Source organism: Eucyclogobius newberryi, unplaced genomic scaffold, assembly GCF_026437365.1.
Source record: "Eucyclogobius newberryi isolate DKJ021-1_F unplaced genomic scaffold, fEucNew1.0.hap1 SCAF_15, whole genome shotgun sequence".
Lineage (NCBI taxonomy): Eukaryota > Metazoa > Chordata > Actinopteri > Gobiiformes > Gobiidae > Eucyclogobius > Eucyclogobius newberryi.
The window spans coordinates 16,524,061-16,637,453 of record NW_027315779.1 but is presented as its reverse complement, the minus strand read 5'-3'; the positions used below and the strand labels follow the sequence as shown (position 1 = coordinate 16,637,453).

The following is a 113,393-nucleotide window of genomic DNA, read 5'->3' as shown; positions in this document are numbered from 1 at the left end:
GATATGCTGAGGATATGCACATATGTGTAGACTTCCAGTGTTATCTGAGGGCCTGTGCATAGTGCAGGAAAGCTGGACCAGCAAGTAGTTGAGACAGTACACTTTATCTATTGTTCTCTTGCATATTTTCACCGTCGAACCGTAGCGACAAACACTATGAAAAACGCAACCAAGGGGTAGAGTCATGCCAGAATAATCAATTTGAAGACTCTTTTTGACATGATGGTGTGGTTAGTTAAAGGAAAACAAATAGCCATGTATCAGACGCAACTCATACCTGCAAAAATAGCAGACTCAGTGATGCCTTTGGCGCTGTGTGGCACAGCGCCAAAGAGATTTCCTTGGAGTGGGAAAAGCACATTACTGAGCAAGGCAGGCAATAACGCAGTTCCACCATAGATATACTGAGTATACATGGGCTTATGGAGAGACTTAATACACACAATTGCTATAAACAGTTCCACCATTATAACAAGGTATGTAATGACCTGATGCCATAGTAGCCAGACAAGTAAATGGAGGTTACGTCAGATAAATTGAACATGTTCGTAGACATTGGCAAATTGGATCTCTCTATCACACAATTGCTACTAATTCAATTGGCTTTCTGAGATGGAATCCCCACTGTCCCCAAAGCAGCCTCCCAAAGAGCTTCTTTATACGGATCGTTTTAACTCCTGTGTCCAGTGAGCGCTCCTTTTCTAACCTACTGAGGCAGCTGTAACCTGACTTTAAGTAGCATTTTATATTGACACATAGCGCAGCAATGTGAAGAGCTGTTCACTATCAAGGTCAACGGTCAGGTTTGTTGACAAGAAGATAGGAGATGATGTATGCATTTAATTATTGATTGGCCTCAAAAGTCCGGCCCGATTGTTCATTTTTACATTACGTATTTACAAAGAAAGATAACTGCATTAATCAACAAAACAACATAAAACACTTAGATGGGGGTCATTGTAAACTACATAATTGACCCTTATGGAAAAATACATAATTAACTTTTTTCCATAAGGTACAGTGTAGAAATATCCACATTAGCCAAGGGGAAATAACGCTGATTGGAGCGAACAGTATGGGCAGTTGATTCCGGTTAGAGAATCAGGGGAAACTGGATTGAATTGAGAATGTCCTTTAATTTGTAATATGGGTGTGTGGTCTGGGAACAGAAAGACAGTAAACATGAATTAGTCACATTACTAAACTTCTACATTGCACAGTATATGCGGTATAGAACTCGGGTTACATTAGTAACCTACATATGCGCCGATGACGGAGCTATTTTTAGAACAAGCTAGTTGACGGCGAAAACAGCGATAAGTAATGGATCGCGGCAGTTTAGCTGAATACAGTGCATTAACTGTCAAAGATAAGGATAAACATCAACCATATACAATTGATAAACATTAACACAACCAAATACTCACTTTTATAGTAATTACGCACACAATATGTGGTGCTGCTGAATAGTTAGCTTGAATAGTAACAGTAAAAGAGGGCCGTCCAGAAACACGGAACTAAACTTTGGTTCCCCCCTTCTGACATACAGGTTCATTCACATAATTAAGGAGCACAAAAGTGCATATGTTTGTGTCAGACAAGCAGCTCTGTCAATGCCTTTAATGGTGCTTTTACACTTATACATTCACCACATCAAAATTGAGACTAAATATGAAACAAAACCAGTCTAGAACAGGACCAAACCAGGGCAAGTGTGAAGGCGCCTTAAATTGTAATATCAATCATGTCAGCATGTCAATGTGCATTCCCCAGTTAGCTTCTTTAAAAAGTAGCCTGTTTTTTAATGCATTATTGACCTTTTGGTATATTGTGCAGCTTTATGTCTCGCAACATTTACAACAGGTTAAACACATTTAGGGAATGTAACTGTTGGAGCTGGTGACCCAACAGTAATTAAAACACTGTAAACAAGGAAAGGAAGACAAGACAGATTAATATATTTTACTCGCGAGGAGAACGGTCAAGGATAAACGACTCAGTCACAATAAGCGACCAGGGTCAGATCCCTGCTCGTTCTGAGCTCCTTTGGCCGTTCTCACCGCATTTATTGAAACTTCTTCACGCCCATAGTTACATAAAACAAGTTGCCCGAGCCTGAGGGGAGGGGGGATAAACGCCAAGGCAACTTGAAACATAAGATAAAAATAAAAGACATCAAACATATAATGAGCAAAAGGAAAAGGGAGCTTCCCTTTTCCCGTTCACTTCTAAAACCGTGATTCCGCTGCAGATGTTCACAGCACTCGGGGCAGGTCGACCTTGAGCGTTACTGGACACATCTCTGTAGCTCAAAAAACACATCATTAATACAGTTCATTTCACGACACAGTATAATAAGAGTAAAATAATAGGAGATAATTATATACATTTTTCTAACAGTAACTGTAAAATGTAAATGTATATAAAATAAATATATAAATTGTTTACTTTAATTATAATTGTTTTATTTGCGATTTGCAAGGATGCTCTGTTCAGATAAGGCAGGGATATAGATAGTCAACAAACATGCACCTTCCTTCCAAACTAAGCAAACAAAAGGAGATTAGGGACATACAAAAACAAATTGAAAATAAATGCAGTATATACAAATTAATTACCTCATTTATCATAAGAGACAAAGGACAAAGACTAAAGACAGACAAATGAAAAGAGCAAAAAACGGACACTAGACAAGAAGACAAATAATACAAATATGAAACTATATATAAATAAGATAAATTATAACAATTGAAATAAAAGGAAATGGAGTTTCAAAGACATTAAATAATTAACAAAAATATCTGGACTGAAATTGGTCCGTCGCAAAGGTTTTCCCTGCAACCAGGCTTCATCAGAGCTGGTTTTGTGGGTTACTTAGTAGTTAAAACAAATGCACAAAAAATCTATTTACAGTGTTAACATTTTAAATAAGCCTGATTTCACCTATGGTCTTGTTTGTCAGTTCATTTCTTTAGAAATTTGATGTCAACATTATAATTTAAAGCACATTTTGACAGACCACAACAACATCTACTGCAATTTTACAGCTTGAAATAACAGATTCCATAATTGGGTACAAGTTAGGATGTTAGTTTAGCATAAAGTAGGTGGCATTAGATTGTCTTTCAGTACAGATGCCCTGGAGAGAACCACATTGCATTATGTTGCAGTCACGGCCACAGTAATCTTTGTCGGCAGGATCTTGTATTTGATAAAGAGTTTGAGGATTTGGATCCTAACCAGCTGAGTGCCCAGCCCGTACAGCACTGGATTAGTAATCGTGGGAATGACAATGAAATACAAGGAGAGGAAAGTCCGTGCCTCCAGTGCAACGGCGGTCATATTGAATCTCGTCTGGATAATCTCAAATAGGGATCCCACTGTGTAGTTCATAAGTGACAATAAATGTGGGCCGCACGTTTTCAAAGCATTTCGTTGGGATTCTTTGGACATCTTTTGGCACACTCTTAAAATCTGGCCATAGGAGAAAACTAACATGAGCAGTTGAGGCACCACAAGCAGAAAAATAAGACAAAGACCTACAACGCTTATGTAAGAAACATTTGAGCACGCATTTTTAACAAGTTCCATGTTGACGCAGTACAATTTAGGAATGATGTTGCCACAAAATTTCAACCGTAGTGTTAGCGAATAATACATAGCAAATATAATGAAAGGGTAAATCAATGTTAGGGCTATCAGTTTGCTTAATCTCGAGTGTGACATGGTGCTGTGGTAATGCAATGGGTAACAAATGGCTGTGTATCTATCATAGCCCATAAGAGCTAATATACAAAACTCAGTTGCAGCATATGTATGGAGGAAATACACCTGAGCCATGCACCATTTCACAGACACTTCCAATGTTTCAGACATGAGCAACACCATGATGCTGGGAAGCAAAGCGGTGCTGCCGTAGATCTCGTTGATGGCTAAAACGCAGGAGAAAATATTCATTGGCTGGTGCAGGCTTTTGTTTCTGGAAATGACAGTTATCAGAAACATGTTAAGGACATAACATAAATGCAGTATAATGATAAGAAAAGGCCACATAGCTCGAATTTGTGTGCTTTCAACTGGGCGAAGGCAGGCATGGAGAACGTCACCACTGTAGAGTTGTCCATATCTGTAAAAGACAATCAAAAGACAATTATGACTGCACTTAATAGTTAATACACTGCTGCTTTGCTCTTGTCGGAATGGCACATATGGGGACAAAGAAACAGACAGTGGGGGGAAATATTAAAGCTTTACAACTTTACTTTGTAAGAAAGCAGTTGATATATTATTTGATAACTGTGGTTGATCTCTGGACATTGACTCTGGTCATTAAATGTTGCTAAAATACAGTATGCTTTTACAGTACAAGAAACATGCTGTGGGTAATTATGGTTTTGTGCAATAAAGCATTTAGTAATAAACCAAGAACACAAAAAGTACCCATGTTTTTGCTAAAAGGGAATAGACAGACACACACCAGTGAACAGTTACGTACACACAGCACAATCTCCTCCACCAACAAATGACCCTCACGTGCCTCCGACCTTTTAAAGTGGATGGAGGTGGACATTTGGGACGTGTCTGTCTCAGCCCCACGGTGAAAACAACAAACACATTTTGATCATGTTTCTGACATAATCTCATTATTGTATTAGGTTTGTCTAAAAAATAATGCATATATACCAACTGCATATTTTCAGAAGTACCCTTTTTAAAGATTAGAAACACATAATATACACTATAGAACATGACATCAGTGAGGCTTAGCTTGTTCAATAAAAATTACCTTTACATTTTTTCAGGTACCAGGACTTGAACGATGCCTGTTATAAAACAAAAGTAAAATTGTTATAATTCCAATGGTGTTTTTATAATTGTGTGTGGTCAAATCGCTTAAGCTTTCCCTCCAGGCGACATGGCATAAAATATTGTAGTAATAATACAACTTGCAAACGCAAGTTGTATTATTTTAGATCAGTCTTTTCCACAAAAGAGTAGTATTCAAAAGAGTAGTATTCAAAAGAGTAGTATTCAAAAGAGTAGTATTCAAAAGAGTAGTATTCAAACTGCTCAATTAAACTTTTCTTATTATAGGTACGCAATCTATTGTCTCCATGGAGACATTATACCTTTGTATGCAATGTTCCAAAGTATGACATTAAACTTTCCTACCTTGCATTTATTGAGTTATTATTCAGTTACGTTGAAAGAAGGGCTGCACAACTTGACCCAAAAAAATCAAATCAAATGTGTTCCTTTTAAGGCTGAATTCTGCTCCAAACCACATGCTTTTTCTGACAGTGGCTGTTAGAATTGACTGAAACTTGATCTCAAGGAAATATGATGAATTTCAATATTTGAAAAGTATTCTAACAATTAAAATTAGCAATTGAAATAAAAGGAAAATGGAGTTTTCTCAGGCCTGTGAGTGGGGTGGGCTTTGTCTTCATGGAGATGGATAGACTTTTACTTTATTATTAATTAATTAATAAATATAATAATAATTGATATTAGATAAAAAGAAACGTTTCACATGAATTTTTCCCTTGCATCTTTACATGCAGACAACCCACCCAAATGCATACATAAGTACATGCAGATAACCCACCCAAATGCATACATAAGTACATGCAGATAACCCACCCACATGCATACATAAGTACATGCAGATAACCCACCCAAATGCATACATAAGTACATGCAGATAACCCACCCAAATGCATACATAAGTACATGCAGATAACCCACCCAAATGCATACATAAGTACATGCAGATAACCCACCCACATGCATACATAAGTACATGCAGATAACCCACCCAAATGCATACATAAGTACATGCAGATAACCCACCCAAATGCATACATAAGTACATGCAGATAACCCACCCAAATGCATACATAAGTACATGCAGATAACCCACCCAAATGCATACATAAGTACATGCAGATAACCCACCCAAATGCATACATAAGTACATGCAGATAACCCACCCAAATGCATACATAAGTACATGCAGATAACCCACCCAAATGCATACATAAGTACATGCAGATAACCCACCCAAATGCATACATAAGTACATGCAGATAACCCACCCAAATGCATACATAAGTACATGCAGATAACCCACCCAAATGCATACATAAGTACATGCAGATAACCCACCCAAATGCATACATAAGTACATGCAGATAACCCACCCAAATGCATACATAAGTACATGCAGATAACCCACCCAAATGCATACATAAGTACATGCAGATAACCCACCCAAATGCATACATAAGTACATGCAGATAACCCACCCAAATGCATACATAAGTACATGCAGACAACCCACCCAAATGCAGGGTTAGGGATATCCTAACCCTAACCCATATCCTAACAAATGTTTAATGGTTGTTATACATGAAATCCACACTGGTGTTGGGATCTCATTTATGACTTTGTTATCAGTTTAATGGCAATTATTCTTAAAGTTTGAATGGACAATTTTTTTGGCATAAATCTGAGTCTTATTTCCTCGTGGCATGGATTGCCGATTAGTCCTGCCACGTATCAATCATAAAACGCACCTATCGCTCACCTGCAGCCGCGTCAGGCTCGTCCCCACGTTTCCGCGTGCCTAAGCGCATGGATCTATCATAATATAGTTCCCTCAGTGTACGGGGCAAAATGAAGACAGAGAATGACAGTTCGAGCTGACGCAGAAGTGGATGGAAATCTACGGGAGACGAGCGATGCGATGCGCTCTGTCGCGCTAATAAACAAAAGCATGTGTGTGTTGTATCAGTCCACACAGGGGAGTGCGCATGCGCACTTCTGCCTGCGTTCTCAAATCGCCGAAAAATCGTCCATTGCGCCTTTAATATATTGAATTGTGGATTTTAGCATTTTCTTATTTTGTCTTCCATGTTTATACCCAGCATATTTTCTGGTTGCAGATAACCTTTAATATGTATGCAGTCCCAAAAGACTTTTAAAAGACATTACGTTTTCATAATATAAAAAATGACTGTGACACTGACTGTTGTTTAACGAAGCAAAAGAAGTTTGCTATGTGAACCATCACATGACACAACAGCCCTCAGTTTTAGGATCCCCTTCCCCCGTGTAACTCAGTCATGCTTTAGTTTAGTTTGCCTTAAGAACTGTGTTTGGAATGTGTTTGTGTCATATTTAATGTACTTCCCCATTACCTGCTAATGATGTGTGTTCAAGATGCAGTATCTTGCTATGGTTACATGTCAATTTTGCTGGTTTAAATTTAATTTGTTCAGATTAGGAATAAGGTTGACTGGTGGTCACTCCCACTCTAGGCCACACCTCATTTCTCTTCTTGATCTGAACCTCTACCAAGATACAAGGTCGTAGACCCAAGGGGGATATTTTTGATATTCTTGCTTATTAAACCACATAAAATCATTCTGGTTAATAGACCTTTTTATTGAGTTATAATTGTCAGTAAATTAATAAGTAAGTAATTAAGTACTCACCTTAATAAAAATGAGACTGAGTAGGTATTAATGTTTTGCTGAACAATCTTCAGATGGTGCCCTTTTAAAACATTAATATAAACATGAACTATCTAAAATCCTACACGTGTTGTCAACAATGTAATGGCTAGTCCCAGAGAATATACATTACATCTTGGTGAAACTGTGTGAGGAGGAAACAAGAGAAATACCCTCCCTAATTGTGCCCATGTATGGATCCCTACACATAGTATTGTTTTCAGTTTCACCTGTTCCCATACCACAACTGGAAAAGTAAATAGCATGGCTGAGCTTGTTGACCACATCTTCTCCAGCAGCCAGTTGTTGATGTGGAGAGATAAAATACCTCATACTCATTTTCCAGGCAAATTCACACCGATATTTATATTGAGCTGTTGTAAAATGTCCCTTTTTGGCTTGATCATAATCTTCTTCTATTTTTATGTTTAATTCTCTCTCCCAAATGTTGAATTGTTGAAATGGTCTTATCGGTGCTTCTCAGTAGTCAGTGGTCGTGTAGTATAAGCAGCAGCTCTCTGCGGCTGGCCTCTACATTGTGATATTGATTCCCGACTCTAATTTTTTGAATGTCCTTCCTCCCCTCACCCCTATCTCTTTACTGTCCTGTCCAATAAAGCCTATAGGCAAATAAACAATTTGAAAAAAAGGTCCTTTTCACTGCTGAATTATGGTCCTTCAGTTTGCAAGACAACAGTTTTGGTCAGCCTAACTCATAAATTAATTTTTATTAATTTTGATTATATTTATGTATTTTATGCTTTCTTTTTAATGTTGTTTATTCATTGATTTGTTCATTTTCTACCACTCGTTCCCGTTAGGAACTCTAGCCTAGTGACTTTGGGCCTTGGACAGGGGCCAGCTCGTCACAGGGTTAACACAGAGACATGGACACACAGATGACCAGTCACTCATGTTTACCAATTGACCTAACACATGCATGTTTTTGGACGGTGTGTGGAAGAGAGAACCCACAGTAACACGGGGAGGACATGCAGACTCCCAGGGAGAGATCGTGTAATGTTAGTCTGGCCCAGGAATCGAACCCATGATATCATTTAAAACAATAGTTAGCTTGGATGTCAACTTGTTGTAAAAGTGGAGAAATGCTGATATGTTAATATGGTTTAGGCCCTGACTATAAAGGTGATGCAACTGATCATTAGTCCACTTCTTTCCATTCCTCTGAAAGCAATTAGTTGATGCTGTTTTGGTGTTACCCTGGACATCAGGGGAGACTGGAGAGACAGCATGAGGGACAAACAGAGATGGTTCTACTCTAGGGAAACTGATGTAACTCTGATGAAAGTTTGAAGGCCTCGACCTGTGGAGCCCTCAGATGCAATGCTCAAAATATGAGATAGAATACACTGCATTTTACATCTACATCTATTTTAAGGGCATAATATGAGATTTTCTTTGCTATAACTTTTATTTCTTATTTTTTAACATTTTGTGGCTTTATTAGCAGAAGAGGACTGGGTGAAATGCGGAATGAGAGAGGTTGAAGTTTCCAGTTTCCATTAAGATGTTTTTACCGTTTTACTTACAGTTTGCAAATAGCTCAAGTCCAAATTATTACACTAACAGTTTTGTCTCAGGTATGGCTTCCCTGTGTGTTGTGTGGGGAAGGAAAGCCAAAACCAAATATCCTGTATTGTCATTTAATATAGAGTACTTGCACAACATGGTTTAACAGTGTAATTTTACATCTCAGTCTTTGAGTGTGTCAAAGTTGTTACATCATTGACAAAGGAGCCACATTCGAAGAATTTTAATAGAATTACACCAGTCCAAAGTAGCAGTCGTTTTGCCTGGAATGCCAGTCTCATGACACCAGTCCATCACGAGTTTGGCACGGTGATCAAGTTTCCTTAAATTAATTATGAAAGGCATGTTTACTCAATAATACTTTAATAAAAGGAGTAGTGCACACTGTGTTGCCTCCTATTACTGTTACTCCTCCCATATAAACCCAAATACACACAGCGAGGCAGAGCATCTTCATTTTGAACCTGACTGCCACCATGTCTTCTTATCGGATCGCTGTGTTGGCGCTGCTGGTTGTCTTTCTCTTTAATGGTAAGCAGCACATTACTTCTTTTTTGTGCCAATTACAGGTTTTTGTCTTAATACAATACAAATGCAATAAATATGTTTATTTTTCAGCTGTTGAAATCGAGGCAGCATCTTTTCCATGGTCTTGCCCCAGTCTAAATGGAGTGTGCCGGAAAGTGTGCCTGCCAACAGAACTCTTCTTTGGTCCTTTAGGATGTGGCAAAGGTTTTTTGTGAGTAATCTTGAGTTTCTTTCATCATTTTAGTTTTCAAAAACATTAACGTGCTGTTTTAACCCTTTAGGTGCTGTGTTTCACACTTTCTATGAGAGAGGAGGATCTATATAATTTATTAAATCATTCAAAAGACATGATGGAGCTGAAGAAATTAAGATTAGTGGATATAAATGTAATCTACTGTATTGTTTTGGCCTGGTATATGACCCAACATTGGTTGTGTGACTTGTTTTAAGTTTAATAAAAAATAAAGGTTAATAAAGATTTACATTCTGACACTGTGACATGGTTTGTCTTATCTTTATTAGTAAAAATATGTATAGTTGTTTTTTGAATTGGCTTTATATAGAATAAATGTTTGAAAAGAGAACAAGAACAAGACGAAAATTCAACACGTAAAATTGAACAAAGCCAAAAGTGTGGTCCATATCCCCAAGGCCCTGCCCTATAGGCCACTATTATCACTATTATATATATATATCTATATATATAACATACATATATAGATATATTTATATAAATGTGTGATATGTGTCTCCATGCTCTAAAACAAGAAGCCACTTCTGCTGTGACCAAATCACAGATGTAGAGTTAGACTAAACAAAGTAGAAAGTTTAACAAAAGGTTTGTGCTGAATATTATGCTTTTAATGCTTAAAAAAATAAAAAATGTGTGTTGAAATTGTGTTTTTAATAAAATTGCCAATTTACAATTCTTACTCTGTGGATGACATCAGTTGGCCTGTGCCTCTATTCCAGATTTCAGACTCACACACAATATAAAATAACACAATGAAACAATAGAAGACAGAACAGTGGAAAAAAAAGGAAAATCCAGTAGACATCCAGTGAAAAAAAAATACATTAAGGCACATATAAACCAAACCCAATGTCCCATTTTGTCCACAGTCTGTCAAATTTGATGTGCAATATAATGTTGGTTCAGTTCTTGATTGTCGTTGCAATTTGTGTCATCCATTTTTTGTGAGAACCATGTTTGCTGCTGCCATTATTATGCTTCAGAGGTAACCGCTTATTGTGTCCATGGCCGGTGCCCTGAGGCCAAGTACATAGTTCTAAAATCAGTGGGATTGTAATGTCAAAAACACTCTTTATTGATCTCAGTCCAATATTCTGAGCAACAGGACAGTCCTACAAAACATGGTAATGTTTTCCCTCCTAGCTGCCACAGTTTCTCCAGCAGTTGGACTTTCCTTTTGAATAATGAGCACTTTGACATTATTCTTTAATGACAAAGTTCAGGGCATTAAAAATGCTATAAATCCCACAATGCAAAAAATTACCCTAAAACCACCAAGACACTTAGAGCTAACTCACTTTGCACCAGTAACTGACAAAACTGTCCATGAGATCATCACCAGTCTGAGTTCATCTACATGCTGCCTTGATGTGTTACCCACCAAATTTCTAAAGTCTGTGCTGAACAGTTTGTTAGCACCACTCACTCACATAGTTAACATGTCGCTTCAATCTGGAACATTCCCAATGTCTTTGAAAACTGCGGTCATAAAGCCTCTCCTAAAGAAGAGCAGTCTTGATGCCGCAGTACTGAGTCATTACCGGCCCATCTCTTATCTGCCATTTTGGGGCAAAGTCCTTGAAAAGGTTGTTTACCAACAGCTCACAGATTTCCTCTTAATAAACAACTCATTTGATGTTTTTCAGTCAGGTTTTAGACCTCATCACAGCACTGAGACTGCTCTTGTCAAGGTGACAAATGACATCCGCCTGAACACTGACACGGGCAAAGCCTCAGTCTTAATTCTGTTAGATCTGAGTGCTGCTTTTGACACTGTCGATCATGGGATCCTCTTACAGAGACTAGAGGACTGGGTGGGCATCACTGGCACTGCCCTAAACTGGTTAAGGTCCTATCTGGAAGACAGGAAGTACTTTGTTGAAATTGGCAGCTGTGTCTCAGACCACATGACCCTGACCTGTGGAGTGCCCCAAGGGTCAGTCCTGGGTCCCCTTCTGTTCAACCTCTACATGCTGCCGTTGGGTCAGTTGATACGCAGTGAAAATGTGTCCTATCACAATTATGCAGACGACACTCAGATCTATGTTTCACTATCGGCAGGTGACTATGGACCAGTAGATTCACTCTGTCACTGCATCCAACAGATCAGTTTGTGGATGCAAAACAACTTTCTCCAGCTGAACTCAGACAAGACTGAAATAATCGTTTTTGGCCCACAGAAACAAAGAGAAAGTGTTAGCGGTCACCTCCAGAGTCTCGCTCTAAAACCTACAAACCAAATTAGAAATCTGGGGGTAATAATGGACTCAGACTTGAACTTTAATAGCCACGTCAAATCAATAACATCAGCAGCTTTTTACCATCTAAAAAACATTGCCAAAATCAAAAATATAGTGTCAAAACCAGATTTAGAGAGACTTATCCACGCGTTTGTCTCCAGTAGATTAGACTACTGTAACGGCCTGCTCACTGGCCTCTCCAAACGAGCTGTAAAACAGCTGCAGTACATCCAGAACGCTGCTGCTCGGGTCCTGACTAGAACCAGGAAGTATGATCACATTAGTCCTGTTCTCAGGTCTCTGCACTGGCTCCCTGTGGCTCAGAGAATAGACTTTAAAGCAGCTCTGCTTGTGTACAAGTCTCTCCATGGCCTAGCACCAAAGTACATCTTGGATATGTTAGTGCCATATGAACCATCTCGGACTCTGAGGACCTCAGGGACCGGCCTCCTGCTGGTGCCCAGAGTCAGGACAAAACATGGGGAATCTGCGTTTCAGTTTTATGCAGCTAAAACCTGGAACAGTCTTCCTGAAGATGTGAGACAGGCTTCTACTCTGACAATGTTCAAATCTAAGCTAAAAACAGTTTTGTTTAGCTGCGCATATGACTGAAAGGATTTTTTCTTTGCACTCTTCTCTTTTTTTTGTGATTTTATTAGTTTAGAAAATCAGTTGGATTGATAATTTTTAATTTAGTTAATTTTATTGTAGTTAATTTTTATCGTTGCACTCTTCTCTTTTGTTTGTGATTTTATTAGTTTAGAAAATCAGTTGGATTGATAATTTTTAATTTAGTTAATTTTATTGTATTTCTGTAATTTCTTTGTGATTTGAATGCATTTTTCCTGCTGTGTGAAGTTGAATGTTGAATTGCCTTGTGTATGAAATGTGCTCTACAAATAAACTTGCCTTGCCTTGCCTTGCCTTGCCTTGACATGGTGCAAAATCTGGTCACACTTTTCCATCACAAATGTTTCCAAACATGTGATTTTGTGGTTTCTCCACTGGGAGTGTCTGCCAGTGTGGTCCAATAGATTTGGTTTTCCATCAGTAAGCATGGACACATTATGTGATTCATGTCAGCAAAATTGTTCAATTGAATGAATAGAAATCAATATTTTGTGATTTCTATCATATCTTTGTGATTTTTCCCCCTGTTGTGTGAAGCACTTTGAATTGCCTTGTGTACAAATTGTGCTCTACAAATGAACTTGCCTTGCCAAGTTTATAAGATAAAATAAAATAATCCTTTATTGTCCACACATGGGGAAATTTCGTAGTTACAAGACAGTAGATACAGTAGAAAGGACAGATTATAGGAAGTTTCAAAAAAACACTCTTAATAGAAGAACTCTTATAAACAAAACGAAAAACTCTTATTAACAAAACTCCTCTCATATCTTAATAGGGAATGGAGGGAGAAGAAAATAAAATAGATAAATAAAACAAAAAGATAAAGATAAAAATAAGATAATAATAAAATAATAATAATAATGAAATAAAATAAAGTAAAGTGAAATAAAAAATAGCTAGCATAAGACTAAATAATACTAATAGTAAGTAAGTAAACAAAATAAAACACTCTTATTTACATCAGTTGTATGCACATGAACATGACGGTATTGCACATGGTTAATTCAGTAATGCACGTGTTCAGGGCTAGCAGTGTTTGTTATATCACCTCCTAGTAGAATAGGCTGGTCTGTAAATTCTGCAAATAATTAGCTAAATTTTGATAAAGGTATATTTTGTCAAGTGTTTGGAGCACCTTTCATTTTGTAAAAATCCTGATAAAATTGTATATCTGCTATCTTTGTCCATGATATGGTTTAATAATGTGAATTTAAGTATTTAGGAAATTAGTACACTAACTCCTCCTGATGCCTCATTCACATAGGTGGAATAAACCTGCCCAACCCACCTTATTAACTTGGCTGATTCTATTTCATTTAAGTGAGTTTCCTGAAGTAGAGCGATATCATCCATCCATCCATCCATTTTCTACCCCTTGTTCCCTTTCGGGGTCGCTGGTGACTGGAGCCTATCCCAGTGACTTTGGGCCTTAGGCGGGGTACACCCTGGACAGTGGCCAACTTGTCGCAGGGCCAACACAGAGACATAGACATTACAGACAGTTCACTCTCATAATCACTCACTAGGGCCAATTTAGAGTCACCATTTTTATCTAACACATGGATTTCAGATGTGTGATCATTTATAATCTTTCGGTTGTATTAGAAACCCCTTTCACATTCCAGGAAACCATATTAATGCTTTTCACTGACACCTAAAAATGTGAAGGACCAGCTTGACTGTGACTCATATAAACTAATCTCAATTCTGAATCTGGATTATTGTCTATATACACTTCAATTATGTCCAAATGAACACATATTCCTACAGGATTTATTAACAGATGACAAATGCAAGACAACATACGACAATCCCAACACATAATGAACAAAAGCCAATTTAATGTTTTCTATTATGTTTTCTGTGGGTTATTGCAGTAACTCCTTCCCACCAGTAGAGGCGCTGTGAAAGAAGACGCTGTTGGATCAGGGAGTAAACAAACAGCCCCCGAGTCCCCCCAACACCAGCTAACAGCTAGTAACGCAAGGAGACTGGACCACTTATCCTCATCGTACAGCGTAATCTGTATTTATTGTGTCAAGACAGTGTAATTACGATCGTAGAATAATTGCTGAGCGATCTTACAGGAAGACGCCACTATCAGCAAACACCAAACCCAAGCAAGGTTAATCCTGTCCGCTGTTTTTCAGGAAGCAGCAGTGCCCACTTTGTGATATATGAGAAAATACTTTATTATATTACGACATCAGTGAACATTCCACCAGGAAACCTGCTCAGGTATTGTGTCCGTTTAGCGTCAGAGAAATGTCTTTGTAATGCTCGATGATCGTCATATGATTATATTGTACACTAACGGAGCGAGTGACTGCGTTTACCACATCGTGCTAATGTTGCTCTTGTGGGATAACCTGCTGTGTATGAGGTGGTCGCATGTAGTTAATCCAGTTGGGAACCCGAAAATGGGGCACAATTCAGTTTTCATATCACATCGTTTCCGGATTGTATGCGCTGTTAATGGTTTCGCCTGTGTTATCATTTCAGTCAAATTTGGTAAAATACAAAGACACCCATTGATTTTCATGCCATATTTTAACCTTGTCAGGAGAACATTTCGTTTTCAAATGTCAATGTTTCCTTGACTAAATACGTGTCATGCACCGCCTTCTCAAGTTCTTTATTTACATGTCGTAAGATAAACGTAATGTAATGCAAAGCAAAGAAACCAATCCAAACAACTAATTACCTGGTCGTCCTTTTATAATAGGTTTGTATAAATATTCTTGTCTCTTCCTTCTTAATAATAACAGCTCCTCTCTTTTTTTTAACAGCTGAATGACAATGATGCATCTCCATGTTGGAGATGTCTTTTTCCTGGTTTTCTGCGCCCTGGTTTTCTCACCCTCTCATGCCTATATCTACGCTGTAAGTATATAATCAAAGATTCATTGTTTTAACATTCCTTGAATGAACACTATGAAATTCATTCTTGTATTGACAGCATTACAGCAACTCAACCTCAATGTTATTTGAGGACCTTCCCGCTCTTTTTGGATCCAGATTACCTAAGAACGGACTAATGGTAAAATAGAATTGAAAGGCTAATTTATTCATAACAAAATGCTTCTTTTTTTTTTACATAACCTTTATTTTTCTCTGTTTTCAAGGGAGTATTGGTTGTAGCTCGTCCACTCAATGCCTGTACACCAATCGATACAGCGCCTCCACTGCCTCCAGATTTTGATGCTAACACTACCAAACTGATAGCACTAATAAAGCGCTATGAATGTAATTTTGATATAAAGGTATATACAACCCTAAAGATTGTATTCTAATAGCATGTAAATAGGCCTATAATATTATCTGGAAAACATTTGTTCTAGGTCCTACATGCACAGCAAGCGGGGTTTGATGCAGTCATTGTTCACAACATGTATTCAGACACGCTTCTTTGTATGAACTACAGCAATGGTAAGATCATTGAAGGAAATTGTAGTCCTTTAGTGCACTAGGGATCATAGCAAAGCAAGCAAAGATTGTTACATTCTTTCTTGTCTTAATTCATGTTTATTGTGTGGTACACAGAGACTCTTGCTGAGGAAATTGAGATTCCATCTGTATTTACCAGCTTCTATGCCTCTCAAGTTCTCAAGACTTATATTATTCCAGAAAAGAGGTGAGGAAGACTTCAAATAAAGCCTGAGGCTAAATAGACTTGTCTTGTTTTATAACAACTTGTTTTTATTTTTAGGGCTTTTGTGATTCTGAAACCAGATTTTAGTTTTCCACTCTCTTACTACCTGATACCTTTTTGTGGAGTTATTGGCCTCATTATCATTGTGATGTGTGTTGTTTTGGTGCGTTAATTATATATACTTTTAAAATTTAATTCCTAATTAATATGCTGAATCTGATTAACACATTGTCCTGTATTGGCAGATCATACGATGTGTGCAATACTCAAAAAGGATGAGGAAAAACCGCTTGTCAAAAGACCAGCTCAAGCGCATTCCGACTCATGTGTTCTCTAAAGGTATTGTAAAAAAACAAAATGTTTTTCTTGTTGTATTGTTGTACGGTGGTAAGGGAAATAACATGTAATTGTAGGAGACGATTATGACTTGTGTGCAATCTGCCTGGATGAATATGAAGAGGGAGACAAACTACGAGTCCTACCTTGCTCACATGGTAATTTTTTACATACGGTAACTTTTTTAATCTTTTGTTATTTTATTGTAATGTTGCGGTTTTCTCAGCTTACCACTGCAAGTGTGTGGACCCCTGGCTGACTAAGACCAAAAAGACTTGCCCTGTATGCAAACAGCGAGTGACTCGTCCCACTGCAGACCACTCTGAGTCCGAGTCTGAGGAGGAAGGAGGCCAACGCAGCGAGGAGGAGGGGACAGAGGGCGACTCAGAGCGCACACCTCTGCTCCGATCCTCCATCCCTGGATCTCCTTCTGGGAGTTTAGTGGACTACTCCGCCACCAACAACACTACAGTGACCACTGCCCAATGCCTGGCCTCCCCTGCCCGCAGTGAATCCCCCATAGTGGGCTTTGAGGGCTACTACTCCCCAGAGGAGCACACCGAAACTGAGAGTGACTACACGGGTGAAGAAAGACATACTGATGATGACACAGCTCAGCTCATCGGCGGGGATCATGTCAATGTTTGATGGATGTGATTTGGATGAACCATTTGAGGTAACAGTCATCTAATGTGCTGTAATAACATGAAGTGATTCGTCACACATGATCATTGTAGAACATAAAAAGCCACTTGCACATAGCTTGCTTTACATGCATTTGAGTCACTCACCATCTGATTTTTTTTGCACAAAATGAAAAATTAATATGTTCGGCTCATATTATTGTTACATGGATTATGGTGATTAGTGCAATTAATAATATAACATTCAACATATTCATATGCGTGATCAACTTATTGAACAATTGGGAAACATTTATCTTTTTTTTAATCTGATTCATTATCTGCACATTTGTTTTTTTTATCAGTTTTTATTTTGAATTTTGTGTATGATAATTCCTATAAATCTAATCAACATCTCAGGCTTATCAGATGATTTAGTATCTTCATGACAGTGACACAATTTATTTTCCCTGTAGATTTCTGTGTATATACAGTATTTAGTACTTTTTTGTATTTTTATAAGAACTTAAACTATAACATTCTTAGTTTGGGTTGAAAAAAAGAAGCATTGCCTTATAATGGTCTTGATTTATGTGATATTTATATTTGGAAATTAAGGGATTGTTACACTCCTAATTGTCTGTACTGCGCAGTTATTTCTGTCTTTATTTTCATCCATTGCTTGTGATGCTTAATTAATACACAATATGTTTAGTGTACATTTTATTTACAGTAGATCTGAGAAAAAGAAAACTACAACTATTAACATTCCATTGTACATGTAAAAAGGAATTACGACAAAAAAAAATCTGCTTTTCCATTGTGTTAGACTCTGCCACTGTCTCAAAGTCTTTGTTTAAGAGACTAAGAAATTAAAAGTCTTTTGGAAAGTTCTCATTCGTCCCTTTTTTTTCTTTAATTGTGAAGAAAGCCTTCAAGTGTTTTATTTGCTTGAGGGTTTGAGAAAGAGGGTTTGAATGCAGGATTTACATAATAATTGGCAGTCACCATGGTGATGGATAATAAGTCACTAATGAGGATGAAATACTAAAACTACTTAAATTGACCAGATGTATTGACTAAGTAATGTAATTTAAATACATTTCAATAAGACTTCCTGTACTAATTATTAATGTATGAAGACATAGTGCAGAATTATTAATAGTGTTTCATTAAACTTACTTCTAATCTCTCTTAATTAGCCAATTTTATACTTTTGAAGCATTCTTCCTCACCACTGCTAACCAGAGACTTCTATTAAAATCTGTGAACAATGGGCCTTATAAATGAACATTCAATCAATAGATGTTTGCCGGTTCATATGGATTAATTATGAATATGTTGAAAGGTAAAGGGTGGTTCAAATCAAATTAAGCTAGTAGTTATAATTAATATCTGAAGTAAGATTGCAGTTGTGCTGCAGGGTTTTAAAAAGGCTCCAGACATTGACAAGTTCAAGTGTGCGGCAAGATGGCTGGACCTGTGCTGTTCTGCTCCGGTGTGCTCAGACCTGCCTTTCTGCTCTGTCTGTCTGCATCTTTATTTGCACTGTTGGACTCCAGACAGACAAAAATTGAGGTAATGTGACTTTTATGATTTATATAAAACAACATTGCACCTCTCTTCAGTTGCTTGTGTGTTTTTAGGGTTTTTTAGGAGACGCCTATCCTGCCCCTGTGATGGCTCCTCCTCAAAATGGATTTGCGTTTGCTTCTTTAATTGGAGATGCCCATCCACAACGAGAGGAATCTACATTATTCATAGTGGATGAAGCACAGACTCACGTTTGGCCTCAAGTGATCTTGGATTATATGAGGCACCAGCCACGATTTAGAGGAAGGTCAAAGAAAAACATCAAGAATGTAAACCAGTAGCATTGTGCTGGATTCTGGAAAACTGAGAACTATTACAGTTAAGCCTACAAAAATCTGTTTGTGTATGAATGAGAAATGGAGAAAACAGAAAACATGTTTTTTTGTCAAGCTGCCCCTTTTCATGATTTTAAAGGTAGTCAGACAATATTATTTAAATTCAACAGAAATGTGTGAAAACATGTCTTCAAATGTGTTAGTTAAGTTTTAATTATCAGGCAAATGTAAAATATCTGTCAAATTAAAAGTACAAATATATCACCTTACCTTCTTTATTTATTTTTGTATTGTATATTATTTATCATATGTACTACATATTTTTTAATGAAAAAAGTTATTTAAACTTAAATAAATATATATTTATTCATTTAATTTTACATAACCTTTTTTTATATGATATATGACCCACCTCTAGTGAGGTTTAGGATTGTTCCTTTTTATCTAAAATCCATGCACTGTGCAGAATAGAAAATAATACATTTTGTAAATATGACATTATTTTCTGCTATGTGTTAAATGGGTTACATGAAAGTCCAAGGACATACAATAGTATTTGAGATAAATGCTGTTAATTGTTCTAACTAATCCACACACACACGCAGACGCACTCACACAATTTCATTTGGATACAGTAGGTGGCAGTAATACCCTCTTTGTCTCACCTACTAAACATAAAAGAAGAAGAAAAGGCGGAAGAAACGAACACTAAAGAAACTGGTATACTTTGTTTTTTTGGTATATTATAATACTTGTACCATAGTCTTGGCATGTGGCATATTAAAGTGATTCATATGCACAACAACACAACTCCAATTGGAGTTGCCCATGAAACACTGTAGTAGTTAGCTTAGCAGTTAGCTCATATGAGCTAACTGCTAAGGTATACTTTGATATTCTTTGTTTTTTCTGGTATATTATAATACTTGTACCATAGTTTTGGCATGTGGCATATTAAAATAATTCATATGCACAACAACATAACTGTAATTGGAGTTGCCCATGAAACACCGTGGTAGTTAGCTTAGCAGTTAGCTCATATGAGCGTAGCTAACGTGGCGCTTTGTTCTTACTTTTGACTAAATTAGTTCGCCCCGATTATCCGAAATGCCACACCAATTTGCAGCCTTTTGTTAGTGCCATGTATGGCACCCTTTTACTTTGCTAGCTAATTACGTAAATATATTGAAGAAGGAGAATTCTAGGATGGCATTATTAAGTTAAGTTGTAGTAATATATTAGGGTGACCAGACGTCCCTATTTACCCGGGACAGTCAGTTTGAAGCCCTGTGTCCCATGACCCGGTAGATGTATCCAAAACCATTGATTCTTTCCAGTTTTATACATGACATGTCCCAGTTTTTCCAGTTTTTGAGCACTTTGAGACCTACTAACAGTAAAGGGAGGAATATATTGTTGTTTATTTAGCCAAACAAGAGAAAATCTGGCTTTTAGACTAACAAAAACACAAAAGATGCACTTAGTTCCACTGATGGAAGACTATATACTGACTCACAAGTGAGGTGTGAATGAGCCGCGTGCATACAAACTTACTTGATTATCTGAGGTTTTTTATACTTTTATTATTACTTCCCATTCCAACCTGGGTGTGTCCCACTTTTTAAATTTGAAAATCTAGTTACCCTATGCTAACTAGATCATACAGCGGTGGTGTTTATTTTATTTGTTTTCTGCGAGGTTAAGGAGAGTTTTATGTAAAACGCTTTGCTTTCTATAAACCTTTGCACTTCCTGTTCTTGCCGCAGGAACGGTAAAATATGTTAGTTTCACTGCACTACACAAACAACATTTATTTGGGAATGTACTGGTGCATCATTTGTTTTGACTTTTTATTCATCTCTGCTCTCAGTTATGGGGGACAGTGACGATGAATATGATCGCAGGAGAAGGGACAAATTTAGACGTGAAAGGAGCGACTATGACCGGTCCAGGGAGCGAGAGGAGAGACGCAGAGATGACTGGAACGACAGGTAAATGAGGACAGCCCCTGTACAATGTACATGGTGTGTCCTTTACAATGTATACATGTGGTTTTTAATTTACAGGGAATGGGACAGAGGGCGAGAGCGCAGAAGCCGCGGAGAGTACAGAGATTATGATCGGGGTCGGCGAGATCGATTCTCTCCTCCCAGACACGACATGAGTCCACAGCAGAAGCGCATGAGGCGTGATTGGTCAGTTTATGAGCGCAGCGGTCTGTATTAAGTGCAAACGGCTATAAAATAAAAATGCGTTGCATTTCTGTCAGGGATGATCACGGAGGAGAACCATATCGAGGTGGCTATGATCTGGGTTATGGTGGTGCTGGTCCAAGTTATGGACCACCTCAACATTGGGGTCATCCTGACCTGCATCTCATGCAGCCACATCATGGCATTCCCATACAAGCAAGGTAAGACCTGTGCGAAATGAGGAGTAAATGTGTTACACATTTGCTAAATTTCTGAAACATTTTCTTTAGGCTGGGTAACATCCATGACATGGACTTAGGCCCTCCTCCTCCAATAATGAAGACCTTCAAGGAGTTCCTGCTGTCTCTGGATGACTCGGTGGATGAGACAGAAGCCGTCAAACGCTACAATGAGTACAAGCTAGACTTCCGCCGTCAACAGATGCAGGACTTCTTTTTGGCTCATAAAGACGAAGAGTGGTATGATCTGCACTTCATTAGATAAGAATATTTACTATATTTTAAATTGGTATTATTATTTAAAGTATGTGCCTTTGTGCACTTATTTTAAGGTTTTATTTATGAAGTTTAAAATTGGTTAATGTTAATATGGATACATCACATATTTTAGACTATATGCCTTGTAACAAACAACATTTTATAAGGGAAAATAGTGTTTCAGAGATTTTTCCTAAGTGACAAATTATTTTATTTTCAGTTTTTATTATTTGAGTTATGGCATTTTTATATAGAATAATTATCAACTGTTTAATTTATGTTGATGCTTATTACTTATTTAATTGGTAAAATGTTATAATGTTTTTTTGCCTTAACAAGTTTTTCTTCCTTCTACGCAACAGTTTTGGTGAAGAGTGGAGTCCATCCGCAGGAATCGGTCCTAGACAGTCAGGGCATGCACTGCGCACAATGCAGTTGCTTTTAGACTCAAAGTATCAGGGAGTTCAGTCAGAAAGTGAACTGCAATATTTTTTTTATTTTTTATTTTTGCATAACTTGTTTTTTTAAATTTGGATCAAATCGAATCCCAAAACCGAATATGTGTGTATACTGACACACCATTGGGGTGAAGCGGAGCGCATATTCACAGAAGAGTCCCATCTCTGTAGTAAATTGTTATTAAACTGCCAGAACAAAAGGTAACTCTAGCCCACTCAATGATAAACATTGTGTTTTATCTTTGTAACATGAATGTTTAATTAATGCTTTATTCTTTGAAATAATTGCATTAATCTCAGGTTGAATCTCATTCATTGACTGAAAGACAGAGGATGGCTTATTTATGGTAGAGATCTATACAGGCAAATCATGATTGGACATTTTTTAAACTTTACAACATCAAAATCATAAAAGAAAATAGACATTCTTAAATGTCAATTACAGATTTTTTTTTTTTTATATGTTCTCTAACTTCTAACCTTTATCCCACCCCCCCTCATTTCAACCCTGCACTTGTGTACCTGCATGGGACAGGTTCAGGTCCAAGTACCATCCAGATGAAGCCAGTCGACTTAAGGCTGAAGCCCAGTGTGCTCTCAACAATCGCGTGAACGTCTTCACCTTTCTCATGGAGAATGGCTGGTTTGATGGCGTATCCCTAGATATCGACCATAACCAAGCTATTATCAAAGTTCTAGACGCAGGTAAAGACTAAATACCAAAATAGATTTACCTTTAATGCATCTGGTCATAATGTTTTGAATTATCAAGTTTAGGACTAGGATGAAATTTCCACTGTTTGATAAACGTGACCAGCAGTGCCATATGACGGTATATTGCACATTTAAGTTGGTTTTAAACAAAAACAAGGTACTTATTCACTGTTAAAGTGTTTGAATATGACGTATTGCTTCCTTTGCTATGCCCCACTTTATTGGGCAGAGATTTGGGAGAACAGAACCATTATCGGGCAAAACAAGCGTTGAAATTTACAGATTATTTCATTCTTAGTCACATTATTTTGGACAATCGTTTTTCACGATAAGCTAATATCTATTTATGAACTCTGACTGAGGAGTGCTGAATTTTCTGACATTGTGACATTGAGTGTACCGTATCCTTAATTAAAGTGGGTCCACCAATATAATATGCCTAAAAGCTCTTGAACTCTTTTAAACGGATATCAGAAACTTGTCATTTTTATCATCCGTTTAAAATTTTAACTTGCATACATACATACATACATTTTGAGAATTCGTCATTCTATTCTAATATCATAGAAAACAATAATGATTAAAATTGTTGCTGTCAAATATAAAAACTTATTGTTTTACACTATGCACATTGTTTTTAGTCCTGTCAGAAGGGTTTACGTACCTTTTGCTGAAATACTTGTCGTTCCTTAGCCGTGATTAAGATGGAGGGAGGAACTGACCATGACCTCCGCATCCTGGACCTTCCCTCTGAAGAAGAGGAAGAACGGGAAAAGCCCACTTCAGGTGCCCCAGAGCAGCCTAAAAAAGAGGACTCCAAGACCCCAGAGACGGAGCAAAAAGGTCAAGTTTCAGCAGGGGACAGAAATGAAAAGGTAGAGATCTATTTAAAAATTTAAATATTATGCTGAGCTGTTTAATGACAGTAAATTGTGGCACATGAGGATGAGGAGTATTCTGCAAGCAAAAAGAAAGCCGATGCCAAAGCAGCAGCAGCAGCAGAAGAAGGCGAGGATGTTAAAGAAGAGGCAGACAAATCACCTGTCAAAGAGGAACCGCCTGAGCCCAAGAAGGTCAGCTCTGATTCAAACATTGTACACGTATTACTTTAAAGACGCATTCAATGGGAGGGTAAAAGTACTCTGTGAGCCTAGATATGTTTTCACGGTGATTTGTAATGTTGCTTGTTTCTGAAGTACAAAAACATAAATGTTGTAAAATGGATGTTTCATTTTGTGTTGTGGTGCTCAAAACACACGTTGGGTTGACAGATCCTATAGCTAAAACCAGCTGGGCAGAGAAACTTAAAAGCGCTCTCTCTGATCCGTCTCAAAGCCCTCAGCATCTGAAGCCAATCGTTGCTATAGTGCAGGGTGAAGGTTGGTTTATACTTTTGAGCTGGCGCCTTGATTCTTCCGGTCTTTCAAATGAGGCATAACCAGTCATTAATTAAGAATTTAAACAGAGACTTGTGGGGTTTTTTGAGTACGTCCTACATGCTCTACCTTAGTCCCTTGTTTTACTTTTGTATAGCCGAGAAGAAAAAGGAAACGAAGTGGAGACAGTGATGATGAAGGAAGTGCCTCAGAGAGCGAATCCGACTCGGATTCAGACTTAAACTCCAACAGCTCCGACAACAAACCCAAGAAGAGAGAAGAGGAAGACAAGGATGAGGAGGAGGAAGAAGAGGGAGAAGGTTAAAAATAAAGACGACCAATTGCCAAACTGTTCATAAACGTGTAAATGTAACACGTGTTGTTTTTCTGATGACAGAAGACAAACCTAAAGGCTCGGAGGATGACAAGAAAGAAGAGAAGAAACCCAAAGATGACTCTCCCAGACCTCGACCACTTCACAAGACCTGCTCCTTGTTCATGAGAAGCATTGCTCCCACCATTTCTAAAGGAGAGATTATTGCTGTGAGTTTTACTGATGAAATAGCTGCCTTTTAAAGTTGGCTTTGTTTTTAATGTGGATAATGTTTTTTCAACAGCTCTGTCGAAGATTCCCTGGATTTTTGCGTGTTTGTTTGTCTGATCCCCACCCAGAACGCAGGTTTATACCCACATTTAAATTACACTTATTTGAAAAATCTTAAGCCTTTTCTTTCTTCAACCTGACGACCTCTTATGATTCTAAAGATTTTTCCGAAGATGCTGGGTGACTTTTGATCGCAGTGTAAATATTAAAGAAGTGTGTTGGAGCTTGCAGAATATTCGGGTAAGTGTCTCGGATGTGGAGACCTTTTAAACGATTACCATTATGATATATATTTATATTGTGTATAATCATTGCCCCTTGTAGCTAAGAGACTGTGAGCTGGCTCCTGGGGTGAACAGAGACTTGGCTCGGAGAGTGCGCCATGTGAATGGACTCACTCAACATAAGCAGGTGCTTCGCAATGACGTCAAGTTTGCTGCAAAGCTTATTCATGCTTTGGATGAGAAAGGAGAACTGTGGAGCAACAAAACCCAGGAAGACAGTCATGAGGTATATTGATTTTGGTTTAATACAGTAGTTTAACATCAGCGAGGCATGCTTCCTCCTGCCACTGTTTGTGCAGTTAAGACTGTCTGTGCCATTTAGAGCACATTTCACCAGCCCGCATTGCCTTCACTGTATGGTTGGCCGTTAGTAAACGAAAAGACAGTGTGGAGATTGAACCAACAGAGAGATAATTAAAACAGCTGATTTTGGACAGGAGATTGATATGTTAAAACATTTATGTTCACAGCTTCCGGCTCAGAACCCAATCTTGAGTAATATCACAGATTACCTGATCGAGGAGGTGAGTGCTGAGGAGGAGGAGCTTCTGGGCACTGGGCTGGATCCAGAGGAGAACAACAAGGAAGGAAACCCCACAGAGATGACTGTGGAGAGAGATGACAAGCTAGCCAAGGTTTGTTTGTCTTAGATATTTGTGCCTTAGTTTGAAAATTGAAAAAATATAGATTTTGTTTTGAACTGTCAAACTTAGTCCATTTCTCTTTTGTTTTGTCAGTCAAATTGTTTCACTGTAGATTTTGCTTGTAGGTTTTAGATCGTCTGTTGTTATACCTTCGTATTGTGCACTCCATCGACTACTACAACACATGTGAATACCCAAGTGAGGATGAGATGCCCAATCGCTGTGGGATGGTTCATGTGCGCGGGCCTGTTCCTCCTAACCGCATCACTCAGGGAGAAGGTGTAAACAATTAAACAAAGCCAGCTATTCAAATGTTTTTAAGTACAATTTTAACTAACAAACACGATTCTGTTCTTGTGACAGTGCTACAGTGGCAGAAGATGATGGAGGAGAAACTTGGTCCATTGTTTAGCTTGAAAGAAATGCTTTCTGAGGAGGAAGCAGTGAAGATGGGGCGCAAGGATCCTGAGGAGGAGGTGGAGAAGTTTGTGCTGGCTAACACTCAAGAGCTGGGAAAAGACAAGTGGCTCTGCCCCCTCAGTGGTAAAAAGTTTAAGGTAACCTAAAATAATGCCATTTTTGATTCTATTGATTTAGAATGGGTGATAAATGTGTTATTCAAATGTATTCTCCAGGGCCCTGAGTTTGTACGAAAGCACATTTTAAACAAACACGGGGACAAAATAGAAGAAGTCAAAAAAGAGGTAGTTTTCTTCAACAATTTTCTGATGGATGCAAAGAGACCCTCACTACCAGAGCTGAAGCTGCCTCCTCTGCCAGGCCCAGGTCAGGATCAACTCCACTTTTCTGTTCGATCAGCTCATAGTCATCTTTAATCAGTGGTTGAGTATCTACAATATGAAGTACAATTTGTTTTCTCTTCAGGTTTGCTTTCTCCTGGCATGCCCTTCCCCCCTCAGGGACCCCAGGGTCCAATAGGCTTTGGACAACCTTGTCCTCCACTCATGGGCTATGGAGGTCAGTAGTCTTTTTAACTTTGTACAATATAATACAAGTGTATTGCTCAATACACACGTGTCACTTGTGTTGACTTTTTGGCACAGCTATACTCTACAAAAGGCTTAACTCATTTTGATTTGTTCTGTAATAAAAAACAGACTTCTTTTATTCCTAGTGATGTGTGAATCTGATGTTTTTGGTCTCTTTTTCCCAACAGGAGGACCTCCTTATCCTCCAAACCAGTACGGAGGAGGCAGAGGCAACTATGACAACTTTCGTGGCCAAGGTGGATACTTGGGAAAGCCACGCAACCTTAGGTGAGAGCACTGTACGTGTGGCTTTTACTTTGATATAAAATATTATGCAATTGTAAAATCTTTTTGTAAAATAATGTTGTTGTCACAGGATGTCAAGAGGTGACCCACGCAACATTCTTGAGTATCGTGACCTGGATGCCCCGGACGATATGGACTTCTTCTAGTTTCGTCAGATTGGAGAACACCTTAGCCCCGTGTCCTGCGCAATACATGTAGTTACTGAATTGTTGTTCCTCTGTTTTAATTTGTATCTTGTTCAACTGGAACATGCATATGCTATACACTGGTTACACAATAAATATTTGCTTGTGTACTGTTCAGTAGCGGTATGTTTTTAAAAAAAATATTGATTTATATAGATTAGAGTGATGAGGATTGAGTGATGACAACCGGTAGGTTGTATTCTTTGAACATTGAATTTGATGTCATAATCTCAGCTGGCGGGCAAGGGCCTAATTACAGATTTATTCGATTTGAAAGACAATTCCAATGTAGAAATCCTCAAATGTAGAGACCATTGTCTTAACCAGAACAACAAATCTGTAATCGAGATTTAAACAGCAAATTATATCGTACGATTCTCCCCTGACCTCCAGCTCAATTAAACTATAGGCAATGTTAGAGAAACTGATCACAAATTACATTAGTTAATCTTACTTTTCTCAAGCTGCGAATGATACCCCCTACTGTTTTCAATAACAATTACACATTTAGCCAAATCTAATATTTGTGCATTAAGTACAAGCTAAAGTTCAGGTGATAACAAAGCTGCTTAAACAGACCAAGTCTGTTAGAATTATTACTTGTGATTGTACAAGGAATATAAAAATTGTATGATCATAACTGGCTCCTTTACTGTGGTTTGAAAACCACTAAAATAATAAAACCTGTAATGATGTCAGAATAGAGAAACAGTTGTGATGTTTGACAAGCAATAATTGAATTACTTTATTAATACATTTTGATCAGTATCATTTTTGTGGTGAAATCTTAAGCACTGTACTTTAAGTACAAGAACATTTAGAAACAACAAGACTGTTGTAATGGTCCATTAGAGCATAAGTGGGTCAAAGGAGAAGTAGCTTGTGACTCTCCGATAGGCCACAGCTGACTTTATGCTCATGAAATAATTTTATCAGAGCTTCCATGTAGAGTTTGTGATAATGATCCACTTCATCGTTTGTGGGGGACATACGCTTTGGCACAGAAATTGGACTTCCCACTGTAAAAAGAATCAATTAGCTACAACTACATTAGAGGAGTCATTGCAATTTGAAAACCTGAACTCACCAACTGTAGTCACTGGCTTTCTATAAGGAAGTAAGGCATATTTCTCACCAACAAATAAACATGGGGCAAAGCCCATGACCTTTTTAAAAAGATCTTGTAATTTTCGACCGATGCTGCCATCTGTGAAAATCACCTGTTGAAAGAGTTCATTCTCCCCAAAGGAGTACACAGGCACCAGGTCCGCCCTGTGAAACCAGATAAACATGATCAGATTGTTCTGAGTAAATAAATATAACCCCTGTGTCACATGTGTTCTCACCCAAATTCCAGTGCCACTTTGACAAATCCTTTTCTCTGCTTTATTACCACTGTATTGGCTCCTGGGGCTGATGAAAGTGACTCAGCAGCGCCACCTATGATAATTACAACAGCATTGCCTTTTCCACTCTGTGAAAGGAGGTGCATGAGGCTAGATTTGCTGACAGGATAAAGGCCTGAGCAGAGAATAGGCAAAGTACAAAAGTTATCTCCTATTTATGACTGGACAGAGGGATCAGATGTGTAGGAGGGGAAAGTCTTGTACAAACCTGCACACATGATGTATTCTCTGAACAGTGGGACCCTGAAGAGACCCGCCAGGATGGCCAGGCGGGAGCGCACACCAGGATACAACTCTGTGAACCCATTGCTCTCTGTGCCAAAGCAGCTGAAGGCTCCAGCACTCATAATGCCATGTGGATGGCAACCTAAAATGTAATTCTTGTTTGGACTCAACTCTGCTGTCTTTTTTAGCTGTTTTCAAAACAAACAAATGTGAATTATAAAGCCCCAAAATGTGCTAAAATGTATTTTGTACACCAAAACAAAATAGGGAAGACTCATTACCATTTACCTTTAATGGAAAATAGTCTCTGAAGTGATCCCATATCTTCCACTTTCTAACAAACTGAGTTCTTCTCCCCCCTGAGGATGCATTCAAGCCATTTTTATTAGAACACATTTATAAATCTTCAACTTCAATTCAGTGAGAGCAAAAGATTAACACAATTATTTTACCTTTTTCGGGGGTTTGCCAGTCCATCACCAGCCACATTAACGACAATGCAGACAGTGGCCACAGAGACGTAAACATAAGGCAGATGCTCAATATCGTGCATGACACGGCTGACATTACATATAAAAGGCAATGTTAAAATGATTCATTATTTCTTTCTTTCATTTATTATATGCGTGCACTGGAAAATGAAGTAACAATCATATAGCCTTACCTGAAAACAGAAAGGTGAGCACCCACTGGAGAACACTCAGTGTCTCCATCAGCTCCTTCCACCGACTTTTTTCCCTTGTCATTTCTGCAAAAAAAGACACATTACAGTAACTTCCTTCAAGTGCTCAGAAGTGCCATTCTTTCCTATAGATGTGACATGGTCCACATCATCACAGACCTGACAATGTAACTTTCATTATGTTTTGACAATTATAATTACAGCTTATTGTGCAAGTTGCCCTGTCCATCCTGTAAACTTTGCTTTGAGAAGTGAAAAGAGGTTATTAATAAATGACCTACATAAGAGCGGCTCAAAAGCAGACCGTACTTTGTTACTAAATCAGGGCCGATGGTGACATTGACTTGAACTGAATAAAACACAAAATGTCCAGGCTTTGTCAAATTTGGTCTCAAACGTTAATGTTTTATTAGTACAAATAAAAAATCACACATTTATATGAATAAATATGAAAAAAACATTACCTTCTGTAGTGTCCTTTCCCAGCGCATTTGAATGAAGTCTCACCAGTTCATGACAAGGACTGCATGCACTTTGACCTGACTGATAACAGATCCACTCCCCCGATACTTTGACACACACTTTTGTAATATCAGAAGTAACAACAGCTCTTCATATACTGGCTGTGCATGTTGGGTATTTATGGAATGTTTAAAGCAGTTGCAGCTGTGTGGAATATACTGCTGCTTTTTTGTGAGAAAACAACATCTTGGACTTGAATGGTTACCGCCTTCTTTGGATTTTCTGTGAAAAGATTAGCACAAGCATTATAAAATACCAACCCACCCACCCACACACACACTCCACACACACACACACACACACACACACACACACACACAGAAAGAGAACACACACACACACACACACACACACACACACACACACTGTTTGACAAATCTGAACATAGTCATTGCTAGACTTTTACCTTGGATTTCATGATGAATTGGTCTCCTTTGTATCCAGAAGTAAATAACTGACATAACTGCTGAAATATTCTAAGAAATAGATACACATTTAACCTCAGAAATGCTTTTCCTCATTGACCATTCACAACCACCACTTCCTGCTTTCTGTTTAATGTGCCTAAAATATCAGTCACTTCCCTCCGTGTTTCACAATAAAAGCCTCTACAGAAGCAGCGGCTCTTGGCGGGAGGCTGTAAGTATTTTAATGTGAAAATATACAAGTGGAAAATAGGAAAAGGTCACGGTAGTGTCAGCAATCCGCATCACAAATTACCTACAATACCACGAATGTATACTTTCATGTGCATTACTGACCACGGTGACTCTTGTTGACATAAATCAGAATATAACGCTACACAATTCATCATAAAACAAAAATAAACAACTTTAATTCATCATTCTTACATTGTAACAATGTAGGCAACAATGTTTGCCTGAATAATAATTGGATGAAGTACCCTTATATTTAGCCTCTTTAATAACAATGCTTAAAAAATAAATAAATCATTATTTGCAGGTCGTTAGGACAATTTGATTAAGTAGGAGGATGAAATTAATATGAATATTAAAATGATAGCCTATGGGGGCGCCATATCAGATATTGTGTCTATCTTGAGTACTTCTTGTCTGGGCTTTTCCTCTACAATAATAGAACTCAATAAGCAGAGCTCCAAACCCCAAGTTTCATGTTTTGTTTCTAAGGAGACCTATCCAGAACTTAGCGACAGAAAAGCCTCTTACTCTTCAGGCCAAACACACTGTTGCACCATCAGCTGCAAACGCGACATCGCGCCTATATTGGACCTGTAATGGCAAAACACAGATACAAACACAAGTCCACGTGCTTCACTTGAGGAAACTGTCACTTCAATATGTCTTTCCCTCAGTAGTGTTACCTTGTGTCCATCCTCAGTTTTAGGATGTCCTCAGCTGTCCTTTAGTGATCAAAGACTTCAGGGGGCGTGTCAGTCCCCTCACGGGCCATGTGAGGGCCAATGTGTCAGGTGATCCTACACTCAATGTGAGGCGTTTGTCTCTAGTATTTTGGTACTTTTTCTAATGTTGCAATCACACATTCTCTTCAGGACTGCATAGGCCGGTCCTTGGTGATTACCCAGTCGGCCTATTCCTCACTCTATTTATAATGTTTTTATCTTTTCGATTGAGTTGAAATACTGCCGAATGGTTTATATGAGGAAAGTGTTCTCATCATATGTTTGCTGACATAATGCAGCGCGGTGTTGTTTCCAACTAAATCTCCGCGACTGTGTAGATTGTGGAAACCACGCTTCACCAGACAGACATCACAACAGCAGCGGGCGTCTCTGGCTTCTCCCGCGCTCCGTGACTCTTCAGCAGGTGGACTCAGCTTGGATCTCTGCTCATCTTCAGGCTCAGTCAGACTCATCTTCAGACTCATCTTCAGGCTCATCTTCAGGCTCATCTTCAGACTCATCTTCAGGCTCATCTTCAGGCTTCAGGCTCAGCTCCGGTGAATATGAATGGGGCTCCGCCGTGAAGAGGATGGCCACCGCTTGAACCGTGCAGTGCGCCTCCATCTGCGCAGTTGTGTCGTGTTTGTGACTGTGCGGCTCAAGCGTAGCAATGTTTCTTTTGCAAAGGTCGCGCGGGGGCTTTTCACCCAAAGACGAGGCTGAGGTCCTTCTCCAGTGTTTGCACAGGAGTGTTTTGTAACGTCGCATTGAATTGCATCATGATTTTCCCTCAGAGCTACGGTGAGTCTGGGTAGTATAGGCTCCGTGTGCGCTGTTTATCATAAAAATGGAAGACCTCTCACGTCAAGAAAAGGCGTCAATCCGATGATATACGTGTGAATAACTGATTTCACATCCCTGCTCTTATTGACACATCTGGGGAAGGATCTCTCCGTCCTTTCGTGCACCAGGACAGCTGTGTCATCAACAACCGGCGTGCTTTTGTTGTTGTCTCATTTTACGAGCTGGACCTCGGCGTGGTGAGGCGGTTCTGCGCCAGCCATAGGCTCCTTAGTGACTAAGGTAAGATTCAACCCTTCCTTAATGTCATGTAGTGTTCTTTGCAGCCCGTGCCTTCTCCATATATCCAGCATAGCCAGCTGTCACTTCCAAAATGCACCGTCTGCTTAGAAGCGCACCCAATATTACGCTGTGCGCATAGGAATGGGCCTGAACGTTTGGCGTGATAATTAGCCCCAAAACTGGGTTGACTGATGTGAAAAGGGTTCATCAGTGAAGCTCTGAGCCACATTGGTCTGTTTTTGTCGCAAACGCGCGACACAAACAAACATGTCCAGCTGTCTAACCATCAACAGTATTTAAACCAAATCGTGACACGGCTTTATAAATATTTGAGTTAAAAACACCCTCTATCAGCTGGCCGGTGAGCTCGGGCATGCACAGCGTTATTGGGCAAACTGTGTTACAGTGAACGTGTAGCAAGGCCCCCTAAAAACATCTGCAAACGTTCCAGATATTCCAAGAGAAACCCAAATGTGTTCTGTGTGTGCCAGGTGAGGATGGGATTGTGCGGGCGCGTCTGGATTGCTCGTTTGGACGTCGTCTGTGTTATCTTCCTTAGACAAATGCATTGGACATAAATGTACGATGCACGTCTGTAGCATGCCACCTATGGGGTGCAAGCATGGCCAAAATATAACGGCAAGTCGTGAACAAACTAAAAGCTACGTTTCCCTCACGTTTATTCGTCTATTTTCCGGGCGTGACAGGCGCTCAGAGAAGCATCCCTGTGTGAGAGTCCTCCAGCAGCTCACCACATGCTTCAGGACTACACATCATCACTACTGCTCATACTATACATATATTCTAAATGCTGCTTGGTCCAGTAGGCCTATTATTAAGGTATTCCAAACTCTGTGTTGTGTAAATTGACAATTTGTTGTAGTAGATAATAATGTCCTGATTTGTACATCCTGGCACTGAATGCATAGCCTATAGTTTAATTGATACTTCTTTGCTTTGCTTACCATGGTGCACCCAAGCTTGCTGCTGCCCTGTCTGCTTAGAAACCCTCTGAAATTAAATTAATTACCAGTCAGTATCGCTTGACCTTGGGGTGTAACATGCTGTTGAGTGAGGGCCGTTTGCACAGCACACATGCCTTGGGTCGGTATTGGCAAATTAGGATCAGTTGCCAGTGTTTTGGTGATAGTATACGCCCGGTTCCTCAGGGGGAGAGAGCAGGGAGGGAGCTTACAGCAGCTGTGTGACTTTAGGGTCACTGGGTGCAGCCACTGAGCCACACGTTTTTGCGGAGTATGTCTTGAATGCAGAAGAGTCACAGAAGCGGCGTCAACTGTGCCCTGTCACCTGCTCTTCACAAAATGCTGCTGGGAAATGTGACAGCAGAAAGAACAGCCATGTGCAGTCAGTCAGGCTGTGGTTTGGAGGTGGACCAAGTTTTAGGCTCATGTTAATCTATTTGAAGAAAAAGTTCAATACTAAAGGTCAACAATAAGCTATGGAATGGTTTGTTTATTTTGATTGCCAGATAAAGGGGTCAATGGAGGAACATTCACCTTTGAACTGTGGGTCTGAGTCTTTTTAGTCTGCATGTGCTAAGGCTGTGTGTGCAGTTGATCACATGCTCATTTAAAATAGATCAAATTGTTTCAGATCTTCAATGATAAGTTTGGAACCTTTTGATCCGGACATCTACAGTGTTTGAATAGAATGCATTGTGTTAAATGGCACTGACTAATAGTATAAGACATACTTTTTATGTTCTAGAAACTAAAATGTCAAGTTTTCATAAAAATCTTGCCATATCGCCCATATTTTCTTGGCACAAATTATTCTGAGCAACAACAAAAAAAAAGAGTGGCTAAATTTGGAGATCTATTTCTTACGACCGTTTCGTCTGTTCCGTCTTATGCCATTCTATATTTTTAGGGTTATTGGCAGCCCACATGGGGGTAGACAAGAGCCGAAGTGAAGACTTGATGGATAGGAGAGAGTCATGACAGGAGATGACATTTCAAGCCAATTTCTCTGGTGGAGTGGATGCCCTCGTCTTGCTGAACGCTGAGCTGTAATGGATTTTTTGGGTCTGGTCTCTGCGTGTGCCTGCATGGATTTCCTTCAGCACCCAAACAGTCTGGAAAGTTTTGGGTCAGCAGGCAGCGGGGGCTAGACAGGCGACTATTGAGGGAGAGGGTTGTATAGGCAAAGCAAAAGAGGGAAGCAGATGTCATCAAGCTGAGTAAAATGTTATTTATTATTCAGGACTGAACCAGAAAAAATAACCCATAATGGATTACATGGTTAGATTTAAAACAAGCATTGTCAAAAATTAATCTAAAATAGGCTGAAGATTTAAACACCAATTAACAAGAATCGACTTGACTGGGGGCGAAAGTACATAAATAGGGCAAAATGTATCCTTACCTGTGCAGTTTGAAAACGGTCTATATCAGATCGAGTACAAACCCCAATGGTAATATTAATGAACCTAACTTACATTGTATGATTTTTTGATGAAAATGTGTTCTATTATAATTGTGTTATTGAGTATTGAGCCTTTTCCTCAGTATAAAAATCAAGGTTTAAAATATATGAAAAGGTATGTATTGGGGTGAACGCAACATCTATTGTGCTTGTCATAAACCAAGTAAAAACACGACACGTTTTAACAGCCTAAACATATTTATTATTCTGAGCAATTGCATATTTAGTCTGACTTTTATATTGTGGTAAACGTTCTCTGCTGCTTTACGGGAGAAGTAAACTGGAGTAGGACAAGGCCTTTCTGAGAGGAGTTTGCATTTATCTCGGTTTACCCTATAATCCAAAAGATGCTGGTCAGGATAACCATGCATCTGATCTCTGTCGTTTTCCCGCATTTGCATGTAAAATAACACTCAACTTAAGGACTACAATCTCTTGCTTTATTCTATTGTGTTTCAACTACATCTCCACTGTGATTTCAAAACCCATGTCCGCTGCCTGGGAACTTGTTATTTTATGATAAAGTCTGTGCATCTTGTCCCACGTCAGGAATACAGTGCATTGGGATTCAGACGTGTTAGTTTGAGCAGCCCGTTCTAGTTGCAGTAGTCAAGACTAATGATGTGTGGTAATGATTTCCTTCAGGCAACTCATCTTTGTTCATTTCCCCTCTGTTTTCTCTTCATTAAACCTCCAGAGTCATTTGCATGGCACTATTCAGAATAAATAAAGTAAGTACCTCCCCTTGTATTGGCGTGGTTGACATATAATACATTTGTACGTGTCATTATCTTTCAATCACACATACAGTATTTGAGACAAAGTAACACAGAATCTGTTTCTTTTATTTGACTTCCGTTGACCTTCTGTTATCAGAAATAGTACAACAATAAGACAATTACAAGCTCCAAATGATACAATTCTATCTAACTGTTTACAATGTTTCACAACGTGCACTCTTTGTGTCGGTCATAAGCTTGAATCAATGCCATGTGCAGGAAATGATCTGCCAAATATTGAATCGTTTGTGTACTATATCTATGAAATATAATATATATGTTTACTGAATAATTACTAACATTGTGCTTTTTGAATGATCTGTTATCTTAAGTACAACAGATTTTACAACAGACACTTTTACGTAACCTTATTGATAATGTGTCTATATTCTAACAAGCAGCCTAATACACTGCTCTGTTGACCAATTTTAGTTTTATTATGTCTTTCTGACAGTATTTACTGAACCTGGAATTAAAACTAAAACACTATGTCACTGTGTTTTTCAACAATGCATTTTAGGTATAAATAGTATATTGGGTATTTATGCTGTAGGGTAGGGTTTATTTTACAAGACCTTCAAAAGACCTTGAATAGTTTATCATTATTTTAAGTTAAACATGCACAGTGGCTTAATATGCATTATATCCATAATGTTTCGAGTAGTTTTGATCTAAAGCCGCTCTGGACTATAACAGAAGTATAGCAAAAGTGTAATACATTGTCAGTGTCATTCCCAAAGGTCACAGGAAACCAGCAAAACCTGAAGTTCAGCAACATTCAGTGGGAATAGGTGAAGACAGGTGCTTCTTATGGCATATGGGCCAAGATGCAAATGTGAGGCAGAATAACTTACAGCACTGGAAATGTCAAAGCAATCTTCCTTTTCAGTGGAAACGATCCCAGCTGTCCCACACCACAAGTGAGCCACCGTTAGCGATTGACATTCAAAAATGCCATGCTTTTGATGAGAAAGTTAGAAACTGTTACACATCCACAAATTTGTGTAATAATGTCTTCACTTTTCCTTGGGTCAGAGTTAAGGCTAAACAAACCGATATGTCGATGATGATTTGATAGTGTCTGTTTGAGCAGCCTGAGTGAGCCACCCCGCTGTGAAGTTACATGCCATCACATTTGTTCCAGCTTGTACCTCTCGGTTTTACAGCTGCCAGCACAATTGTGAGCAGGAATAACAGGAATACAGATTTCTCAAGTGAGACTCCCAGCTGAAAAACTGCCAATCACAGCCAGTGTCAATGTCAGATTTATTTCAGGGCAACTGCACCAGAGCTCTTTTATGTGCACCACCACACACTCTAGAAATAGGAAACTTTTTTGTTTCCTATATCGTCCGTATAAAACATGAACAGCTTTAGGGTTTGGAAGCACTAGAGAGTGTTCGTGTGAATCTCATACAACATGCAGGTTATGCAATTTGGTTTTAAATGACACTGGAAAGAAAGTGCTTCACATTACACCCACAAAGCTGCACAAAGTTTTGTCTTTCACTTTTCCCTTCTCAAATGCTGACCAAACAATCATTTCTTATTATTCCACAATAATGCTTTTTACTATGGCTTTAGTCTGTTATTTTAGTTTTTGAGTTATTCAGCCACTGATTCATTTACTTTTTTTTCGTGTTACATAGTGTTACAATTATTATGAGAAGAGGAGATTTTACAATTATCCATGACTGTTGACACCAAGACCACAGTGAAACCTTAAATTCACTTTCATTCACATTAAAGTCAAACTTTCCTAATAGTAAAGTTTGTTTGGCATTAACAAGATGAAACAAAACAAAACATTTTTTAATGCAGAACCACAGAGACTGATATACAGGTGAAGCGGTGCTAGCAGGAAAGAAAATAAGTACATTTATCATGAAATCTACTCATATTTTAACACGTTACCACACAGCGCTCATAAGTAGGCCATAGAAGACATTATCAGGGTATGGAATGAGATGAGTGGGAGGGCTGCGTGTGGGCAAGCATGTTTATTCTGTAGAGCCTACTCTTTGACTTGTGTGTAGTGGGAGTTACTGAACAAAAAGAAGTCCATGTTTTGAAATCTGCCCAACCACTTGTGGACTACCTGCACCTACGCTCCTGCCCTGTCGTTCAATCAAAGGTTAGTTGGAGGATTGTTGCAATGAGGTGAGCTTTTGCAAAATTAACATAACACATGTGGACTGATTTGCTTTTCCTTCAAGGTTGTATCTATTTTTCATTCCGTGTCCCGTGACTAGAGGTTTCTTGCATATTTTGAATGAATGGGTCTCTTAAGTATTGCTCTTTATCTAAGGCCTCAGTCATTACAAGACACTGTACAGCAATGTTCAGCTGATCCTGGACTTTGCTGTGGGCTATTGGGCTTTGCTCAGTATTTTGTGAGTTTTATGTATATGTATATGTATATGTAATATATATATATATATATATATATATATATATATATATATATATATATATATATATATACATGTTTTTACTGGATTTAGAGAACTCTATTCCCCTTCATTCAAGAGGTAGTGTTATAAACAATGTCTGTATGCCATCTCAACACAAACAAAACAAACATGGAGGTGCACGATATTGCTGGGTAATCCTTGCCTATAAAAAGGATTGTGGTTCAGTGAAGCGTGTGCAGCTGCAGAGCTTTCCCCTCAGCGTTCAAGGGGGACTTTTAACTCACACAAACAGTCCACCGCAGCTTCACTCTCAGTCCAGCTTCAGACGAGCAAATGATCAAGGCAGGATGCAGATTCTTGTCTGTCATTGTGATGCAGTGCCATTGGGGGCTATGCAGGTTTAAATTTAACTTTCAATATCTGAGGAAATCTGCATCACTCTTTAGCCTTAATTTTACTTTTGTACTCACTTCTATCATTTGCAATAGAAAACAGAATATCTAGTTACACTAGAGATGAAGCAAGAGTAGCCTGAGCTCTCAAATAGTTTAAAAAAGGAACTACACTCACAACTGAACCTGTGTTGCAAGTGCCTTACCTGCAGATAGAGGACAAATACATGTTCTTCCTCAGTTTATGGACAGGGCATGTCTCATGTTCTGCTCAGAATCTCCAGAATTCCTGGAGGAAATCCATTGTTCTTGTGATTAAAAATAAATCTGATTGGGTAAAAGCTATATTTGATTTGGAAATGTTTACTTGGTATTTGGGGACACAGCTCATGTTCATGAAATTTGACACACAAATTCTTGTGCATCTTTACCCCATTGACCCTATTTTCTGTGATATTGGCCTGTACAGGGGCTCGTGACAGCAGCCAGTGTCCGTACAGGCCTATGCTAAGTGCAGTGGGTCACCTTGGTAACTGCAGATTCCAGCAGAAGACGATGATGAAGGGCAAAGAGGAGGGAGGCGAGAGTTGTTGGTGCTGATTAGAGCGTCTTACACCTTACGGGATCAGAGATAGTCTTTATGAATTCAAATGTAAACCATTTGGAAGGCAAGAATTATACCAAACAAAAACAGACAAATATAACATTTCTGTTCTGCCTTATCCTACTGTTAATACTGTACTGTTGACTTGCACCAGATGCCCTCCCTGACACAGCTCTCTGTATGTGACTGAACGTGAAACCATCAGAGAAACTATGACTTGGCTTGATGCTGGATTTGGGTCAATAGTCTATCGATGTGGATGTACTGTGTTTGTAATGTCCAAACTGGTTTCAATAAGTAGGTGACCTTTAGCTGTTATTTGCTTAAGCAATAATTAATATTAGTGATTAGCATATTCATACGCTTCACTCACATGACCTTTTCCTGTTATGGATGCTTGTATTCTTGACCATTCAAAAGGATATTCGGCATACCATGCTAAAACTACTAAAAACGGAAAATTATAGTCACTTGACATATACACACATTTTAAAGTATATATATATATAAGCTAAAGACCAAGGCTGATTTATTATTAAGGGCAACAAACAAAACAAAGACAAGCACTGACATTTTTTACTAACTTGATGAATGAAACAGTTCTTCTTGGTCTAAATTCATGACAACAACCGGGCCCAGATAAGACTTCAAAAAGTAAACCATGTTTCCTCAAGTTGTTTACATGTCATTCCGAATTTACTTGACCATATGTGACTCAAGAACGAGCAGTCAGGAGGGGTGAACATGTATTATTGGCTATAAGGCAGAGTGTGAAGTGTTGAGACTGAGTCTGTGTAAATTAATGTCAGTGTGTCTTTCTGGCCTCTTATATTTGGTTTCGATTGGCAACACAGGGACAACATCATCTTTGATGTTAGTAAATAGATAAGGAACAGCAAAGCAATTGTTGGATTAATTGTTGTTGCAATCCATTATGAATGCATTGTACATTAGGTTTAGAGCACTCCATATTAGTTAGTTATTTTGACTGTATGAAAGGCCTACTACATTCTCTCTATAGGTTTACAACAGCTTTAGCGTAGTTATGTATAGTTTATGCCCACAAACAGGGTTAACGGAAAGATTGTGCCAAATTCTTGCCCGCCTCTTCCATCCATCTCAGGCCTGCAGTGCTCTGTCCATTCTCATCTCCACAGGCATCCACTGCACAATGTAATATTGTAGAGAGCTTGGAACACAAGCAGCATCACATTAAAACCAGTTTAGACATGCTTTCTGGAGCAGCAAAGATGCCCAAAGATGAAAAAGTGACTTCTGATTTAGGAATGTTGAACATTGTCAGAATCATGTGAATAATCTTCTTTCTTTCATACAGTTTCATATCCACATACCGTATGCAAATAAAGATGGCTTTGAGATGACGCTTTAAATTCACACAGCCAGGTTGAAGGATCAGAAGCCTATTACAAGTTTAGCAGATTCAAGATGAAAAATGATTGCAAGGATAAAGAGTCAAAGGGAGAACGACTAGATGTGTTTCTGTAAAGCTTTCACCCTTTAAGATCCGAGTTTCTGAGTTGGCTTTTGTACTACTGTATACGTTTCTGGACTGTGGATGTTTATCCTATATTTTATATATTACAGCTATGTTAAAAATTTATATAAAATAATATATATATATTAAAATATGTTTTAATATGTTTATTAAACTAATCATGTTGTAGACCTTAACCAGATCTCTATATGTTGTCTATTTGTTCTTAAGTGTGGCTGCTCTTTTTTCCATTCATCACACTCAACATGAAACAAAATAGTTACAGGATAAAATCTATTGTTTAGGATGTTGTTGATCTACTTAAAACTGAATATATTTTTGAAACAAAATTAAGAATGTGTTGGAAGACATCTTATACCAATTTCCTGTTTACAGTGTATTAGCCATAACCTCTTGACCTCTTCATAATTTGAGCTCAGTAAAATCTTAGCCTTATTCTTTGGAAATAACCAACTTATGCTTCAAATTACACTGCATTTGTGTGTTTACCTGCTGGTTGTTACATTACACCTGATCTGGATATCTTGTTCAAACTCATAACTGTCTTTTCCAAATAGTTTAGAGCAATTGATTTTTATTTTTATTTATGCGCGCCGCTGGAATTATGAGCGCTGGGGTCCACCGTCCGCTTCCTTGTTTTCGTCAGCTTACCGGCGAAACAGATGGGAATCACGTGACCGTAAGGCGTGCCTTCGACAGGTCCCGCTGCGCTCAGCTGAACCGATGGACGTGACGTCATCCACGGTCCGGCTCGGCTTGTTGAATGCCTGTTCAATTGCCAACAAAGCTTTTTCCTTGAATGAACTTTTTACAAGACAAAACCTTGATTTCATGTGTCTTACGGAGACATGGCAGAGAGAGGGTGAGTTTATTCATCTAAATGAACTCTGCCCACCTGGCTGCTCCGTTTCTGCGATGCCTCGCCCTGGTCGACGTGGAGGAGGTCTGGCAGTTGTGTCCCAGGACCGTTACATGTGTAAAGTCATCGACTCGCACACTTTCACTTCCTTTGAATCACAGATGATTAAGGTTGGTTCTTCAAGTCCTTTTTACTGTGTTTTAGTCTACCGGCCCCCTGGTCCTGCTGCTGTCTTTTTAAAGGACTTTAGTGACAATTTATCTTCTATTATAAAGCTGGAAAATGTTTTAATTCTTGGGGATTTTAACATTTGGGTCGATGGCTCATCATGCCCTGCAAAGGATCTTTTAACCTTGACCGAAACATTTAACTTTGAGCAGCATGTTTCAGGTCCCACTCACCAAAAGGGACACACTTTAGACCTGGTGTTTTCACTTGGCCAGAGTGTTGCTAACCTCTGTGTGGAGGATGTCCATATGAGTGATCATAGCTGTGTTTTATTTGAATTGAACTTTTCTCCTGAGCCGGTGCCCTCAAACATCAGGTCTCAGAGGCACATTATCACTGCAAATACAGCCGTCCAATTTTCCGCTATGTTTGATCCTCATTTGTTTATGAATTGTCTTGATGTGGACAGTTTAATTAATTCATTTAACAGCCAATGTTTATCCATTTTAGATCAGGTGGCACCTGTAAAATCCACTCTGTCAACACAGAAAAAAGCTTGTCCTTGGATAAATGAAGATATCCTAAACCTAAAGAGACTATGTCGGAAAACTGAGCGTCTGTGGAAAACCTCTAGTCTTGAGGTCCATAGGTTACACCTCAGAGATCTTGCGTCATCTTACAATGAAATGATGGAAAGTTCCAGAGCTGATTACTTCCGCCAGCTAATAACATCCAACAAGAAAACCCCCAAAGTGTTGTTTGACACTATAAATTCTATTGTTTGTCCTACCGCTGCAGTGACTCCTGTTTTCTGCAAAGCTGACAGCAATGAATTCCTCAGGTTCTTTATCGATAAGATCAACATGATCAAAGACCAAATCCCACTTCTTTTGTGTGATAAACCTGTTTCTGTGGAGCCTGTTTCCCAAATCTGGTCTTCTTTTAAGCCTGTCACTCTAGAAGACATCTCAGCTCTGGTGACCAAGATGAAACCCTCCTCTTGTACATCAGATGCCCTTCCCTGCAGGCTCTTCCTCAAAGTGTTTGATGTTATTGGCCCCTGGGTTACCAAAATGGTAAATCTCTCTCTTTCTACTGGTGCGTTTCCTGGTCTATTTAAACATGCCATAGTTGAGCCTTTACTGAAAAAAGCAAACTTGGACTCGACAGACCCCAAAAGTTTCAGACCCATAATCAAAGCTACCGTTCATGTCCAAGATCCTTGAGAAGGTGGTCTCTGAACAATTGTCAGATTTCCTTGATCAGTCAAACCTTCACGACTCTTTTCAATCTGGTTTCCGCAAACATCATTCTACGGAAACCGCATTGTTGAAAGTGTCCAGTGACATTATGATGTCTGCTGATTCTGGAAAATGCACGGTTTTAGTTCTGTTGGATCTGTCTGCAGCCTTTGACACTGTCGACCATCATATCCTGTTGAACAGACTGAGTGACCTGATTGGACTATCGGGGTCAGTTCTTCATTGGTTTTCCTCATATTTATCCGGTCGGAGCTTTAGTGTTGCTGCAAACCAAATAATGTCCAACTCAGCTGATCTGTTGTGTGGAGTTCCTCAGGGCTCCGTCTTGGGTCCCGTCCTATTTCTGCTTTATATAATTCCCCTGGGAATGATCATTAAAGAGTTTAGTGATGTGTCCTATCACCTGTTCGCTGACGATATTCAGCTCTATTGCTCTTTTAAACCTTCTGAGATCCAGAAGCTGAACTCCTTGGTCAGTTGTTTAGTGCAAATAAAACAATGGCTGAGTCAAAACTCTGCAGCTAAATGCTGACAAAACAGAAACTCTGATTATTGCCCCTGATGATGCCATTCCAGGGATAAACCAGTACTTGGGTGTTTTAGGCCAGACTGCTAAACCAAGTCTTAGAAACTTGGGTGTTGTCTTTGACAAAGACATGTCTTTAGAGCACCACTCCAAGCTGTTGACGAGGAACTGTTTCTTTCAGTTGAGGAAAATCTCTAAGCTCAGGAAAATGGTGTCTCAAAATGACCTGGAACTTATAATTCATGCATTTGTGTCTTCACGTTTAGACTATTGTAATAGCTTGTTTTCCTGTCTTAACAAGAAGGAACTCTCTCGTCTGCAGCTGGTCCAGAACTCTGCAGCGAGGATCTTGACCCGCACAAATAGAAGGGCCCACATTTCACCCATTCTTAAAGCCCTTCACTGGCTGCCGGTCTCCTACCGGATACAGTTTAAAATTCTTGTTTTAACTTTAAATGGTCAGGTCCCATCGTACATCAGCGATCTGATTAAACCGTACGCTCCCTCTCGCTCACTAAGGTCCTTGGACCAGAAACTGTTGCTGGTGCCTCGCACCCGTTTTCGGACCAGAGGAGACAGATCCTTCCAGGCTGTTGCCCCCAGACTCTGGAACGATCTTCCGTTCTCCCTACGGTCACTGGACTCAGTTACTGCTTTTAAGGGTCAGCTTAAAACCTTTTTATTTAGTCAAGCCTTTTAAATGCACTTGTTTTACAGACTGATTTTACTGTATATTGTTGTATATGTATTGTTCACTGTAAGTTTTTTGTGTTTTTAATGTTTTATTCTGTGTTTTGTGAAGCACTTTGTGACCTCTGTCTGTGAAAGGTGCTATATAAATAAAATTTACTTACTTACTTACATTACAAAGCAAAAACTGATTGTAGACCCCTGTGTCTTGAGTGTGTTTACTGAACCAGCATGCCATCACTTTTGGCTCGAGCAGATGAAAGCGGTCTCGGCTCTCAGACAGTTTACCAGTGCTGGCCTGAAGGAAGCTCTGAGCAACGTGAACCAACCAAACTCATTATGTGTCTGCCACTTTTACTCACACCATTAAACTCATAGGAAAATGTTTTGTGGCAGTGAACGTGTGTAGGTATTTGAAAACAAATTAGTCAGGTTAACCAGGAGTCGCCGTTCCTCAGCTGTTGAAGCAGTGACTTTATGGGCTGTGTGCGCAGTGAATGTTTAATATGATGGCATTTAGCCTCTCATGCAAAAAATACAAGTACAATTATCCCATGTTTCCTAATTAATAAGGTGTGTACAAAAGCATCATAGGTTTTGAATTAGACATGCAAACTGACTGGAACATTGCACCAAGGACGCTTCCAGCTCGCTCTATCTGGCCTATTATATGCCCTCAGTGGTGATAATAAGCCCTACAGTGGAAGCATAGCCAGGCTCTAATGAACAGTACAACCACTATGTTTTGACTCATGTCTCCAGGTCCTCTACTGATGGTAAATAAACTTCTACTGCATTCAGTGACATCCAGAGTCTCTTTAAAACTCCGTAGGGCTTCTTGAATTATTACAATCGTTCCTATTGTGTTAGGCACAGTATTTGCCTCATAAAGATGCAGCTATGGTCTTCTATGTTGTATGTCCATCATTTTCAATCTAGTCACTCTCCTACTATATACCATAGTAACCAAAATAACTACCGGTAATTGTTTAGGTCAATTAGAAACTTGAATTTCGAATAGGCCTCACTTTAGAGCCCTCCAGAAGTGACTTGTTTAGAAAAGCTGCGCACACGGCCTGATATCATCTAGGGATGTCACAATATAATTTTAGTATCACGATTATTGTGAGAAAAAACTCACAATTTAGTTATAATTCAAAATTACTGAGACCGTGACCAAACAACAATGAAATCTTTAATTTTTTTTCATTCCCATTCCTCCAGTTTGTGTCCAGATTTACAAAATAGAACTTTATGAATGACAAAATAAAGGAAAAACAGCCAGATAAAAAAGGTACTATGCATTTAGATGTATTTTTTATTCAAATATTGAATTCAAAATACTTTGTATTATCACAATTATTACTGTTTTGTTATGAGTATATTGTGACCTGAATAATCACAATTATCTTTTCACCTAATAATCTTCACATTCCTGATACCAACGTAAACGTCCTATTCCCTTTATTTTAATGAGGCCGTAAAATTAAAAACTTGGATTTTGGCGTTTGTTGACAAATAATATTTTGTATTACATTTTGCAACAAATATTACGCGTCATGTTCTAACTTCCAGCTCAATGTTTTTAAGTCCACTATTTTTGGATTTGTCCTGCTTGATGGAATAAAACATAAATGTAATTGTCGAACTGTTCTTGGGTCGTTTTATTTTTGAGGCATTATGGTCCAGCCTAATGTTGTATTTAAGAAATGTTTATTTATGTTGTTGGTTGAATTCTAATTCGGTAGTACTTGCTACTTGAGTAAACTACATTGAACTCTTTTCAGAATCAGAATCAGAATCAGAAAGGGATTTATTGCCATTTGTCGATGAACAAACATTCCCAAACATAGGAACTTGTCCTGGTGGTTCGGTGCAACACAAACAACAAACATTGAACTCTTTATACAGAGACGGCATGATATATACATTCTACGGCAGAGGGAAAGATACTGGATGGACTCAACTGGGAAAGATGGACTAAATGATGCCCTTGTAGAACTGCACAATCATCTGCGCTGTCATATTGGCTTTCCTCAGCTGCCGCAGGAAGTACATCCTCTGCTGGGCCTTCTTGATGAGGGAGCTGATGGTGGGCTCCCACTTGAGGTCCCGGGTGATGGTGGTGCAGAGAAAGCGGAGGGAGTCCACAGTGGTGATGGGGGAGTCTGAGATGGTGAGGGTGGACTTCAGTGACTTTCCTGAAGTCCACGATCATCTCCACTGTTTTCTGGGCATTGAGCTTCAGGTTGTTACTGCTGCACCAGGACACCAGCCGGTCCACCTCCCTCCTGTAGACAGACTTATCCCCATCCGAGATGAGCCCGCTGAGGGTGGAATCGTCCGCAAACTTTAGTTTAACGACTTGATTAGTCGTGGCTGGAGGTGCAGCTGTTTGTGTACAGAGAAAAGAGGAGGGGAGAAAGTACACAGCCCTGTGGAGCTCCTGTGCTGATAGTCTGTGTGTCTGAGACATTCTTCTCCAGCCGCGCGCACTACATACGATTCTTCAGGAAGTCAGTGCTCCACCTGCAGGTGGAGTCAGGCACATTGAGCTGGGAGAACTTGTCCTGGAGCAGAGCAGGGAGGATGGATGGTGTTGAATGCAGAGCTGAAGTCCACAAACAGGATCCTGGCGTAGGTTCCCGGGGAGTCCAGATGCTGCAAGATGAGGTGGAGTGCCAGGTTGATGGCGTCGTCTACAGACCTGTTGGCCCTACAGACTGCAGGGGGTCCAGCAGGGGGAGGTGTGGGACTTGAGGTCGGGGAGTTGCTCATCCACTGCCTCATTGGTCCACTTCTTGGAGGTCCTCACTATAGGTTTGGTCCTAACTAGGCTCTGGTGTTACTCACGGTCAAGAGGTTTTTAAAACAGCACTTTTTTATAGTTTGTGATGTTTGGCTGCTGACTCTCCAGTTGAAAATGCATTGAAGCTAACGTATGAATCAGTAGCAGCCTTCAGAATGCACGCGTTCTTTTAACGAACACTGGAGGGTCAATATCACATGTCTCTAATAAATTGGCCGTGATGTCTCATTTGAAACCTTCTATTGTATCCTGCCTTTCATTTTGCTGGGTCACAGTCTTGGTGGGCAGCTTTTTTTTATCTGATCGCAGGATGTTTATCAGCAGATGGTGATCACAGTTGTCATGGAAATGCAGATGTTCAGTTTATTTTTTCCATCTCACTGTTCTTGACTTTGAAGTGAGGTTATAGGTCATGCGTTGTTTTTCAGCACAGTAAACAACATCCGCCCAGCACAGCCATGTTTATAGGTTTTGGATTCAGACATATTTTGCATCTCAAATCCATTTAAAAACATATATAGACCCTTTAAAATGGCATCAGGGCGTTCAAAACTCCAGAAGCGACTGGAGACTAAAATAAACACACTTTCAATATTTCATTGACATCAGATCTAAATGCTTATAGTTTTATGACTCTATAACAAAAGCTTCCCAGGGAAGAAATGCTTTTTCAGGATGGATAAAATACTATTTAATAGTTTCAAAATAATATTTTAGCTTCACAAAATATACAATTTGTGGTAAAGTTTGTTATAAAATTTGTTATATCTGTGTAAAATATTTGTCCAGTAAAAACATTGCGGATTTGCATCATCAAAAATGCAAAGAGTGTATCCTTCTCTTTTTTTGCAAACAAAAAATTAAAATAATTTTTGTATCACAAAAGCAGTTGCGCCGATAGGCGGTAATGTAAAGTAAATGTGTTTAAACCTGGCCCTGATATCACTCACATGTATCTTAGTGGTTTCCGGCTTTTTTGCCAAAACCATCTTGAATTTTTATATGTGGTGATATTCTGAGTTTAATCCTAGTTTGTCCATTGAAATCACAATTTCTTCCAATTATTGTTTGCCTCCAATCTGAAATTTTGAGCCTTTTGTTTACAAAGTTTTAAAGGGTCTATTGATGTTTTCTTTTACTTTACATTTCCACATCATGAAGATTCACAATTCATGATTTACGATTATGCGCGTTCCATGTGTGTCATTGCTCATGTGTCATAAATGAGTTAGATACAGATGCTACTTTTACAGAAAGCTCAAATCACGTGCCGTTGAGGCCTGAAGAGCCCGGCTTATCACGGGGTGCACTGGGGCTGATGTCGTGTTTGGTGCATATATTCAGGGCCTGAGTAGGAGATGCTTGGCTGACAGTGTTGCTAGGAGACCACACACAGCGACTAGTGTGCGAGATTTTCACCTCCCTCCCCCATCATCCACGTAGTCTGGCTGCTTTCACCGTTTTTTCTATCCGCTGGGCCTCTCCTCCTCTGCCTCCATTTGCTTGTATACTCTTAAATCAGCTTTTGACTTCAAAACAGTTTATATTCACCTTTATGGCTTCAAAATGTAGTAACTTATTGTATACATATTGTCAAGCAAATGTAATATCACAAAATTGTTATCAAAAGGGGTTTTAACTCAATAATATGCTTTGATAAACATGCGTTGCGATCATTTCATCCTGGCTTGATCCTGGGTTTCACCTGGTATTATTTCAATAAACAATTTAAATTACAAAAACATGCTACAAAATCTATCTGAAACTATTGCACTGCATAGTCATTTTTCTAGGGTTTTTTCCCTAAATTTTTTAAGCCAGTCCTCCCTCTTTTATTTTTTCTTCTCTTGTCTTGTTCTATTCCTTGGTTCCTTTAGTTGAACATCATAAACTGTACTATTTGGCACAGGAGTGGGGGATATTGTGTAGGAACATCATGATGATATTTTAGAGCCAAGATCACAATTATTTTTCACGATTAATCCAGTTGTTATTGTTTATTTGGTCAGGACAGTGCATGTTAATGAACATACATTATACACAGGCTATAAACATACCAGATTGTGCACATGGGCTAATTTCCAACTGTTGTTCCAGCGTCCCTCTCATTCATACGCCAGAATACATGGACACTGGAGACAAGTGGGGGACAAGGTGCCCAAGAGCACAACGATCCCCCCGTGGATCCTGGCATTCCAGTGGTCTCCCATCCAAGTACTACTAATCCCTACTTAACTTCTGAGATTGGCCATTGGGGGTAACAAAAACACTGTGAATAGTTAAATCCAGTTGTCACTCACTTTAAGCATGACAGAGACTGACCAATAGGATGAAAAGTGTCTGTATTTGAGCAAAGCGCTGTATTAAACAGAAAAGCACATGAGATGACAATCTCATCAAAAAAGCATATCAAAACTGACCACATTCATATTTTTTATTGCCACATCGCCCAGCCTTAATTTGGCTGCAAGTTTGGCTGTTACTCTGATTAAACATTGAACTCTACTCCTAACAGTAAATAACCTCTGCATATGTATATTCCATTGAATATAAGATACAGCGCAGCATTTTCTTTTAGGGGAAACACTAAATATCTGGACATGTTGGCTCTACATCGTCTCCATTATATTTCTGCGGTTACAGGCTGTAACAGTGTTTAATTAGGGATTTCAGTCCTGATACTGCTGTATATGTGGGAGCATGTGGTGTTCAGAACGAGATGTGCAGAAGAAATGAACAAGACAGCCTGTACTGCCGCTCTGCTCGGTCTTTGGATCCAATTGTTCCTGAAGCAGCCTCACAAAAGCACTCTTAAATACTGTTTTAGTTCTGAACACACACACGCACGCACACACACACACACACACACACGCACACACGCACACGCGCACACGCGCACACACACACACACACACGCACACACACGCACACGCGCACACGCGCACACGCGCACACACACACACACACACACACACACACGCACACACACACGCACACGCGCACACACACACACACACGCACGCACGCACGCACACACACACACACACAGACACACGCACACACGCGCACACACGCACACACGCACACACACACGCACACACACACCACACACACGCACACACACACACACACACACGCACGCACACACGCACGCACACACACATACACACGCACGCACACACACATGCGCACACACACACACACACATACACACACACACACATACACACATACACACATACACACACGCACACACACACAATTGATATGTTTAATGACACTTTGGAACTTTCACGACAAAGCAAGAAGCACAGGAGAAAATTGCACTTTTAAAAAGACAAAAACTGCAGTATAATTTGAAACTTGAGAGTATCGGCAGGGATTCGTGTCACATAGTCTGTCCCCACACTTTTTGTCTAGACAGTGGGCACAGTTAAAGATTTTTCCCCTGCATGTGACAAAGAATATTATAACAATTTAAGCAGTGGTAATTGCTGTATTGTTACATGCATATTATCAACTTAATCGATCCTTCTTTTAACCTATTTATAAAATAGTGGTAAGCTGCAAAGTTGAAAAGCAGGCATCCAATAATATAGATTCACATTTTGTCCTAGAAGTTTACAATCAATGCAGTGTACTCTTTGTGCCAGTGCCAAGCCCAGATCATTTGAGTATGAAAACTGGACATCTTTCTCAGATGAGGAAAGGATTGAATATGTAGAATAGTCTATTGAAGCATGAAATAATGGATGGATACATTGCATTGATGACTGCTGCTTTCTATTAGATTAAAGGCATTGTATGGGGATTTTAAACAATTTTGACTTTCTTCTCATAAGCATGGAGTCAAACATTGCTGAATGTATTAGTATATTATATCCATGGGTTTCAACTTCCTATGTATTTTTTTCTTATATTGTTGATTGCTTTGGCGACCGTCCTAATTTCTCGTCATTCTGAAACCCGTGGATAGATTATGAACGTAGGTCAGACTGTTGCTATGGCTCATGGGCTCTGCATACATACAACCCATAAAGCTGCACATTACATGGTGCTATTATGTGCATATGTGGCTGTTTACATGTGACTATATGCATGCCATTTGTTTGCCTGTGCATGAATGCTTAACGAGTTTTCACTCGTGCATACAAATCCAGTTAGATGAGATGTGGCTTTAATGACATTTTGATTCTGGTACTTTGGCATCTAGGTTAACAATCAGAAGATGGATTATTAAACGTTAGTTAGGTGTAGCACATTGCAATATAAGGTGTAATTGAAATAAATATATTTTTTCTATGGAATGACCTAAATCTTTTAAATTCATTACATTTTCATTTATCCAGTGTTGTCTTTATTCCAGATTAAAATGTTGTGATCCCAGCTGTCACTCTGTACAAAGCTTCTCATTGATCGAATCTACATACATTTCCGTAGTGAGATGTAATGATTTTGCTTCTAAATAAATACTGTAGCTAGATCATATTCACTGACAGTACAGTGCCCCTTTGCTTCTCTAGCCTAGAAACCCAAATCAAAGCATGTTCAACAAAAGCCCTACCTACAGAGGCAGCTCCCTAACCTAATTAACATAGACTCTACAACACAAGCGTGACCACAACACAGGAGCAGTGTCCAAGGTGGTGGTCAGTCCAGGAATAGAGCGGCCCACATTGGTGACACACTGGTGACACAAGGCCGTGACAAAAGGATCACATCCAACACACTGGTGGACATGCTGAAGATAACCTGACCTGATCAGCACAGTGGGCTCCCTGTTGCATGGGCTCTGCTTCATCAGGAAATGGTGTAGTACATTTAGAAGCCTGCTCAAGTATGTACATGAGTCACAACGTTACTTTAAAATGGGAAAGTCGTGTATATTTGAATGGATATATGTATATTGTCCGCTCTGGAGAGCAGCTTCAATGAGAGACTGATCCACCCTCGCTGTGTGAAGGAAAGGTTTCGCAGGTCTTTCCTTCCTGCTGCTGTCAGACTTTATAACAAACACTGTTAGTCCTGAACACTTGCAATACTGACCTAACCATGTGCAATTCTGTCATATGTGCAATTGCTGTTGGAATTCATGTGCAATTCATGTGCAATTACTGTGAAATTCATGTGCAATCTATGTGCTGTCGTGACACATATTCATGTGCAATTACTGTCGTGATCACATGTAATGGTATTTATGTATTTATTTATTTGTCTATGGGAGTTTTTATTTATAGGATATCTTCTACTGAAAGTGTTTTTCAGACTTCCTATAAGTGATCTGTTCTTCTGTATCTACCTCTGTATCTACCTGCGTTGCACCAATGAAATTTCCCCATGTGGGACAATAAAGGAATATCTTATCTTATCTTATCTTATCTTACATCTTATTCCCCCAGGCAAGCTAGATTTAAAATGAAATCAGGGCTAATTAAGTTCAAACCCTTTATGTGTATATTGTAGCCTGCTAAATACTTTACTCAAGTGATGTAACTCTTTAAGACATGTATAAGACTAACAGAAAGTCTTGCCTACTGAGGAATATTGCTTGTCTAAAACAGGTTTTTTTTAAATGTTGAGGCCAGGGACCCATTATGGTTAAAAAATATCCCAAGGACCCCCCTATCACACAACAGAGTGGCATTTATTGTAATACAATAATCTGTTTATATTTAAAAATAATTATTTAAAACAAGTCGGATGAAAGATGAATTTCTCACAGTCCATATACTTATAGTGTAGTGTGGTGGTTTCCTGCAACAACATTGTATGTTTGTGATTGTATATCTTGTAAGAAATTTTAGCTTTTAAGTATTATGCGTCCCCCAAAATAGTCGGGTCCCCGGACTTCATTTTGACACTTGTATTAGTCTACAATTATTATGTGTTCCATAGCTTTTACCAACAAAATGTGAACTTTACATTGTGGGTCGTATTTCACATATAGCAGCCCAATAATGTTTATTATTGATCCAAAGTTGTAAACACAGGCTTTCTTGTCCCAGTGTAAATGTACTCCACTGCCCTGAGTATATCCCTGAAACACTGATGCTGAAATTCTAGATGTCCTGATGTTTATGATGGAAAAACACTTGAATTAAATCAGCTGACATCTGTGCTTTTCTGAGCCACTTGCATTGTCCATATTCTCTGGAGTTGGACCGTGAGTTTTCTGCCCCACAACAGCAGTAGGCCTAGCTCCTCGTGGGGTGAGCGTGCAGGCACCACATATGACAGACTACATTACTGTCTGCTGCTGCTAGGCCATCCCAGGGCCTGCAGCCAAACATGCACTACAGTTGAGTTATCATGCTTACTCAAATATTCATAACGAGATAATGAAAGTCATAATGGTTTGCATGGGATACTCTGCAGGTTTGAGTGTAAGCAAAGGGTAACTTTCTTACACATGTGTCAGGGCTGTCGGTGGTGCTGTGGTCTGGTTTGTCCAATATTAACCCAATACTTCATAATACACATTTTGCATTATTGTTGTGCAGTGTTTAGGAATGTGTCGTCACACAGTTAGCGCAATGTTATACCAGCTGAGATTTTAATATGGTAAATACAAAATTTAGCATTCATTCAAAAGTAACCTGACAGTATGTATACAATACTATGTATTTGTATGTTTACTTTTGTTAATGTATCTTCATGCCTCTTTTGCCACAGCTGTAACATTGAATTTTTGATGTTCGATCTGACCTGTAATGTAAAGTGTTTCATCCCAAACCCAAGCTCTATTGGCAACTTTTTTACATGTTGTTGTTGTGCTTTTCTTAAACTCTTTCACAAGGCTTCCATTTACTTCCACCTTTTTATACTGTAAACGTGACTTTTATTTTATTTTTTCAGTTGAATTGGCGAATAGCTTTTTTATTTTTAATTACAAACATGCAGTATTACATCACATCCAGAATTATTAATGCTGCACTATAACTTTTCTGGTTGGGGATTCGCCAGCTACACGTCTACAAAAAGAAGTCATCGCTTTGGCTGGAATGTTCCACAGTATGACATTATTCTTATATCTTGCATTAAGTATAGGTGTTTTTATTCCTTAATCTGACCTGTAACTTGGCCATACCAATGCCATACAAAGGACCCACCAGCAGAAAAGTCACTTTTGTATCTTAGAACACTTAGGTGAAAGGAACAATGTGACTGGAGCCAGAGGAAGACCAACATTAAATAAAAAATACTCTTTGTTTATTGACTAGATTCATTTATAGAAAAAAATAATTTGTTAAATGAGAGTGATTTATGTGCAGTATCACAAATATTGCAGATTGGGCTATTTGCTGATGATACAAATTTACTTCTGACAGGTGACAACATAAACAACTTTACAAAGACAATGGAAAAGGAAATGGTAAAAATAAAATTTTGGTCTGATATAACAAATTGTCCTTAAATGTAAACTAGACTAAATGTATGCTTTTTACAAACTAAAATATAAACATCCAGTTGTCCATCAATGGAATGAATATTGAATGAGTATTGGGAATACAATTTTTGGGAGTGACACTGGACTAGAAACTAAACCGGAAATCTCATGTAAACAATATATGAAGGAAAATATGCAAAAGTTACATCAAGTTAAGCATTTTGTCAACCAAAATGAGGTATCTATACTGTATATTGATCTTGCCTTATTTCATTTATTGCCTGGAAGTTTGTGCAAACACATACAATAGCACAATTAAACCTCTGATTACATTACCAAAAAAGTAGTAAGAATTATTCATCAAGTCCATTAAAGAGAGCATACTGAGCAATTGTTCATAAGCTCAAAATAATGGAAATTACAAGATCTTACGAAGATGTACAAAGTGAGAAAGTTGCTGTTGCCATTAGCGATACAAACTTTGTTCTCTTCTTGATCCGATCATCAAGACAGCAGGCGGAAGCTCCACTTCTCTGCCCTTTGCCCGAACCACACAGAAACAAATGGGAAAATCTGTGGCTGGAATAAAACTCTGGAACTCTCTGGATTATAATTCAAAAACATCAACTAATTTCTATAGCTTTAAAAAACATTTAAAGCAATGATAATCAAAGCATATGAATTAAATAAATTTAAAAAAAGGAAGGGAAAAAAACTACTCAACCATTGAAGTGTGGCATGTCGTAAATGTAAAAAAGTGTATGTAAAATGTAAAACCAGTTGTGTAAACAAAATGTGTTCAGAACCAGCTTTGTTTTTTTTGTTGCTGTATGAAATTTCAAGAAAGGGGCAGATATTGATAAGATGTTTTTATTTTTTCTCTGCTTCTTTTTGATTGTGATGATAATTTATGTTAACGTAAATAACACATAATTGAAACAACGAATAATAATGATAAAATAAAAAATTGGTTAGTTAGTTGTATGTATTTGAGACAGAAAGATTGCACAATATACAGAGACATGCATTGTACCAGATTGTAGCTCAAACTAATTCCCACCTGTCCTCGAAGGTAGAGAAGCAGAAGATAAAGTTAAAAAAGTTACTGCGATAGTATGTTTTCTCTGTTTTGATCAGTTTCATGTGCTACTTCACAAGCTAATCAGTACTCTCAACAGCTACTCCACTGGAATGAATTTTAATCATTCATGATCTGTTTCTTCTCATTTAGGTGAGTTGTGGGCGACTCCCCTTGAGACACCTCCTTCTCCTCTTCTGTACCATGAGCTCTGGCTCCGCCCAGGATGTGGCAGTCGAGCATTTCCTGCGGGACATAGAGAGGCGTAGCAAGCGGCTACACTGCGCTGTGATTGGCTGCGGCGAGGAGCGCTCCAGCAGCGACATGAACCTGCTGTATCGTAAGAGCCGACTGGACTGGAGGCAGAGGGACCAGGACGGGAGCAGGAAGAGGTGAAGACATTGTGATGCTGCTGGGATTTAAGTTACAAACATTAATTCCAAACGCTTTTGAAGTCAAATAATGGCTTAAATTTATATTGAAGCCTTTTGTTCAACTTAACTTCCTCAGTTTTAAGGTCAGGCTTAATGTCAAAAAACACAGAAAGAATCAAATACTGTATAACAAATATAAGATAATATAATCAAATATGAAAAATATATATATAATATATATCCCCATGATTATCAGGATCTATTGTCATGAGAGACTGCTTTATTCGAACACTTTAATGCACAGGGGGAACAGCACAAAATGTGTCCACATAGACCTTTTATGGGTTTGTAGTGAAATAAGGCTATGAATAAATTTAATGCAATTTCTAAATGATAGAGTTTGGGGAAAATTGTCAAAATGACCATACATATCAGCCTAAAATATTAGCAGAGCTTATCCACCATTGGTTGCTATGATTTCTAATGTTGGTTGATTTCTAATTGTCATCTAAAACATAATTTTACATAAACTCAGAAAATAAAAAATACCCTAAATATATATTGTCTCTTCTGAAGTACCACCTTAACTACCACAAAAATGCCATTTCAGTCTGCTTTATGTTTCAACAGCATCTTACAGCATACTGAGCACTTGTAATGTTTGGAAGCATAACCAGACATACTTTTCATATGTGGGTCATCACTAACTCACCACTGTTTCGTTTGGGGCTGTTTTCGCTGCAGAGGAGCTCTTGCCGAACAACCAGGCGGCTTCGCTGAGTCATGGCGGTAATTGGGTCTCTCTCATGTTTGTCACCCGAGTCCCACATCAGGGATCAAACCAGTGAAAGTGTAAGACAGGGAAGTGGGACTTACAGGGGTACCAAAAAGATCGTGTACGAAAAAATGAATAAGCAACATTTTTAGATAAAATTAAATATGTAAAATTATTTGTAAACAACCAGACAATGATATGTATTATAACAAATGTAGACTTCATTAGATGGTAATGTTAATAGGTGAAGTTAGCCATTGCTTTGACAATGATAGTAACTTAATACATTGTAGACAATAAAATACATATTATGAAGTTGTTATGATCTCGTGCCATCTCCTAATTGTGCGTGGAACAATTGCGCTCTAAAGTAAACAAAGGTGAGAAATGGGATTCTATGGATGGTAAATAAATAAGTAAGTGAAGAAAAAAAATAAGACCTATTGGTTTGAAAACTTAGGGTTCTACAGAGAAAAATAACTTTTATAAAGATAAGATAACACAAACCGATCTACAGTATGTTACTGACCATTGGACGATACCAAGTAGAGCAGAACTAGCCTCGAGTGCTTATTATTGTATTTCTTCAACTAAAGACAAGCCACGTTTTTTGTAGAGCACAATTCATACACAAGGCAATTCAAAGTGCTTCACACAACAAGAAAACAATTGCAATAAAATCACAAAACAAATAAAGACATAAAAGGGAAGAGTGCAAATAAAATCCTTTCAGTTATATGCACAGCTAATCAAAATAAATCAACATAGATTTGAACATTGTCAGAGTAGAAGCCTGTCTCACATCTTCAGGACTGTTCCAGATTTTAGCTGCATAAAACTGAAACACAGATTCCCCATGTTTAGTCCTGACTCTGGCACCAGCAGGAGGCCGGTCCCTGAGGTCCTCAGAGTCCGAGATGGTTCATATGGCACTAACATGTCTGAGATGTACTTTGGTGCTAGGCCATGGAGAGACTTGTACACAAGCAGAGCTGCTTTAAAGTCTATTCTCTGAGCCACAGGGAGCCAGTGCAGAGACCTGAGAACAGGACTAATGTGATGGTACTTCCTGGTTCTAGTCAGGACCCGAGCAGCAGCGTTCTGGATGTACTGCAGCTGTTTTACAACTCGTTTGGAGAGGCCAGTGAGTCTGTTTTTTAGCTGGTAAAAAGCTGCTGATGTTATTGATTTGATGTGGCTGGTATTATTATTATTATTATTATTATTACCCCCAGATTTCTAACTTGATTTGTAGTTGTACAGCCATTTTAAATGGGGAGAATAATTAGAACCAAACAATATTTATTTCCTGTGAGGATGCGCTCCCATATTAATATTAGATTAACTTTTGAAAAAAATGTGCAAAGTGCCTTTCAAATCCTATTAACACTATTTATTCTCAATGACGTCTAGACACTTTGTTCAAACTGACCTTTAAAGTGGCCCACATTAGAGGTGAAGCCAGTTTGGTGTATCTTGGTGAAGAAAATGCTTATTATTATTTATTAGGCCTGAGCGCCACAAGCTGGCGAGAGGCCTATTAATCTCGTAAGGCCGTGCGAAGCACGGCTGCGAAAGTGCGCACGTAGTGCGCACGAAATCGAGCGCGAAGCGCTCGCCCACTTCCAAACACTCACTAACGCACTCCTTCACTCACGCACGCCCCGTGCATACTAATTAGTAGTAGGAAAATGGAACATTACCGTTGTAAACGGGCGAAGCCCCTGCAAAAGTGCGCACTAAACGAGCACTTTACATTGAGATGACGACCGCGAAGCGGAGCGGTCGTCATCCCCATATAAAGCACTCATTTGCGCTAAGTAGCTCACGAATACGTTCCCCATCTCTTGCATGTTCCGTGCATATAAGCATGTAATGCAAAAATTGAACATTATTACTGTATAGAGGGCCAAAAACACAAAGTGGGCGGAGCCCACTCAAAATTAACGAAAGTACCCATCAGTGACCAGGGACCCACACCATGAGGTAGGAAAGCGCGAGCGCTTTCCGAAAATGTATAGTTTATGATATTTGAAAAATGGGAAACATTGTTTTTGCATCGGAATATTATTCTTTCTTCTTCTTTCTTCTTCTCGGGACCAACCCCCCTATTTTTCACCCAGTGAACATTGACGAAAAGTCACAAAAATGTTCACACCTCTAAAAATCGTGCCTCTCTACATTCTGGCTATTTCCCTTTTCTAAAACAAAAAAATTGGCGCGTCAGCGCCCCCAAATGTACCAAAAATGCATTGAGAGATGGGAAATGACCCAAAAAAAATCTGATCGTAGAATCATGAAATTTGGCGCCGAGGTAGATGGTGACAAGAGAAGTAAAAAATATTACTACGGCAACGCCGTCCGCCCAACCAAATGTCGGCCATATTGCTTCAAAAATGGCTAAACATGACTTCGGAGTTTTTCCAAACGTCGTACTTTTACGAACTCCTCCCAGGGCGTTGGCCCTAAAAAGCTGAAATTTGGTGAAAATGCTACTGAGGAGTGGGACATCAAAAGTTATCCAAATTACATTGATACCTGTCACGGTCTCTGTGCGGCGAAGCCGCAAACTGTAGCTAGAGTTTCAGAAATCTCCCATATTTAAAATTTCTGCCGTTTGCGCAGATAAAGTCCGAATTGTGTCAAATTAGAATCAGTTGTTAAACTCTTTGCCCTAAACCTACTTGAAGTGAAATAAATTCATTTGGCGCCACAGCGCCCCCTACAGATTTTACATGGAGGTTAAATGTTTAGTTTTGCGAAATTATATGAAATTTGACACACAACTCAATTTTGGCATCCCCATCAAAAAAGTCAATGAGACCCATGTCATAATTGTTATGGCGTTGCCGTAACGATGACCGAAACCTTTCATGTTATTCCAATGGGGAAATCGCCAGAACATGTTTACACTTTAGACTTTCACAAACTCCTCCCAGGGCGTTAGACATATTAACCTGAAATTTGGTGAGACTCATCTTCAGGACCATCAAAAGTTATCCACATTTTCATTCAAAGAGTCACGGTGTCTGTGCGGCAAAGCCGCACATTTTGCCAAGAATTCAAAATAAAATAGCTTTTTGATGGTAAAACAAAGGGGAGAAGATGTGACAGCGTCACAGATTCAGCAGTAGGCGTAATAAAAGGACAATTGGGGCGCGTTAGCGCCCCCTCCTCTTGCGGCGTGGCGGCGGTGTGGCGGCGGCGTGGCGAGGGCCGATCATTGCCGCTTGCGGCTATATTTATTATTATTATTATTATTATTATATTATTATTAATATTAATATTAATAATTCATTAATGTTATTTTTAAAATATATATAAAACTAAAGGAAAAAAATGATTATTTGTGTTATATACATTATGCAAATTGTGTTTGCGTGTCATAAAGGTCCTTTTTGTTTATTTGCCAGTGAAACTCATGGATGATATTGTGTCTCAGGGCTCTTTGGGTCAGTGAAATAATTCTCAGACGTCTGTGCCAATTAGTTTGCCCGGTATGTCCAATCAAAGGAAAAACTACTCAAGGACTTTCCACATTATTAAGCAGACAACCATTTTCAAGCAATATGGGGGGAAATGTATCTCTCCAGTGCCGAAAAGCGTGAAATAGTTGAATACATTGGACAAAGTATGAAAACGTATATTTCAAGAAAACTTAAGCACGATCATTGTACTATTTTTTGATTTGTAGCTGATTCAGAGCATTCACGGATTTGTGCAGATAAAGGCACAATGAGGAAGGTTTCTGCCAGACATATACATCAGATTAAGAGAGCAGCTGTTAAATTGCCATTACAAAGCAGAAAACAGGTATTTGAAGCTGCTGGTGCCTCTACAGTCCTGTGAACATCAAGGTGTAGGATCCTCCAGAAGCTTGCAGTTATGCATAAACCTTCTATTCGACCACCTTTAACCAATGCTCACAAACAGAAAGGGCTCCAGTGGGCCCAGAACTACATGAAGACTCATTTTCAAACAGTCTTGTTTAATGATGAGCGCCGCGCAACCCTGGATGGTCCAGATGGATGGAGTGGTGGATGGTTGGTGGTGTTCCCTTGTTAAAATTAAAATAAATTGCTATGAATTTAGCAGTCTGAATTAGTTTGCGGTAAGAAAAAGAGAAAGAATAGCCCTAATGATGATAATAAGAGACCATTTTCAGTGACAACCTACACCTTTAGGCGATCAATTAAAATGTCATGTCAAGTGTCAAAGATGTGAGTGAGGTCCTACAGAATGAGGACAGATCCAATGTCAGTCTCAAACTGTCACCAGACAATCAGGAGCCAATCTGAGCAGCACAAACACCTCTTGATTTACTGGCTTTATTGGTAGAAAACAATAAAATACATTCTACATTTCAAAAGTTGAGCAGTATTCGTTAAAAAGTATCTTATTTCATCCCATGCTTGCCATCGAGCACCCATCCCAGGCCTGGCTCCAGGATGGGGCCCCGGTTACGCCGATCCGGGTGACGTAAACGGCCTTGTTCTTGAACTCATCATAATGGGCTTCTGACATGACATGTAATTGTGTTAAGTTGCTTGTCATATGATCTTGTTTACACAGCAATAAGATAATTGTTCTACTTAAACTTCGATTATATATATATTATCTGTAACGGCACTTTTACTTGAGTCTTTGTTGAGTAAGAAAACAAATGAAGGTACTAGCAGTACTACAGTAATACTGTGACTAAAAATGTAGCGCGAGAAGTAAAAACCACACATCACATGAAGATATTGAGGCTATATTCTGGACTATATTTGGCTCTGTAGTATCTGTATCGATTGAGGATTGAGGAGTCACAAGCACATTTCCACAGGCATCCAAGGGCACATGCAGGTCTGCTTTGTTACTACACCAGCGCGGCTCAATAAGTGTCCTCTGTCTTCTGCAGCGCCATCAAACTCTGTGTAGCCTCTGATTTGTGCAGTCTGTAAGCTCCAATTGTCTGTTATTCACACTCCACTGCCTTACAGCCATCTCAACTGATCTAAAAGAGAACATGCGTGACCTGTAGTCATATGTCACCATTATGTGCGATGACAAATTACTTATACACACAATAACAAGACAGTATTTATGGATGTTTAATAGATATGATTTTCTCTCAGCCTCAAACTCACACACAGATGTGCTTCTCCAGATGTGCACATCCAAGTACTGCAGTAATTTATAAATGTCTCAACCAACAAAACATATTTTAAATTACACTGTAAAATATAACAATGACAGCTGCACTTATTTATTTCTGGGGAAACTGCATAATTTACAGTGCAGGGGTTTATATATTGCTATGAAAATGATTCCAGACAGATTCCCTTCTTGAGGAAACCGTCCCCTTTTCTCCAGGTTTGGGACACGAGTTCACACATTTAGCAGTGATACATTTAAGCCAGTTTACATCCCACACGGTAAACTTGTTTAGCTACCAGAGCCCCATGGCTTAAAGGTCATTCTGTGTTGTCTTAAGTAATTATAGCAATAAAATGGTGAGGGTCACCAGGGTTATGGGTTATCTAGGATGACTTTTATAGAATTGGAGAATCATTACAACTATTTATGGCAACACGTTTACTGATAAACAGCCCAATGTACTTGATATCAGTATATGTGTATATTTTTATTCTTGTGTTGCAGAAAGGTTTATGTTTTTCAGATTGAAATATTATTGTTGTGTTCATATAAAAATCCATTATTTAAAACACATAAAAAGACAAGGTATTAGATTCAGGAAAATCATAACTGTTTCCATGGTAACAGATTCTTTATAAAAGGAGACTGCAGATGTGTGCAGAGGTTAGAGAAAAGAAAGACTAGTGCACTGCACCGGCTAAGAGCACTTTGTTTTGACAGGGGAATTGATTTTCTAATTGAAAGTGTTTAAGATGAAGCAGATGTTGAGGAAGAGCCGTGTGAGTCTGTGAGATATATGAATGTAAAGGATGGAGCCTCCAGGGCCTTCCGCTGGCACCTCTGTGTGTGTGTGTGTGTGTGTGTGTGTATATGCATAATATATAGGGTTCCCGGGGCCAAAGGTTTATATATGTGTGTGTGTGTTTTACATTTAAATTTAAATGTACTATTATGTTTCTGTACACTGAGCCATTATTGACGAAGTAATACCCCAAGGACAAATACATGTTTTTAAAAGACTTTTTCAAACTTTCTTTCCAGCTCCACCCAGAATGACCCGTCCGCTACTGTTGGCAAAGTTCGAGACCTGGCATCATTTCGCCGTCACTTCCGGATGGGCTTCATGACTATGCCAGCCTCCCAGGACCTGTCCCCTCACTCATGTGCCTCTGTCATGGCTCCCCGATCCCAGTCGTGCCACGCGGTAGGGGCCAGCGACAGCAGCCTTGACAACGAAGACGACTACTCTGACACACAGTCGCAGCACGGTGCCCGCTGCCCCCCAGTCAAACCCAAACGCCACCCCAGCACCCGCCTGAGCACCTCGTCCTCCGACAGCAGAGATGGCAGAGGAGCCCCTGAAGCCGCACCGCCCCCTCCACCCACACACTCCCAGTCCAAGCACGAGAGAAGGAACTGTAAGTAACTACGGGACCAATGGTGCTCACTCGTTTAGTGGAAAGAAAGTGTGTAGTGAAGAGTTGCCTGTGAGCCTCGAAAGATCTTTATTGGAAAAGGCTATTAATATCTTGGCCTTTAACTTTTTATTAGATGCACATAAAGGTTGCTCAGTTTAACATAACCTACAGCCTCAACTAGATGCAGTTATCATGAGTTTATGATCTCTTGGCAGTGATAAGAGATAATGATTTTGAATGAATTATATTAATTCAAATGAGATGTTGATCATGTGATCATGTGATTTGCTTGAATGTCTATTGCTATGTTATTCCTAATTTGCATTTTACTTATTGTATGTCTCGAGAGCCCAAATCATTATTTTAGATAATAATAGCTAAATCAAATATTTTTTCTTTTGAAATTGCAGCTATGAAGAAGTCTGACTCTGGTGAGATCTGCTCCAAAAAGGTTCCCCCGCTGAAGCCCAAGAGGAGCCCGAGCACCCAGCTTACCTTTGATGCCGTACCCCCACGTGTGCCTGCCTCCTTGCCTTTCCAGGGGGCTGACTCCCAGGTCCAGAACGACAGTGATGACGAGCCTGTATATATAGAGATGGTGGGACAAGTTTTCAGCAGAGAGAGCCAGACAGCCACCCCTCACCCGGTCACACCTGTGGCCACAACCCCTGACTCTGACTCAGACCAGAGCGAGGCCATATACGAGGAAATGAAGTACCCCCAACAGGAGGACAGGGAGAGTCACAGACAGCCCCCTCCAAAACATGAAAAACACAAATCCTCCAAGCATTACCATCCAACACCATCCACCTCCTCCAGTTCTTCCTCTCTGCCCCGCCCCGCCTCATCATCACCATCTTACTCCAAACCAAAAGCAAATGTGTCAATGTCTCACTCCTCACCCCTGCCCTCATCAGCATCTTCTACCCCAGTGCCCCAGGTTTTATCCGCTAGCCCACACACTCCACGGGCACCCACTCCTTACCTTCTTCCAGGGAGTAAATCTGAATCTGATTCCAGCACAAAAATCCCTGCGCCTTTCCCCAATCTCCTCCAGCATCGCCCCCCACTGCTGGCCTTCCCCCAACCAGCTGCTGCCTCCAGTGGTGTGCAGAGCAAATCTTCTTCTGCCAAAACGCAAACGTCTAGCACCACCACGCAAGCCAGCACCTCCTCATCCACCTCCAACACTGCTGTTTCCCACTCCGGCTCAAAAGAGTCATCGAGTTCATCAGAAAAACACAACCGGGATTCACAGCTGGGCCCCGCCCCAGGACTCAGAGCTAGAAGTCACTCCACGCCTCTCCCGCCTTCATCCAAATCCACATCACCCTTTGCTCATCACCACCACCACCCGCACCATCGGCCATCCCACTACCACCACTACCGTAAACCCGACAGAAGTGATTCACCTGCCCCAAACAAAAGCAGTAGTGGGCAGTCCATAAGCCAAGCCACAGTACAGACTCAAACTACAGGTACAGGAAAAGAAAGCAAGTCTGTAAGCTTCCTCTTGAAGGAGAAAGGTGAGAAGGATAAAGATCGAGACAAAGATAAGGAGAAGGAGCGAGGGGAGAGAGAGAGGGACAAAGGTCGAGAAAGGGACAAGGATCGGGACAGAGACCGAGACTGGGATCGAGAACGGGATCGAGACCGAGACCGAGACCGGGATCGGGATCGGGATCGAGACCGAGACCGAGACCGAGATGGAGGGCCACATTCTTTACCCATAGACACCTCTTCTTCATCCAGCCAGACGCCTAAGAGCAGTACCAGCTCCACATCCCTGTCCTCATCGCATCGGCCTCACTCTCGCCCACACCTCCGATCACACACGCCCCATGGGCTGCCAGCCTACAAGCCCCCCTCCTCTGACAGTCCCCTGCTGTGGACGTACCCCTCTGGAGGATTCCGAAGGCCCCCAGCTTATGAGAGTCTCAGAGCCGGCTCACAGACGCCCTTGCTGCAGCAGCCGTCCAGCCTGACTGGGCTAATCGATGCACCCTCCAAAACTAACGGAGGATCAGGGTCGCTTCACTCCAAAGCTGGTTTTCTGCCCTGGGACAGTCACTCCAGCATAGGCACGGATGAAGGCTCTTACTGGCCCATGCAGAGGAAGCTTTCCTTCAGCCATGGAAGCAGAGACACAGAGAGTAAGTCTAACTGAATCACAGCACAGTCATGTAAACCAAGTGAAAAGATTCTTTCCGGATCCGACCATATACCTTTATATTGTGTGATTATTGAGTTAGATTTAATTAAGATGCACTTGCTTTTGCCGGACATGCTGATGATATTGTTGACGTTAAAATGTACCTTTCTGTCCACAGAAGATGAGGGTCGATCCTGGAATGGAAGTGCTGATGCCTTGTTGCGGATTGATAAAGAGGAGTTGGGGTCTAGAGGAGGTCACTCAGGCATTCCAGTTCATTTCAGTGGCACCAGTGGCAGGGCCCTGGGGCACAGTGATTCTCTGGCTGGTGTGGACAGTAATTCAGGGTTCAGAGCACTGCCTAGGGCAGGTCTACCTCTGCCCTGCCAGACTTTTCCTTCCTGTCGCAATGGAGGTAGGATCACTCTCATTTTACTACCCCGACCACCAAAATGTGAACCTAATTTGTGATTAAGTGTTAATGTCCGACATTATTGCCAAGATGCACACTCCATTTCAGACCAAAATGGTTTATCCACTACACTCTATGCTTCAACAAAACCCTCTTGTGCGCCTTCTTTACTGCAGCCAGCCTTGAAGCTTGTGTCTCTTTGTCACGCAAAGGAACGATACCTCAAGGCTTCTCTTTACAAATAAAGACAGCACTTTGCTTCAGAACTGCAGTGGTGCTAAAGTAGAAGTCACTGAAAGAGGAACTTCATATACAAGTTCAAACCCACCTTTTCTTTAGATAGTGACAAACCAGCATCATAATAATACATCACATCATATACATTTAGTTATGTATTGAGATAAAGTACAGATGAGGTTAGTGTAAATCTGCTGACGCACAACATTCGCCCTGTGACTACTAAACTTGTCAGACAGAAAATTTATAGTATTTTCAAAATGTATTCCATGAATTGTTACCTTGAATTGACAATGTTTTTTCCTATGGACTCACTCAAGCATTCTGACTTGTCTTTTATATATTCCTTTTCATGTGCACATTCCTAATTTCAGTTCACCAACAATAACGATGAAGCATCGTCTGATTCTGATTCAAAGGCCACCTTTGCATGAGCTGAGACAAGTTCAGAGCTGTGGAATATTTGCTAAGTTCTCGTTATGATGTAGTGTTTGTTTGTTCCAGAAGTGGGGCGGCTGGGCCGGTCCTCCTCTGCTGCTGGAGTCAGACAGGTGGGAGGAGATGTCCCGAGACAGAGCAGTCTGCCCACACGGGGCACACTGAATCCAGTAAATGCTCAATACCCACCCCTAATCACAGATCATCTTCACTTCAGACAGGCTACATTTAGGAGTGAACATTCATTTTGTTCTCATTATTACTTTTTCCTGCCAGAGACAGTGCTTGTGCATGTCTATTTATAGCAGTAGCTATGCCCAGTAAGCAGAAAATCTCTGTTCTGGCAAAAAAAAAGTATGAGTAGTAAAGGTTTATGACGCAGGCTAATGTGTGTGAGCTGGCAAGACATGGCCTCACATATACTGTTTGAGGTGAATAGCTGCAGTCTCCTACAGCACAATTTGCCCAGATTCTGGCTGCATAGCAAATGCTGACGCAGTTTGACCATGCTGCAGAGTCTGTCTGTACTCTCATGGACCCTCCCTTAATCAGCTAGAAGCAGAACAGCACTGCCACTTGGTGGAAGGTTATACCAACTGCATAGTAAATCAACTAGTGCTGAGTTCAACACTACATACAATCAAGGGTACAACACCATATCTGCAATAGAACGATCTATTCATGTAATGCACAGGCACAGCATATATATGCTAGGCTTCAAGTGCAGCCGGCTGCAATGTTGTGGGTTCAAATCCCAACTCTGACAATTTACTGCATGTCCTCCCTTCTCTCATCCCCCATTTCGCACTCATTTGTTCAATCTAATAAAGCTTGCTATCCAAAAATGATATATATATTGAAAATCTATTCATAGTTGTTAATGGCCCCAGAAGATATTGTCTGTTTTGAATTAATGGGGCTCTTATGGGGCTTTAAATACCTATAGATAATGCAGATAGTAGGGAGCATACACAATACACAAGTAGTGCATTATTCTGATGTTCTCTCTCTTTATGGCTCTAGGGCCTGTCCTCAGCCTCCTGTAACAGCCCCAATGTGTCCCGGCAGCAGCAGCAGCTCCAGCTCCATCAGCAGCAGTTAAAGCAGCAGCTGCAGCAGCTGCAGCAGCAGCACCACCTTCATGTGCAATTCCAGCAGCTGGCTCAGCTGGCCCAGGGTCAGCCCAGCATCAGCGGGAGCGCCGCATCAGCAGCACAGACCCAGAGAGACGGCAAACTGCTGGAAGTGATAGAGCGCAAGCGCTGCCTGTGCAAGGAGATCAAAGCCCACAGGCGTCCTGACAAGAGCCTGTGTAAGCAGGACAGCATGCCCATCCTCCCGAGCTGGAGGCGGACACCAGAACCTCGCAAGACTGGCACACCGCCCTGCCAGCGGCCGCAGGCTGTGGTGTGGGACACGGCCATCTGAGTGCGCACTGAAGGATCAACAAGACAATAGAAAGAGTGTAGGGTGGCTCTATAATGGAAATGTATTTAAATGGTTGTGGTGATATTCATTACAAAAGTTTGCCTATACTTGTGGTGTTTTGAACTGCTCTTAAGGACGACTTAACAGTAGTTAGGGTATTTGTTACTTTGATTAGAGAAAACTGGTAAATGCAGCGTAAAGTGTCACAATCAGACTAAACTAATTTCTTACCTGAATGAACGATTTATAATTGCTATATCTTGTTATTCTTAATGTGTTCTAATTGCCAATGATTTTTTGCCACAAAGCACCACTATTACTGCTTCAAGTACATGACTTACCAGTAAAGGGTGTTTTTAGATAGTTGGTGCCAAATCTTTTCCTATCTTCTTGAGACAAAAAGTATTTTTTCCCAGCATTTAGATAAATAAAAAAGGCAACTGCCAATTAAGATTTACCTATAACTGTGTAGAAACTTCTCTGTGGGTAAGAAAGTTCCTGAAGTGTTTCCTGTGAATGCATATGAGATGTCTTGATATCAATAAATTGTCATTGTAGGTGCAAATAATCATCACTGGAGAGTAAAAGCTACCTAACTGTATTTGTTTGCATATCTGTACTCAAAAAAATCTTAATTTAATTTACTCTACATTTCTTGCAATGTTATAGCAATATGCTCCCCATGCTGGGGAAATATCAATGTGTCAACTAGCCTATCATACATATCCAAGACTTGAATGAGTCATATTTTGTGTCATTTCTGCATGTCAACAATAGACATACAGTATTGTAAAATTGTGTGTAGAGATGATCATGTCTGACATAGACATTCTTCAAATACTCGCTATAACAATATCACAAACAAGGGTAATGTGACAGAGGGCTTAAGCGGGGGCAGTCCAGTCAAAATCATCAATATAAATACTTCACCACAGTTGCACATTTGTGATTGTCCCATGTGCTGAAAAACACAAAGACATCCATAGCCTTGACTGGTGCAACTGAAAAGACTGTGAGAATATTGCCAACTTCGATTCAATGCTGGAACAATCTGCACAAATCATGGTATAGAAGAGTATCAACCCTGCTGTAAATAGATAATGTAAAATTGTATTGAAAATGTAGCAATTGTTTCCATTTTCATACTTAAGTCAACACATATTATGTAGCATAAACTATACAAACATTTTTATTTTCTAGAAGAATTTTATCAGCCTCAGTCAGATCATCCATTACCAATAGTCATACCTGGAAGCAGTATAAGCCCTCTAGTTCAAAAGCTCACTCCAACAGTTGATCAGTTGAATTTATGCAAAACTCCCTTTAAGCTATGGTAACATTTCATTTAAACATTTTTTTCTATATCCTCTATAATTTCATGTACAGATTTTTATTTATGTACAAATTTCAACCACCAGTCCTGACAACATTACGGATACGTTGCTGCTATACCTTGAACTGGTTTCATTCAGATACACAGAGGTTTACCATTTTTGCTTTATTACTGATACTGTACTTATATTCTCAATTATTTGTTTTGATTTCAGGAGCTGTGTGAAATTGAACTGAGTGATGTAATAATATTAAGGCACTTGAATGTCTTTTGGTTGTTGATGTTTTTGATATAGTTAGCACCAAATTGTACAGTTACACAATGTGAAAAGGAGACCTATGTAAATGTAATGAAAGTCACTGCTTTGGCCTTTTTTTTAAAAACATGTTTGTTTTTTATTCCGCCTGCTCCTGTTAAATGTTGTTTGTTTTGGGGTTTTTTCAAGCTTCAAGAGTCAATTTTGAAACAGGTTAGGTTGAGGGATATGGGCAAGTGCAATGCATGCGGAGATTCCTTACAATGAAATAGCCCCAAATATAATTCCAAATGCAGAATAATCAACTTAATATGATTTATTCCCACTGACTGATATATAAATCTGGGTATCATTTCTGGTATAGTTTACAAAAGCTGTTGGTTTTGTGTGTTTACTAAACACTGGCCATTATATGAGTGCCATACTATATTGATATGGTAAGATACGGTGTACCTTGGAAATCACTGTAGTGCTATATTTGCATTGATATTGTCATTCAAATAAATTTTATATAATGAACTTTACATAACAAACAGACCGTCTACATGTTTTATATGATGTCTATTGCTTCACAGCAGAGATGATGCAGGAGTGGACATTATGTTCCTGCAGATCCATCTCTGTCCCACTGAGGGAGCCAACCACACCAATGCAGCAGCTGGAGAAGGCAACAAGTTCAGATGCAGATTTACAGCTTTAAATTCCAATGTAACTTTAAAATATTGCATTCAATTACAGCACAATTGTCTAAATGAATCAGCTCAGTTCAATACAGAACAACATGTTACATTTTATTTTATATTATTCAATATTCAATCCAACTCTATTCATAATTAAAGGCTAAAACATTTTTTAAAAAAAACTGGTGCAGAATTTCGGCTAGATTACAATGTTTTCCTTGCCGAGTTAGGCCTACAGTAGGACAATATCCTATCACCAAACACTCGGTGTACAGTGTCTGTATGACGAGAGATGAAAGGTGAATGTTTAAACTTATCCTTCTATTGAGTAACAGAGCAACACTTTTAATCCTTTATGAATAAATATCACATGGATCATGTTGATTTCTCTTTGGGGACGTGACGCAATTGGACCCAGTAGCCAATAGAAACACTTATTTAGTTGACATGTGATCCGTAGTCAGGTTCACGCTGTTGGCGTGAGAGGAGGATGCTGCGCGTGTGATTGGTCCGCACCCTGGTAAAGGGGCGGGACTTGGGGCTCTGCTGGGGATGAAGAATGGGGGGAGGTGTGAGTGTGAGAGGCGGGCGGGGGTACTGGCTTTACCGCAGTATCACTAGATTTCTGCACCACTCATCAAAACTCTGCGGCATGCAGACAGGAGCTGGGGGGGAGGGCACTCACTAGATCCACGCACTGTAGCCCTCTGTGAACGCTCCTCTTCCGCATCCATTTTTAGTTCTCAGATTTTCATTTCGTTTCCGTGTGCATTAAGCTCTTTAGTTTTAGAAAGCTTTTTCTTGTCTAGCTTTGAGGCAGATTGAGTCGCTCCATAGGGTGCATCTTTAGTGATTTTGAAGTGTCTTGTTGTATGATAAAATGGCAAAAGACGGAGAAAAGGGAGATTGGAAGGAGTTTATATGGAACCCACGAACGAGAGAGTTTCTGGGCAGGACGGCGAGCAGTTGGGGTAAGTACTGTCAAATACAGCACTGTGTATCACTGCCGCAACCCCACCGTAACAGGTCACTCCTTGTGTAGTATGTCTTGTATTTGGCTGAAGTTCCCTTTTTCTGTTAGAAACATGTGGAAACTTAAGGGGGTGGATGTCGCTGTCCACTCCTCTGTGGTGCTGATTCTGATGCGGCGCGTACTGCGTGAAACGCCGGCAGTAAAACGCTCATTCTGAATGAAATGCTTTATTTATTTATTAATTTCTGTGGCTCCTCTCCCTGCAGTGCTCTCAGCATAAGGGTGTAGGCATATGGGCTGGCTTTAGCTGGACCGGGCCCGCTGCTGCAGTGTTGCTGCTGAACAGGTCTCTGTCTGTTGCAAAGTGCACATTATGAATGGTTTGATTCAGTCGCAGTCAGGGCAGGCATTGCAGTAAAGGTAAAAAGTATTTGTGGGATTTGTAGGTGTGATTTTATTTTCCTCATATGTACAGATACATGTTGGCCTGTCTCACTTTCTGTTCATCAAGCTCCCTGGAACTATTTGAAAGATTCATGACATGATAGGCACATATGGCTCTGTTCTAATGACATTGGCGCATTTTAATCTGAGTAAGCCGAGGGCCAAATGCTATTTGTATCACCCCCAGCCCAGCCCCTCCCAGTGAGTGTAAATCAGTGAGCAACTTAATCCTAATCTAATGACTTCATTGGCTGTTGGGGCAGTATCATTGTGGGACCTTACTTTGAGTAAAGTCACCTACTTTTAAGAACTTTGGTTTATTTTAAGTTTTCTCAAGCTTCACAGGGAAAAGGTTTACTTAGCGATGATTGCAATTGCAATTAATGAGTTCTAGGGTTATCTTGGTATGGTCCATGAATGGACAATCTGTCATATTCTACTGTTTTATCATTGAACGTTGCTTCCTTTTGTACAGTCCTCTTACACAGTATGCCTTAATCCAGCTCAGTGTGTCCCAGGTGCTTCAAGGTCTGCTGGCCTTTTTAAGCTGTGCTCTAAGGCTGGTTAATTAGGCTATTTATGTAGCCGCTCCACCACTATATGTTGGTCGGCAGCTAAACTTGTCCTTTCCCCTTCTGTTCTTCCTCACTCAATGCAGAATGTAACATGGATGACACCGGCTGAACCTGGAGTAAATTATCTCTGTTTATAGCCATGACAGAGTAAAGAGCAAAGCACAGATCTGGTCTGAACACATGTTGCTTCTGGTGGTAATGGCAGGATATAATTTATGTCAGGAGGATCAAAGAGGAATGCAATCTGGATCTCTTGGGTCTTCTGCTTTGTTTTAAGCGCTTTAATGATATAAAAATTACCGTGTAGACCACTTCGGCAGATCTGATGGTAATGCATACAAAGCAAATAAGATCAAACAACAAAAAACCTTGGAAACATCAAGAACATAATTTAATTTGGGAGATTACATCAAGGCTAGCATTATTTATTACAGTCTTATATTTGACGATTGCTGCATGAGTGTATAACAAGCCCTGCCAATTAACAGTGAAAGCAAAGGGACACTCCCTGCCATTATGAGTGAGGAAAGAGCAGGATACTGAACCAGTTTGCTTTCATCGGCCATCTGTGATCCTAACCTGGAGTGAAAGAGAGCCAGTGGCCTGTCCATCACCAGCCGGGACAGTTAACCCTACACCCTCCATGCCAGGGGACATCCAGCCACCTGCAAGCAAGACCCCTTCCTCGTGCTCAGTCACAGACCCCCGCATGGGCTCATATTTGTGAATAGCACAACATCTCCTTGTGAGGGACATGGTGGATCCTATATTAAGTTACTTTATCACAAAAATATCAAACCGGAGATAAATTTAAACTAGTCAAATGCTTAAACATGTTTTAATTTGTTTCTGGTTGATAACTCAATGGAGGCTTCTTTAGATTCCCAACTCTACTTTACAAACTAGTGTTGTTTTCAGTAACTTTTCAGTATCGATATTAGTTTTAGTATTGATTAGTATCTGGATATACATTTTTGACAATCCTAATACATATATAATTACATTTGACTGTAAATTACTTTGACATTTGATTATTTTCATCTTCATCTGACCCTATATTTTGTAATGAAAAATATTGAAATTACTACTGCAATGCAATAATAAATGCAAGCAGTTGCTGTAAAACATGTTACAATCCAAATATGTGGCTCTATGACTCTATATCATTGGCGTGCCCCAGTGTACTGGCACTGAGGAGATTGGTTCCCCTGACATATTTGTTATGGATTGCTCCGAGTGTGTGAGAGAAGCAGATGTAGTGCTTAGCTTGCTAATAGCACTCCTTGCTGTGTGGAGGGAGAGGGTCAGGCCTCTCAGCTGCGGCCCGACCAAAACCTCAGGTGTGCAGGACAACAATGTGTCGAGTAACAGGCAATTAACTCTCTATATTTTGTGCCCCTTGATGTGCAATGAAATGTTTGCCATGGGACCAACAGCTGTATGACAGGGGCCTATTTTATATGTTCTAAAATAGTTTTTGGCTTCTACCTCTAATGATGCAATGAAATTAATGCAATAGTGTTGTCACAACTGTGAACATATGAACTTGATATGATACTAAGAAAAAGGTTACATACTTAATAACGATGTTAAGTGATGAAAACTTTTCAGTATCGATATTAATTTTAGTATCTATTATCATCTGGGTTTAGCGCTAAAATGTATGTTTATAGATGTGTGATCTTTATTGTTGGATTTCTCTTTCTGGTTCCCATTAAATTTATTTTTGTAACGCCCAAAATCACTACAGCAGTTGCCTCGAGGGGCGACTGTGAAAAACAAAAACATTATTCTGTATGTGCTTTTCAGTGAACATATGTAAAAACTATTATATACCATGCTTACTGTTTTGTCTCTATAGAAAAGCATCTGTCTCATAACATGGTGCCTTAAGGAGAACCGTATCAGAAAATACTAGATGCTGACTGGATAAGACACATGGATTGATTCAGTTAGACAGGCAATAATTGTAGTGTAACCTTATCTGCGTGGTCTGCTTACACAGACCAGGATTGTAATGTCCTGACCCAGTCTCTGACCTGATCTCCAGGGGGTCCTCGCTCTCCTCCTCCAGTTTCTGTCATCTGGAACACCCCCTCCCGAGACACTGCAGCTCTGTAATGAAATGGGTCAGAGAGCAGCTATTCAAGTCATACAGTGTTAGTTTGAGGAAATGAAAATGCTGTTATGTAATTAGTGTTTTGGGAGCTTAACGAGACAGAAAGAGAAGAGACAAATGTTGGATTGAAGCAGCAGTGATTTGGGGAGGATTAGCCTGGTCTCACGTGTGAGTTGGTTGAGACAGAGACCACACACACGCACACACACACACACACACACGCGCGTGCACGCACACACACACACACAGACACGCACACAAACACGCACACAGACACGCACACAAACACGCACACACACACACACACGACACGCATGCACACACACGCACGCACACGCACACACATACACACACACACACACGCACGCACACACACACACACACACACCACACACACACACACACACCACACACACACACAGACACGCACACAAACACACGCACACACACAGACACACACACACACACACACACACACTCACACACACAGACACGCACACAAACACACGCACACACAGACACACACACACACACACCACACACACACAGACACGCACACAAACACACGCACACACAGACACACACACATACAAACACACGCACACACAGACACACACACGCACTAAACTGTCAGCAGATGTCATATTTTTACAGATGTGTGTCCTGCAATATTAATGAGCTCAAGTGTGCTTGTGTGAATATGACAAATGTTGTTATTGAAAAATGAACCGCAAATGTTTCTCTAGGTTACCAATTTGGTAGTTGCATTCCTTAAGCAACTAGCTTATTATAGCTTATCATTTATCATTTACACCATATTGTGTCAATTAATGAAATGTGCCCTTTTCAGCTGTCAATTATTTTGTGTGTAAAATTTAATTCAAAACAAATTCGAGTACATAATTACTGCCATCCTCATTTTTTCTTGAGTTGAAGAGCAAAAAGGTGGAATATATTTGTCAATCTGCACTGTGTTAAAGAGACTTACTAAACAAACCTGAAGCTGAGGTTATTTGATCTTTTTATTCTCACACTGCCAAAGCATTTTAATCTACAGATTCTAGTTGATTTGGTCTATTGTTAAACTTATATTTGTTGTAAGAGATGTATGTTTAAAACATGAATTTCATCCAAATAAAAGCACACCAAAGCATTTATGAGGATAAACCCCAGTCAAACTTTGATACATTTAATTCATACGTTGTCAATGTGAGGGTTGAAGTTCCCCCTGCTGTGACAGTTGCCTTGTGTGACACCTCTTGAGCCGCTTGTGTGAAACATGTGCGCTGTCACTAGGCAGGCTCACTACTCCACTGCTCACACATCTAACTGTAGGGCATCGCACAGCTATATAAAGACGCACTATAGAACTTGTCTGGTGGAGGACCACAGCCTGCTTATATCCATGGAAATGTTATTGCTTGGCTTAGAATGTTCCACAGTATGTCATACTGAGCATAGTAATGCATTTGATTTATATACAGCCTTTCATGACACTTTATTTCTTCACTCCAAACTTGGTTGTGGTAAGAGACTAATGTTGCCCTGGGGGAACTAGGGAAGGTGAGGGAAGTGTGTTGCTCGAGGATACAACAGCAGTTTGCATTAGAGCCACTAATGCACCTGGTTCATCCAGCTTCGGAGATCAGATGAGATTGGGCATTGTCATGGTGTTATGGCCAGGATTATATTGTCTATGTTCGTAGAGACAACCAGGTCGAGTTTTTTTCAAGCAATAAAAACACCTGTAATTGAATAAATGCAAAATTCACAAGGTAAATGTCATATTGTGGAACATTTCAGGCAAATCAATCCATGGCAGCAAGCAATTGTTACAAAAGTTACATTGTGCATCTTTAAATATGAAATTGATTAAGTTATAGACTTAATCAAATTAAAATAAATTGTATCTATATTGCACAATAGACAATATTTTGGATACCCTTAGGAGGAAATACGAAGCTCATATTTAAGACAGAAACTCTTCTAAACCAAATGTTTATTGTGAATGACATGCATTTTATTTATTTGTACTGTGCTAAACAAATCCTTCACTGTGATCAGTTATTAATACAGCCCCTGTTTCTTTCTGTCCACAGGTCTTATTCTTCTCTTCTATCTAGTTTTCTACATCTTCCTGGCGGGACTGTTTGCACTCACGATGTACGTCATGCTGCAGACTCTGGATGACCACAAACCCACCTGGCAGGACCGTCTTTCCACACCAGGTCCACCTTCGCTCCACTCTGATACTAAACATGTGATGAATCTGTGTAATAGTTCCTGTTTTCTGCCTGTCCCCTCCAGGTATGGTGATAAGACCTAAAGCAGATGAAACCTTTGAGATCATCTATGACGTCCAAAGTACAGAGACTTGGGACTTGTACGCTCAGGCCCTGGACAAATTCCTAGCACGTAAGTCTCCCAGAATATACGTACTAAAGACAGCGTTTAATAATAATGTATTCAAAGTCATGTATGTGCAGAATTAGAATGGGCTTGTTTGCTAACACTCTATAATAACTACACTTTTATTAACCTTAATAAAGCCTCGCTAAAGACTTTTTTCATAATGAACAGTTTATTAAGAATGATGTAACTACTTATATAAGGGTTTATGGTTAGGAGTTGGTTAGGGTATTAATTAAGCCTGAATCATGCTCAATCAGGCTGATTAAGGTGCAGTGATAATAAAGTAGTACTGTTTATTTACTGAAGAAGTTTTATTATGTAATACTCATACTGTATATTATGATTGGGCACTATGCAATAAAAAAATCGTATCACTCTTTTTTAGATTTAGATAGTTTTGATCATGCTGTTTGTATCTTTATGTCTTTAAGCGGTAAGTAAAGCTATTTGCTGCTTCTGAGATTCATTGCTGATTGGTTAAATCTACCTGTCACTCACTCAGCGTATGACGGAGGCTGATCAGTAGAAAGAATGAGTGTGGAAAAGCATTCAAGCATAGAGCTGCTTTACACTGAGAATCACTGGATCACGACAATCACCAAAAAGCATATTCATATCGTCATGGGGATGAGATCACAATTCAATCTCTATCACCATTTCGCCCAGCACTATCATGCATTACTTTACATTGTATAAACCCCTCCTTCCCACCTTCCAGCTTACAACAACTCAATTCAAGCTCAGAAAAATGATGAGTGTGTCCCGGACCAGTACTACAAACAGGAGGACAGCGGTGAGGTGAAGAACAACCCCAAACGCTCCTGCCAGTTCAACCGCACCATCCTGGAAGACTGCTCCGGCATCTACGACCGGCACTACGGATACCAGGACGGCAAGCCGTGCATCATCATCAAACTGAACAGGGTATGAAAGAGAGGAATGAGCCATTGAAGGGGGAAGAAAAGGGGGGAGGAACGCACGGATGGTGTTGCTAGGAGACACAGAGCTGTTTCTAATCAAAGAGAAAAGAAAAAACTGATGTACTGTAGGTGAAGGAGCGGACACTATTTTACACACTGGATTATAGGCAACTGCCATTTGTGGGAGAATGAAAATATAAATCTAAGACTCAAGCTACACAATTAGATAAAATAACCTTATTAATCAATCAATCAATCAATCAATCAATCAATCATCATTTATTTAGACAGCACAGTTGAGCAAAATGCAATTTGTCATGATTTTACAGCTTTGCAGACAATAAAACATACATTGAAATCACAATAATGTTAGTGCTTTAAAACCGCATTATAAAAAAGCATAAATAATCACATTCATTATAAAACAGTAAAATTCACAAGGTACAATAATATTGTACCTATGAGTAGGCATCAAAAGTGACATCAGGGTTAAGAGAAACAGGACAAATGTTGTGCCTTATTCGATTGTGACTCTTGATTTTGTAATATATTCTTACATTTTGATGATTACAGTTAAAACAATACATTTGAAATAAGGATTAATTTGTTAAAACACTGTCAATAGATTTGTATATCAATAGGGCAACAAACCCCAAATCCTTCAATTATAATCTTTCTTGTATTAGTATTAAACTGTATACGCTCTATGTAATCAATTCTGTTTAAAATATTGATACATTTGACCAGTTTATGTTGCCAGAATTAATTGTGAAAATAATTGATAACTGTGGCCCTTTCTCTGGCTGTGTGATTTTGCAGCTGGCTGCCAATCTCAACAATATGTTATATACAAACTACAGAGCCCTTTTCAAGCCACGTTATTGGTTCACATGAATTTGATCATTTTACACAAATAAACCTACTTTATATACTGGTTTCCAATTGAAATGAATGGAAGTAAACAGAAATGTGATCACAATGGTCAGTAGCAGTCACGAGTTAAAGTGTGCAGGGCAAAAGAAGGTGAATACATGTCATACTTAATGTTATGTTGTCAATACAGACAACGTTTTTGCCTATAAAGTCTGTCTTTGGTGAAGAGTGAAAGTGTGTGTTTTGTTCCAGGTGATTGGGATGCTGCCTGGACTGAGCGGACAGGCTCCGTTTGTCACCTGTGGTGCTAAGGTACTTCCTTTGTCTCTCACAATGAAGCGTTGATACAACCTTGTGGATCGCAGCCCATTCTTAACTGTTTTATCAGCAATATCAGCCATCAACACTCTTTTTACGTAACTGCATGTTTGTATTTCCACTGTATCATATTTCCATCTGTGTGTCACTCTCTCCTTTCACTGTTTTGCAACATGATATGTCCTCTGTCAGAGATATAAAGTGGGCAAGGATGAATGGGTAAGAGGACAAGACCCTAGTGTGGAGTGCATCTTGATTTAATTGCTAGTGCTACTGTATAATTTAGTTTATAGCCCTCATAGTTTTTTTAGGATTGTACTAGACAAGATCATTTCAAGATAGATTGTACTTCAACATTGTCGTATTAGTGGATGTCATTGAAGTAGAAAAATGTCTAATGTGCTTGTTAAATGTTTAAACATTACTCACAAAACTGACAGTTTCTCTTTTGCAGAAGGAAGACAGTGAGAAGATTGGAGAGTTGATGTATTTCCCTCCTAATGGCACTTTTAATCTTATGTATTATCCTTACTATGGAAAGAAAGCTCAGGTAAGACATGCATTGATACAACTACATATATCTATGGTATAACATTTTATGTAATGGTATGTAATGTTCTTAATTGTACACTGACAATATTTTCTCTTTAGGTGAACTACTCCCAGCCTTTGGTCGCCGTTAAGTTCCTTAACATTACTCACAACGAAGATGTCAACATTGAGTGCAAGATTAACGCTAACAACATTCCCATTGGGAGCGAAAGGGACAAGTTTGCTGGACGTGTGTCTTTCAAACTAAGGATCAACACAAACCATTAGGTTTTGCATTTACCTGCAGTACTTACTACAGCAATCTCCTCTGTCTTCATTCTTCGCGACATTGCACATATACAGAAGCACATGGCAGCATTTTTACCCTTTTGTAGAATCTGTTTACAACCCTCACTTAACTGTGAGCCAAAACATGACAAAAACCTAAAATGGGTGGAAATTCTGTCATTATTTCTGTTTATGAGCTTTGAAACACATTCACTTTTCTGTAAATTAGTTTAACGTCTATTTATAGTGCATGACAAACTTAGGGATATACATGAAAAGAAAGTTAAACTCTTTTGCAAGGATCAGCAAGCGTCACCACTTCAGCTGCCTCCGTATGAAGTATCCCTCTATATTAGACATCAATTACAATACAAAAATATGTGTATCAACAGTATTTACCGGTATCATAACCTTATATCAGTATGTTTGTTTTGTGAAAGAACAATAATCTGGAAGACTTATCTCTCCCTGTGTGAGTGGATGCTTAGACAAAGCCATTTTTGCATGTGTGTTTTGTCTTTAGTGTGCGATAAGGCAAGAGGTCCATGTGTCCGACCTCTCAGTATTAAAATGTCAAGTTATCTCAACTATCACTGACCACCAGGGGGAGTGCATTGAGACGAATCTGATATAAAAATCTGCAAAACCTTTAAAAGAAGTGTGTGTGTGTGTCTGTGTGTGCGTGTCTGTGTGCGTGTGTGTGCGTGTGTGTGCGTGCGTGTGTCTGTGTGCGTGCGTGTGTGTGCGTGTGTGTGCCTGTGTCTGTGTGCGTGTGTGTGCGTGTGTCTGTGTGTGCGTGTGCGTGTGTGTGTGCGTGTGTGTGTTTCAATGACATCTCATATTGTAGGTCGGGAATTTGCATGCACTGTGCAATATTCATTAAGTGGCATACATTATGAATGCTAGATCCCATTCTTCACAAAAATACTTTTCTTGCATAAGTTATTTTAACCTGGGGGGTATCGTATTTCTTTACATACTCATACTTACAATACTTTCATGCTCATATCAAACATTTCCTTAACTTTAACCACTGTTGCGTTTCAAGTGTTTTTATTCTATTGCATCTATTTTTTATGTATCTAAAATAGATGCATGTGTCATATTTTTATTTATTTGCACTTGAAGTGTGTTTTTTTTTCCTTTGTGAAGTGAAATGAACAATGTACATAATATTTTGGGCAGAGGAGGATTAGACGTTTGTGTTTGTGTTCCTTTATCTCAAATCATTCACTCTGCCATGGTCATTCCCTGAAAGTCACCCAACTCTTTTTTTATTATTTAAATTTAGGCGTAAGTAGGAAAAGTTGTAGGTGCATGTATGAGTACTTATAGACCTCTTCTATCCACATCGACACAGTTTAAATTTGATACGTTTGAGCTTAAATTTTCTGAAAGTGGTGCTGATTAATATATATAACATAGAGAAAACATCTGATGAGAATTGCTCAAATAAATCATCAACTCTTTGCCTGAAAGGCTAATTCCAATTCCTTTGATAAAAATGTCAATGGTATTTTATCCAGATGCTTAGACAAGCAATACCACTAATTGAAACAAAATGTAATGTAAGTGTCAATTCTATGTTATTTATGATCCTGTTCTTTTTGTGGCAGCCCAATGACAATTTCACTTGCATTTTTCCCTGGCATTCCTGCAACACTTACTTAATTTCACTCTAATCTCTTAATCTGGTTGGCTAATCCAGAGCAGGCATGCTGAACTTCTTTACCCTACTTTGTTTCTCCTTTTCCTTCTTGCTTCACTGTCATTTCTCTACTTTAATCCTCAATCAGGCACATTTTACTGGAAAAAAATAGATTATTGACTTAATTGGACATTGCCACATTCTTTATATTATCATATCATTATTACTCCAAAATTAAATTCTACCAGGCATCCTCAACCAAAGATCACAGCTATAAATGTTACGCAGAGAAGCTGTAGAAGCGAAGTGGAGGGCTGAGGACATAGTACTATTATATAAACGATACTACGCACAATACAACGGAATATCATTTCACGGCCACGCAACAGTGCCTCCTGGTGGACAGACAGTGTTCCCCCAGTGTCACAGAATGTCTAAATCTCCATCTCATTTTTTGGTGGGGCGGGGGATTATCTCAAAAAGCAATATAGGCTATAATTTGTCATGTGGCTGTAACTGAATCATCAATAGCAAAGACATCATGGCAATTGTCACCAAAACATGCTTTATCAAAGATTAAATGATATGAAGGATCTTGTTTTGTTTATAAAGAATATTTTTATTGATATTTTGTTGTAAAGAGGAGAGAATGTATTATCATGGATGTAACATCATCAAAGGGTATCAACATTTATGAAAAGGTACAAAGGTGTGCACAATGTATGTACCGGTATATGTGTGGGTCCGATGTTTCTCAATGCAACGACATGTGCTTATGTTAGGAAATCATGTGGACGAGACTTGCAGTGGTGATAAAAATTCAGGCTTTAAAAAGTACAGAATACTAGAGCAAGATCCAGCACAAATGCTAAACAACGCCATGTACGTTTGGCTCAATTAGGTCCAATTAGCCTCATGTTACCTCTCCCCCTTAGCCTAGTTCTGGCCTATAGGATTGTGTTGCGAGGATAGTCTGGGATGGGAATTACATGATAAATTGTACATGTTGGAATATTGTGGGTTGATGATTCTATTCTCAAACCTTTATTTTTGCTCTTACTGTATGTATATTTTTGCTCATGTTTACTGCAAAAACAAGATAGAGAAAAAAATAAATGTCATTTAAGGGAATTTAAAAATGTGTGTTCTTGGTCCTTCTGTCCTTTGTCATTCTTTATTCTTGTATTATTCTGTATTTTACCTGACAGACATGGTTGCTACTTCAGTAGACCAGTGATCTTTCAGTAATGCTTATTCGATACAAGTAAATGTGGGATTATTGATACATTTTTTCACACACCATTTTTGGTAGGCATCACATATTTTAGTTTTGGTCAGTTTACTTATGTGTATAACACATTTCCTCTGGGCTTGAATTGTAAATCCATATTTACTGGAACACCTATGTCACGTGCCAAAACAGTTGTTGGATCCCTCCCATTACACTCCACTATGAACTCCCCCAATCAGGGATCAAATTAAGGCTTGGGTTTGCAACTTAAATCAATCAAGTTGACCTTTTCTGTAAGGAGCGTCATAATTGAAATGACTATGATTAGTTTATAATTTAGCCAATGCTTTTACGTGAAACAATATTATTCAGGTTATCCGTATGTGCACAAAAAAAACCTTAAGCTTACTATTGGTTGTGCCCATCATCTGCAATAGCCGCGAAATAAACAAAGTTTCAGAAGAGTCCATATAGTGGTGTGTAGTTAAATCAGAAGTGAACTTCCGTTTGGTGACCTTCGAGTGGCTCCTATCTCCTTTACCCTTAAGGCTTATATCCTTGCCCTTCCCTTCTCACTCTCTCTCCTTGCACAAGAGGGAGCTGTCACAAGGATTACACAGCATTAGTGACTTTTCAGGACTTAAACTATCTTGAATGGAAGCCAAATATAGCCATTATATAGCTATATGATATACTTACATTTATCTTACAAACACAATAAATAATATATAGATCAATACAAATATCTCAGTTAATACTCTACCCAACAGAACATTGAATCATATTTGAAAAGTGCCATCCATTCCATAACTTGGAATGAAGAATGCTACATCTTTCTAACCCTAACCCTAACCCTACAGACGCAACAAAATAATGAAAATTAAACGCCAACAGTGGCGTCTAATCTCACTGGAGCTGGACACCTGCTGGTCAAAGGACGCTATTACAAGTACACCAACCACAGGAAACTCATGACAACCAATTGCTGTTCATCAGAAGAGATTTAATTTAATTTTTGAGTCTTTATAAAAAGGACATATCAAAATTCAGATCACAATTAAAGTGTCTCTCTATAAAACTATACATAATTATTTTGTAATATTCATTGTAAAAACTCTTTAAATAAGATATTACTTTAAAAGCATTTTATATAAATAGTAATAGTTCACCTCTTCAGGCACACTCAACACAGTGGGAAATATGTTAATACTGCTTTCAGAAATTTTGGCCCAAAAAACCTCTTTTTTACATCAAGAAGGCACACTTCTGTGGGTCAAGTACAGCCCAAAACACAGAACTTGTGGTCCTCATAATGTGGGTCAAACTGAAGTTAAGGTATTTTGCACTGTGGAATCACATGATGTTGCTTTGGTCCCTTCTGATCAGGGGTTTAAGCCCCCTTTAAAATGGCATGCCTTTTTAATGTTTACACAGGGCTTTCAGACAGTTCATAATCAATCAGCTGCCTTTAACTGCATCTTTATGATAGAACATAACATGACCACATCATCCCAGCGATTGGAGAGGAATGTCTCACTCAAGGCAAAGTGGCTCTAGGTTGATTGTTGCAGCACTTCGTAAACATATGGCATTTACAGACTTGGAAGGTGGTAGCTCTTAAGGCAAGTCCAGCATACCATGTTCTTCCAGTGCAATTTGTGTTCTGTTGTAGACCTCCTCCAGGGCTCGGACCACTTTAGTGAGCACCATGCTAAGTTCGTCCTGGTCCTGCACACACACCAGCTTGAAGAAGAATTTGCGCTCAGGCAAGGCTATGAAGGCCAGCTCCGCCGCCCGTCGCACAAACCAGGTGTGGTGATTTGCCAGGCTTTTTTGGTACGCTTCGCGGCACAAGTCTGAGGGGCTCCTTAGGCGGCCCGTCACTGGGCTAACAGCCAGTTTCTCCAGGAAGAGCTTGAGCCAGAGCAGCGCCCTGTGGAGGCGCAGCAAAGTCCTACAGCCCGAGTCTGTCTGTTGGTCAAAGTCTACCATGTCCTTCTCCAGCTCCACGCGGATCATAGAGCGTACTGAGCGGTAAGCAGAGGTATGAGCGCGGTCCTTCTGCTGCGCACTGGTCTTCATTGGGAGGATTTCAGGGTTTAGCTCAGCCTCAGGATTGTCGTCAGGTGACCAGGCCAGCTGACGGATGATAGTAGTTTTTGTTTCTATTTCTTTGGAAATCAGTCCCACCATTGGACCCAGAGCTTCCATAAATCTACAATTACAATAAACAAAGATTAGACTAACAAATAATAAAACGTATACAATTGTTTCTAAATTTGAACTGATTATCACACAGAGAGTACACGAAAACACAAAAGAATCATGTTCTTTTGTGTTTTCGTGTACTCTCTGTGTGATAATCAGTTGAAAGTTGTGATCTTACCTGACTAGTTCATCCCAGCTGGCGAGATAGGGCTTCAGCAGGACATCTGAAGGGTCAGCGGGCCCAGCCTGCAGATGGGACAGCAGCAAAGACACCTGAAAAGTCTGTCCAGGACACACCTTGATGAGCACAGAGTCGTCCAACACAGTGGCCTCACTGCTGTTGGACAGATGGTGGAGCTGACAGAGTGAGGGGCAATACAAAGGGTTAATTAAGGCAGAAACGATTCCATCAAGTCAATATTAACTACAAGGACACAATTGGCGACAGGAAAAGATACAAATAAAATCAATTGTGCTCACCTTATTATAGCCCTTAATACAAGAATCCCAGTGGTAGTCCAGGCCGCCCTCTGTTGAAACAAAAGAGAGGGAGATAAACAAAGTAGTCAAAAATATTTGAGTGAATCCGTGAAATATTTTATTCAAGGCCTACAGCGACTTAACATTGGGTATACATACTGGACTACAGCACAATGTTGATTTTAATCCACGTAAACTTATTTTAGACTTTGACACAGTGAGCCTTTGTGACCTCAATTGACTTGGCAGTGCTCCACAAAGATATCCCACATGCTGAATCAATTTTTCATGACAAAGTCGTTGAATTAGACAATATATAATGAGTATTGCAGTACTGTAGTAAGTATCTACAGCTCTACTTTATAGCTTGTTCTTAGTCACTAATTGTTTTAGTATATACATTGGTAAGTGTTGGATTTTCCTGTGACCTTTGTCCTGGATGTCCCTAAATGAAACATATGAGAAAGTAAACTTGTCAGCAGATGCCAGAAACCTGCTGTTTCTGTCAGAATCACAGACCTCAAGCACAATCCTCCACAAACACAAAAAGGATACTACATATACAAAACCAGATACTAAGTACATAGAGCAGGATACTGTGAACTGTTTGTGCTGACATTTGATTACACCTGATATAATCACATCAGGGGAACCTGCTGAGACTGGGGCCTGAGGGGTCTTGAGCTTTAGAATGAATTACTATGGACACTTTAGGTGAATTGTCCCTGTAATAAATGCACACTACCATCTTCACTCACACAAACTCACTTCCGAGACCATTTGAATCACATTCAGTTGCTCAAAATAGAAACACACCACATGTTTCCCTCCAGGAGCAGCAGTGTCCACACCGTGTGGATCTGTAAGGAGTGCCCCATGTGACACATTCCTCATGTGTAACATGTGTGCTTGAGACAAGGGAAGGATTGTATAGACTTAAAGTACAAAACAGAAACCACACACAGACAGAATTGGAGGGAGAAAATACTCACGTAGCCAAAGCGAGCCAAAGAAGAGCAGTAGAACTACGATGGCCAGGGCAGCCTTGCTCTTCACGCCCATTGTGAAGTCCAGCTTTAAATCTGGCTGCTTCTTCCCCTGGTCCTCGAGTCAATCTTTTGTATGCTTTAATTCTTTGGTGTCTCACATGGGTGCCCGTTGCCTTGCACTGGCTGTCACCACAATTACTCTGAAGCAGACCTTTGCCTCTGCTGACCCTCCCTCTGGCGCACTCTCAAATCTCTCATACTCCTCCCCAAAAACCTCCACTCCAAAAGTTGCCTTTCTTCCACTGCCCCTCTCTTCACTCAGGCATAGTTCCAGAGCTCTCTGACCGATCCAGTCTTTCAACCTCACCTTTTCTCTTTCTCTAGGCACCGGCTTCAGTCCTGCCTTTGTTTAGCACTATATTTAACGTCTCTCTACCTCTCTCTTTCTTGATGCTGCTGCTGCTGCTGCTCCTCCTCGTGTTGCTCAATCTGTAGGTTCAAAGATCATTCGGCCACACTTCACTGGCTGATAAAAAGGAAGCCTATGCACTGCTTATCCATCAGAAACCTGCCTCTTTCCCTCTATAGTCACCTCTTACATATGCGTTATATTGCTGGTAATTTCGAGTATACGCACATGCTGCTCTACTGCTCGGTTTCTCCTCCTCCCACTCTGCTATAGTCCTCCTCCTCCCCCACATCCCTACATCCCCCCTCCGGTTTCTAACATGTGTGGCTCATTCATACCACTGCTAACACCACTAGCACGGCCATTAGACACTGCCTGTATTTCCAGGACTAAAGATTCTGGCTAGAATTACATTTTAATAAAGGTGTTGCATATCAAATCTCCAACAAATCTTGTTTTTGCAGTCATCTGTTTTTAACTCGGGCGTTGCAACCTATGGTCAGAATCAGTATTGATTTAAGGCAAGCAGAGATTGATGTCAGTGCCAAGTATATGAATGAATAACTTATAAAAAAAATTAAAAAAAATAAACAAAATTCTAATATTCCGTATCGAGCAACAAGAAAAAAACTTCAACTAAATTGCTTAAGTCTAAAGTCAGTCAACATGACGCAAGATGAGAGGGTGTTCCAATAATTATCAGCTCTGATAGCAGTGATAAGCTGGCATGAACTCAGGCCAAACTGTAAGTGCAATAATGGCAAAAGGGGAACGAAACAGCGAAAGCATGGGCCATTAGTCACTGAGAAGGGAGGGGCAGGTCATGGAGTCTTTGATTTGATTCTGCACAGCCAATCGGAGGACACTGCTCCAGACGGGGAAGATTTCAAGCTCACAAACCATGTGACTCACTCAACATTTGATTCAGTGTGGCTAATTCAATCTTCTTATGCAACAGTTATGTTGTGTTACTTCTTACAACTGACACTGCAGAAACAAAAAGGGGAACACAGTGAGTCAGAAAAAGAAGTTTCCATACACCAAACAAAGCCAATATACAGTGCCCTAGCAACACAAACCACAATTTGAAATATACAAATTGAGTATTGTTGAAGAGGCTACTGAGTGTAGTTAGATTTGACTATCATTTGTGCTTGGACCTAGTTGGTTAAACACTTCTAAAGGGACAGGCCTACTTGCAGGAATATATGAACACATTTTACCAAATGTGGCCTGTGTGGTGTTTGCATGTTTCCCCCAGTGTCTGGGTGGGTTTCCTCCAGGCACTTCAGTTCAACCAAAACATTAATAAAATCCTCCTGCAAAGGTAGTCCTGACCAAGCCGAGCTCAAAGAGGCTCCAGTTGCTGGGTGCAGCACTGAAGAGATGCTTCAGTGGAATTGAATCAAATGCACAGGACAAATTTCCCTACGAGGACAAGTGTAGCTTACCTTAGCTAAAAATGTTGGCCTGAACTGGGTTGGATAAACACTATGAGACACATCCAAGAGTGGAAAACTGCAATTATGGTATAATCAAAATGGCTAATGAACCAGGGATTGAGTTAGCTTAATGTTAAACCAAAGGAGATTTTAATTACTAAACTTAATTTAGTAATTTTGTTCATTTGTTCATTTTTGTTCATTTTGTTCATTCAAAAGTAGTATTATAGATTGATAAATGTATTTACTAGTAGTGGCTTAGTTGTTTACCAGGTTGTTGTTTTCTTTTATATTGTTTTTGCTAATGTATTTCTATGCATGTTTCATAACCAGCAACAAACATGGCGGATTTCAGGGTAAGTTCACATTACGCTCAAACTATGTATCACTTTTTTCAGTATTTATGCTAAATGTTATTCCATTCTTCATTGTAAGTACCAAGCAAACAGTACCAGACTCCAAACCACTACTTACGACCTCTGTTTTGGCAACATGCACAGAATAGTGTTGTTTTATAGAAGCTGTTATAGCAGATAACTGTAGATACAGATACATTAGGCCAACAAATGTGCCAAGAAATATTTTAGTTCTATAACAATTTGGTTATTATATATATATATATATATATATATATATATATATATATATATATATATATATATATATATATATATATATATATATATATAACAAAACCATGTTTAAGGATTAAAGGTGCACAATGTAACTTTTCTGGTGGACCATTTCTCTGTGAGATTTAGATTGAATTATGGTTATGGGTTTAAGTTACAATTAATTATATGATCGGGGAAATAACCCTAATTGGAGGGAAAGCTGTGTAATTACCATGTGACAAAAAACATAATTACGCTTTTTAGTTACCAGTTACTGTGCTGTAGTTATTTGCTCATTCAAATTTCAGTGGGACATTAAAAAGTACTCAATAGTTTGAATGAAACTTTTCTCCAACACTGAGCCACAGCTCATATTTCTGATCTTGGTTTTGAGTTAGTTATTATTACATTTATTACGTACTGTAATTTATTATGACACTACATTTTGGTGGGAAAAATGATTCCTTCATGGATGTTCCACAGTATAGCATAAAATATATCTATCGCCATGGAGACCAGCTGGTAATGCCCCCAAGCCAAGTTAGAGGTCAGATCTGTGAAGAGGTGACACCACTCACAGTAAGAATGCCTGGTAGTCACATGTTGGATTTTAAAATAATAATTTAAAAAATACCTGTAATAGAAAAGAGTAAAACTAATTAGATAAAAGCTATATATTTTAATGCCATACTTTGAGACATTCCAAACAGAGCAAAATCATCCCCACAAAGACAAGCAGGTGGTGGACCCTCTACCAGAAACGTTACATAGTTCACCTTTAACATCCACACTTAATTCACTGGATTCACGTTATAAAAATATAAGTGTTGTGTAAAATCTGTGTAAATAATTTGACCCTAAAGAAACTAAGCCAACCAAAGCCAAAATGTAGTTTTTACCCCAAGTCCGGCTATCTGCAATTCAAATAAAAGGTATTCAATATAATCAATCTAAATATGTTAAAAAAAATGGGTGTGTGTGTTAATTATTACTTTTATCAGTGTGACCATATCATCTATCATTATTTTCAGCATGCTCAAAGTTGCTTCATTTTCTCCATTGTCATAAGCTAGTATCTACATTCACCTTCTTATATGTCGTGGCTTCGTAGTTGTAACAATATTGACCCTCCTGTGGCAGAAGTAGTGATATGAATCTGTCCAATGCACTCTGCCCCTGTGCCTGGGAGTCTTGGAGTGTGTGAGACATGTAATCTGGCTTGTGAAGGCTCTGGTTACCTGAAAGGAGCTCATCTCCGCTTCCCCATTTGTATATTTAGAAGTACATCACATACTATGCAACTCACATTCCTAACACCAGTCTGCTGCCCTTGTATTCACAGTGACTCAACTTAAATCACGGTACTCACTACCAATTATCACACAGTATATTTAGTCATGGATTTGAATGTCAATGTGAATTTCTATTCAATAGCTTTAAATAGTAAAACAAAGTAAGCACCTCACTCTTTTCTTTTTATTAATATCATCATTATTTATTGCCTAAGCTCTGTAACAGCAGCAAAAATAGCCTAGACATGCTCTCAAAGCGAAAGACCGGTATGGGAAATGGCAAGAGTAAGCTATCTTGTGTATTAATATACAAGACACATAGCAGTTGTTTGCCTTTTGACCCCTGCCTGCCCCTGCCTGGATTGTACCAGACAGTACTATGCTTGGACATAAAAGGATTTACAACCAAAATTGATTAACAATAAAAAAATTTTACTCATCCTGGATAGTGTGCAATTCATAGTATGTACAACACAGACTCAAAAAGCTGTTGTAAAGTAATGTTGTAAAATGCAAATAAAAACAGAATGCAATAGTGCACAAACTCACTCATTAACAACCTATTTACAATAGAACATATTAATATATAAAACAAATATTTGATGGCAGCACAACAGAAGCATAACAAAAAGTTTAGTTTGTTCCTCACTTGAGCTCCCACACTCCAAGTAGAAATCACTCAAAAATAGACTTTCTCGAACATATTATCGACATTTCCCCTAACTATTTGCAAATACCCTTTAAATCTTATATCATAAATAGTAAACGCTACACAGTTCTGTTCCATGCGTTCAGGTATTTCTTTTTGTTAAGAATTTGTTTTCATTGTTTTCAAGTCTTAACTTTCTTGGAATTCTTGGGTTGTGTACCATCTTAAATTGTTGGCATCATGTCAGCTAGTTGAGGTTTAATGATGGCAGTGATGATTATTGAGGGTGACTGGATGTCCTGGTTTAGTTCGTCCCAGCTGCCGTGTAACGTGAACCATGGGCCAGCGACAGCCGGGGTGACCAACAGTCAAGGGGCTGGCCAGAAGGGGATTTAGGGCTCTTCCTCTATGCTCATTACTCGGGACGTCTCCGTCTTTTCTGTTCTGCCGTTGTCTCACACATTGGAAAAAGACAGCAAAGTGGCGGCGAAGGAGAGCAATGGCGATGCACAAGTCATGGATACTTTGTGGAGTTGTAACTATATTAGGGACTTTGATTTTGCAAGGTAAGTATCATGGACTTGCAAGTCTTAGTCATAATGTTTGTAGTAGCTGTGCATTGGTAAAACCATGTACTGCACATTGTTCATACTGATATTTATTTAAGTGGGTACTATGTTTTGGTATTTTTAAAAGGCACAACAAGGAGTCTAGTAAACTTGATATCATATGTCAAGCTTATAACTGAACTTGAAAAGCATTTTATTCATGGACAAGCTTGTTGTAGTGTGGTGCAATGTGAGTGAGATGCAATGCAGTGCATTTTAGTGCATGCATATAGTATGCTGATTAGCTGGCATAATTTGTGTTGTGCGTTATCTGCCATTACTGAACTTCACTGAATGGCACAGCTCAGCTCACAAAAGATAAATCAGTTATGATTACATCTTAATAGCAACTGTTTTGACTTTGCTATATCTTAATCATTAAGATGTAGCAAAGTTAAAATTAATAGTATATATGCATTCAAATATCATAGTTTTCCAAATCAATTAGGGTATTTTTTTAAATAATTGGCCTGTAACTAGCAATTAGTGTAGTAGTTAGCGTAAGCAGTTGTTCTCAAACTGTGGTACGTGTACTACCAGTGGTAGGTAAATTCCTCTGTGATTCAAATACAGAACTGCAGTTCTGAATTTAGTCCTGATTTACCCAGACCAGGGGTCTCCAACCGTTTGCATTGAAAGCTACTTTCTCAAAATAAAATGGACAGAGATATTTTATCATAACATGAACTAAGCCAATAAGTCACAGGGCCGAAACATCAACACAAATTAATGTTTCACTTAAAAGGAATAATAGAGGCTTTCTCGCCGAGAACTCAAGCGACTGTTAGTCCCTTTTTGTTTTTAAATGTTCATACGCACATTCAACACACTCACCCCCCACCTTCCTGTTGTTTCCAAGACGCCACCTACAATCAAACCTCGTGCGGAAGGACCCAAGAGCCCCGCTGCTAAACGTGTATTTGTTTATTAGAGTGACTGATAGTATCTCTTCTGAGCTCGAACAGTCTTTCTCTGTCTTCATCTTGTACTGTACACTGAATGACACACACACACACACACACACACACACACACACACACACACACACACACACACACACACACACACACACACACACACACACACACACACACACACACACACACACACACACACACACACACACACACACACACACACACACACACACACACACACACACACACACACACACACACACACACACACACACACACACACACACACACACACACACACACACACACACACACACACACACACACACACACACACACACACACACACACACACACACACACACACACACACACACACACACACGCATCATGAGCATTTCATGTTGACTGGATACAGAACTTCTGCTGATGGATACATGCACTAGAATGTTTCTAAGCTTAGCTACCCCTAAATGTGGGCCTAAACATACTTGATTATCCTAATGAAGACTGAAATAAGCTGGTCTACAAACAGTTACCATAATTTGTACTGGAGTGGACAAAACTCTTGTCCCATGAGGGAATAACTTTCTATACGTTTGACTCTTTGCCCTTTCCAACACAAACTGCATCAATCACTACATGCTGACATCTTTACTTCTTTTATAATGCGTTACTGTCATCATTTTTAGCCAAAATTGAAAATGATGGTTTTTGTAGTGACCCGAGTGAGGAGTTTAAGACCTCCTTTCCGGAAGCCCAGCTGTTGTGTAATTTGAGCCGTGATAGTGACAGTTGGCTCTGGACGGACAATCTTTTCATCAAGCAGCTGAGGCTCCCCAGTGTAGTTGCTGTATGCAAATAACTGTCTGATTTGTTTGGAACATGTGACGTTGTTAAAGGCATATGTTCCAAATATGTACATATATGTACTTTGTTTTGTTTGTCATACAATGGCAATGCAAAAAGTAAAAACAAAATGATTTATGGCAGCATGAGAATAGACCCATGATAATGGGTCATTATCATTGTTAAAGTTTTTTCTCCACCTAAAAATATTTAATACATAGCTTAGCCACAGCAGTCTCTATTCTTAAGTTCTGCCTTATTGCTGTGCCTGCACAAAACATTGACCAAATACATTAAAATTAACCAAATTCATTAAACAAATGAAATTTGACATTTATTTATTATTTAATAAGGAGGAGAGGAGACATCTCATTTTCATACACCATTGCAGGTTTGGGAGTGACATTTCAGCGACTGCTTAACTTAAAAAGGTACATTAAGACTTAAGACTCCTGCAATGGAAAGAATTGATGAATACCTTTGGACTGTACCTTTAAGAGCAGCAAAAACAAAAAACAAAAACTTTAAACAAAAAGCTATTACAAAGAATGGAAGACACATAGTGGGGCAACTGTCAAGAATGATGGATATTTACATTACCAAAGATGTCCAATGGGTGACGTAATAATTGTTGTGCCATTCATCCACAGCCATCACCTCATGTTGCAGCATGATAATGTAATTGGAAGGATCTGTACACGATTCCTGGAAGCTGAAAACATCCTAGTTCTGGCATGGCCAGTACTCACTGCATGTTTGGGATGCTCTGGATTGACGTTTACAACAGTTCCTGTCAATATCCAGTTTTTTGACCCCGTCAGACCAGAGTAATAAATAAATGAATACAAATAAACCGACCATTTTTAAGTGGCTTTTTATTGTGGCCAGCCTAAGGCACACCTGTGCAATATTCCTGCCGTCTCATCAGTATCTTGATATTCCACACCTGTCAGGTGGGATGGGATTTATATTCAAAGTAATTGCTCAATAAGACAAAATTCTGACACCTTTCTGAACAATATTTGAGAGAAATTAGTCTTTTGTGTATGTAGAAAAGGTTTCATTTTGGATTAATTTTGTTTATATTACCTGTAACCTGTAGTCAATGGGTGGACACTCCACCAGAAGTTATGTAGTGCATATGAATGATCAAGTATAAAATTACATAGGAAAATATGTTTTATTATTTTATTTTTTGTCTTTGAACAGTGCAGTGTAATGAGGAGACTAAACTAATCCGTGACCTCTTTAAAAACTACAACAAGAACATTCGGCCCGTTGTTAAACCTGAAGACAAAGTGGAGGTTATGATTAAGCTGACCTTAACTAACCTCATCTCTCTGGTAAAAATCAAAGCATTGTTTTATACAAAAGTATTTAATACAAAAGTGAAAAATTATGACTAATTTCTACTTCAACAGAATGAAAAGGAGGAGACTCTTACAACCAATGTATGGATTGAAATTGTAAGTTTTCAACACTCTTCTTGAACCTTTTGTTTTTTTGTATTTGTTTGGCCTTAATCTCTACATGCAGTAATGTGATTTAACCATATGAGATTAAATATTATTCATAGCAATGGGTGGATTATCGCCTTTCCTGGAATACCTCGGAGTATTATGGCATAAGTGTTATTCGAGTCCCGTGCAACACTGTGTGGCTGCCTGACATAGTCCTTGAAAATAAGTATGTCACAAGCTTAACCAATAGTGTTTTTACTGGAGACTTTTACACCTTTTCTCATTTTAATCTTAATCTGCAGTATTGACGGTAAATTCGACGTGGCTTACTATGCCAATGTGTTGATCAGTAATGATGGCTGGATGTATTGGCTTCCTCCTGCGATCTACCGCAGTACCTGTGCCATTGAAATTACCTACTTCCCATTTGACTACCAAAACTGCACACTTGCATTTAGGTAAGACATTTCCATGAGCAATTTGTATACGTGCAATTGGTTTGCTTCAGTTCAGTTTGAACCAGAACTCTCCCCTTGCTCCAGGTCACAGACGTACAGTGCCAATGAAGTTGACCTGACCTTGGCAGTGCAGGACAACGGGCAAACAATCGAGTGGGTTGATATTGATCCAGAAGCTTTTACAGGTACAAATAATACAACCTCATCATACTAGTACCTTCTGCAACAAGGAATAAAGAAGGTTGTGTAAGATTCTTCTAAGTTGGAACACCAGGTGCCAGAGTGGGACATTGTCTTTGTGTCCTTAGGCAAGACACTTCACCCACAAGTAGCCTAGTAAAGCGCTTTGAGTGCCTTGAAGGTGGAAAAGTGCTATGTAAATAGTAGTCATGATAATAATAATAAAATTAAATAGAATTAAAAGTTGAATATTTATTATTGTATTGAGATAATGGATGAACATGTGGGTTATGGCTGAATTATGGAGATAGAATCTTCTCAATTATTATTAATAATGAAACTGAATTATTTATTTATAGTCAAAAATAGTTTTTATAATTCACATCTTTTGTAAGGCCGAAAAGTGACCATATACTTCAGAAAATAAATTGATATGTTTTTTTTGTTATATATCAAACACCAAACCAAACTAATTTGTTGGGGCAATGATTATAATTAAAGGTTTATGTGATTCTTTTCATGTAGAGAATGGTGAGTGGGCCATTGTCCATCGCCCGGCCCGAAAAAAAATAGACCCTCGTTACTCTGCTGAAGATCTGGAGTATCAGGAGATCATGTTCAACCTGATCATTCAAAGGAAGCCCCTGTTTTACGTCATCAACATCATTCTGCCCTGCTCCCTCATCTCTTCTCTCGTTGTCCTCGCCTACTTCCTGCCTGCTCAGGGTTAGCATGCTTCTGTTTAAGAAGAGATTAGGTTCACGTGAAATCAAAGTGACATTCTAAATTTGAGATGGTTTTGCTTTCATATTGCACATATTTGTCTTATGGTTAATATCTCTAAATTAATAATCCCAACCTGGACAGATGCAAATTTTAAAGAGATTTTTTTGATTAATAATACCAAGTTAATTGTTTCTAGACTTCTCAACTATGGCCTGGGGGCCAAATGCGGCCCCTAGTAGGTCTGGGCGATATGGAAAAAAAATATGATACATTGTTTTATCATGTTGCTCGATCTCGATTTTCAAAAACAAAGTAAAAATGGCTTTGAGAAAAGATTTCATGAACATAAACTGTACAGACTTAACAGAATTTAACACAAATCATAATCAAATCCAAAACCTGCAAAGTCTGACCTCTGCTCAAAAGCACGTTTACTGACAGGATCGACCAGACCCCTCGATCCAAATAATTGACGATTTCACATAACTCCATCTCGATCAACAGATTGAGATGGAGTTATCGAGAGATCTGTTGAATTGTTTGCCCAGCCCTAGTCCTCAGACCAATTTTTGTTCCTGCTAAAATGCCCCAAATAATAGTACTTTTTATTGTACACCCCTATTCTAGAGTTATTAAAGCTTCTATCCTCCATCTGAAATTACAATTCATCAGTTCCTATTATCATTTAAATGTGTTTTTTAATCTCCTAAATTGTCTTAAAAGTGTGCGTGTTTACAGCTGGAGGGCAGAAGCTGACCGTGTCCATATCGGTGTTACTGGCCCAAACCGTCTTCCTCTTCCTTATTGCACAGAAAATTCCAGAAACATCTCTCTCTGTACCACTCATTGGAAAGTGAGTCTAGTGCAATCTGTAGCCAAACGCAATAATAATCATAATCTAATATACAGTAAATCTATGTCCTTTTTAGGTACCTGATCTTTGTGATGTCTGTGACAACTCTGATCGCCACCAATCAAATCGTGGTTCTAAATTTCTCTCTGCGCAGCCCAAGTACTCACACCATGTCCCCCAGTGTCAAACACGTATGTATTATTTATTACTGTAATAGAGTTGTTGATGTTGATACTAAGAACATGCTTCATACTCAGCAGATTTCCATATTGATGATAGATTATCCATCTAAATTGAATTATAGATTTCAGTGATCTTATATTTCTGATATAAATCAAGACCATTCAAAAATTATTCAGGAAAGATATTCTTTTTTCCTGTTTATGTCTTTTGTTTTGCTTTTTACCCTAGCATCAATAATGGTTCAAACTCTAGTTGTGATTCTGGTTTTAGCACAGATGTGGAGCAGAATTCTGCCTTTGTTTAGATTAGAACATCACAGAACATCACTGGGCTCTCGATGCTCTAAAGTCGCTGTTGAAGCTCACTATGATCTGACGGCGGGCTCGTGGTGCGGGTTGGGCCAAGAAAAGATCATTTCATAGTAGGACGAGTTGGTCTGGCTCATAAAAGACAGTGACCGCGGCCTCACGTCTCCAGTTCATCTGCATCTCTGCATTTAGGAGCATGTTAATTCATTTCCTCATCTGGCTCACTTTTTCGTGAATATGAGTCATTGTAATAAAACATATATAATTTTGCAGCTTAACATACAGAGAACATGTCTGTCCCCACTGTGTCTGCCTTCCTCTATGTCTGCTCTGCTCTTCCCGTCTAAAACATGGAGGCTGCACTTCTCGTTCTCCGTGAATGAGGGGTTTAGGGGGTTAACTCAAAAGTTTTGTGTCAGAGGTTCGGGTCTGGACAGGACGTCGCTTGAGCCTGGATCCGGACCGGAGTCCTCAAATTAGTGACCTGGGGTATACTGTATAAAAGTGATATAAGGTGATGAGGAACAATAATAAAACGTTCTTTGGTTACCTTGGACAGCTCTTTCTGAAGATAATTCCTCAGCTTCTGGGCATGGCTCCATTGATTGATGAGACGGAGGAGACAGCAGAGGTGAATGGAGTGATGGAGCGGCGGAGAAGCTCTTTTGGCCTGATGCAAAGAGCAGAAGAATATGTGCTCAAACAGCCTCGCAGTGAAATGATGTTCGACAAACAAAGAGAGAGACATGGGCTGACCAGATCCATTGGTTAGTATGTCATAAAATGATCAGGAGGGTCAAGATCAATAGGTTGATCAATTATTTGTCATTATGGGCAATATCGCTACCTGCTTGTCTTCATAGAGATGTGATTGCTTTGCCTGGAATGTTCCATAGTATATCTGTAAACTGATCTAACCTTTTTTGTGTGTGTTTTTATTCATTTAGTTTAGCATATTTGTTCAAAGACGAGACTAGTGTTCCATGTCCCAAAGCCCTAACTTTAACCACATGAACTGTTCCTAACCCTCAACCTGATTGTGAAATAATATACTAAAAATAAGCATTTTTGTGTGGGAAAAATACAATGCTGAGCGTCACCCCTGGGCGAAATAACAGACATTTAGGATGTCCCAGATCTGACTAACTTGGCCTGGAGGCCTCAACAGCTCATCTCCAAGGAGATAGAAAGATTTAATGTGGAACATTCCAAGCAAAGGGATAACATCGCCATGGCGACAAGGTGATGGCATACGCTCCACACAGAAAGTTTAATCATCATCATTACAAACATTAGGGGCCGGTGCAGAGAGATCTGGGCGGCAGTCGACGGCAGGGGCCTCGGCGACCAGACCTGAGCTTGTGCGGGAGGTTGAGCGATACCGACTAGATATAGTCGGCCTCACCTCCACGCACAGTTTGGGCTCTGGAACCCATCTCCTCGAGAGGGGCTGGAAGCTTCACTTCTCTGGTGTTGCCCGCGGGGAGAGGCGGCGGGCTGGTGTGGGCTTGCTTATAGCCCCTCAGCTCAGCCGCCACGTGTTGGAGTTCACCCCAGTGAACGAGAGGGTCGCGTCCCTCCGCCTCCGGGTGGGGGACAGGTCTCTCACTGTTGTGGCGGCCTACGGGCCGAACAGCAGTGCAGAGTACCCGGCCTTCTTGGAGTCCTTGGGAGGGGTACTGGACAGTGCACCGACGGGGACTCCGTTGTTCTACTGGGGGACTTCAACGCCCATGTGGGCAATGACAGTGACACCTGGGGAGGGGTGATCGGGAAGAACGGCTTCCCCGATCTGAACCCGAGCGGTGTTCAGTTATTGGACTTCTGTGCTAGCCACGGATTGTCCATAACCAACACCATGTTCAAGCACAAGGGTGTCCATCAGTGCACATGGCACCAGGACACCCTAGGCCGAAGGTCAATGATCGACTTTGTTGTTGCGTCATCTGACCTCGGGTCGTGTGTCTTGGACACTCGGGTGAAGAGGGGGGCAGAGTTGTCAACCGATCACCACCTGGTGGTGAGTTGGATCTGCTGGCGGAGGAGGAAGCCGGACAGACTTGGCAGACCCAAGCGCATTGTGAGGGTCTGTTGGGAACGTCTTGTGGAGCCCTCTGTCAGTAGGGTATTCAACTCGCACCCCCGGGAGAGCTTCTCCCATGTCCCGGGGGAGGTTGGGGACATTGAGTCCGAGTGGACCATGTTCTCCGCCTCCATTGTTGATGCGGCTGCGTGGAGCTATGGTCGCAAGGTCTCCGGTGCCTGTCGTGGCGGCAACCCCCGAACCCGGTGGTGGACACCGGGAGTAAGGGATGCCGTCAGACTGAAGAAGGAGGCCTATCAGGCCACTCTGGCTTGTGGGTCTCCGGAGGTCATCGACAGGTATCAGCAGGCCAAGCGAGCCGCGGCTCGTGCTGTCGCAGAGGCAAAAACCCGGGCCTGGGAGGAGTTCGGGGAGGCCATGGAGGAGGACTATCGGTCGGCACCAAAGAAATTCTGGCAAACCGTCCGGCGTCTCAGGAGGGGGAAGCAGTGCCTCACCAACACCGTTTACGGTGCGGGTGGAGGCCTGCTGACCTCGACTGGGGATGTCGTCGGACGGTGGAAGGAATACTTTGAGGATCTCCTTAATCCCTCAGTCACGTCTTCCCAAGAGGAAGTAGAGACCGGGGACTCAGAGGCTGGCTCATCCATCACCCGGCTCATCCATCACCCAAGCTGAAGTCACTGAGGTTGTTCGCAAAGTCCTCGGTGGCAGGGCTCCGGATGGATGAGATCCGCCCTGAGTACCTAAAGTATCTGGATGTTGTAGGACTGTCTTGGTTGACACGTCTCTGCAACATCGCGTGGCGGTCAGGGACCGTGCCTCTGGACTGGCAGACCGGGGTGGTGGTCCCTCTGTTCAAGAAGGGGGAGCGGAGGGTGTGTTCAAACTACAGAGGGATCACACTCCTCAGCCTCCCAGGTAAGGTCTATTCCAAGGTACTGGAGAGGAGAATCCGACCGATAGTCGAACCTCGGATTCAGGAGGAGCAGAGTGGTTTTCGTTCCGGTCGTGGAACACTGGACCAGCTCTATACCCTCCATCGGGTGCTCGAGGGTTCATGGGAGTTTGCCCAACCAGTCCACATGTGCTTTGTGGATCTGGAGAAGGCTTTCGACCGTGTCCCTCGGGGTGTCCTTTGGGGGGTGCTCCGGGAGTACGGGGTCCGGGGCCCTTTGCTCAGGGCTGTCCGGTCCCTGTATGACCGGAGCAGGAGCGTGTTCGCATTGCCGGCAGTAAGTCAGACCTGTTCCCAGTGCGTGTTGGACTCCGCCAGGGCTGCCCTTTGTCACCGGTTCTGTTCATAATCTTTATGAACAGAATTTCTAGGCGCAGTCAGGGGTCGGAGGGTGTCCGGTTTGGGGACCACAGGATCTCATCTCTGCTGTTTGGAGACGATGTTGTCCTGATGGCTCCATCAAACCCGGACCTGCAACATGCACTGGGACGGTTTGCAGCCGAGTGTGAAGCGGCTGGGATGAGAATCAGCACCTCCAAATCCGAGGCCATTGTTCTCGACCGGAAAAAGGTGGCTTGCCCTCTTCAGGTGGGTGGGGAGTCCTTGCCCCAAGTGGAGGAATTCAAGTATCTCGGGGTCTTGTTCACGAGTGAGGGAAGGATGGAGCGTGAGATCGACAGGCGGATCGGTGCAGCGGCTGCAGTGATGCAGTCGCTGCATCGGACCGTTGTGGTGAAGAGGGAGCTGAGCCGAAAGGCAAAGCTCTCTAGTTACCGGTCGGTCTACGTTCCTACCCTCACCTATGGTCATGAGCTTTGGGTAATGACCGAAAGAAGAAGATCGCGGATACAAGCGGTCGAAATGAGTTTCCTCTGCCGTGTGGCTGGGCGCTCCCTTAGAGATAGGGTGAGGAGCTCGGCCACACGGGGGGAGCTCGGAGTAGAGCCGCTGCTCCTCCACGTCGAGGAGCCAGCTGAGGTGGCTCGGGCATCTGTTCCGGATGCCTCCTGGGCACCTCCCTCGGGAGGTGTTTCAGGCATGTCCCACCGAGAAGAGGCCCCGGGGAAGACCCAGGACACGCTGGAGAGACTATGTCTCTCGGCTGGCCTGGGAACGCCTCGGGATCCCCCCAGAGGAGTTAGAGGAAGTGTCTGGGGAGAAGGAAGTCTGGGAGTCCCTGCTCAGACTGCTGCCCCCGCGACCCGGCCCCGGATAAAGCGGGAGAAAATGGATGGATGGATGGATATAAATGTATTGTACTGTATAGATAACAATGTTTTTTATGCTGATGATGCTTCTTACAGTGGACAACATGGATGTGAGCAGCACAGCTAATCTATACAAGAGTCTGGCCCAAGCAGCACCAGAGATAAAGCAGTGCGTTGATGCTTGCAACTTTATTGCAGAGAGCACAAGACAACAGAACACCATTGGATCTGTGAGTTAAAGACTCAATTATGGTACCCATTTTCTGTTAGTAATGAATTATAATGACATGTTTGGCAATACCTTTCTTCTTTGTAACGACAGGAAATTGAGAGTTGGGTGCTAATTGGAAAGATGATTGACAAGGTTTGTTTCTGGGCTGCTATTCTCCTCTTCATCATCGGCACAGTCGCTATCTTCCTCAATGGACACTTCAATCAAGCGCCAGAGTTCCCATTTCCAGGAGAGAGCAAAAAATATATTCCAAGTTAGAAATAATGTTTCTAATGGGCAATTTAGCTCATGTTGAGAGTAAAGCCGAGCAGTCCTGCCATCTGACACAAATACAGTAGTGTTAAGTCATTTTGATGTTAACACCCAAATTGTGTAAATAATAGCCATTGGTAATGGCTTAAGAGACTGGGAGCATTGAGCTAAAGACATGCATAAAGTTAGACCAGGCTGAGGTTGAATCCAGCCCCAGTGCATGCATGCCGTTCAGCGCACAGAAAACAATGAGGCATTTCTTACAGTTAGTACAGTACAAGAGATATAACTGGATTTTTCTAGCCCATAACGTCCACTGCATGTATTGTCTTATATTGAGAATTTGTGCATGTGAGCTAACCCACTCTGAATCACTTACTTTCATCTCTATTTATTTATTTATTAGAAAGTCTTCTTAGGTGCAAGCGGTGTGGAGCAATATTGTCTAGCTTTCATTGTACCATATTTTGTAAATATACTACACGTTTTATTTTGTGCTTTATGTTTTGTTATTGTATTAAACATTCTTACTTACTTTTGGTGGACTATATTTTGGAAACGCCACATTGACTGATTACAAAACCCTCTATTGCTGCAGAGACGTGACATTTTAGACATTATTGATAGAGATCGAACGCCCCCTTGTGGTCTGATATAGAACTAGCCGCAGAGTAGCTTCGATATTAAGAAAGTGAATAAATAAACAATACAAGATAAAGCGCGGGAGATCACCGGGCCAACTAGCATGTTTCATTTTTGAAGTATTGTGTGCACATGGATCACTTATAAACAGCCTAACTCTGTGACTTCTTTCAGTAAAAATAAAAAAAAAATAAAAAACGATTTAACTTACCTATTTAGCCATCCGTTCAGGGAAATAAAGCATTTAGCAGGTGGATATCTTGTAGAACATGATGTAAGCACACATCCCTGGGGCACCATTAGCCACGTGCTTCCGTCTTCAGACCCTGGACCCGCCCCTCTCTGCTAAACATTCCTTTCAGCGTGTGAAGCACTTCCGCAAAGTCTAGTCTGGACTTGCCTTTTAATGTTCGTGCCACTGTGACACGCGAGTTACATAGTGATCATACTACACACGCCTTCGACCAGCTTAACCATCGTAGCGTTTCAATGCGTCCCCCTCTTGGCCGTGCGAATTGTGACTTCCGTGAGTTCGGAGTGTATGATCTAGTGCCGGTCTTTCCCTTTTTCCACAGGAGCGGCGCAGACCGGGGGCGGGGCTTCGAGCGGGGCACATCAGCTACATCAGCAGCTACACCATGGAGCTACACCATGGAGCTACACACATGAACTTTACTTTGGAAACACGATGAAAGACGGGGCGTTTGCTCAGTGGTTTCTCTTCGTGGACGCGTGTTCGGGACAAATCTCAGCGCAGTCTCCCCGAGTTTGAAGTAAGTGGTTGATTGACTGACGATAGATGCTGATTATTGTGTAGTTTAGCACCGTGTTGTGACTGTGTGTGTGTGTGTGTGTAATCGAATGAAAACTTGTTTATAATAATCGACTTCACACACGGTTAAAAGTGCACAGAGCATCCTTATAATAGTTTATACGTTATTGGCTGTCGATGTTGTTGTTGATTATAGAAAACGGACATTATCTTGTTGAATGCGTCGCCGAAGGAAACGGGGAAGAATAAAGGGTGGAGAGCAACATCCAGTGCCAAGTCTTGACTGATAGTTTAATCTGCGAAGTGTAAATGGGTAGTATCTTGGGAAGTGCTGACTGCAAATAGTTGGGCAACGCGTGGCATTTTCTTTCCATTTCTTTCCATCTGCTAGAAGACTGATCGTGTGACTTCAGTGTCAAGTGACAATGACAACATGCTACATCCAAATGAGTATATGTATATGTAAAACTGAGTCCAGATGACTACAAGTGAACCTTTTTCTACTATACGTATATGGCATATAGTTTATAGTTTGTGCTAAATTGCCTTGTTCTTGATTGTTTGGCTCACAGGATTGCGTACATAACATTTCATAAAGCAGATACTGTGTGTTATTACAAGGCTATAGTCAGGCTATATTGTAGATAAAATGAATGCAAACCTGCCTTTTCCATGTCCGTGGTACTTGTCGTTTAAGTTATCCAGCCTTTGGAGTCATGGCATGCCCGAGGTGTGGCTGGACGGGATTGTTCAGTGTAACCAGACACATTGGGTGCTGGTCTGCTGGGGCCCGACCTGATCACACCCTGGGCCTTGTTCATGCCAAATCTACAACCAAATAAGAGTGGAAAAACTCTAATTTGTTGTTGGTTGTATTTTATAAACCGCAAATAAGACTATGATTGACCATATCAACATATTAACTATCAGTTCATCTTTATTGGGAATCTTTTTTTTTTTTTTTACTTGATCTCTAGCTCATTTTACCAGGTTAAAACACATGAATTTATGTTATTAAATAATATCTTACCAATGCTTGTCCTGCAACAATTAATGTTTAGTTTACATACAGCCAAACACATCAAATGTTATCAAATACTGGCCTCTCTTCTATTGGATATTCAATCATTACCCATGAAAGTGATGGTGCTCTTAATCTACTTCTACTATTATGTAATGATGATCTAATTGTCCAGAAAGTGGCTCATGTGTGTGACCCGTTTCCTTTTTAGGGTTGATCCAGATCCTACAGTAGTGGCCTGTAGTAGACATTTAGCTGCAAACTAACCTCACATTACCCACATTGATCTTTTGTGACCCATTAATGTCACCAAATGCCCCCTTCTCCCACTCACATTCACATTCACACAGCACACACCTCCTATTTTCAACCGTGTTGCCTGGGAAACCGGCAGCCATTCAGGGACTTTCACCCACGCACCCTTGACAAGGCTCCTCCAGTGCTGCAAGCTTCACCATACATTGTATGAATACACTTTATGCTTACATGTAAGTTGGAGAACAAGGAAATACTTTGCTTTGTCTTTGTTGTGATCTATGTATTACATCAGCAAAAATATGATACAGTAATAAACAGAAATTTGGGCTGTGAACAGTGCATTTCATGTATTTCATGTTTATTGTAGTATTGTCACGACACTGACATGTCAAATAATATACTCTATTCTCAATACCAATTTTGATACCGCAAAATGATAATAGACAGAAAATTCACAATCTAATTCATTCTAACCATTTTCAACACCAAATAATTGCACTTTCTTTATTGAAACTCATAGGTCGTAAAGTAGTTCTGAGAAAGCTCAAGATCATTCTAAACATTCTAAAATATTTGTCCTGTTTGTGGTTTATTTATTTATTTTTTGACAGCACTAGCTTATGATTGAATATCAAGCACTTTGTTATTGGCAAGACCTGCAAAACAATCTGATACATTACCGGTACATACAACCGAATAATCTGCTGGATCACAAATTAAAACATTTAATACACTATAGTGTCCGAAAACTTAAGTTAAGTAATTATCATCTTAAATTCGCCATTGGTTTATACTGAAATTCAAACTGAAATTTCTAGAAAAAGTTAATGAAAGGCCTGGTCAATGTAAAGTGGTATAAGTCTTCGTTTGAATCTGATTTAACATTAAGGGTGCTACGTTTATGTGTCATCTGCTTGTTTCAGCTAATCTGCTAGCTCAGCATCTGTATCATCATGGCTGGTGCAGAAGTGGAAATCATGTCTCCTGTTCATCCTACATCTGCCCTAAAACTCGGCAGAAGACGCTACTCAGAGGACCTTCATGTGCTCAGTCCAGATGAGATTGATAGCCTCATGTCCAGCAGTGGTAAATGCATCTTTGAACACTGCCGGTTCACATTTTATTGCAAAATGTAGAAAAAGATGAAAAATAATTTCAATTTGATAATTGACAGATGGCCGTCCTTTCCTTGTGGTTCATCATCTACCAGAAATGAAAGAAAAAGGCATTCCCTACTTGATTCCTGGGGTTCCCATAACATGTCGTGTGGACAATACAGAGAAATACACCACAAGATCCAAGGTACAAATTTAGTGACATCAAATACCTAGATTTTAAACGGATATGAATATTTGCAATTAATCTTGTTAAACTTGCATTTTTTCCTAAGAATGCATTTATTTGTCCTGTAGATTGAAGGTTTAGTTGTAAGAAAATGTTCGCATGTCTTATCATATCATCTCATTTACTTAGGTGCGAGTAGGAACTTTATACACTGTGCGTCTCACCCATGGGCCATTCCACTGGATAGTGAAGAGGAAGTACAAGCACTTTCAGGAGCTGCATCGAGACTTGTACAAACACAAGATGATGCTTCACTTTCTGCCATTGGGAAAGTAAGTTCAATTCATGTAAATAACCCTGGTCCACATCCACACAGTTGTACCGTGGCAATCAAAGTGTCACATTTCTCCTGCTTAAAAAAGTTTGAATATTCAAAATGTTTTTACAGATTTGCAAAGGAGAGGCACTTGCTGAGAAACATGTCAGAGGAAATGCCTAGTCTCCATGGAACTGAACGTACAAGGAGGACATCCAGCAAAATGGTAATAAATGAGTTAAAAACGCGTGAATGTACATCACCAAAAATATGCAAACTCAATACAGTGTTTTTTAATGTTTGTTTTTTATTTTCCTTTTGTTGCTGCAGAAATACCTAGAAGAATACCTGAATGAATTGTTGGAAAATAGATTTTGTAGGAATGACCACAGCATGGTATGAACTATGGCAGACAGTCAATAATGACACTGTATTTCATTTTATGTTAGTTATTTTATTCTTGTTTATTTTTTAAGTTGGAATTTCTCTCAGTGGGTGCCCTTTCCTTCCTCACGGATCTTGGGCCTAAAGGGCTGTAAGTTACATAAACGTGTAAATATCTATTTAGTTTTGATTGGTAACACTTTTTGCAACTCATTTTAGAGAAGGGCCCATCGTGAAGAGGTCAGGAGGGCATCGTATCCAGGGGCTGAACTGTATTGGCCATCATCAGATTTGTTTCCGCTGGTCGCGCCGCTGGCTCGTGGTAAAGGACTCTTTCCTGTTGTACATGGACAGGGACAATGGCCGTATAAACTTTGTGCTGCTCTTTGACCCTGAGTTCAAAGTGAAAGTGGGTCGTGCCCACACTGACACTACATATGGAGTGTGCTTTGAGAACTTCACACGGTAAGTCTCCTGTCGTACATTCTCCTCTGTCTCATGACGAGAATATTATTTTGTGTGTGTGTGTGGGTGTGTAGGAGCTTGATAATCAAGTGTAGCAGCTACAGACAGACCCACTGGTGGAGCCATGAAATCAACCGTTTTGCAGAAGCCTGTGACTACATAAAGCCACAGCGCTTTGAAAGTTTTGCACCACCACGTGAAAATATACTCACCAAATGGTCCGAGTTCATTGACACATTATTTTCTTTTGACTGGATTTAATTTACTTACAGATACTTTATTTTGTTGAATGCAGGTATGTGAATGGAAGTGGATACTTTTCAGATTTGGCTGATGCACTTGAACAAGCCAAGGAAGAAATATTCATTACAGACTGGTGGTGAGTATTCTGAAATAAATGTTGATAGACATGATTAATTATTTTGTTAAAATGTTGTTGAAAATAATGTTATTGTTTCAGGCTCAGTCCCGAAATACACCTTAAGAGGCCTGCAACTGACAATTACTGGCGATTGGATGAGATACTCAAACGCAAAGCAGTATGCAGCCTTTCTTGTTCTTCTGATGATTTTGCCTTTTTTCTGAAACTAGTTTAACATGGTTTAATTCTATTACTAAAGGAACAAGGAGTCAGAATTTGTGTCCTGCTTTACAAAGAGGTAGAGCTTGCACTTGGCATCAACAGTGAGCACAGCAAGAGAGTCCTCATGGACATGCACCCCAACATCAAGGTTCATTGTTATTTAAAAAAAATAAAAATATTATGATTATTACAAATTGAAAAAGATGGATAGATATATTATTATACATATTATTATAATATAATGTAATATATAAAATTTGATTCAGGTGATGCGTCATCCAGACCATGTCTCCTCTGCGGTGATCCTCTGGGCTCACCATGAGAAAATGGCGGCTATTGACCAAACGGTGGGTTTTGTTGGTGGCCTCGACATGGCCTTTGGGCGATGGGATGATGGTCACTACAGACTCACGGATCTTGGGTTAGAAGGCAACAATGTAGGGGAGAATTCAGAGGTAATGTTGTTATATAGTTCATATGTATGTTACAAAACGGCACAAATAACCTGTGTTTTTACAGAAAACTGAAGTTGACCGTCCTCCACCTGAACCAGTTCAGAAAGCAGAGACCAACTCTGAGGATCAGGATTTGGATGGCAACACTAAACTGTGGCTTGGAAAAGACTACAGCAACTTTGTCAAAAAAGACTGGGTCCAACTCGACAGACCATTTGAAGGTACATTATCTGCTTCAACATCAGAAATTAAGATAAGATAATCCTTTATTGTCACACATGGGGAAATTTCATTGGTGCAACGCAGGTAGATACAGAGGTAGATACAGAAGAAAAGAACAAATCACTTCTAGGAAGTCTGAAAAACACTTTCAGTAGAAGATCTCCTACAAACAAAAACTCCCATAGACAAATAAATAAATACATAAATACCATTGCATTGATGCCTCATGTATGGAAAATGGAACTGATGAACCTTTGTTGTGTAGATAACATCGATCGCACACAAGTTCCTCGCATGCCATGGCGTGATCTTGCAGCAAATCTTCATGGAAAAGCTGCCAGAGATCTAGCGCGTCATTTCATCCAACGCTGGAACTTCACAAAGGTAAGTTTCTCACACATGTATTGTTTTTTGACATTAATTCTATGTCTGCTTAGCAACTGCAGTATTGTTTCTTTTTTTAGATTTTCAAAAGCAAATACAAGGATGACTTCTACCCATACCTTCTTCCAAAGTCCCAGTGCACTGCTGAGGATCTACCATTCACAGTACCTGGCGCCAGGAGAGCCAGAGTGCAGGTGTTTTCACTTTAGACTTTTCTAATCAATCAGAAATGTTATTTATTGTTCTGTGAATAACATTTGGAGTTTGAATATAACAATATGGCACAGTGTGTAGCTTTAAGAAGTAACCGGTTTCTGGCCTTGACACATTCTACAGTATACACAAAGACATGTGCCTTGTGACATTTGAATGTCAGGACATTATTTCTCCTCACAATGTAAGGTCATAATGTAAATCCTAAGATATCCAAGAAATTAGCTGAAATATGTTTTACATTTTCTTTCAACTGTGTGAAAATACTCGCACAAATACTTTATGTCCTCCTTGACGGACTGGAGGTGTGGGGTAACAACAGCTTTTGTTGCATGCTGAGTTATTTATCTCCGGGTGGAGGCCTGAAACTGATCCTGGCTGGGCTCACTATGATCAAAGCTTACTATTTGTTTTATTGCTCTCTTAATCAACCTCAAGAAAATGATATGCGTAGCTTTTTATTAATAATTACTTTCTTACAGTTGTAAATTACGTTGTAACAATGTGATTTGTTGTAACAGTAAGTTTTAATGTTGTAGATTTTGCGGTCAGCAGATCGATGGTCTACAGGAACCTGTGAAAACTCAATTCTGAAAGCTTATCTTAAAACCATTGAGAAGAGTGAGCACTACATCTACATTGAGGTAACAGTCATACATTTTATTGTATATGTAGTTATTGAATATTCAAAGTAACAAAAGGATGGTATAATCCCGCGTTGCATGGGATTGAACATGCACATTGGTATTTGTCATTTAGAACAAAATTGTATATCTCACACCTCTGTGCTCGACGGTGGTGGAGTGGTTTAAGGCGTTGCAAACATGTGCTTGATGCTCTCTCAGCGTCGAGGGTTTGCCTCCTGGCCACAGCCATTTGCCAAATGCATCTCCCCTCTCTTCTTTCCCACTTTACACCATAGCCATGGGGCAGAAAATCTCAAATGAATATTGTAAATAGAATGCTTTACTCATCAGATTTACAGCGTTTAATGCTTCACTCATTGATGCTGCAGAAATCTTTTTTCTGTTTCCTTCTTTTATCCTTGTTTGTTTTCACATGAACGGACCCATGTTGTCTTGGCCAGCCAGTTATTAACTGGTCAAAGCCTTCGTGACACGCACAAAAAGTGTGGGTTAATGTGTTAATTTCAATATGTATTTTAACATTGATTAAAGAATAAAACTAATGCTGATCAATGGGTATAGCTTTGTCATTGATGAATAGTCTTGTTTATTAGTGATTATCATTACATGTGGTTTAACTCCTGATTTTATTGACTCCATACCTGTGATCTTTACAATGTACACAGAACCAATTTTTCATTAGCTGTTCAGATGAAAAGACTGTACACAATGGAATTGGAGATGCAATAGTGGAGAGGATCTTGCGTGCACACAGGTAATCCTGTATTTTAACTACTTCATTAATGTACAGCATGTGTGTGGATGTGTGAAATTGAACATGAAGACATCTGTGCTTGTGTTATGTTGCAGGGAGAAGAAAAAGTACAGAGTTTATATCGTGATTCCTTTGCTTCCTGGATTTGAGGGAGATGTCACTTGCCTTGGAGAGGCAAATGCCATCAATGCTATCCTGCACTTCACTTACAGGTATTTTTGGCATTTGCATTTTGTTTCAGATTTTGATCAGAATTAGAATTGAACTCAAATTTTCAACGAAGCTGTTGTTTTTTAGGACACTTTGTCGTGGTAAACATTCAATTCTTTCAAGGCTTGATGAAAGTACGTTATCTTTCACTTATACATCTTTGTAACATAATGCCTCCAAAACTTGGTCTCTCCTTTTTCCTTTCTAACTTGTTTCTCTTTTTTCTTTTCATCTTTTAAAATGAAGTCTAGACAATAGGTATCAACTAATTCTTTCTTTTTCATCTTTTGTCATTTTTAGTTCTCTCTTTTTTATTATTGAATGTATTTTTATTGTGGATAACACTTCTTCTACTCTTCTCTGTAGTTAAAGACAAGTGGACTGAGTACATCACAGTGTGTGGCCTGAGGACTCATGCCCAGCTCTCCCAGTCTTTAGTGACGGAGTTCATTTATGTTCACAGCAAGGCCCTGATCGCTGATGACCGCTGCTATATAATAGGTGACTAATAATCCTCCTGAATTCGAATGCCAAAAGGTGTAGTAGTTTGTAGCGTCTACACAGGATGATACTCTTTTGTCCCAGGCTCAGCCAACATCAATGACCGCAGCATGCTGGGAAGTAGAGATAGTGAGCTGGCTGTGTTTGTGGAAGATGAGGAGAGGGTCCCATCTGTGATGAATGGACAGGAGTATGAGGCCGGACCTGTCACACTAGCTCTGCGCAAAAAGTGCTTCAGGTTAGGACTACACCCATGTTGCCGGTTTTGCACGGGCATGCTGTGTTGATCTGTTTGGATGTGTTGCTTTAATGCACGTTTTCAATCTCCAGTGTTCTTGTGGGATCTGTTTCTGACCCCAGCATCAACATTGACGATCCCATCAGTGATGATTTTTTCTTTTTGGTCTGGAATCAAGCTGCTAGAGAAAATGACATAATTTATGACAGGGTAAAAAAACTAAAAAAACGTTATTTATTTTATTGATGAGTTATTGTTTTTATTTAATAATGTGATGTGTCTGTTTCACAGATCTTTAAATGCTTGCCATGTGATAAAGCCCACAACATGCGGGACCTGAAAGATTACTCTTGTGAGGGACGCTTGTGTGACAATGACCCAGAGCAGGCTGCCGAGGAGCTCAAGGCCATTCGAGGATTTCTGGTCCACTTCCCACTGAAGTATCTAGATGCAGAAAACCTGCTCCCTCCACGGGGCACTAAGGAAGGCATGGCTCCTGTGGAACTCTGGACATGATTGCACCAATATGTGAGCATTCATAATACGACTAAAGAACATTTAAAAGCAGAGAAACAAAATAGTTTCCAAAGTGCTCTTATTCTCTAATTGAGTTTTGATAGATACAGTCTCACAGTAGTCCATTTTTTCTATGGACTACTAGCTCTTTCCTTTTTAAGAACTGTATTTAACACTTACTAACTGGTTTCTTCACTGTGACGAGAGACATTTCATAACGTCTACAGTGCAATGTCAGTGTGTGAACCTTCAGCACAGAGGCCACATATACAAGGACGTGTGACTGGGCTGCAGGACTGCATAGAAAGTTGCATCTTATAAGCATCTTATCATCAGGGAACATAGAGTACCGTTATTGCTGCAAGGTTTTTTTTGGTGGGTGGCTGTGTCTCTGTCCTCCTTTCTCTTTTTCTCGTTCCTTCCGAGGTTTCACCTCTCGCTGCAGTGCCAGCAAATCTGTCAGAACATTTGTGGTTGTTATGGTGACGGATATAAAGCGATGACTAGATTGTAGCTGAAATAAAAGCCTGGATCGGGCAGAAAGAGAGTGTGCCTAAATATGGAAATTGTACCGGAAACCAGCAGCTTATGTGTCAACAGAAAACTGACTACTCTTATTTTTATAGTTCTAAATATGAACAGGTGAAAGCACTGGGATGAATAGGACAAAATAATTAAAGGATACATTTAATCCTAATGATTACTACTTTTGTATTTCCCTGACAACATTTTGAATACTTATTTCAGACCAGTCACTGAAAGGGATCCAGTACAGAACATTCCTCTATTCAAAGGAAGAATGCTTTGTGGATGAAAAAACACTATCAACAATTGCAGCTTTGACACAAAGTGCCATGTATAATCTCTAATTGTATACTGTAATATCAGAGAATGTTTCTTATTATGTTGTATTCTAACTTGTACATATTAATAACAAAAAGCATAAGGCTTTATTTAAACTAATGTCAAAATGTTTATTTAGCTCACAATGATTATTTACTCAGACGTAAATTACCTTTTCACTTGTCTTCCAATGTACTACAGTGCATCTGTAAAGTATTCACACATTTTGTTATTTTCAATTCAATCACAACAGCAGTTGTCTCGAAGGGTAACTGCTGAAGGCAACGCAGTAGTTAGTAATATATATTTTTTTAATACATTTGCAAAGAATTTTAACAACCTTCTTTCAGATTGTCAATATGGGATATTTAGAAAAACATCTTGTTTTTCTAAAAACTGTATCCAAATGACTATAACTGAATATTTTTCTACAATGGAAAACTCCTGGGCGAATGGGGTGTTATTAGAATTTTGTGGCAAATAATTCATTTAATACATTTTGGAATAAGGCTATAACATAACAAAATATTGTCCCAGATGCACTGTAATTATAAGTAGAAATGTAACTGAAATGCTAAATTTGACACTGTGGCATTAAACAATGTATCACAGAAAGCCCACATGGGCTATTTTATGATGATGATGATGATGATGATGATGATGATAATAAACTTAATAATTTTTACTTAAGCACCACATTTAAATTGTTTA

At 39.8% G+C, this 113,393-nt stretch overlaps 8 protein-coding genes across 9 annotated transcripts; 6 read left to right on the top strand and 2 right to left on the bottom strand.

Annotated features, from left to right (window-relative positions):
- Positions 1 to 15,515: 15,515 nt before the first annotated feature.
- Positions 15,516 to 18,226, top strand: rnf167 (ring finger protein 167). The gene is made up of 9 exons (XM_072446351.1): positions 15,516 to 15,605; positions 15,682 to 15,762; positions 15,848 to 15,985; positions 16,064 to 16,151; positions 16,266 to 16,356; positions 16,432 to 16,537; positions 16,620 to 16,713; positions 16,788 to 16,868; positions 16,937 to 18,226. Exons 1-9 carry the CDS (start codon positions 15,516 to 15,518, stop codon positions 17,356 to 17,358), a joined length of 1,191 nt encoding a protein of 396 aa, XP_072302452.1. The 3' UTR covers positions 17,359 to 18,226.
- Positions 18,227 to 19,877: 1,651 nt separating this feature from the next.
- Positions 19,878 to 27,557, top strand: srrt (serrate RNA effector molecule homolog (Arabidopsis)). Its single transcript, XM_072446350.1, has 20 exons — positions 19,878 to 19,921; positions 21,072 to 21,192; positions 21,268 to 21,396; positions 21,471 to 21,614; positions 21,684 to 21,872; positions 22,884 to 23,053; positions 23,756 to 23,937; positions 24,007 to 24,135; positions 24,596 to 24,758; positions 24,836 to 24,981; positions 25,056 to 25,117; positions 25,204 to 25,282; positions 25,367 to 25,552; positions 25,797 to 25,961; positions 26,096 to 26,249; positions 26,334 to 26,527; positions 26,606 to 26,756; positions 26,856 to 26,948; positions 27,148 to 27,247; positions 27,336 to 27,557. Exons 2-20 carry the CDS (start codon positions 21,074 to 21,076, stop codon positions 27,409 to 27,411), a joined length of 2,631 nt encoding a protein of 876 aa, XP_072302451.1. The 5' UTR covers positions 19,878 to 19,921; positions 21,072 to 21,073; the 3' UTR covers positions 27,412 to 27,557.
- A 692-nt stretch (positions 27,558 to 28,249) lies between these two features.
- On the bottom strand, positions 28,250 to 30,859 carry mogat3b (monoacylglycerol O-acyltransferase 3b). Its single transcript, XM_072446372.1, has 9 exons — positions 30,692 to 30,859; positions 30,228 to 30,507; positions 29,746 to 29,829; positions 29,534 to 29,641; positions 29,370 to 29,440; positions 29,065 to 29,269; positions 28,797 to 28,971; positions 28,538 to 28,722; positions 28,250 to 28,469 (listed from the first exon to the last, which is right to left on the bottom strand). The coding sequence occupies exons 3-9, from the start codon at positions 29,825 to 29,827 to the stop codon at positions 28,315 to 28,317; spliced, it is 981 nt and encodes a 326-aa protein (XP_072302473.1). The 5' UTR covers positions 29,828 to 29,829; positions 30,228 to 30,507; positions 30,692 to 30,859; the 3' UTR covers positions 28,250 to 28,314.
- A 1,252-nt stretch (positions 30,860 to 32,111) lies between these two features.
- LOC140360892 (neuronal tyrosine-phosphorylated phosphoinositide-3-kinase adapter 1) lies at positions 32,112 to 70,176 on the top strand. Its single transcript, XM_072446349.1, has 8 exons — positions 32,112 to 32,128; positions 32,194 to 32,749; positions 55,832 to 56,070; positions 63,011 to 63,387; positions 63,798 to 65,540; positions 65,718 to 65,954; positions 66,693 to 66,796; positions 67,650 to 70,176. Exons 3-8 carry the CDS (start codon positions 55,883 to 55,885, stop codon positions 68,052 to 68,054), a joined length of 3,054 nt encoding a protein of 1,017 aa, XP_072302450.1. The 5' UTR covers positions 32,112 to 32,128; positions 32,194 to 32,749; positions 55,832 to 55,882; the 3' UTR covers positions 68,055 to 70,176.
- A 731-nt stretch (positions 70,177 to 70,907) lies between these two features.
- Positions 70,908 to 82,563, top strand: LOC140360891 (sodium/potassium-transporting ATPase subunit beta-2-like). Of its 2 annotated transcripts, XM_072446347.1 has the most exons (8): positions 70,908 to 71,294; positions 76,534 to 76,662; positions 76,742 to 76,849; positions 77,565 to 77,770; positions 78,892 to 78,951; positions 79,150 to 79,176; positions 79,412 to 79,507; positions 79,609 to 82,563. In XM_072446347.1, exons 1-8 carry the CDS (start codon positions 71,204 to 71,206, stop codon positions 79,774 to 79,776), a joined length of 885 nt encoding a protein of 294 aa, XP_072302448.1. In that variant the 5' UTR covers positions 70,908 to 71,203; the 3' UTR covers positions 79,777 to 82,563. The 2 variants fall into 2 exon arrangements, with proteins under 2 accessions (XP_072302448.1, XP_072302449.1); XM_072446348.1 differs by lacking the exon at positions 79,150 to 79,176 and having other exon boundaries at positions 70,909 to 71,294.
- A 1,492-nt stretch (positions 82,564 to 84,055) lies between these two features.
- gltpd2b (glycolipid transfer protein domain containing 2b) lies at positions 84,056 to 87,026 on the bottom strand. Its single transcript, XM_072446345.1, has 4 exons — positions 86,336 to 87,026; positions 85,344 to 85,393; positions 85,042 to 85,220; positions 84,056 to 84,870 (listed from the first exon to the last, which is right to left on the bottom strand). The coding sequence occupies exons 1-4, from the start codon at positions 86,403 to 86,405 to the stop codon at positions 84,273 to 84,275; spliced, it is 897 nt and encodes a 298-aa protein (XP_072302446.1). The 5' UTR covers positions 86,406 to 87,026; the 3' UTR covers positions 84,056 to 84,272.
- A 4,022-nt stretch (positions 87,027 to 91,048) lies between these two features.
- On the top strand, positions 91,049 to 102,509 carry chrne (cholinergic receptor, nicotinic, epsilon). The gene is made up of 12 exons (XM_072446344.1): positions 91,049 to 91,304; positions 94,322 to 94,455; positions 94,534 to 94,578; positions 94,689 to 94,798; positions 94,875 to 95,030; positions 95,115 to 95,215; positions 95,736 to 95,936; positions 96,675 to 96,789; positions 96,866 to 96,980; positions 97,840 to 98,047; positions 101,587 to 101,720; positions 101,813 to 102,509. Exons 1-12 carry the CDS (start codon positions 91,238 to 91,240, stop codon positions 101,978 to 101,980), a joined length of 1,554 nt encoding a protein of 517 aa, XP_072302445.1. The 5' UTR covers positions 91,049 to 91,237; the 3' UTR covers positions 101,981 to 102,509.
- Positions 102,510 to 103,283: 774 nt separating this feature from the next.
- pld2 (phospholipase D2) lies at positions 103,284 to 112,450 on the top strand. Its single transcript, XM_072446343.1, has 24 exons — positions 103,284 to 103,389; positions 105,591 to 105,753; positions 105,842 to 105,969; positions 106,141 to 106,283; positions 106,400 to 106,493; positions 106,598 to 106,663; positions 106,744 to 106,802; positions 106,871 to 107,116; positions 107,191 to 107,334; positions 107,412 to 107,495; positions 107,577 to 107,655; positions 107,737 to 107,847; positions 107,966 to 108,154; positions 108,219 to 108,375; positions 108,642 to 108,760; positions 108,841 to 108,954; positions 109,513 to 109,617; positions 110,286 to 110,374; positions 110,470 to 110,586; positions 110,672 to 110,718; positions 110,951 to 111,085; positions 111,170 to 111,323; positions 111,416 to 111,533; positions 111,615 to 112,450. The coding sequence occupies exons 2-24, from the start codon at positions 105,621 to 105,623 to the stop codon at positions 111,837 to 111,839; spliced, it is 2,856 nt and encodes a 951-aa protein (XP_072302444.1). The 5' UTR covers positions 103,284 to 103,389; positions 105,591 to 105,620; the 3' UTR covers positions 111,840 to 112,450.
- Positions 112,451 to 113,393: the final 943 nt, after the last annotated feature.

Bases quoted from the DNA above. Each gene is read 5' to 3' on its own strand.
- mogat3b (XM_072446372.1), bottom strand. From the start codon at position 29,827: ATGACAAGGGAAAAAAGTCGGTGGAAGGAGCTGATGGAGACACTGAGT. The intron at 29,642-29,745 runs GTAAGGCTATAT...ATGTAATGTCAG, and splicing joins GCTCACCTTTCTGTTTTCAG to CCGTGTCATGCACGATATTG. The intron at 28,723-28,796 runs GTGAGAACACAT...CTGGTTTCACAG, and splicing joins AAAGTGGCACTGGAATTTGG to GGCGGACCTGGTGCCTGTGT.
- gltpd2b (XM_072446345.1), bottom strand. From the start codon at position 86,405: ATGGGCGTGAAGAGCAAGGCTGCCCTGGCCATCGTAGTTCTACTGCTC. The intron at 85,221-85,343 runs GTGAGCACAATT...TCACTCTGTCAG, and splicing joins GTATTAAGGGCTATAATAAG to CTCCACCATCTGTCCAACAG. The intron at 84,871-85,041 runs GTAAGATCACAA...TTGTAATTGTAG, and splicing joins AGCTGGGATGAACTAGTCAG to ATTTATGGAAGCTCTGGGTC.
- chrne (XM_072446344.1), top strand. From the start codon at position 91,238: ATGGCGATGCACAAGTCATGGATACTTTGTGGAGTTGTAACTATATTA. The intron at 94,799-94,874 runs GTATGTCACAAG...CTTAATCTGCAG, and splicing joins GACATAGTCCTTGAAAATAA to TATTGACGGTAAATTCGACG. The intron at 95,216-95,735 runs GTACAAATAATA...CTTTTCATGTAG, and splicing joins TGATCCAGAAGCTTTTACAG to AGAATGGTGAGTGGGCCATT.
- rnf167 (XM_072446351.1), top strand. From the start codon at position 15,516: ATGACAATGATGCATCTCCATGTTGGAGATGTCTTTTTCCTGGTTTTC. The intron at 16,152-16,265 runs GTAAGATCATTG...TGTGGTACACAG, and splicing joins TTGTATGAACTACAGCAATG to AGACTCTTGCTGAGGAAATT. The intron at 16,714-16,787 runs GTATTGTAAAAA...ATGTAATTGTAG, and splicing joins GACTCATGTGTTCTCTAAAG to GAGACGATTATGACTTGTGT.
- LOC140360891 (XM_072446347.1), top strand. From the start codon at position 71,204: ATGGCAAAAGACGGAGAAAAGGGAGATTGGAAGGAGTTTATATGGAAC. The intron at 79,177-79,411 runs GTAAGAGGACAA...TCTCTTTTGCAG, and splicing joins AAGTGGGCAAGGATGAATGG to AAGGAAGACAGTGAGAAGAT. The intron at 79,508-79,608 runs GTAAGACATGCA...TTTTCTCTTTAG, and splicing joins ACTATGGAAAGAAAGCTCAG to GTGAACTACTCCCAGCCTTT.
- srrt (XM_072446350.1), top strand. From the start codon at position 21,074: ATGGGGGACAGTGACGATGAATATGATCGCAGGAGAAGGGACAAATTT. The intron at 25,962-26,095 runs GTTTGTTTGTCT...TTTTGCTTGTAG, and splicing joins GAGATGACAAGCTAGCCAAG to GTTTTAGATCGTCTGTTGTT. The intron at 26,949-27,147 runs GTCAGTAGTCTT...TTTTCCCAACAG, and splicing joins TCCACTCATGGGCTATGGAG to GAGGACCTCCTTATCCTCCA.
- LOC140360892 (XM_072446349.1), top strand. From the start codon at position 55,883: ATGAGCTCTGGCTCCGCCCAGGATGTGGCAGTCGAGCATTTCCTGCGG. The intron at 56,071-63,010 runs GTGAAGACATTG...CTTTCTTTCCAG, and splicing joins CAGGACGGGAGCAGGAAGAG to CTCCACCCAGAATGACCCGT. The intron at 63,388-63,797 runs GTAAGTAACTAC...TTGAAATTGCAG, and splicing joins CAAGCACGAGAGAAGGAACT to CTATGAAGAAGTCTGACTCT.
- pld2 (XM_072446343.1), top strand. From the start codon at position 105,621: ATGGCTGGTGCAGAAGTGGAAATCATGTCTCCTGTTCATCCTACATCT. The intron at 107,335-107,411 runs GTCCGAGTTCAT...TGTTGAATGCAG, and splicing joins GAAAATATACTCACCAAATG to GTATGTGAATGGAAGTGGAT. The intron at 110,375-110,469 runs GTAATCCTGTAT...GTTATGTTGCAG, and splicing joins AGGATCTTGCGTGCACACAG to GGAGAAGAAAAAGTACAGAG.